The sequence below is a fragment of the Primulina tabacum genome, chromosome 2 (genome assembly GCF_025594145.1).
Source record: "Primulina tabacum isolate GXHZ01 chromosome 2, ASM2559414v2, whole genome shotgun sequence".
NCBI classification, from domain to species: Eukaryota; Viridiplantae; Streptophyta; class Magnoliopsida; order Lamiales; family Gesneriaceae; genus Primulina; species Primulina tabacum.
Window position 1 is genome coordinate 552,166 of NC_134551.1, and position 125,133 is coordinate 677,298.

The 125,133-nt window shown below is 34.0% G+C and overlaps 17 protein-coding genes, 1 long non-coding RNA gene, 1 other non-coding gene and 1 pseudogene across 52 annotated transcripts; 12 read left to right on the forward strand and 8 right to left on the reverse strand.

Annotated features, from left to right (window-relative positions):
- The first annotated feature begins 11,515 nt into the window (after positions 1 to 11,515).
- Positions 11,516 to 15,172, forward strand: LOC142522144 (guanine nucleotide-binding protein-like NSN1). 2 transcript variants are annotated; one of them, XM_075625299.1, is made up of 9 exons: positions 11,516 to 11,665; positions 11,754 to 11,998; positions 12,303 to 12,420; positions 12,500 to 12,673; positions 12,989 to 13,224; positions 13,414 to 13,678; positions 13,762 to 13,941; positions 14,353 to 14,564; positions 14,682 to 15,172. In XM_075625299.1, the coding sequence occupies exons 1-9, from the start codon at positions 11,647 to 11,649 to the stop codon at positions 15,030 to 15,032; spliced, it is 1,800 nt and encodes a 599-aa protein (XP_075481414.1). In that variant the 5' UTR covers positions 11,516 to 11,646; the 3' UTR covers positions 15,033 to 15,172. The 2 variants fall into 2 exon arrangements, with proteins under 2 accessions (XP_075481414.1, XP_075481423.1); XM_075625308.1 differs by having other exon boundaries at positions 12,303 to 12,414.
- A 506-nt stretch (positions 15,173 to 15,678) lies between these two features.
- Positions 15,679 to 16,629, reverse strand: LOC142537200 (uncharacterized). Of its 2 annotated transcripts, none has more exons than XR_012818493.1 (2): positions 16,311 to 16,629; positions 15,679 to 16,137 (listed from the first exon to the last, which is right to left on the reverse strand). It is a non-coding gene; the product is annotated as an uncharacterized LOC142537200 (long non-coding RNA). The 2 variants fall into 2 exon arrangements; XR_012818494.1 differs by having other exon boundaries at positions 16,248 to 16,629.
- A 1,207-nt stretch (positions 16,630 to 17,836) lies between these two features.
- LOC142522161 (vesicle-associated membrane protein 721-like) lies at positions 17,837 to 20,855 on the forward strand. Its single transcript, XM_075625311.1, has 5 exons — positions 17,837 to 18,201; positions 19,277 to 19,418; positions 19,496 to 19,616; positions 19,725 to 19,787; positions 20,428 to 20,855. Exons 1-5 carry the CDS (start codon positions 18,012 to 18,014, stop codon positions 20,572 to 20,574), a joined length of 663 nt encoding a protein of 220 aa, XP_075481426.1. The 5' UTR covers positions 17,837 to 18,011; the 3' UTR covers positions 20,575 to 20,855.
- A 1,503-nt stretch (positions 20,856 to 22,358) lies between these two features.
- Positions 22,359 to 25,142, reverse strand: LOC142522169 (uncharacterized). 2 transcript variants are annotated; one of them, XM_075625332.1, is made up of 8 exons: positions 24,884 to 25,142; positions 24,155 to 24,235; positions 23,977 to 24,065; positions 23,797 to 23,871; positions 23,411 to 23,517; positions 23,253 to 23,330; positions 23,056 to 23,115; positions 22,359 to 22,883 (listed from the first exon to the last, which is right to left on the reverse strand). In XM_075625332.1, the coding sequence occupies exons 1-8, from the start codon at positions 25,004 to 25,006 to the stop codon at positions 22,771 to 22,773; spliced, it is 726 nt and encodes a 241-aa protein (XP_075481447.1). In that variant the 5' UTR covers positions 25,007 to 25,142; the 3' UTR covers positions 22,359 to 22,770. The 2 variants fall into 2 exon arrangements, with proteins under 2 accessions (XP_075481447.1, XP_075481438.1); XM_075625323.1 differs by having other exon boundaries at positions 23,253 to 23,336.
- Positions 25,143 to 26,019: 877 nt separating this feature from the next.
- LOC142537201 (uncharacterized) lies at positions 26,020 to 27,889 on the reverse strand. Its single transcript, XM_075642755.1, has 5 exons — positions 27,656 to 27,889; positions 27,489 to 27,573; positions 26,867 to 27,348; positions 26,380 to 26,653; positions 26,020 to 26,192 (listed from the first exon to the last, which is right to left on the reverse strand). Exons 1-5 carry the CDS (start codon positions 27,659 to 27,661, stop codon positions 26,173 to 26,175), a joined length of 867 nt encoding a protein of 288 aa, XP_075498870.1. The 5' UTR covers positions 27,662 to 27,889; the 3' UTR covers positions 26,020 to 26,172.
- Positions 27,890 to 29,482: 1,593 nt separating this feature from the next.
- On the forward strand, positions 29,483 to 31,557 carry LOC142537202 (uncharacterized). Its single transcript, XM_075642756.1, has 4 exons — positions 29,483 to 29,667; positions 29,765 to 29,922; positions 30,904 to 30,970; positions 31,220 to 31,557. The coding sequence occupies exons 1-4, from the start codon at positions 29,500 to 29,502 to the stop codon at positions 31,316 to 31,318; spliced, it is 492 nt and encodes a 163-aa protein (XP_075498871.1). The 5' UTR covers positions 29,483 to 29,499; the 3' UTR covers positions 31,319 to 31,557.
- Positions 31,558 to 32,568: 1,011 nt separating this feature from the next.
- LOC142522180 (sterol 3-beta-glucosyltransferase UGT80A2-like) lies at positions 32,569 to 38,487 on the forward strand. Of its 2 annotated transcripts, XM_075625346.1 has the most exons (14): positions 32,569 to 32,933; positions 33,045 to 33,244; positions 33,740 to 33,979; positions 34,098 to 34,209; positions 35,239 to 35,409; positions 35,507 to 35,570; positions 35,716 to 35,773; positions 35,884 to 36,061; positions 36,257 to 36,387; positions 37,006 to 37,108; positions 37,214 to 37,290; positions 37,650 to 37,697; positions 37,786 to 37,935; positions 38,167 to 38,487. In XM_075625346.1, the coding sequence occupies exons 1-14, from the start codon at positions 32,786 to 32,788 to the stop codon at positions 38,332 to 38,334; spliced, it is 1,848 nt and encodes a 615-aa protein (XP_075481461.1). In that variant the 5' UTR covers positions 32,569 to 32,785; the 3' UTR covers positions 38,335 to 38,487. The 2 variants fall into 2 exon arrangements, with proteins under 2 accessions (XP_075481461.1, XP_075481470.1); XM_075625355.1 differs by lacking the exon at positions 32,569 to 32,933 and having other exon boundaries at positions 33,757 to 33,979.
- A 134-nt stretch (positions 38,488 to 38,621) lies between these two features.
- LOC142522189 (uncharacterized) lies at positions 38,622 to 40,926 on the forward strand. The gene is made up of 2 exons (XM_075625366.1): positions 38,622 to 39,968; positions 40,077 to 40,926. The coding sequence occupies exons 1-2, from the start codon at positions 39,842 to 39,844 to the stop codon at positions 40,610 to 40,612; spliced, it is 663 nt and encodes a 220-aa protein (XP_075481481.1). The 5' UTR covers positions 38,622 to 39,841; the 3' UTR covers positions 40,613 to 40,926.
- A 14,124-nt stretch (positions 40,927 to 55,050) lies between these two features.
- LOC142537203 (putative indole-3-pyruvate monooxygenase YUCCA9) lies at positions 55,051 to 56,928 on the forward strand. The gene is made up of 3 exons (XM_075642757.1): positions 55,051 to 55,827; positions 55,918 to 56,289; positions 56,379 to 56,928. Exons 1-3 carry the CDS (start codon positions 55,180 to 55,182, stop codon positions 56,601 to 56,603), a joined length of 1,245 nt encoding a protein of 414 aa, XP_075498872.1. The 5' UTR covers positions 55,051 to 55,179; the 3' UTR covers positions 56,604 to 56,928.
- Positions 56,929 to 57,650: 722 nt separating this feature from the next.
- On the reverse strand, positions 57,651 to 57,724 carry TRNAV-AAC (transfer RNA valine (anticodon AAC)). Its single transcript has one exon. It is a non-coding gene; the product is annotated as a tRNA-Val (tRNA).
- A 3,092-nt stretch (positions 57,725 to 60,816) lies between these two features.
- Positions 60,817 to 65,433, forward strand: LOC142522242 (argininosuccinate synthase, chloroplastic-like). Of its 5 annotated transcripts, none has more exons than XM_075625473.1 (11): positions 60,817 to 60,847; positions 61,210 to 61,317; positions 61,444 to 61,496; positions 61,596 to 61,677; positions 62,017 to 62,158; positions 62,779 to 62,827; positions 63,036 to 63,218; positions 63,543 to 63,617; positions 63,702 to 63,887; positions 64,215 to 64,303; positions 64,447 to 65,433. In XM_075625473.1, the coding sequence occupies exons 1-11, from the start codon at positions 60,832 to 60,834 to the stop codon at positions 64,997 to 64,999; spliced, it is 1,536 nt and encodes a 511-aa protein (XP_075481588.1). In that variant the 5' UTR covers positions 60,817 to 60,831; the 3' UTR covers positions 65,000 to 65,433. The 5 variants fall into 5 exon arrangements, with proteins under 5 accessions (XP_075481588.1, XP_075481612.1, XP_075481596.1 ...); XM_075625497.1 differs by having other exon boundaries at positions 60,845 to 60,861; XM_075625481.1 differs by lacking the exon at positions 60,817 to 60,847 and adding an exon at positions 60,868 to 61,029 and having other exon boundaries at positions 61,196 to 61,317.
- Positions 65,434 to 66,496: 1,063 nt separating this feature from the next.
- Positions 66,497 to 68,161, forward strand: LOC142537129 (protein LOW PSII ACCUMULATION 1, chloroplastic-like; annotated as a pseudogene).
- Positions 68,051 to 69,315, reverse strand: LOC142522266 (photosystem I reaction center subunit IV, chloroplastic-like). The gene is made up of 3 exons (XM_075625513.1): positions 69,037 to 69,315; positions 68,370 to 68,435; positions 68,051 to 68,294 (listed from the first exon to the last, which is right to left on the reverse strand). Exons 1-3 carry the CDS (start codon positions 69,256 to 69,258, stop codon positions 68,190 to 68,192), a joined length of 393 nt encoding a protein of 130 aa, XP_075481628.1. The 5' UTR covers positions 69,259 to 69,315; the 3' UTR covers positions 68,051 to 68,189.
- Positions 69,316 to 69,510: 195 nt separating this feature from the next.
- LOC142522199 (uncharacterized) lies at positions 69,511 to 72,836 on the forward strand. Of its 11 annotated transcripts, none has more exons than XM_075625433.1 (7): positions 69,512 to 69,854; positions 69,974 to 70,075; positions 70,243 to 70,368; positions 70,576 to 70,725; positions 70,816 to 70,932; positions 71,349 to 71,451; positions 71,528 to 72,836. In XM_075625433.1, exons 1-7 carry the CDS (start codon positions 69,758 to 69,760, stop codon positions 72,717 to 72,719), a joined length of 1,887 nt encoding a protein of 628 aa, XP_075481548.1. In that variant the 5' UTR covers positions 69,512 to 69,757; the 3' UTR covers positions 72,720 to 72,836. The 11 variants fall into 11 exon arrangements, with proteins under 11 accessions (XP_075481576.1, XP_075481506.1, XP_075481548.1 ...); XM_075625415.1 differs by having other exon boundaries at positions 69,513 to 69,854; positions 70,804 to 70,932; XM_075625423.1 differs by having other exon boundaries at positions 69,515 to 69,854; positions 70,243 to 70,374.
- Positions 72,837 to 73,798: 962 nt separating this feature from the next.
- Positions 73,799 to 78,739, forward strand: LOC142522272 (uncharacterized). Of its 9 annotated transcripts, none has more exons than XM_075625535.1 (6): positions 73,799 to 74,165; positions 74,766 to 74,851; positions 75,161 to 75,257; positions 75,349 to 77,128; positions 77,566 to 77,719; positions 77,812 to 78,739. In XM_075625535.1, the coding sequence occupies exons 4-6, from the start codon at positions 75,623 to 75,625 to the stop codon at positions 78,540 to 78,542; spliced, it is 2,391 nt and encodes a 796-aa protein (XP_075481650.1). In that variant the 5' UTR covers positions 73,799 to 74,165; positions 74,766 to 74,851; positions 75,161 to 75,257; positions 75,349 to 75,622; the 3' UTR covers positions 78,543 to 78,739. The 9 variants fall into 9 exon arrangements, with proteins under 9 accessions (XP_075481650.1, XP_075481660.1, XP_075481680.1 ...); XM_075625545.1 differs by having other exon boundaries at positions 75,161 to 75,239; XM_075625565.1 differs by having other exon boundaries at positions 75,161 to 75,234; positions 75,384 to 77,128.
- A 4,074-nt stretch (positions 78,740 to 82,813) lies between these two features.
- Positions 82,814 to 92,974, forward strand: LOC142522311 (CLIP-associated protein-like). 4 transcript variants are annotated; one of them, XM_075625609.1, is made up of 21 exons: positions 82,815 to 83,299; positions 84,807 to 84,962; positions 85,089 to 85,151; positions 85,314 to 85,382; positions 85,557 to 85,722; positions 86,126 to 86,287; positions 86,635 to 86,732; positions 87,096 to 87,170; positions 87,248 to 87,316; positions 87,393 to 87,478; positions 87,557 to 87,674; positions 87,878 to 87,976; positions 88,062 to 88,404; positions 88,607 to 90,393; positions 90,538 to 90,639; positions 91,256 to 91,360; positions 91,464 to 91,538; positions 91,613 to 91,681; positions 91,785 to 91,853; positions 92,027 to 92,128; positions 92,366 to 92,974. In XM_075625609.1, the coding sequence occupies exons 1-21, from the start codon at positions 82,967 to 82,969 to the stop codon at positions 92,522 to 92,524; spliced, it is 4,305 nt and encodes a 1,434-aa protein (XP_075481724.1). In that variant the 5' UTR covers positions 82,815 to 82,966; the 3' UTR covers positions 92,525 to 92,974. The 4 variants fall into 4 exon arrangements, 3 of the variants coding, with proteins under 3 accessions (XP_075481724.1, XP_075481738.1, XP_075481732.1); XM_075625623.1 differs by lacking the exon at positions 91,613 to 91,681; XM_075625617.1 differs by lacking the exon at positions 85,089 to 85,151.
- A 1,376-nt stretch (positions 92,975 to 94,350) lies between these two features.
- On the reverse strand, positions 94,351 to 95,033 carry LOC142537204 (uncharacterized). The gene has a single exon (XM_075642758.1). The coding sequence runs from the start codon at positions 94,961 to 94,963 to the stop codon at positions 94,595 to 94,597; it is 369 nt and encodes a 122-aa protein (XP_075498873.1). The 5' UTR covers positions 94,964 to 95,033; the 3' UTR covers positions 94,351 to 94,594.
- Positions 95,034 to 105,820: 10,787 nt separating this feature from the next.
- LOC142522329 (multiple C2 domain and transmembrane region protein 10-like) lies at positions 105,821 to 109,416 on the forward strand. The gene has a single exon (XM_075625636.1). It carries the CDS (start codon positions 106,147 to 106,149, stop codon positions 109,201 to 109,203), a length of 3,057 nt encoding a protein of 1,018 aa, XP_075481751.1. The 5' UTR covers positions 105,821 to 106,146; the 3' UTR covers positions 109,204 to 109,416.
- A 118-nt stretch (positions 109,417 to 109,534) lies between these two features.
- On the reverse strand, positions 109,535 to 114,351 carry LOC142522338 (uncharacterized). 5 transcript variants are annotated; one of them, XM_075625659.1, is made up of 13 exons: positions 114,207 to 114,351; positions 114,073 to 114,121; positions 113,894 to 113,983; positions 113,571 to 113,648; positions 113,418 to 113,492; positions 112,854 to 112,906; positions 112,260 to 112,410; positions 112,041 to 112,151; positions 111,287 to 111,413; positions 111,072 to 111,166; positions 110,559 to 110,697; positions 110,100 to 110,165; positions 109,535 to 110,012 (listed from the first exon to the last, which is right to left on the reverse strand). In XM_075625659.1, exons 1-13 carry the CDS (start codon positions 114,293 to 114,295, stop codon positions 109,783 to 109,785), a joined length of 1,353 nt encoding a protein of 450 aa, XP_075481774.1. In that variant the 5' UTR covers positions 114,296 to 114,351; the 3' UTR covers positions 109,535 to 109,782. The 5 variants fall into 5 exon arrangements, with proteins under 5 accessions (XP_075481774.1, XP_075481783.1, XP_075481763.1 ...); XM_075625668.1 differs by having other exon boundaries at positions 110,113 to 110,165; positions 111,072 to 111,169; XM_075625648.1 differs by having other exon boundaries at positions 111,072 to 111,169.
- Positions 114,352 to 118,526: 4,175 nt separating this feature from the next.
- On the reverse strand, positions 118,527 to 119,376 carry LOC142537205 (uncharacterized). The gene is made up of 2 exons (XM_075642759.1): positions 119,122 to 119,376; positions 118,527 to 118,995 (listed from the first exon to the last, which is right to left on the reverse strand). Exons 1-2 carry the CDS (start codon positions 119,214 to 119,216, stop codon positions 118,755 to 118,757), a joined length of 336 nt encoding a protein of 111 aa, XP_075498874.1. The 5' UTR covers positions 119,217 to 119,376; the 3' UTR covers positions 118,527 to 118,754.
- Positions 119,377 to 125,133: the final 5,757 nt, after the last annotated feature.

Here is a 125,133-nt window from a genome sequence, read left to right on the forward strand (position 1 = left end):
TTCACATGTTAACAAAGATATGGAAATGATTCAAGTTACATTGTCACGTCTTCTTCCCTTTTAAGTTCTCAATTAATTCTTCCCATTTTCTCACTTTCCCGACTATGCTACACCCTTTTGCCTCTACCCATTCTCACATTTCCATTTCATTTCAAAAGTATTATATTGTTTTAAACGCGCATAAGTGAGAGTCATGACTATCGAAATTGTTTTTCCATAGATCTTTATTTTCGGGCTTTTGTTAATATAAATTTAGATACGAAATTTGTGTAAGACATCATTCTAGGTAATTTTCCAATAATGATATATTATCAGAAGATAGGACAAATTAAAGATTACACATGTATTTATCGACAATGTAATTTCCAATCTTAATTTATCTCCATTTTATAAAGTTTATATATTCCAAAAGTAAATTATAAAGATTGGCCGTGATTATGAAATGATGAGTCAATGATAGTTTTGTTTTCTTTCTAACAATTATGAAATTGATGATAGATTTGGCATCAGCTTTAATGTAAGTTGGATGCTGTTTTAAGAGAGAAAAGCAGAGTACAAAGACGCTATTCGAATAATTGTTGAGTCCGTCCAAATACTAAAGATTGAATATGGCACTATTTGACTCTTCCTCCCCACAATTAAATTCATTAATTTCTGACACACCAGCAGCCCTTTTCTCTACTATCACCCTTCCATTTTATTTATTTACATTATATATTATTAATTAATTTTTGAACATGTTTATAAACAATATTGCATATATTACAAATAATTGGACTTCGGTCATTACATAAAACAAGATCACAAAAGATTCATATATAATAATATCATTACATACAAATATCATATAATAAATATGGGGTGTCTCTTCTTCAATTCTATACAGTGGTGCCCATAAGAACAAAAACCAACAAATTTCTGGACCAGGACAAGTAGCTATAAGCATTAACTTTGATGGCGACTGAGAAAGACCGATGACTAACAATTTAATAATATCTGTAAATTATGATAAAAACTTGTACTCAAATATTTCTTCCATTAATCCTTCAATTACAGGACCACATCAGCAGCAGGATTATCAGTTTCATGTGGAGAAATCTTTCTTCATTTTTACCTGTTTAATTGGAGATAGGGTTCGGCCCACTTGGAACTTCATGCTTGTCACCTGCTACAAACTCATCTTTCCCAGCTTTTGGCTGCTTAGCATTCTCCTTCTTTCTTGGGTGAAACTCCGCTGTTTTGGAAGCAGCGGATGAAACATCTGAGAAAAGGGTATCGGCGGCCATTTTCGACGAGGGATTTGAAGCTGGATCTGCTGCAGAGATCGCAACTGCGGAAATTATGAAGAGAATGAACAATAACTTGATGAAAAAACGGTGGGATGTCGCAGAGATTTCAAAAATTGTTGCCATGCAAATCGGAATAAGAAGCCACCCCCCCAGAAGTCCAGATGAGATCAATATCCATTAACCAGATGCGAATGCACGCACCTCAAAAGCAATGAAGGAGAATTTTTTCAGAATGGAGAAGAAAAGAAAAGGAAGCAAGGAGGGAGAAGAAGCTTCAGAAAAAGTGGTGGGATTTAAAGTAGGGTTTGAAATTCCATACGCGATTTTTGGACTAAATTTCGAGATATAATGCAATAAAATGTACAACTTTATTATATATAAATGTGTGTGTATAATTACATATGGAGACTGGAGCAATAATTAATGTGACCCGTATATTTGCGCTTGTGTGGATCCAATAATAATTTTGGGATGCGATTTTTTATTTGATGCAATATAAAATAAAAATATTAATTATAATATGTATAAGAAATAGCACTAGTTCAAAGCAATTTTAATTTTTTTTTCTTGCTATAATAATTTTTTTTCCTTGATAAAAAAATATGTTAACGATATCTGATTTCATGCAAGTAATTATCAAATCGTGAAATATAATATGATACCACAATCTACTCCTTTGGTTATGCTGTCATTTATATAATTCATGTGGTCAAAAAATTAATATATTAATCAATATTATTCTATTGTATTATATCGATTAAAACAAAATAAATTAGTAATGGTGGTCGGCTTTTCTTCTTTCGGCCAGTTACTAAAGAAAACATTAATTTGACTTGGGTTACACCTCTGCTTTTTGCTAATTTATCAAATTAAAAACGTCACTTTCTATTGCCATTCGAAGTCTAGGTATTGAGATAACGTTCAATTTTATTTTTTTTCCGAATGCTCTCAACGTATAATATTTATTTATTCGAATGATAACATTTAGGCCAATATATTGTTCTCCTGATGTAACAATATGTCAGTATATATTTTATACTCTATGAAAAATTTGTTAGTATTTTTGTACATTTAATGAACTCTACGGATAGAAGAATACATAAACTCGAACATAATAAAATAAGAAATTGAAATAATTATTACCAATAACCTCTCCCTAACTTGATCTATTAATCGTTTACAACAACTTGAATGATTATTTCTTAATAGTATTTTCGATCGACATATAAAAGTAAAAATAAAGAAAAAGACAATTTTTTTTACCCCGACAATTTGGTAAGATTGGTCAATAAAATTATATTCATAGTAATAATTAAATATTACAGTCTAACTAATAAAAAATCAAGCTAGCAATTAACTGAAAGATCAAACATCTATTTAACGAAATATTTTAAAACATATAGTATAAAAAAATTTAAATAAAATTCTGGCACCATATATATATACATGTGCTGTAAATTTTTAGCATAAGATTCGCACATCACCACAGCTCAAAGCAAATATGCCCCAAACAAGGTCTTTGTCTCGGTCATGGATAATTCACGGGTCCCAATTCAACAAATTGCAAACAAACAAGTTCCCTTATCTTAGTGACAAGGATGAGGCCCAAGATTCTAGAGGTCCTTCGTTTGAATCACACCAATTTCGTGAGGTATTTAGTTAGTAAATAACGCCAAAGGTAAAATCAAAATATCATATAACGATATTTACAACAATTAAATCGTGAGATTTTGTTATTATATCGTGAGATTTTACATTGAATTTATCATAAAATATTGATAAATGAAATTTTGTATTGAATTTTTTGTGTTATAACAATTGTTGTACAAATTTGGTTGTATATATAACATTACTAGTTAGGTTTAGATATAAAAAAAAAATTTCTATTTCATTGAAATAATAATCAAAGGATATTTAATTGATATAAATGGTTGGACCGAGCCGTTGGTTTTTTTTTTACAAAAAAATTATAATTGATCAATTGTAAATGATACAACTCCAACATTTTATTTATGCTGAAAAACATGTCAAACTCGATGTTTTGATTAATCTACCTGATATAAACAATTATTAAACCAAACATAAATCCAAGCCAAATCCTCGAACCCATGTGACTTTTCGCCATGTATTTCCTGACAAATTGTTCCGAAAGTCAAAGAAGCGGACCAATATTGAGGAAATCATGTCGCTAATCATAAAAAAAATTATTAATGATTTTCAACTTTTTATGGACAAACCAAATTTCACAAAAAATAAGCTGATGTTGTTGTGATCATATTATTTGAATTTTTTTATACGATTAATTAGTTAGAAAAATTGATTGTATTTGTTTTCTTAAATAATAGCGGAATTAATCTTTCAAATCGTCTTATTTTGGTAAGCAAAACCCACTTTGTACATACTCACAGTATCAAGGTTATATAATTTCAATTATTTATATTTAATAAACATATTTAACAATGAAAGCAAAACCATGCATGTCTACGCGATCACATGATAATGTTGTAAAAGTCAGTTATATTTAATCAATTGTTGGACTTAATAGAGTATGTACTTGTTTAAAGGAAAACTAGTCATTTTTGTGTTCATCAATTAATTTTGGTCACAAATATTACCATATTTGAGATACTAACGACGACTTTTATGGACAAGACAATAGTTGGGTGTAATTTTGGTAAAATGGCAAACCTTCAGTTTTATAATTGGTATCAATGTCAAGATCACATGTTCGATTATCCTTAATTTCAAGGAGTGTGATTATTGAGAAAGTAATTGTTGGATAAAATAATTATCTCTACTAGGTAGAGCAATCGAAACGTTGTGTTTAAATTGTTGTACGATTTAAAAGATTTAAGTTGTATCATTACCACCAACTATAACTTTTAATAAGTAACAAACATTTAGTCATGCAACAAATTTCAAATTAAAAATCTCAAATGGTATCATTCTGTTTAAAAATAGACGCAAAACTAACTTTATATTCACACTTTAATATTGTAATATATCAATTACATTTAGTCACTTCTCCTTTTTGTATTTTCAATCAATATGATAATGAAAGAATATATATTCAATTATTTTATTATCCTATTATGAATGTATTATTATTATATTATTTTTATGATATATAAATTATAAGTTGCATTCTTTTCATTTTTAACATGTCTGTATAGATCATAAGGTTGCATAATTAATATCTAGTGTTTTTTTTTAGAATAATATTGGGACAAAGACCAAAATTTATTTATCGACAATTTTATTCGATAAATATTCCGATTTTTTTTAAAATTATTATCATTGAATGGTTGTTGTCAAATCGCAGCAACTTTATTATCCTTTTAGAATTAGAATCTCATTTTTATAAACACAGAATTTGTGAATATTGGAAAATTCTTATTCTTTAATCCTTTCCCTCGTTAATTTTTCAGTTGGTCCATAAATTCAATGTCCATTTTGATGCCTAGTGCCCCCATTTTCAATTTTTTTTTTTTTTTTTTTTTTTTGCATTTTTCATTTTACACTCAATCATCTGTCCTCGATCAAAATGCGCCCCAATTTCAAAAGTTTATTTAATATAATATTTTTAAAAAGATTCGTAATTTGAAAACAACTAAAATTAAGTTAATAAATATATATATTCTATTACATCAAATAAGAAGTATATAGAATACTAACAGTTTTGGTATCATAATACATTTGCAAAAGACCATATAACCCTGAATTTAGAAAATCAAAAAATTATTATAGAACATTGAAATTTCAACAATAGTAATAAAAAACTATCCAATTTAATATTTTAATTAATTATCAAAAAATTCTAATCGCATTTTTAAGTTTTTTAAAAGTTGAATATAATCTTATATATTTTTCACATAAAATCACGTAACACCAAAAATAATAAACACTAATTTAATTGCACACAAATGTCAACATGATTGCTTATATTTTATTAAGATGTAAGCATATATAGTGAGGGTGTTGAAATCTTGAAAGTCTTCCCTTGGGATCGATGCTCAATTATTACTCAGGACTAATGAGTTTGATCACATTTCATTTCATGGCAGTGTTGAAAGCAAAAATAAGATTAGATTTTGGCAACTTTTATACAACTTGAAAATTCCATTGTCCCAATTACACGTACACAAAAACTTAATGATTTATTTTATGAGACACATATTATGAATGAACATAATAAAATATATGTCTTTCTCCGATTTTTGCTTCTTTCATAAGCTTCGACTTTCCTACACTGAGAAAGATTATGACACATGAAACCAGAAACTTCGTTCGAAGAAAATCCTCAAAAGCAAGATCCTCTTTTCACTTTTACATATATGGGAAATTGATTTATTGAATTGTTTTGTTTTGTTTTTTTTTTGTTTCGATTTTGATCATTATATTATTAAATTTCAGTTATAGACTTTTCATATATGTCATCATTTTTTTTTTGTAATTTTAGATTTTTTCGATGTCACATCATTGCAGTTCTAATATAACAAGTGTATATTATCGAATCAACAATCCCGATTAAAAAAGACTAAAATTACTAAAAAATGAAAAAAAAAATACAAGATAAAGATTCTGCAGTCCCACTAGAAAATAATCAACCTCCAGCTTTCTTAGTTAGGTAATATTAATAAGCATCCAGCCCAAGGAGACCTAATTGAAGCCAGCCAGCCAGCCAGCCAGCCAGCATACAGAGGTAACACGATCGTTTTTTGCACTAGAATTTATATCGCACATAAGCCACATATTAATTAATGTAATAAATTATATTATATTATATTTATAAAAAAATGTGTGGACAAAAATGTTTAGTTTGCTATTTTTTGGAAACATGATTGTGATTTTTCATCCACCATATTTTCTTCCCCAACTTTTGGCTTCACGATTTTCGACGATCACTTTGATTTTATGTCAACTGCTTGTTGCATACATGGAGAGACAAATCAAGCCAGCTAATGACTTGATTTGTCTTAATTGAGGTTCAAATTGCTTTCATTATTGGTATTTATCATTTCTCACTTCACTCAGTTGATGATGTCAGTTATATCACATTAGATCGAGCCGTTAATGAGATGCTAGCCTTGTGTTATTATTATTCAAATTTCGTATCCGATAATCTTTATTTATACGCAAATGCGAGATCAACAAAAGAATCATAGAATTTGCTATATATGATCATTCCGTGTAACTAGGATTTTGTTAAGATTTGATGTGGAGTTAGTTGAGAAGAAACCTATTCCAATTTTTTGATATTGTTTATATCTAAAGGTTATAATTTCTTTTTTCACAAGTCCAAAATTTATGGTTCAATGTCTATATTTTATATTATATTAGCTATTATTTTATCAATCTACCCCTACTCATTACATAATCCCGTTGCACAAAATAATTTTTCTTTTTAAAACACTCATTAAATAAGGTAAAATAGAAAATTTAATTGTGAACTTTGATTTTCCAATAATTTTTTTAAAAAACTTGTGTCGAAACATGTACTCATAAAAATTTGAAGAAGGAAGTAAATATTTGGAAATTAGAGTTGAGAACTCCCAATTTATATAATTATTTCGACATGCTGATAAGTAAGAGCCTCATGATCAATTATGATGGAGAACTCGTCTCTATCATTTAGGACTTGACAAAAACTTGTGTGAGACGGTCTCACGAGTCCTATTTTTTGAGACTGATATCTTATTTGGGTCATCCATGAAAAAGTATTACTTTTTATACTAATAGTATTACTTTTTATTATGAATATCAGTAGGATTGACCCGTCTCACAGATAAAGATTCGTGAGACCGTCTCATAAGAGACATACTCTTAGGACTTTTAGGCACACGATATGATGAGGTAAAAAAATTTAAAAAAGACTACTACATACATGCCAAATTATTGGTTTCTTAGGCCATCTCCAACCACAAAATCTATTTTGGTGCAAATTTTACACTAAAATAGTGCGATTTCTGCACCAAATACAACATTCATCTCCAACTCATTTACTTCAAATCTTACACCAAAAAAAATATTCTCGAAATATTCCTTTTATTTTACATATATTAATTATTATATTTTATTTAATATATTTTTAATTATGACTAATGCTTTATTATTAATTAATTTAAATAATAATATTCAAGTTTATAATTTAATTATATAACATAAATTAATTAATATATAATGTATCCCAATTATGTGTTTCAAGTTACATTTGTATTTTGATTATCCTTTTGAATTTAGTTATGAATTGTATTGTTATATTAATTTTTGTATTTGTATTAAATTATATTAATTAAAAATCATAAAAAAATTAGTTTTTTAAATATTATGATTAAAGTAAATAAATATTTTAAAAATGAACAATCATTATTTTATAATTTTTATGATTAAATAACTAATTATCCAAATTTGGTGCAGCTTTGGAGATGGCCTTAGAAACAATAAACCTACATTCAGATAAAAAATAAAATAAACCTAACAATCGTTGATTTTTCAAAATAAAGACTGAGAAAATCTTGTGATTGCCAACAATGGAGACCTCATTTGAAGAAGATGTTGGGGACTGAAATATTAATCAGGTTAAAGTAACAAGTTTCTTTGAGAAAGATCATGTAATGTGTGGTGTAAAGATGGTGGGGCTCTAGGATTATCTTCGGAAATGTACTTTTTATATTTTTGTGATCTTTTCGAAATAATTATTAGCCAATGCATGTCGTTTTCCCATTGATACCCACCATCGATTGACCAATCAACTGCGAAACACAGGTTAAGGCTACTGTGCAAACGGCATGGAACAAAATTTTAACTTGAACATTATTTCACACACCACATTTCGAGTTTTTTTGTGACGTCCCATCATGCGTTTTCTTAAAGAAACGTCGGGTAAAAGTAAGTAATGATAAGATAAAAATAAAAGATTTGGAGAAATAACACCGCCAAGAAAAACGACGCTTTCAATTGATTGCATGTCTCATGCATGTGCAATAGACCTCTGAAAAAAGTGCCAAAAACCTTAATCTTTAGGCACGATATCTTATAATCTTCATTACGACTTTTCATTCAAATAAATTTTCAAGCTTTCATGACGAGATAATATCATTTTCAATTTAAAGCTGCATTCTCCTTTCAATTGCGTTCATCCCCTAAATTTCGGTTTAAAGTTGTTTCATTTCATCCCATGATACGTGAAGGTGTTATCTAATGGCAACAAGTAAACCACTCATGAGATATAAGGATCGTGGCAAGAATATTGTTCCTGCTCACGAAGTCCGAAAAGCTATGTTTTTTTATTAACAATTAAAGTGACAGAATCAAATCACTTCAAAATATCAATATTACCCAAATCACAAAATAAGGACATCGTAATGTACAACCTGTTAGAGTAGATGTCACGTAAATCAACTGATAAATAGAAAATTTATTAACTCAAGTGGAATAAACAATCTTTATTTTAATATAATTTAACTTTTCATGGTTTTAATTTTATTTTATCTGTATACTCATGCAATCAGCATATATAAAGTCTTTGATTATACTTTAATACAAATGAATCGTAATTCGATCTTGAAACTTATTTGTAAACACTGTATATTCTAAATGCATTCCTAGTCCATCCAGACGCCTAAAAATAAGGATAAATGCCACTTGAGGTTGAGATTAGCATCTGTGATGTTGTGTACCATGTTTCATGGTAAGGGCATAGAGATGGCCAGTCATACAGATGTGTAATCATACGATGATTGTACTAAACAACCCTCACTCGGACTTTCCAAGTGGTTATTATTCATCGAGAGGAAAAGTCCGTGGTTGTGATTTTACATGATTAGTCCTTACGACCCGGGACAACACTAATGCTCTACATACTAAGATTGCGCTTTGACTCGTTTACCGACTCCGCGAGAGTCACAAGGTGGCGAGGTTGGATGCAATTGCGAAATATGTAGGAGCCAGTGCATTGTAGTCGAGAATCACCGCTCACTTACGGGTATGGATAGCCTATGTGATATATCGAAATAATAGTGCATGAAACATCTGTCCAGAGTGTGAGATGTACATAAGGGAATGAGTTCTCTTGTTGTGTATGAGATGACACTGTGAATATTTCATGATTGTATCACATAACTATCGAATCTAATATGCAACCCTCGATAAACCAATTGTTGCAGATTCGATAGAGATATATGAGATGAAAGGACCGTACTGTACGTTAATCATAACTGATTGGTTCTTGCAGACACTATCACTGATACCGAGGGAATCATAGGGCGATGCTACTAGACGCTCTTACTATGATTCAATGAGTTTAATCAGAAAAATAATTTCTGTGATTCTCATGATCAAATGTTGGTACATAGAATGTGGGCGAACTAGGTTAAACTCGAATAAAGGAAAAATGTCCTGAATCACAAAGAGTTGTGAACTCACGACTAGCTATATCCCTAAACCATTGAAGGTCACATAAGCACTGGATCATTTGTTCCCGTTGAAAGAAAATAAATTCAAGGAGTTGAATTTATATAAAATTATGACATAGTAAATTCAAGTGGTTGAATTTATGATAATTAAATTGAGAGAGAAATAAATTCAAGGATTTGAATTTATAAATATGATAATTAAATTTTGAGAGAATGAATTCAAGGAGTTGAATTCATAAGATAGTACATTCAAGAAGTTCAATTTGTGATATTTAAAATTTGGAGATAATAAATTCAATGAGTTATTTTATAAAAATTTGAGAATTTAAATTATTAAACTCAAATGTTGAGTTTATAAATATTAAATTAAATGTAGTTGGAAGTATGTTTAATGGGCGGGCTTGTAGGATTACAAGTCCAACATACTAAATTATTAAAGTTCTTAATGGACTTTAATATAATTAATTAAACTAGTTGGACGGGTCCAATTAATTAATAAATGCAGTTCTGATAATACAGGTCCTGATCTCATCAAACCGAACTGTTTCCACCAACTAAAATTTTCGGCCTCATTCGTTTAGGACTTCTCAATGGATAGGCTTCGAAGTGTGCAAATTTCGAACCTGTCTTCATACATAGATACAATTGCTGCCATGTTTTGATGCAACAATTGGTTCCATGTTACCTGCATGTGAACCAGAGATTGACACGTCTTAAAATCTACAAAAACACCTATACTGTAATGCTCGTATATCTCAATGGTACAACATTCTACGTTGTACTGTTTTACCAGCTTTGGTCCCCATGTTAAAACTCATGGTAATAAATAGATCTCACTGAGTTTCTACACAACTTGAGGCCGGGTGTCTACAAAGTCATGATTCTGAATGAATGCCCAATATAACTCACACAACTTGTTCAGAATGGTTCAAGTAACAACAATAAACAAGAATAACCATCTGCCTTCAGGAAATGAAAGAAAAATTTGACCAATGAAAGAATTATATGACCAATGAACATATTACAAGAACCGAAGAGCTGAAGATCCAGAGGACTGATGAGGTCAATGAAACGGCTGAGTTGGACCGAACTAGGGTCCTGAAGATCCAGAGGACTGATGAGGTCAATAAAACAGCTGAGTTGGACCGAACTAGGGTCCAGGTCCAGGTCCAGGTAACTTGATGCCTGGCCCGTCCAACTAGCCCCACAATCCATTTAATTCGGAATTTCGAACACTTAATTTGTTTATTTTTTATTTGATCTTCGGTTCAATTTTCTAATCTATAAACAATTATACTATTAATGATTATTTTAAAATATTCATTTTTATCTATACCATTTCTTTAGTAAACATTGTGTGTTTAATATATATTTTTAAATAAAAACCCAACAAAAGTAATATATGATTTTGAGTTGGAATCAGGAAGGAATGTAGTTTTGGTATTTTTAAGATTTCATTCATAATGTTGATTTGTCGGGTCAACCTGATGTGAAAAATAATGCTTATGATATAAATAATAATATTTTTTCATGAATTTGATCGAATATGATATATGTCGATATCACAAGAACTTCTCTCTTAATTGAAAATAATTTGATCAGATTTAAACTTTAAAATATAATTTAAATACTATGTCCTTTTTTTCAATATATTTTATCTTTATTATATTAAATGTAAAATATTATTAGAAAGATATGTCATTTTTTTCTACAAAAATGAAAGATGTTATATAAAATATAATTCTTCCTCTATTAAAATGAAAATTTATAAATTGAACCAAAAAATTTCAGTTTTATTCTAAATAACCCCGTTTATTTACACCCATTTTCAAACACACCTATATTACCCGACCCGCGTGTTCTATTTCCTGTCTTTCCCCTGTAAACCCTAATAAAACCCGTGCCCCTCCGTCTCGCACTTCGTCTCCACGTAGAATCCAGCCATGGTGAAGAAAAGCAAAAGTACTCATATTTGATTGTCCGTTCATGTGTAGTAGCAGATTTTATTTTTTTCTCTGTACTCATATTTGTGTGTTGGAATTTTCTCTAGAGAGCAAGAGCAAGAGGGTGTCTCTGAAGAAGAAGTACAAGGTTATTCGGAAAGTAAAGGAGCATCACAAGAAGAAGGCTAAGGAAGCAAAGAAATTGGGATTCAATAAGAAATCCAAAGTTGAGAAGGATCCGGGCATCCCCAATGACTGGCCCTTTAAGGAACAGGAGCTCAAGGCGCTCGAGGCACGCCGCCAGCGTGCCTTGCAGGAGCTAGAGGATAAGAAATCCGCTCGCAAGGAGAGGGTAATTCGATTATGCTCTTAGTTTATTATTCTATTGCGCATTCTATTTGATTGATGGCTCATGTTTACTACATTTGCGATTACTTCATGATGTTCTTTTTGGGTTTCAGATTTGTTATTTGATGTTTTGTGTTCACAAACCAATTCAGGTTCCAGTTATATTACCTGATGTTTTTAGCTCCAAACAATATTTTCTTGCACCATCCATTATCTGGGAAATCATGACTTTGGTATCAGATAATTTAAAAGGTTTTTTCATTTGGATTTTGACTCTGCCATCCAAACCTTTTTTCTTAATTTTTTAGGCTCAAAAGAGAAAATTGGGGCTCTTGGAGGATGAGGAAATGAAAGGAGAAGAGATTTCTGGTGGTGAGGAGTTAGTCGCTGAGAATTCCATCCGAGCTTCGAAAACTCGGGGTTTGGGTATGTGAGAGATTTTTGGTGTTCTGATGTTTTGGTTTGATGTATTTGTTTTTTAAAAAAATTCTCTACTTTGTTCCAGACAACTCAGAGAAATCATTTTATAAGGAGTTGGTAAAAGTTATCGAAGCTTCTGATGTAATTTTGGAGGTCCTTGATGCCCGAGATCCCCTTGGTACACGTTGTGTTGACATGGAAAACATGGTGATGAAATCAGGGCCTGATAAACGTCTTGTTTTGCTCCTCAATAAAATTGGTATACTTGCTCATCTGCATTTCTTTTCTGACTTTATGGTCCTAAGTTTGGAGACAAGTGTTAAAGTCTGTGCTGGCCCTAAAACACTTTTTTCTGGTGAATGAATATATCAGCTTGTAATGCTGGCAAGTTGTGATCTTTTTGAAAGATATTGTGTTTGTAATTAATTCAATGGAATTTATGCTTATTTCCATTAGTTTTAAATGCTTCTGACTTCATAGAGATCATTCACGTAGGTACTTTCTGTGCACATCATTCAGGGTTTGCAGAGAACTCGTCAAAATATGTTACCTTGACACTTTTCTCATGTTTCAGATCTTGTTCCTCGTGAAGCTGCTGAAAAGTGGCTCAACTATCTTAGAGAGGAATTACCAACAGTTGCCTTTAAATGCAGCACCCAAGAACAGAAATCAAACCTGGGTTGGAAATCTACTCGAAAGGCTGGGAAGGCTGGGAAATCTGGGAAGGCAAGCAATATCCTGCAAACAAGTGACTGTCTGGGGGCTGAAACTCTCATAAAATTGCTGAAAAATTATTCTAGAAGCCATGATGTAAGTATTGGTGGAAATTTAATATGAGTCCTACTCGATAACTTTGGTGTATATGCATGGAATTCATTTTCTTTTCCTCTTTTTCATACTTTTTTATTGTATATGGTACTTTTTCTCTTAAAAGTGCATAGTAACGTCATTCATCTATTTAGTTTGTTGTGGGAAATTAATTTTCAAGTTTTTCTGCAGATAAAAAAATCTATCACGGTGGGGGTTATTGGCCTTCCCAATGTAGGTAAAAGTAGCCTAATCAATAGCCTGAGAAGATCTCAGGTTGCAAATGTTGGTGCCACCCCTGGCTTGACGAGATCTATGCAAGAAGTTCAGCTGGATAAAAATGTTAAATTATTGGATTGTCCCGGGGTTGTCATGCTAAAATCATCTGAAACTGATGCATCCATTGCTCTTCGTAATTGCAAGAGAATTGAAAAATTAGATGATCCAATTGGTCCTGGTGAGTTCTTGTTTTTAAGATTCTCCACTGATCTTGATTTCATAATTGAGTATTTATTTTATTCCTGGGTATTAACTTTACAGTTAAGGAAATCCTCAAGCTTTGCCCAGATAAAATATTAGTGACATTGTATAAGATTCCTGGGTTTAGTTCTGTTGACGATTTCCTTCAGATAGTTGCTACAGTCCGGGGAAAGCTAAAAAAAGGTGGTATTGTAGATGTTGAATCTGCTGCAAGGATTGTTTTGCATGACTGGAATGTAGGTATGACTGCTCATCTCTATGAACTTCATCAAAAGAACATGTATTATTGCATGGGAGGCGAATCTAGATGGGCTGGCAGGAGTGGTTACAATCCCCACCCCCTCCCCCCATCCCAACAAAAAATTCTATAGGCTTATATTATTACTCATTATTTTCCTAGTTTCTAAAATTTTTCTGTTTTAGTTTTGTGGACTTGCACAAAATTCCGTGCCCTAGCACTAAGCTACACTTATTTTTAGCATGAAGGAGTGAGTTTGGAGAACTTCTGCGTTTTTTGCTGATTTGAAAATTGGAAAAAAGTGCTGAAAACTTAAGTCGACAGTGAATGCAAACAAAATAGCTTTGCCTTTTTAGACACAGTGCAAGCGGGGGTTAAAATAACATGATTTTTATTTGTGAATCTCCCCGTAGGTAAAATTCCATATTACACCATGCCTCCCATTCGGAATGTAGAGGAGCCTTCTGAGGCTAAAATCGTCTCACAACTTGGGAAAGAGTTCAATGTGGATGAAGTTTATGGTGGTGAATCTTCGTTTATCGGCAGTTTGAAATCTGTGAATGATTTCAACCCAGTTGAAGTTCCATCAAATCTTCCCATTAAGTTCAGCATGATGATTGTTGAGGTTAGTGATTTTTCCACATGTTGTATCCTTTTTCAGGAATTCAGTCTCTTACATGCTCTCTTAGATTTCCACACTATTGATAAGTCTAAGTAAATTTGGTTGAGTATGTTTATGCAGCATGATGAACAACCACCAGCTTCAACTCAGAACAACGTCGAGGATGAGTCCATGGAATCTAACGAAAAGGGTGATATCCCAGAGAAAGAAAAACATGCAAATAGAAAACAAAACAAGAAGTTGTATTCCGAGGAGGGCATGCTAAACACGAAGTTGAAAAAAGCAGAGAAGAAAAGATTGAAAAAGGATAGTCGACCATCTACCATGGAACATGGTATGGATGATGATTATGATTTTGGGGTTGATTATATGAGAACAGAAACTGCCACGGATGTCGCCTATGATGGTTCCGCAGCTAGCAGTAAGAATCGGTTTGAAGTGCCTTCTGGGGTTGAATTGGATACCGAGTAACTGAGGAGTGCTACAGCAGGTATTTATGTCATCAAATGAGTCCCAGGTTTTTAATTGAATTGGTTCAATATGTTGTGAATCCTAAGATTTTGGCTTGTGGAATTAAATTAGTGTCATTTACTGGTTATCAGTATTTTTTGTTCTCTCTTACAAGAAAATTTTGTAATATTGTATTTATTATTCCGAATTCTGAAATGGTAGCATTATTAATTCATTATTATTTTTAATATTTATTTATAACTAAAATTAAATTTTTTTATTGATTTTATTTATTATTATAAATATTTATTATCAAATATTTCAAAAAATATAAATATAAATATATATATGTATGTATAAGGTTGTGAAAAATGAGAATGGGTGTTCATGTTTTTGAGAATAAGTATTTTCATTAGAATAGATAGATGTTCTCATTCCAAAAACTGTTATCAAATAAAAAAAGACAAAAATTTGTGTGAGATGGTCTCACGAGTCGTATTTTGTGATATATATCTTTTATTTTGATCATTTATGAAAAAGTAATTATTTTTATGTTAAAAGTATTATTTTTTATTGTGAATTCTTGTAAATAATGAAATGATTCTTATATCATTCAATCCTATCAAACATGCAGCCGTTACAAATCGATTAAAAGTACAAACTACCCTCTTATTTTATTTACTTATTTCATTGAAGACGATATTATAAAAAATACGAACGCTTGATCAAATACAAGACAGTACAAGAATATCCCCATCAAAGTATAAACGACTACTCGTTTAGTTCTCTAAAGACTAGGGATCTTCGTTACCTGGCTTTGGAATAATACTCGGAAATCGGCCTGCTGATCGTTTAACCACGTCTTCAGATGCATCAATAGCCGAGGATGCAGTCGCAGTACGTCGTATACGGCTGAGGATGTAGTCGCTGTCACGTCGCCAATGGTAGAGGATGCAGTCGCTGTAACATTATCCATGGCAGAGGATAAAGCTGTGGATGCATTCGATGCAACATCATCGACGGCTGATATGCCTCCTTCAATGGACTTGGAAACTAACTCTATGCCATCCTCTTCTTCACGCATAGCTTTCTCCCTAGCTCGGCTAACTCTTTCCAGCACATCCTCCTGCAGATACTTCTTCAATGTTAGGATTGATTCAAATCTACTAGCCATTAATCGAAATTGCAAGTTTGCAACCAAGCATATAAAGCCACTCATCATATATATGTCCGAACCTAATTATCAAATCGAACCCGTCACAGAAAACACATTTATTTGCAGAGATGGATCGTGGGCACCTGGAATTCTTGCGCCTCCTTCAGAAAATCAGTGGGATCGGAGGATTTTCGTTGCGATACGAGGTAGCCGTGAACATGGTGAGTAGCAGGACTGTGGTGTTAGTTTCCCAACTCCCCTCATCTTCATTCTTCTTCACTTTTCGCGGTGTAACAGTAAGAATAGTAGATCGGGGAATTCGGATTCAGAAAGGAAATTCAAAGAGAGCTGGATTACGAGCAGTAGCCGATCTCTATGGGTTGTCGTTGGAGTATTAGCGGGGAACTGGCAAGTAATTGATTGTTATTAAAATAGTAAATTGTAGCCGATCTCATGGGTTGTCGTTGGAGTACTATATTGGATAATATAAATAATATTAATATTAATATATATACACATACATACACGTACACACTGAAGCTGATCGGCATTATCGTTCCGTACCTAACTCAAACTTCAGATACAGTGAAGAGAAAAGGTTCATTGAATCGAGAAAATTGATATAATTGTAAGTATCATCAAACCTTCAAAAACTATTATGATATATGTTTTTTTATCAACTAATGGAAAAATAATATTTTTTATCATAAATATTCAGGGATATTAATCTATGAGATTTATTTTTATAATATAAGAACCATGATCAACTAAATTAACCGCTATATATATCGACTAGATGAATCAGATCCAATTTCAAATCACGGAATTTCAAATCACGAGCAATAACAATAATAGCCGAAACATCTACCGAAAAGCTAGAAAAAATGGTAATGCATGTTAGGAAAGAGTAAGTGGAGTGAAAATTTTGATCAATTTAAGTCTAACCTAAAAGTAACAAATTATATGAAATGTTTTTTTTTAAAAAAAATATAAAATTAAGCACGTTTTCTTTTCCCGAATTCATCGACACAATCACTGAAAGTGAACAATTAGAGAATTTATTATCTACCAATATGTGTTTTTCAAAAAGAAGAAGAATTGGTGAGGTGGTCGAAGCATTGAAAATTATGGATTACCATTTCGAAGACACTTTTTTAGTTAGTTTGATATGTTCTCAACGACTTGTTAATTTCATTCAGATATTATTATTATCATAATTTCCATTTACTCTAAAAAATCATTTTCCAAATCATGCCCGTACAAATTTCATATTTGAGTCTTTTTTTTTTTTACTGAGATAAATGGAGTTCCAATTTCCAAACTACACATTATTAATATATTGTACTTTATCAAACTCTTAGGTATAATCATATTTAAATATATTTTTTATAAGAAAAATCTCACTAACGTGATGTACTTAAAACTAGGTAAAAATCTGTGTGAGACGATATATCACAAGTCGTATTTTGTAAGACAGATCTTTTATTTAGGGTCATCTATGAAAAAATATTATTTTTATACTAAGAGTATTATTTTTTTTGTGAATATCGATAAGATTAATCCACCTAACACATAAAACTTTATGAGATCATCTAACTACATACATGCTGTTTAAACTATTAACTGTACATGAGGAGATGTCATTGTCCCGGCAATGTCACGCTTCCTCCGCCTAATTCCTTATCCCTCTCTCTCTCTCTCTCTCTAGACTTTCCCATATAAATCCATATAACTTATTCGGTCACACTTCTCTCTTCATTTTTCGTTAGAACATTCAAAAACAGATTCATACTCACATATTCAGAGGTTCGGTCTAGGGTTTTTCACCGGAGAGAGGAGGGGGAATGGGGCAGCACTCGTTGATCTACAGTTTTGTGGCGCGTGGAACGGTAATCCTGGCGGAGTACACTGAGTTCACGGGGAATTTCACCGGAATCGCGGCGCAGTGTTTACAGAAACTTCCAGCCACCAATAATAAGTTTACGTACAACTGCGATGGACACACCTTCAATTATCTCGTCGAGGATGGATTCAGTAAGGCGGCGCCGTGTCTGATCTATTTGTTTCCATGTTTGTTTTGTTTATTGGATATGATTGGCTGGTTGTTAATTCTTTTTTTGCGTGCTCGTTTTGGTTATTCTCCGATTCGCTTGATTTTTAGATTTTAGGGGTTGTTTCGTGGTCCTTCGGTGTGACTTACCCTTTAGTATCTTAGAACCTTTTTGCTACAGGTTCTGGATCGGCTGTTAAAATTTTTGAAGTGCGATTTCGTTTGAATGGGTGACTCCAATTTTTAGCGAAATTGGTAACAACTAGTGAAAACGACTTTGTGAGAGACAAGGGCCCTCACTCGGTAGAAATCTACAATTGCCTTGACGGAATTTTTAAGTCATCAGTTCAATAGTATGGAGAGTGATGAGTTGTTTTATTGTCTATTCTTTCACTTTATGTCAAGTCGCTTATTTGTCCCATTTATAGATATTAATACTCTTTAATATCTATAGGTATTTAAAATACTGTTATCTCATGTTGTACACCATGATGTAGATCTGTTGGGGTTCTGATGTGTTTGTACGTGACCCTTTTTATCTGCGCTAATATCTGTGATTTTATGTTACATGGACTGAATTCACCTTTAAATAGAGTCTCTTGTGCAATAAAGCAATCGTAAGTTTGTTCCTTTGTGACCTTGAAGTTATGTGAATAGCCTTCTGTTTTTCAGAGACGATATCTCACTGTTCCTGGACCTCACAAGGCTTTTCCACTCTTCACACCCTCGCTTTAATTCAGTCTTAAGTTTCATATTCCTATATAGACCAGGTTGCTGTCTGCTTCAACATAATGGACACCTACAGTAGTGGTGACCACCCATGTAGTTTCCAGTTTTAACTTCATTCATCTAGTATTGTGTTTTCGAAAATGAAATTCATCAAAGATTTTCTTGGTATTGATTGTTTGATTTATCAGGAACCTTGTACACGTGTATCGGTCGGTTGCTGTATGATGTATATGATACACGACTGATACACCTATGTTGCTTTTGATTTCTAATTTACTTTATTTTCATACTTCTTTTGATGGATAAAAAATAACTATTGTTGGGAAACAGCTTATTGTGTCGTGGCTGTTGGATCTGCTGGAAGACAGATTCCGATTGCATTTCTTGAGCGAGTGAAGGAGGATTTCACCAAGAAATATGCAGGAGGGAAGGCTGCAACAGCTGTTGCCAACAGCCTGAATAAAGAGTTTGGGTAATATTCTCTTTTAATGACAATTTTCTTTGCCTTTCTATGCCCATTAGATTAATTCTTATGTCATCAAAACTTAGACCCAAAATGAAGGAGCAAATGCAGTATTGTGTGGATCATCCAGAGGAGATTAGCAAGCTTGCAAAGGTGAAAGCTCAGGTTTCAGAAGTTAAAGGGGTGATGATGGAAAACATTGAAAAGGTGACAATTTAAAGATCACAGATTGCTAATATGTGATGAGATAATTAGGATGCATTTGGTTTCTGATGAAATGTGTGACATTTAACCCTGAGATTTCTTTCTATGCAGGTTCTTGACCGTGGAGAGAAAATTGAACTTCTGGTTGATAAAACTGAAAATCTTCGTTCTCAGGTTTGTAAAGTCCTGTTAGACATTGTATATTATCTTAAGTTCTGAAAATTGGATCTCTTGCTGTTACATGTTGATTTGAATGCCATATCTGCGTAATTTTATATGGATTTGGAGTCCGATAGTTTGAATTCATCTGAGGTTATGCCTCTATTGCAGTCTTGTAGAAATCATATGAATCTATCAACTCTGCTCGTGATATACATGTAGGAATTGATATTACGTGTTTAGATTTGCAAAAATTTCTGAAGCAGAATTGCTGCTTATAGAACTTTATGGATTATTAAAAAATAATTTAAACTACTTTAATGGTCTCAATTTTGGATTTGTGTCTGTAAATTGATTTGTGGTACCACTGTGGTTGGTTTTATTGGATTGGATATTTAAATACCAGTTGATATGTTGAGGATCCTACTGACATCTGGCCTTCAATGCAGTTTATAGCTCTATTCTGTTTTTTTGGGCTACTTCATACTTTTTCCACCTTGTCCGTGACTTTCTCCCGTGGGATTCTTTCAATTTTTTTATTATTGCTACACCGTGGAGTCTCCTTTTATTATGTCATTTGCTTTCTCGTATGTAGCTTTATAATGTGGTTTTACAGTAGACTGGATATTCATGAGCCGTCAATCTCCCGTCACAGGCACAAGATTTCAGGACACAAGGAACCAAGATGAGGAGAAAGATGTGGTTGCAAAACATGAAGATAAAGCTAATTGTTCTTGGCATTATCATCGCCCTGATCCTTATCATTGTTTTGTCGGTCTGTGGTGGATTCAAATGTCATTAGCCTGTGTTTGGTAAGCCGGTCATTCACGCTGCCACATTTGCATTATCAGTTTCACTTGAAATTTTGGTGATACATCACGCTATTCATGTCTGTATGATCTGTATCTTGTGTGACAATTGTTGTATAGTTTTGTATTTCCAAATCCTCTTAAAATGCCAGTTTGAAGTGTCATTATTGATGTTTCTAGGAAACTTGAGATGTTTTTGTTGTTACTCGTTTCTCAATTTAAACCTTCTCCTCTGACAATCTTATATCAGTTATAGATAAATTACTTGTTGATAGATGATTAAGATCCTGTCAAAATAGATTTGTGATCAAGACTATTATAGTAATCTTAGTCATGAATAATATAGCTCTGAGTATTTCTGGGAACTCTTATATCTCCAGCACAAATGTTTTTACCTTTTGGATGTCCTCAAGAAACAACTTTTAAATTTGTATGGATGCCCGTGAAAATAGCATGACGTGATTTTGTTTTGATAATCTAAACAGATTTATGATATAAGATCTAAGACCTATAAATGATAATGATTTTTTTTTTTTAAGAATATTGATCTAAGACTTCAAATTTGTCAATATTCCTAAAAACTATTGATATTCGATCAAAGATTAGACAATATTTCTGGGAAATTATTGATCTTAAATTAAAGATCATCAATATTCATGAAAGATATCGATTTCAGATCTAATATCCGACAAAATTCCTGAAGAGAATTGATATTAAATCTACTATGCGTCAATATTTGTAAAGAATGTTGATTTATTATCTGCCAATATTATCGAAAAATATTGACCAATGATATTATATTTGTTAACGTTCTTGACAAATATGTATTTTAAATATTCAGGAAAAATATTGATGTAATATCTTAATATTTATCAATATTTTTTGAGAATGTATATTTAAGTTTTATGATTTGTCGATATTGTGGAAAAATATTCATTTAATGTGAATTTAAAATATATTGATTTTTTGTGGGGTAAATATATTGATATTTACATGTACTATTATGCTGTAATCCCAAAGAAGCAACTTATTAGTAAATATTTAATTTTGTAATATATCAATCAATACTCCTGAAATAGTACAAATTTTAAGTTTATATTTCTGAAGTAATTTAATATTGTATTTTTTTGATTTTGATGTTCTTAAAGTTGCACAAACTCTATTTTTATTGATATTTTAGGAGAATATCATGTTAATCCTTTTGAAGAAGTCTCGTATATAATACCGATTTTAATCTAAATTTAATATTTGTCAATACTCCGGATAAATATTGACAGAAGATCAAAGATTTCTAAATATTTTTGAATAATTTTAATATAAGAATTCTTAATATTCCAGATAAAAAAAATTTGTCATATAATTCTCGAATTCATTTATTTATTGAAAAAATTACAATCGAAATTGACAATCATATGTTGTAAACATATATATGTTATGGAAATTTAGATATTAAAAATCCTAAAACCGATAACATTTTTTTAACCAATTGGACAAATGCTTAACCATTTTTTAAAATTGAAATCTTTAAAAAGAATTTATTCTCTTTTCTAATCTTTATTTTTTTATGTTGTATTTCATTTTTTCATGTAGGTCTTATTAGAAATATACTAAAATAACTCTGGACCGGACAGAATTAAGAATATTCGTGAAAATCAACAGATTAGTCGACAACTTCATTATATTAACAAACTATAATTTCATAATTTCGTTCTGGACGCTTGTAATTAATTTGTCAAGTGACATTAATTTATTCCTTCAATGACCACCTCTGAAGATGTAATGGAACGAAACAGTACAATTTTATGTGTCCTCGAACATAACTGATAGATTTACATGAAATTTTTGGACATTTGTATCCGAATTCGGTCACTGAAGATTAATCTTAAGGCATCACAATAAAATCTATATCATACTTGACGTATTGTTTAATAAAAGGATGAAACAATTTAAAAAATGATGGCAGTAAAAATTGGTTGCTTGCCTTTGCTTTTTGGCTCTGTAAAACGAGTATACGTCTGCAACAAAGCTTGCCCACATACAGATAGCTATAAACATATCAGCTGCTAACAACCCTATGTAACAAGCCACAATCTCATGAAATAGAAAGCCAACTTTGAACACCGGAACAAACGAAGCCAAGCCAAACCATACCAAGCATTTTCCATAAGCAAAGAAGAAAACCCTCCCAACTATACTTGGTAACCACCGCTTCTTGGGTGGTTACCCATCCTTCCACTTCCACGGCCACGGCCACGGCCTCTGCCACCTCCACTTCCACCTCTCCCTCTTAAGTATCCCCCACCTAATAATAAAAGGAAATTCTTGAGATGAAAACCACAAGCAATAAATATATTAATATTAGCAATAAAAGCATATTTGAGAAAACATGTGACCCTAGATACGAAAAAAACACCGAATCTCCAAGGAAATCAATAGCAGAAATATTTCTAAATTCTGATAGGATAAACACAGACCATTATAACTCCAACCACCACGTCCACTGCCACGGCCCCAATTAGGATATCCACCATTATCTGTGAAGAAGAAATACTCCATGAGACACCAAATATACACAAAAAAAAAAAAAAAACATGGGCAGATACACTAGATAAATAGCCAGGATAACCAGGTTGCTAGAACTAGATGATATCAGGAGGAAGGGTATAAATACCTTGGTAGTTTCCATATCCACCTCTAGTCCAACCTCCCCCCCTCCCTCTGCCGCGACCTCTTCCTCGTCCATAATTATCTAAAACTATAAACATCAAATTTATGCTTACTGTCAAATATAGCAAAGACTATAATATCGAATTTCAGTCACTTCCCTACCTCTGTAATCGGTGTTGTACACTGCATGTGCTTGTCTTGGAGGTGGTGGTTGTGGCTGATAGATATAATACGGTTTAGTTTGATTTACATGCAATGGAGCTTGATACCTAGATCAAACAAACAAATTCAGAATACATTACAATGAGAAAAGGAACATAACAGAGTTTGGTTGCCAACAACCTCACTAACGAAGCCGACAAACAAGAAGAAGACGCAAAATAATGCTTGAAGTTTAGAATGACAAGAACAAATGTCAATAAATCAATAAAAGATAGTCATAGCACCTCATGTGCCTCAGATAAAGAGGTTGTCAAATTAGTCATGCCTGCGTTTCTTCCTCAACGGGCATTTACACAAAAATAACTAAATGTGATCGTGAAAATTACCCAGGAGAATTCTTGTTAAGCTCCTTCGAAGAAAGGGTGATTGAAATCATTGAGACATGACGTGTCTGCTCCACACTGTATGAGACATCCAACAGATGAGCATAGCAGTATAGCACACACATCAATAAGAAGAATTCATAATGCTAGAGCAAAATCAGAAGGCCAAAAACACAAACTCACGTTTCAAGGCCCTCTTCAATGGGTTCAAAAGTATCAGTTATGCTCAATGAACTGATGGCAGTGTCCTGATGGAGTCTAGGAATCCTTCTCTGTTTCAAACAAGAAAGGAAAGGATTGATTCCTCGGCATGGTATTGAAAACGGGAAACAATAGCACTGTAAAAAATGAGCATAACAACCTTAATGATCTCTGCAATAGCTACTGTCTTGCTTATGGCTTGACCCATTGCTTTCAAGACAATCTCCTTCACTCGTCTCTCCTGAGAAATGGATGAATAATGCAATTACTAAACAGAAAATCTTAGGCAACTGATGTATTATTTGCAGTCAACAATACTTGGAATAAAAAAGAGGCCCTTGATTGTGCACAGAGTAATAACTATTTGCACTCAGGTAGCTGAACACTTATTCCAGAGTAATGAAAAAAATGGTGTGGAATATGAACTGTTGTTGATTAAAGGTGGGAGTAACAGTATCCAGATTATAATAAGCGCCGCGTATGAACAAGTTATTACAAACTTGCAAACACATGAGCTTCAAAATCTGAGCTAAACTGGTTGGCCACCGGATGTGAACATGTAAACGTCAAACTTATATCATAAAACCAACGGAAACAACGAAACAGACACCAAAAACAAAATCAAAACAAAAACCAGTCTCACCAGGAAAAATCATAACAAATATACGGTTCATGTAACTATTCCACAAAGTTTCAACACTCTAAATTTCGAATCCCAAGTCTCAGCAGTGGAGCAAAAATGCACACAAAATGCCAAAAAGATGAACGGAAAAGCCACAACAAAACAAATGCTAGAAGACTCAACACATAACTTTTGTTTAAAAAAAAAAGACAAGAATAAAACAAAAGAAAATCGGAATAAGAACAAATCAAAATGGGAAAATGATACCTGTAGTAGGGAAGTGGCATAGCTGATGTAATTACGAACCAAACCCTGAGAAGTAATTCGAATCTCATTCTCATTGACGGGAGATTGAGGCTTCGGCTTCTCCACCTTGTGGTATCTATCCATTTGCTTTACGTTGGCGAAAACAGAAACCCTAAAAACCCTAGATTGTTGGAGATTTAATAACTGCCAGTATATTTTATAGCCGATCCAAAGAGTACAAGGATTACATTTCTTTGTTTGGGCTTTTGATGACACCCGCCTTTTCTTCACTCTCATTTAATATTCTTTATTTGAATTAAGTTTTTTGCATTTTTTTAAGTATTGATTAAAAATAAATCATATAATTTTTATAAATTAAAAAATATAGGTAAAAATAACATTATCAATACTTTTGAATTTATAAAAAAAAGTAGGATACATTATTACTTTTTTATTAATTATTAAAACACTAGATGTCATTTTAGAATTAATGTCAAATTTTACTTTATCTTAATTTTAAATATGGATAAAATATTCAAACTCTTCATTCTATGAATCTTTTCATTTTTCCCGTCAAAATTTCTGACTGAAAAAGTATTAACTAAATTGCATTAAAATCTTCCTTATTACGGGCAGCACAAAGAACATTTTGTCGCATATAAATGAACTTAATATTTGTACAAGTTTATAATTTTGATGATCTATAATATAATGACAAAAACTTGTGTGAGACGGTCTCACGGATCGTATTTTGTGAGACATGTGTCTTATTTGGGTCATCCATGAAAAAAAATTACTTTTTATGCTAAGAGTATTACTTTTTATTGTGAACATCGGTAAGGTTGATCCGTCTCACATATGAAAATTCGTGAGACCGTCTCACAAGAGACATACTCTAATATAATTTATAAACATTAATTTTTACAACATTTTTGGCCTTCCGCTCCGTGTAAAATGTGCTGTGATGAAACATTGTTATTTGTAAAGAATTCACCGATTCTGGAAAACCTGGAGTCCTTCTCCATTAAGTAGAGAATTTTTTTTGGCTAAACTATTCTATTTTCCAAATCCATAAGAAATCATGGGTCTCAACATCGATTTTCAGGTGAGATATCTTCATTAAACAGATCAACTTAAAAATTTACATTAATTTCCCCCTAGAACAAGATCACGAATTCATTCTCAAATCAAACATTTTATGTGGCATCGATCGTTTCAAAATCCATACAAAATAGAGGCAAAAACTTAAGCATCTGGGATTTGGTGCAAAGTTCCTTCAATCTTCAGACAACTATTCACGACTCCAATTTTCACAACTCCAGTACCACAACTGTCCAGAATCGAACATAAACATTAGAAAAAATGTCCAAAAAGTCAATAATTGATGTTGGAGGAGAAAGGATTTTTGTGCAACAGAGGAAAATCAAGATTCGAAAAAATATAGGACGGGAGGAATCATATTTTCCAGGTTATGCAGATATCTTGTTAATGTGCAACTATGTAGAAAAGAGCCTTACATTCAGAATCAGTGGTGATCCAATTTCCTCTACCAGAACGACCTCTAGCATGTGAAGGAGTAGAGTTCACAGAAGCTGCTGCACTTGCAAATACTTGATCATTGATTCTCATCGGATAAGTCACTGAAATTGCCCCCGAAAACGTCAAATAAGCAGAGGAAGCAGTTGAGCAACTCTCCGTATCCCATCTAAAACTGATCTTTGGGGACTGATTGCTAAGTTGATCATAATCTGGCATTGTCTTTAAAGCCGGTTTGTTCCGAAGATGCATCGCCTGTAAGATCATGTAATTGTTCCTCCAGTTAATGTCAAATATCAACCTGTGACTCTACGCAAATTTGAATTTAAGAAAACAACCTCCGTTTGTTAAAATATATAGCATCGTCCAATATTTAGTCAAAGAAGCCATAAATAAAAAAGAAAAAGACAAAAAATTGATCGAAGTCGCTATTCAAACTGTCCCTTGTATGTGACAAGCAGAATATACCTTTCTACCAATATATTTTCCTCCCTTTTCAGCCTTAGCAGCAGCAGCAGCCCGTTTCAGCAACTCCTTCATCCTTGAAATGGCCTTGGTTCTTCCGCCACTGGCCTTTTCGTTCGTGCATCCGTTGCTGCATTGATCCTTACAGTTTGCTGCAAATGACTGGGTTATATCTGTAATGGGCAAGATCTTACTCCCTACATAAGTTGTAGGAGAATCTGCCATGTGTGAAACGCCTAATCCTCTTGCTATTTCTTCGGATTTCATCTTCATGGAATGGACATAATTCTGCCTTCTGCGAAAGCTTGCAAGTCTTTTTAGTTGTACAGTATGGTAAGACCAAGTCTTTTGGATGTTTTTTCCCCGAAAGAAGTAGGAAACATTTAAGTTCTTGCAGCACAACTTGATCGGTTCCACTCGCTTCAATTGCCTTTGTTTAAGCATGCGTTCTTTATGCAGAAGTATTGAACCAAAATTTTTTTTTTCTGCAATGAGACCAAAAAACTTTGAATTTCATGGTTTGAATGTATACTGCATGGATCTTGAGCTCGACCTACATTATTTCTTTGAACTCGACTTATTTACACCATGTAAGAATCGACACTAGAAAGGGTTATCTTCTTACCTTGAAGACTTTTTTTCTTGACAAAGGGACTAAAAGTTGGCACTTTGGGAGACTCTGAGGCAATGTTGGGGAGCCAATGAAGAATCTGCCACATTTAAAAACAACAAGAAAAATGGTATTATTGCACTTTTGATTTCATATTGAATAAAATCACAAAGCTAGCTCACCTGCATGTTATGTTGGTAATATTTTATTGAATTGAAATGATGGATGGGGTGTGTGACATAATTATTCTTTGTAAAATGGGCAGAACAGAAGAAATCTATCTCTGCTGTCTGTATATACCAAAGATTCTTGAAATTTTGGCTATTTCTTATGTAAAATTTGGAATATTTTCATATGGGAAAGTCTATAAATCTCGGGCTGAATTTAAGAAGATGTGAGACAACTAAGGTCTGAGTGAGGGATGGTTGTCTTGTGAAACGGATTCGTTTTATAGGCAATTTGTTTTGCAGTCAACATCAAATTCATAAATTCTATTTGAGGGAATGTTATCCTTTCATTAATCGGAGCAAATAACACAAACTTGTCTATTTCCCAAGAATGACTCGTTCAAATCTTAATATAAAATAAAAAAAATCTTAAAGCACCCGATAAACTATTTTAAAAACATTAAATATCCCAAGATATTTTTACATGATGTGATGTACACCACGAAAAAATAATACCCCATTCACAAAATAATTAATTTAGAAAGACATAATATTAGTACGGTGTATCAAGCCGAAATAGCTCGGTTTGAGACACAATGGTGTCTAAATAAATATGATGTGGTATGAAAAGACCGAAAATGGGCTATATCATCTCCCCTTTAGTGGTCCAAATGAACACTTTTTTAAAAGTGAAACTACATGTACAGAACGGTCTGGTTCGTTAAAAACCAGACACTATATCAAATAAGCGTGAATCATAAAACATTGATTGTTTTAACATTATTGAATCATCAAGTTTTAAAATATAGATTTATATATTGAGAATCATTTATTCATCCAACATTTGACTCGAATTCTACGTGTTAATACTAAAGTCAGTGAAATTTTATTTAGTTTAGCATCATATTTATTTGAGATTATTAACCCAATCACCATATTTCATTTGCCCAGAAGCTGGCTAGCATAGAAAAACATAGCTAGCTTGTAAGAAAGCAATGCGGAGCGACAATTTATGAAGATAGAAGACATCATGAAAGTGAACAAAGGTCAACGTTCCTTCTTGGGGATACATGCATCGTGTACGCTTTAAACAACGGCCGACATACATTCTCTGCATCATAAATTAAATACACAGGTCTCCATCTTGAGTTGGCAAGATTAAGACCAAGGTAAAACAAAAAATTATTTTTGTTTCAACTTGGTTGAACATATAATTTACCTAACACCGTCGAAAAATAATTTTTACATGATCATACGTTTATCAATATTATAGTAAAAGTTATAATTATAACAATGATTTCAACTCAAACATTTCAAATCATATAGTGATCTATTTATGATTTCGAAAATTCGAGAAGTTGATTCATGAATACACTCATGATGTAATGCTTCAATCAGAATGAATGTTTTTATTTTTTTTATATATATCGTCAATGGTTTTGATTGTATCTATTCACAAATATTCATATTTTTGCACTATACCATCAATATATCGATGTATTTTGTAACAAACGTTATCATACACCATCTCGATATAAGTTTTTACACGAATCAATTATGAGAGATATTATCTTCTTTATTTTCATCTTGTTATTTTCTTGAAAAATAATCTAACTCTATTATTTCATCTGTTTTTATTTCTAGGCAGGAGAGTCATTAAAATAAGCTAGATTCATTGAGTCGTTCGCCCCGCGCAACCAAATAAGTAGGTTATGTTAGACATTTTCCAGGTGTTCGAATTAAAGGACATTCGGCCTAATATAATTAAAAACGGGTTAATCCAAATAAGCAGTTATCCTCTCCCTAGCCCAATATTTGCCGATCCAATTAGTCCAAAAGCCCAATAAAAAAATGCTCATATGCTTCTCTGTTTCAGACGGATTGGAAGTGGAGCAATGGAATTTTTGCTACCAACATTCGGCCGGAAAAGGGAAGTGGATTCCATGATCAGAGACACCATAGACAAAGTCCTCGTCCTCCGCTTCGGCCGCTCCTCCGACGCCGTCTGCCTCCAGCTCGACGACGTCGTATCCCCTCCACCCTACTAATTTCAAGAGAAAATGGTAGTTTTCTTAAAAAAAAAAAATTGTATTTGATTTCTTTGTATTCCATTGTGATCTGCAGCTGTATAAATCAGCTAGAGACGTGTCGAGATTCGCGACGGTGGCGTTGGTGGATGTTGATTCAGAGGAGATTCAAGTTTACGTCAAGTATTTCGACGTCACTTTTATACCTTCTACGATTTTCTTCTTCAATGCTCACCACATGAAGATAGATTCAGGGTATGCGATGCTTTCTTTATGCACCATGTGTTGTCTTTAATTGCTTTGTATTGTTGTTTGGAGAAACGGAAAGGAACGCCTTCAATTCCTATTTCAGAATATGTTATTTTTTTGATCGGATTTTTTAGTCAATGCTCAATTTCTGAGCCCTATTCTCCCAAAAGTTCCGATCATGGAATGGAAGTTGGCACAATACCCTACAAGTCATTTCACGGATAAGTATGCCCTGAATTAGCATACAAGGTGCAACCCTGTACAGAGATGAAGTATTAGCCTTGTAACAGCCCAATAATTTTGTATTGGACACCAAAGTCTTGAAACAACCACCTAAGGTGGGTACTCGACAAGGAAAGTTTAGATATAAGTAAATAATACCATATTGATGAGGTTTTGCCGCTGATACCATAGCTCAAAAGTTTTAGTTTGAAATCATAGAACATTGCGTGATCAATGATTTTATGTTTTAGTTAGGTAGAAAGCAGAGGTTAGACAAAAAAAATGTTATTTGTTTTTAAATTTGAATGTGTTTCTACTATCATGTTGACATACAATGTTCTTCATTCCATTGGGACATAAAAGAATTAGGAGTGTATTGGTAATTTTTTTCTGAAAATATAAACGTCATTCTGAACAACATCAAATTATTTTACCAGTGTTTACACCACTAGTTTTCAGCTGACCCCGAATCTACTGAAAATTCCGTAGAGAAACTTCCGTAAATTGTTTGTCTTCATTCTTTAGTTTACCTTTTTCTTTCGTGATTTATATTGATATCCAAGATTACATTGAAAGTAATATGAATTAGAGCTGTACAGTTATAAGGTTGTCCTATGCTTTCTCTTTAAGCCGGACTTGTAGTCTTTAGTTTATCATGATTTGAATCCTATGCTTTCTCTTTAATCGGGACTTGTAGTCTGTAGTTTTATCATGATTTGAATCCTGAAGTTGGATTCCAAATTTTTTCTTCCGTAACTTCTGCAGAAGTGCTGATCACACTAAATGGGTTGGTTCATTTCGGACAAAACAAGACTTCATTGATGTTGTCGAGGTATTCCACTATTCCTCTAATGGATAATTTTATTGATTTTAAGAGATTTCTTGATGCTTTAAATACGCATTTTCTCATTGCAGCAACAGTAGACTACCACTTTTTATCTCATTTTTCGTTTTTATGATCATTGTGAGGTAGTTTGTTGGGAATTATAATGTTGCTGTTGTTACCTTATCCGGTTCGAGAAAATATGCCTAGGGTGTTTGGGTGTATAATGTTAATGCTTGCTCTATCTGATTGCTGCAGGCTGTATTTAGAGGGGCCATGAAGGGCAAGCTTATCGTTAGCTGTCCACTGCCTCCAGAAGGAATACCAAAGTTTCAGTTGCTCTACAAAGATGTGTAGAAGGTAATTTTGTGTAACCTAATATTCTTATATAGGTATGTAGTGTCCGCAAAACTATACAGATGTTTAAAACGAGAGTTGATGGATGCCGATTTCGTTAGAAATTTGAGAGAGAAGGCATGATATGGATAATGGATCATGGATTTTCTTATAGGATTTATAACATAGAAATGAAGGCCACTTGGTTACCTACCTATTTGATTAAAAGTATGATAATGATATTATTGCTAAAACCACCAGTCATGAGCTTCTTCTTTTGGTAGAAGTTGTATCTAACACTAGCTATTTTTGTAGGGATATTTTTCCATAAAATAAGAAATAAAGAAAAATATATGACACAATATACTCAATAATTTATAGATAAGACATTTTCGATTAATATGCGCATTTGTTACGTATGGTTAATTTATTTAACTTAATTCAAGAGTTTTAACTGCTTATTTTGGATTAATCATCTTTTACCCAATCGAATCTCACTTAACCCTCTTGAATTATGGTAAATAAATATTTACAATATACTGTAATTAGCACGATGGTAACAAGGGAATTAATTGCCTGTTCAAAAGCATCATTTAAAATTAATGTGAACTGTGAAGTTACGTCTATTTTTCGGGTTTATATGGCATATCAAATAATTTCAACTTAAATCATATTTTACTTTTATGAATATATATTTGATTACTATATTACGACCGTAATGAAAGCTTCACAAATCCGAAAATAGACTAAATTTTTTCCAAGGTAAAAATAGGCTAATTTTTTACTTAAAATAAAAGGTGAAATAAATATGAATACTCTAATTTTATTTTTCATGGTTGGTCATTCCAATAATATGTAACCGTCATTTTCCCTGGTGGGTGTTGTATTCTCTAATTTATTATATTTTTTTAAAAAAATATAACAATAAAACAAGCTGCAATGTCCGCTGTTTGGATTATCGATTGTTGCGGTAAATAATGTATTTAAAGGGAAGCTTATGAAATACAACAAAATAACCCAAAAACAAAAAAAAGAAGAATAGATGATAAAATAATTTTTATTATTAATTTTTTAATATTGCTATTTATAACATTAGATTATTCTTAATTTCTTTATCATCAATAATCATAATTTAATTGATTATTTATTATTTGTATAAATTTAAAATAGTTCTATATATTTTATTAAAATTTTAACAATTATTTTTAAAATAAAATAAAAATAATAATAAAAGGAGGGGCCGCGGGGTCTTGTCCACATTGAATTCCTACGCGCTGACCCGCGCGTTGATTTTCGTTTTCTTCCTACAAGAAGTTCTCCGGACAGATTCGAAAGGTTCGAGCAGATTCTTTTAGCCCACTCTTTTGGAACGTGGCTCATCACCATATCCACATTATACGCACTTTCACCACCACTGTGTGCTCATCTATAAAATATACGTAGTTGGTTTCTGTAGATCTCTCCAAAAGTCGAAGTTCGGCGGAGCGGATGTCGAACGAGGAGGGAGCTAACACTGCTTCTAGTGCAGTTGATGTTTCCATTCACTCCAAGGAAGATGCTCCGGAGAGTATTTCTGCTCCAGTTGATACAGCGGCCTCAGCTCCACCGCTTTCCAATGGCAGCAGCGACTCTTCAGGTGAATTAGGGTTTTGTCTATTTTAGAATTGAGTGAATGGATAGTGAGAGAGAGGACGGTTAAGTTCGGTGAGGCTGCGTGATGGGAATTGCTTTTAATTAATGCTTGTAGGGAGCAGAGGGGCGAGTTTTTTTCGAGTGAATACTGTGCCTCCGGAAATTCTGAATTCTGATAAATTAGATGCTCCTTCGGGGTTGGAAAGATCGAAAACTGAGAAGCATCTTCCTAACACTGAGAAGCAGCGACGGAATAATATACTCGCCGAAGAGGCTGCACAAATATTTGATGACCGAATATCTGTACAACAGAAGGTAAGGATTCTTTTTACAGTGTTGCAACTTGCTTTTGCATTTGTTCTCCCGTACTTAATTTCCGAGTTTTACGTGAGTCTGCATCGTCCTGTATATTTATAGATACTTTATTCTAGTTTGGAAATTAATTTTACAAGTTTTGGTGCTGTTTATCTTGCGAGTTTTATGGCATTTGAAATGTTATATGCCAAATGTTCATGAAGTGTTATAGGGTAAAAATGTTTACATTCTGGAAGATGAATCTATGTGAAATGGTATTTCAAAATGATTTGCTTATGCCTATTGAAGCCTCGCATAAAAGGCTTGGTTGATATATGTGTTGAAGCGGTTGGCTGCTAACTTCAATTGACCCTTTGGTGAACTTAGTGTTTTTTTGTGAAGTAATTTAATATGATTGCGTGCCTGAGATCTTGGTTAAAATAGTTAAACGCACAGTTTTAATTGTTAAATTGAGGATAAGCATGGGGCTTTTGTTAAATATTTAAAGCAATGCAGCTCAAATTGTTGAACAGAATTGCTACTGTCAAAGATGATGGAACTGTAGAATTTGAAGTTCCTGGAGACGTTGAACCTCAAGCCCTTGGTGTTGGCTCTGGAAAAACATTTGGTGAAGTTGATGAAGAGCCGCTGGATGATTCAGACCTTCAGTATATTCCTCCTATGCAAATTGTGATGCTTATTGTTGGAACTCGTGGAGATGTACAGCCATTTGTTGCTATTGGAAAGCAACTGCAGGTATATAACTATGTCAGTGTAGATTTTTTTCGTGGCTTCAGGAATGCGGTTAGACAACCTTTTTTTTTTAAATTTTTGCGTCCTTTATTAAGTTGCGTATGATTATGATGGGTTGCAGGATTATGGACATCGTGTTAGATTGGCTACTCATTCTAATTTCAAAGAGTTTGTACTGACTTCTGGGCTGGAATTCTATCCCCTTGGTGGGGATCCAAAAGTTCTTGCTGGATGTATGTTTCTAGTTCTTATATTTTTCTTGTTATTTATGAATGTTTGGCAGGAAAGCTTGAATGTCTATATATGTTTAATGATTTTATCCAATGAACACAGATCCGAGCATCTTGGTGCTTATATACTTTTATCCATTGGTAACTCACCTTTTCTAGATAAAACTCCTTGCGTAGTGCTAACATAATATGTTTGGGGTATTTTAGAAACTTCGAAATTTTGAGCATTTCTTACTAGCTTTGAAAATTGAAAATAACCTCTGAAGTTATACCAATGAGTAATCCGTATGCTGTCTTTACAAAAAATTATAGAAGTCATAGACATCAAACCTGCATGACGTATAGAATCAACTTCAGTGGTATACATGAAGTAGAGTTACAAAACCTTAAGTCTTATGATGGGTGAATTTAAGGGCTTTTCAATCATCTCCATTTAGTCCCTTTTTCGTATGATTTCTTTTGTCAGTCCTATATGTACATGCGAACAATGAAAGGTTGCATTCGCCAGCAATGGTTTTTGGGGCAGTATTGTTTCATCGCAAAGTCGTTTGAGATGTATTTGCCATCTAGTTACGAGAACTTCAATTGTTCGGCTGAGCCATGATCCTCTTGCCTAATATCTCTACTGAAAATTATGGCTGACAACTAGATTGCACAATGGTACTTCCTGAAAAACTGTCGCCTTCAAATGTTTGAAAGTTTAACCTGATAAAATAGTATGAATTTAAAATTTTGAAGACCTTTTTGCTCGATGTTGACATGCCATGAAACCATTTGACTTGTTTCTTTATCTGGGTATTAATTAAATGTTATAGTTGAGGTCATCATGATGTCATGGTGCAGAGAAGTCTACTTGAAAGTCATCATGATGTCATGATGCTGAGAAGTCTACTTGAAGGCATTATTCCTTATAACTAATTGCTTGAGTTGATCCTGAACTTGAGTTCTTTTCCTTGGCAAAGAACATGGATGAAGTTGCCATCTATAAATAAATCAAAGAATAACATAGAACTTCACATTTCTCTTCTCCAGATATGGTAAAAAACAAAGGGTTCTTGCCGTCCGGGCCTTCAGAAATACCTGTACAAAGAAATCAAATAAAGGAAATTATATATTCTCTACTAGCAGCATGCAAAGAGCCTGACATGGACTCTGGTATTCCTTTCAAAGCAGATGCAATGATTGCGAATCCTCCAGCATATGGTTAGATGTGTGACCCGTGCATTCTAATATTTAATTTGGATTTTGTGAAAATCTGCTTTTAAAAGATGCCTATCTACTAACCTCTAGATTTCTGCAGGGCACACACATGTCGCAGAGGCACTGAAAATTCCTCTTCATATATTTTTCACAATGCCATGGACGTAAGCTCTTATTTAGATTTGCTTGAGCGGTTTTTAATTCCTTTTGGTTTATTAAGAGATGAAAGTTTGTTGCAATGTTAAAGGTTTTCTACTTTTTATTATTTGTCTTAACGTCTTTCTAAAGGACAGTTTCTTTTCCTGCCAGGCCAACCAGTGAATTCCCCCATCCTTTGTCTCGTGTTAAGCAGCCAGCTGGATATAGAGTGGGTTTGAAGAATACTATTGATTTATATTGCTTGCAAATTTGTCGTTAAAAAGTACTTGCCGTTATATTTGCATCATTTTTATAATTTTTTCTTGATGAACTTTACAGTTATCGTATCAGATAGTTGACTCGTTGATATGGCTAGGAATAAGAGACATGATAAATGACGTTAGGAAAAAAAAGCTGAGGCTACGCCCTGTCACTTATTTGAGCGGTTCACAAGGATCCGAGGCAGATATTCCGCATGGCTATATATGGAGTCCTCACCTTGTTCCAAAACCAAAAGGTGATAATTTCTCTGAATTGTCTTTACACGAAGAATCAAATGCTATTTCCTTGTGAAATCTTCTGTGTCATATTTAAATTATTAAGTTAGTTGGTTGTTATTGTCGTGATATCTGTTACAGTTGTAAGAACCATTGCTTGTTTATGTTTGCAAGATTGATTATTGAGCTTTATGTGCATGCATCTTTTCTTTCAGATTGGGGCCCTAAGGTTGATGTGGTTGGATTTTGCTTCCTTGATCTTGCGACAAATTTTGAACCGCCTGAGGCACTTGTAAACTGGCTTAAATCTGGCCCAAAGCCTATTTATATTGGATTTGGCAGCCTGGTGAGTATCCCTTGGGTTCCATAGCCGGATGGTACAGTTTTTTCACTATCTTTTGTGTGAGTACTTGGTACTTTTTCTTGGTGATATAAAACTTATCTTGGTTTTTGGGTTTGAATATTTTTTGACGTAATTGGTAGTTTTTCTTTTGTGATACTGGTGGCCAAGCTACAGTTTATTGGCATACATGTATTTAAGTAAATCATGGATCACCAATTTTGATCATTGGATAGGGTTTTTCTGTACACCGAAAATCCAATGATGGACATGAAATTATTGGTGGAAATTACACTTGAGAGAAATTGTTTATAAATTTGTATGTGCAAGTACAAGTACGGGAATCTATTAGTTCATGCAATTTGACATAATTTTTTCTTTCCTCCCAAGGGAAAGGCATTTTTTGTTGTGTTGGAAAATATATTTTCCTGTTTCCCTAATAAGCTCATGTATGTTTTTGTTTTCCTTTTTCCTTCCCGAACACCCTCTCCCACCACCAACTATATACTTGTCGTGTAACTTTCCCTTGGGTTTTCACTCTCTATCTTCTCTAACTTAGCTTCTCTCTTCTTTCCCAAAAAGGAGTCCTTATTTCATCTTTGACTTGTTTTTCCCCTAGCACAGCCTGTTCAAGAACCAGAGAAAATGACGAAAATAATTGTCGAAGCTTTAGAAATAACTAAACAAAGGGGTATTATCAATAAAGGCTGGGGTGGCCTTGGTAACTGTGAGTTCCCTTTTCCATTTTTTATCATCCTACTACTTACACATGATTTCTGCCGTTTGCTTTCCATATAAATCAAGCTCATTCAAAATCTTATGTTCTTCTTAGTGGCTGAAGAGAAGGACTTTGTATATTTGCTTGATAATTGCCCTCATGATTGGCTTTTCTTGCAATGCGCAGCCGTGGTAAGTGAATTTTTTTATGAGCATCTGGACATTTGTTACTCTTTTGTTACCAGGATTCTTTTATCCTACCCATCTGTTTTTTATCTCTATTTTTTGGCTCAGAGCCTCAGACTCGAGTAAAACTGAAATAGTATATTAGTAACCAAGTGTTATTAGTTGTCTTGTGCTATAGTTCTGAAGGGTAAAAGCAAATTGTTATACAGCATTTTCCAACTGAGCCGGTTGCTGATGTTTTTGTGTTTTGGATGGTAGTGTGTCATCATTATCCAGAACTCATAGTTCTGTGCGCATGCATGACATTGGATGAGACCCTAGTTTATTTTTAGTCTCATAATATCGTTGTTTTGCACTGATTTTAGGTGCACCATGGAGGTGCAGGAACAACGGCTGCTGGTCTTAAAGCTGCGGTAAATGTTATATTCTTGTTGTTTTGCTCACCCAGACTTTGTTCTTGACCATTTCATTATTTATTTGTTTGTTTGTTTTGCAATACAGTGTCCCACAACAATCATTCCTTTCTTTGGGGACCAACCTTTTTGGGGAGAAAGAGTTCATGCCAGAAAAGTTGGTCCTCCACCTATTCCAGTTGATGAATTTTCACTTCAAAAGCTTGTTGATGCAATCAATTTTATGCTAGATCCCAAGGTACTTGATCTGAGTTTTACTTTTATTTTATATTAATATGATATGTTTAGATCGAAAAGAGTTTGTCAGTTTCTTTTGTCCAGATTAAATGAAAATTGGAGTCACCAGTGGAAGGAATTTCCATTTCTAAGCAACTTTATATAAGAACCTCATTTCCAAAAGCAGTTAGCAAAAACTATCGGAAATGATATTTTTTGTAATTTGAATATGAACTGGATAGACTATGCGCAGGTCAAGGAGCAAGCAGTTGAGCTTGCGAAGGCCATGGAAAACGAAGATGGTGTCACTGGAGCTGTGAAAGCATTCTTCAAACACCTTCCACGCAAAAAAGTTGAGCCCGACCCAGAACACATGCCATCAAGTATCTTATCAATAAGGAGATGCTTCGGTTGTTCCTAGATTTTGAGCCAACAAGGTTTTCCGTCTCCCAATGTGTATGCTCTGTATTGGTAAATGGTTATAAGTGTTATTTCTAGAGATTGATATATTGTTGTTAATGGTACTTACTCCTAACTACAAAGTCCGAAATAGATTACTCTTTTAAGGTTCCAAGTGTTCATTTTCCTAAAGGTTCTTTATTCCCTAGTATCAGACTTCTTTTGTGTGAATAAAGTCAGTGACCATAGTTTCATTGTGTTCCAAATCTTGTTTTGCTCATCAAATCTTTTCGGTTTCAACCACAAAACCATCGAAAAGAAACAATTTTCTTCTTGTATGGTTACAAACCCTTTTCGCCTCTTTGGACAACTTAAGGTTTACTGCTTTATGCATACAATCTGAAATTCTGTGTATAGTTCTCTGCACACATCAAACAAAAGACTTTTTTTTTGCCAGTTTCCAAAAACCAAATATAAAACTAGGTGCGGAGTTTGGTCATGCAAATGTGAGATTGAAAACCTTTCTTGATTTCTCCATTCTGATCGAGATCTTGGGACACCTGTGAACCTAATAAGATGCCAAGTCTGGGAAAATGGACCACTGTGTTTATGTTGCCGTTGTGTCTGGCATCCGTGCAGATTTAGCAAATAAAAAGTGAGCAAGTTGTCATGGGGTTGGCGGTGTAGAATGTGGGGTGAATGAATGTGCAGTGGGTTTGCCCCCATAACCATTTATTGCACTGAATTACAGTGCTTGGTTGGGGCAAGCCATCCTTGTAATTCGCATCTTTGACACGCTCGTGTCTATATACTCTAGCTCTAGCTAGATTTTGAAAATCTGAAAATTATCAAGTTAAATAATCTTTTAAATCGTGAGATAAATTATGAATATTGAATACATATTCTTTCCACTATAGTTTACCATCCTAATATAAGGAAAAAAAAAGATTGAGCATTGACCTTAAAAAAATACATGATGAATATTCAATAAGTGCTCGAGTATGTGGCAAACTTTTATAGATGTAATACTTTGTGTCAAATAGAGTACTCAACACACATTCTGGACATGAGATTAACCCGAATATGAACAGTAGGAAAGATGACAAGACCACCATTATTATCACGTTTAACGAATTGAATGGAATGCATTAACTCGACCAATTCTAGTCTTGTAGACCGAACGAAGACATAAATAAATCATAAAATTGCCTGCAAAAGTCGAACAACCCAGTGTTCCTCACTGTCACAACCAGATACATGGATGATCCCATTTCCCAATATACTCATTTAACATCTCTCCTAAAAAACAATTTAACATCTCTCCAATCAGTCTTTAACTCAGTATCCAAGAAACCAATTGGAACATTACTTGCAATACTTATCTTTACTCTTATCTTTTCTGCATACAAACCCATACATCTCACAACTCCTCCTGTCATTTGGCCATGCACTCTTTTCCATAAACTTAACTTGTATATTTGTAGATAATAATTAATAATCCAACAGTTATAAATGAAGAGTATAGGAAAATGACACTCTTTCATAGTTCTACATATTCATACCAAAAGAAAAAAGAATCCAACTTTGAACTCTGTAGAAGTTGTACTTGCTCTGCTACTTCTTCCTGGCTAGGCTTTGTGAAGTACCATTTCAAAGGTCCGTCTTTTTTACATTTTTAGCTAACATGTAGTTAAAAAAAATTTACACTTCAAGAACATTTATTTGGTTATTTGATTTTTATCATATTTATTTGCTTATATACAGGAATGGAGGGTGAAAAGAATAAAGCAGAAGAGGCAACAAAACCCTTCCCCTGTTTATACTGTTCAAGAAAGTTTCACAGTTCGCAAGCTTTGGGCGGCCATCAAAATGCGCACAAGAAAGAGAGGACTTCAGCAAGAAAGAACAAAAGGGTATGTGAAAATACTTTCAACGGCGCCTTTCATCCACTCTCCCCACCGCCGCCGCCGATGATGTTTCCTCCAAGCTATCATCAAATCGGAATTTTCAGCCCTTCCGGTTATATCACCGCGCATGCCGCCAGTCTTCGCCAGTTTCAGGGCCAGGAATGTGGATCAAATGGCGGAGCCCAGTTCAATAATGTTGTGTTTTGCCGCGGTAAATTCTTGAATGAGGTGTATGAGACTGGGATTGATGAACAGAGCTATGCGAGTTGGCGGAGGAGCCAGAGATTGTGGAGTGGATTTGGAGAGGAATGGGAGAAGATGGAGAGTAAGCAGAGCTTTGGCGATGATGACAGGGAGAAAGAGAAGAACCTTGATCTGTCTCTTCATTTGTAGGATTTTTGCAGTTCGCAAGGAAGTTTTTTTTTTTCTTCATTTTTTTCTTCATTTTTTGGTTTATTTGGCCAGTTTGCATGGTTTTTGAATAAATCGAGAAAGGGGTTTTATTTCTATCGAAAAAAATTGAAAGCTCCAAGTGATGGAGTTGGTCATCTTCACGACAGAACATGCATAGATGAACGTGGAGGAGGAGGATTCTCACCGAAGGAGGAGGATTATACAGTAGTCTATACCGTATAATCAGGCATTGGTGGAGGAGGAGGATTCTCACCGAATATGTTTTTCAATTTTTTATTTTTTTGTTTTTGGTTTTGAGCTAGGGTGGACTGGAGTTGTTAAAATCGTCCCAAAGTTGAGATCATCAGCAGGAAGAATATATAATTAATTTTCGGTGCATGAGTTTTGTTTAAAATTCAGTCCAACTCGTCCCAAATTTGGAATAGGCTTATGTCTTTGGGCATTTTAGTTATGCTAGGGAAGAATATATAATTTCCTCTGGACTAGTGCCTAATACTGAGATAATAATCATCCTGGGCTGTTTGTTTAAATGAACATATTTACTTGGGCTACTGTCGGCCACTGGACAACATACACTTCTGCTAGTCACTAATGGCTTCATGAATTCAATTTCTTTGAAAGTTGACCCAAATTATAAAAAGAGAGTAATAACATGTTCGTTCCAGGGCTCATTCCTCATTGAGTCCAACTTATGTGACAAAAAGGTTTTAACAAAATGTATAAGAAATGAAAATTATATGACCAAATGAAGATTTCTTTTCATTTACATCGTTCCAACTTTTTACGTACACACAATAAAATTAAAAACTTGTATTTTTATATGCAAATATAAAACTTGTTCTTCAGTCTTTGGTGAACTACGTAAGCACGAGCCTTCAATCTCTCTTTCAACTCCATTAATACAATATTTACTCCAAATTTACTACTGTTTTCTTGTTAGATTCAAGATTATTTTTTCTTCTTTTTTTTTTTCGTTAATAGATTGTATGATTCAATCTATCTCTTCTGTTAAAAATAATATAATTATTATTGATTGTTAAATAAAAAGTCTCCTATTTTTAAATGGCAATTTGACAAAGTGTGATTATCCGAATTAGTTATGGGCAAGAAATGGTGGGATCGGGAGAATGGAGTTAATACACTCGTTTTTCATTTATATGGATTCGAGCTTAAGTATTAATAGTTCACCCGCTGTATTGGTCCTTGGGCTACATTTGAAGGTCCCCCTAAGTCTGGAGTCAATCTCAACCCTCTAGCTGGAAATTTGAAATTGTGCCAAGCTCATTTACATTTACTCGTAGAAGTACATCTGCGGCCATTGTGTGGCTACAAATATCAGTCAAGAATGGGCTCAATAATACTCTAACATACCAGATTAATTTTGTGAGACGGGTATTACATAGATCTCAAACTCGATAACTTGAATCTCTATATTAGAAACTGGGTGCGGAGAGCCCTGTGAAGATTTTTAAGCACATGGATCGGAAACTAAAGCAAGACTTCTCAATTTATGAGAAACATATCTGTTATTATGACAGGAACATCTCTGGATCTTATCACTTAAGTTCATTTAACTTCTAATTATTATTTTTAAAAAAAAAAAGAAAAATTGTTATCAGTATGACAGCACAACTCGGGTGTACATTCTGAATCCATCCCATGACTACCAACCAAAGTACGTATCTCAAAATTTAATTTTAATATGTTGAAAGATTTTATCTAAAATATACGGTGGATTTTGTCTTATAGTGGTGGCTGATGAAGAATGGTGACAATTGTATGAAGTCCAAGTTAGTCAATTTCAATTTAATTATTGTTGGTGATGGTTGTTAGTGTTACCTACCTACTTCGGAAAACTCGTGTATTAATTTACATTCTTCGTCATTAAATTTAAGTATTTTAAGGTATGGACCATTCCAAATTGTACAGGAAGGGTATTCCTTTGTCTATTTGAAAGTGAATATGTATATATAGTACATATTACGTTATCTATTGCAAGAACACTAAATTAGCTCAACTCTAGTACCAATTTTAGAGTGAGTCGTATGACCGTGATTTGTAAAATGAGTTAGCTCTATGATCTTATCAACTTTTCTATGGATTCACTTCATCCTTTGAATTTTTTCTTAGGTTAGTCTTCATAGTACAATATCAAAATTATGATAGCATTACTTTTATACATCTACGAGGATTTGTTTTAACGTAGATTTGAACTCATATCTCTCTAAAACTGAAAATTTTCACTTAGTACTACGATACAACATGTAAAATGGTAACGACACGACAACTTTTGAAAATTTAAGAAGTTCTAAACATGTTTTTAATGTTTTACGGGTTAATTGTCTGAAATTATTTGTTTGTGGTCAATATGTATACGTCACATTACTCGAAGAATGAATAATTTTGCCACATATGTATGTATTTAAGTTATAATAACAAATATGTTGTGAAAAAGTAAAAATTTATGGTAAAAAGTAAAAATCTCAAACTCTCAAAATTTACCAAACTACACACTTTATAATATTTTTCTATCTACTCAATTGTGATTTTCTTCACAAATGAGAGATCTATTTATAGGAAATCTTTACAAATAATCCAAAAATAAAATACATCATTACCTACATCATCACACACTAATTTTCAATATTTACAACTCTTATTTTCAACATTCAAATATTCAACATTCAAATATTCAATACACACATTTTAAATATTATTTTCCAATACTCCCCCTTGTGATGATGATCATGATACGATGATGTCTTCATTACGTGTTTTTGTACTGCCTCGTTAAAAACCTTACTTGGAAAAACCCATTGGGAAAACCATAGTAAGGGAAAAAGAGTGCAGTCACGTAAACTCTCCCTGATGTTGACATGAACAATTCTTCACAAATTTCGTAGATTGCGCATCCCAATATTATATATGTGCTTTCTGAATATTGACGTAGGAAGTGCCTTTGTGAAGAGATCTGATGAGTTTTCACTTGATTGAATGTGACGAACATCAATACATCTATTCTTCTCAAACTCCTTGGTGAATGCGAAGAACTTAGGAGGAATATGTTTAGTTCTGTCGCTTTTTATGGATCCTTCTTTCATTTGAGCAACACATTCAGCATTATCTTCATATAGTATCACAGGCTTCTCATCAAATGATAATCCGTATGAAATTTGGATATGTTGGGTCATTGATTTTAACCACACACATTCACGACTTGCTTCATGTAGTACAATAATCTCGGCATGATTTGATGAAGTTGTTACGAGCGTTTGTTTCTGAGAACGCCAAGATATTGCAGTGCCTCCACGAGTAAATACATATCCAGTTTGGGAACGTGCCTTGTGTGGATCAGATAAGTATCCAGCATCAGCTTAACCAATTATACTTGGATTAGCATCTTTTGAATACAAAAGTCCCAAGTGTGTCGTTCCTCGTAGATAACGGAATATATGTTTAATTCCGTTCCAGTGTCTCTTTGTTGGATATGTGCTAAATCTTGCCAACAGATTCACGGCAAAAGATATATCAGGCCTTGTACAATTTGTAAGGTACATAAGGGCACCGATGGCACTTAGATATGGTACTTCTGGACCAAGAATATCTTCATCATCTTCACATGGACGGAATGGATCATTTTCTATGTTTAATGATCTAACAACCATTGGAGTACTTAAAGGATTTGCTTTATCCATATTAAAACGTTTAAGGATCTTTTCTGTATAATTTGTCTGGTGAACAAACATTCCACATTCTTTTTGTTCAATTTGTAAACCCAGACAATACTTGGTTTTTCCAAGATCCTTCATTTCAAATTCTTCCTTCAAGTATGACACAACTTCTTGAATTTCTTTATTCGTTCCAATGATGTTTAAATCATCAACATATACAGCAATAATTACGCATCCGGATGTTGTTTTCTTAATGAAAACACAAGGGCATATTGAATTATTTACATATCCCTTTTTCATCAAGTGATCACTTAGTCGATTATACCACATTCGACCTGATTGCTTTAACCCATATAATGATCTTTGTAATTTCACAGAATAACATTCCCTGGGTTTTGAACTTTGTGCTTCAGGCATCTTAAATCCTTCAGGGATTTTCATATATATATATTACTATCAAGTGATCCATATAAGTAAGCTGTAACAACATTCATAAGACGCATTTCTAAATTTTCAGATACCGCCAAGCTAATCAAATACCGAAACGTAATTGCATCCATCACAGGAGAATACGTTTCTTTATAATCAATTCCAGGCCTTTGAGAAAAACCTTGTGCAACAAGTCGAGCTTTATATCTTACTATTTCATTTTTCTCATTTCGCTTTCGAATAAAAACCCATTTGTATCCAACAGGTTTTACACCTTCAGGTGTAAGGACTATAGGTCCAAAAACATTACGTTTATTTAGCGAATTTAATTCAACCTGGATGGTATCTTTCCATTTTATCCAATCCTGCCGATTTTTACATTCACCAAAAGATTTTGGTTCATGATCTTCGTTATCATTTATGATGTCGATTGCCACATTATAAGAAAATATATCATCAATTTCATCTATATCTTTTCGGTTCCATATTTTTCCAGTATTAATATAATTGATAGAGATTTCATGATTCTCGTCAGTTTGTGGTTCTGACAGAACATTTTCATCATCATGTGTTTCTTCAGGAACACCATTCTCTATTTTGTGATCATCATGTGTTTCTTCAGAAACGTCATTCTTTATTTTGTGATCATCGTGTTTCTCTATGAATTTTCTTTTTCGAGGATTTTTATCCTTGGAACCGACTGGTCTTCCACGCTTCAGGCGTTTAATGACATCATGAGTATCTTCCATTTGTTTCTTTGGAATTTCAATTCGAGCAGGGTCATTTGCAGCATGTATATATGATTTAGTTACCCCTTTTGTGTCTGCAAATGCATCTGGTATTTGATTTGCTATTCTTTGCAAGTGTACAATTTGTTGTACATCTTTTTCACATTGTTTTGTTCTTGGATCCAGATGTAACAATGATGATACATACCATGTAATTTCCTTTTCGGTATGTTTCTGTTCTCCCTCTAACATTGGGAAGATTTTCTCATTAAAATGACAATCAGCAAAACGTGCTATGAACACGTCGCCTGTCTGAGGTTCAAGATATCGAATGATTGATGGACTATCATAACCGATATAAATTCCAACCTTTCTTTGAGGTCCCATTTTCTTTCGTTGCGGTGGTGCAATAGGCACATACACCATACATCCAAAAATTCTCAGATGAGAAATGTCTGGTTCTTTACCAAATGCAAGCTGCAATGGGGAGTATTTATGATATGCACTTGGTCTGATGCGAATTAATGAAGCAGCGTGTAAAATTGCATGTCCCCATGTAGAAATAGGGAGCTTTGTTTTCATAATCATTGGTCTAGCAATCATTTGCAGACGTTTAATCAATGATTCAGCCAATCCATTCTGTGTATGTACATGAGCAACAGGATGCTCAACAATGATTCCCATAGACATACAATAATCATTGAAAGTTTGGGAAGTAAATTCACCAGCATTATCAAGTCTAATTTTCTTGATTGTATAATCGGGAAATTGATTCCTCAATTTTATTATTTGAGCAAGTAATCTTGCAAATGCAACATTTCGAGTTGATAATAAACATACATGTGATCATCTGCTGGATGCATCAATCAATACCATAAAGTATCTGAATGGTCCACATGGTGGATGGATTGGTCCACAAATATCACCCTGAATACGTTCAAGAAACATTGGTGATTCAGTTTGGATTTTGACTGGTGATGGTCTTATAATAAGTTTTCCAAGAGAACATGCTTTACATTGAAACTTATTATTCTGAAAGATCTTCTGGTCTTTCAGTGGATGACCATGTATATTTTCTATAATTCTTCGCATCATTGTTGAACCAGGATGTCCCAATCGATCATGCCAATTGGTTAATATCGAAGAATTATCAACTACCATGTTTGATTCAATGTGACTTATATGTGTATAATGCAATCCAGTAGGGAGCATTGGTAGTTTTTCAATCACATATTTCTTTCCTGATTTATATGTGATAAGACACATATATTTCTCATTCCCTTCATTCATTGTTTGAGTATCATACCCATGGGAATATATATCATTAAAACTCAACAAATTTCTTTTCGATTGTGGTGAATATAAAGCATTATTGATCAAAAATTTTGTACCATTAGGTAACAAAAATTGTGCTTTACCACATCCTTTAATCAAGTCTACAGGACCTGATATTGTATTCACCGTTGTTTTTGTTGGTTTTAGTTCCAAGAAATATCTTTTATCTCGGAGGATAGTGTGCGTTGTACCACTATCGTGTATGCAAACTTCAGCTTTGCTCATAGCATTTTCCATATTTGAACTTCAAAAAAATATGCAATGAAATAAATTACTTGCAATATATATTTAAATATAACACAAATCATAATTATACAATAAAACATTATTCTATGAATACATGAAAAATAGATTATTGTACATTTATATTCTACCATTATATTGTTCATTTTCAGAGAAATCGTTGAGAAAATCTGCAGCAACAATATTGTTCATTTCTATCCCACCAATATATTGATCATTTCCAGATAAATCATTCATAAAATCACCAGCATCAAAATGAGTTGAATCACTCAAACGGTCACTGCGTTCAGTGAAGTTGGTCTCCTTTTCTTTCCCCTTTAATGATTCTTTATAAAGTTTACAAAGGTGCTCAGGGGCTCGACAAACTTTGGACCAATGTCCTGGAGTACCACATCTGTAACAAGAACTTTCATATCTTTTTGAATGCTTCTCATTAACACTTGTATTCTCATGATGCCTTTTCTGTGGATGGTTTGGGACGTTCTTTTGAGATGAGTTATAAAAATAACTATCTCGATTATTTTCAAAACCACGGCCTTGACCACCACCACGGCCAATTCCACGTCCACGTCCACGTCCACGTCCACGACCTCGACCTCGACCAAAACCTTGTCTTTGAATTTGATTTTGGTTTTCAGGTTTAAATTCATTTTTACTTACATCATTTACTTCTGGAATTGCTGTTGATCCAGTGGGTCGGGACTGATGATTTCTCATTAATAGCTCGTTGTTTTTTTCCGCCACAAGAAGACAGGCGATGAGTTCAGAATATCTCGCGAATCCACGTACTCTATATTGTTGCTGTAGAGTAATATTTGATGCATGAAACGTGGAAAATGTTTTTTCAAGCATCTCAGATTCTGTGACCTCATGTCCACAAAATTTTAATTGCGAGATTATTCTATACATCGCCGAATTGTAATCACTGACTTTTTTAAAGTCTTGGAATCTCAATGTATTCCATTCATCCCGGGCGGTCGGAAGTATAACTTCTCTTATATGTTCGAATCTTTCTTTTAATCCCTTCCACAAAGCCATGAGATTTTTTTCAGTCAGATATTCACATTTCAATCCATCGTCGAGATGTCGACGCAAAAATATCATGGCTCTTGCCTTTTCTTGTGACGTGCATATGCCATTTTCTTTAATGGTCTCGCTTAGACCCAAAGACTCAAGATGCATTTCTACATCTAGAGTTCATGGCATATAATTCTTTCCCGTGATGTCGAGCGCAACAAATTCGAGCTTTGTTAAATTTGACATGGTGATACTAAAAAAAATTACGATGCATTTTATTAGTTAATAATTATTGCAATACAAAGTAACGGATAAACAACAAGTACAAGTATTTGTAAAAATAAAGAAAACGCACGAGGATGATATTCTCCGATAAATACAAGACTCGTGAGTATGACAACCAAAATAATTAAAAATATCCTTGAGAAAGCCATCTTCTTTTTTCTTCGAAAAATTTGATGATGAATAATTTTTAGAGAAGAAGAGAAAGTTGGAGTGATGGAATGTGTTTGTGAGATCATATTTATAGGGCAAAAACTAGCCGTTTTTTACCATTTATGACCGTTGGGGTACAAAAAAAATAAAGGTATGTATTTGTATAATTTTATGGTAATAATATGATATATATAATATTAGACATGTTTAAATAATTATGTATATCATATCATAATATTATAATGAGTGTCATAATTTATTTTGTTTAAAAACCTTATAGGCTTTTATACTTGTCGTATCCCTTGCTGGGAGTGTGGGATGTCGTCTTAACATCCTCCCAGGATTTATAACAAGTTTATGAAAAATTTATTTTTATTATTTCTAATAATAACATTATATTGTATATTAAATAAATACACAATAAATAAATAACAGTAAAATAAATATAATTATTTTTGTTACCTTTTTCTTCTGTTTGGAGCTTGGAAAAGTACGTAGGACTTTTAGAGTTTCGTGCTGATAACGTGTTGTGAAAAAGTAAAAATTTATGGTAAAAAGTAAAAATCTCAAACTCTCAAAATTTACCAAACTACACATTTTATAATATTTTTCTATCTACTCAATTGTGATTTTCTTCACAAATGAGAGATCTATTTATAGTAAATCTTTACAAATAATCCAAAAATAAAATACATCATTACCTACATCATCACACACTAATTTTCAATATTTACAACTCTTATTTTCAACATTCAAATATTCAACATTCAAATATTCAATACACACATTTTAAATATTATTTTCCAATAAAATATATATTTGACATATTTGAAGCGAGAATAAATGGGACCTTTTTCATCAAATGATTTTTTTTATGGAAAAGAAACAAATCCATTACTTTGCAAACAGTTGTCAAATCCGTGTGATTTTCTCCAAAACGCCAAAAAGGTTGGAGGCCCCAAGATTCCTGACCAAAAGAAATACAAAGACATAATCAAGAATCAATCTTGACAAGGGATGAGTTGTAATTGTACTTATTAAAAGCGTAAATAAAATATTTAGAAACAAAAATTAAAATTGCTGGATTTATATTAGTTTCTATGCAATGATTTATATGATACAACAATCGAAACATGATGATTTTGTTTTAATTTAAAATATTTCAAGTGCGTCGTTTAATTTTTGGTTTATCGTTGTTCGTTTGTTCGATCGTATTTAGATATCATCAGTATGATTAATTATGTGTATCTTACATATAGTGCATGCTATATATATAGGTAAGTGCTAATCCATGTGGTTGTTCGCATATTTCAAGATTAGATAATAAATAATAGAGTTTTATGAATAAATGAGCCGAATAGTGGCGAATACATTAAATTAGGACTGTTAACGAAACTAACGAACCTGTTGTGCTCACCATGTGCTAATTTATATATATATATATATATATATATATATATATATATATATACTCTCGAAAACAGAATAAAGCATATGAAAATTTTCAAAGAAATAAATTAATTATTTATGAAATAATGAGTCTCGAAAATATGGAAAGTTGTATCTGGTAAACGTATGCATGCATCGAACCAAAAACCATGGAATGAACATAATTCTTTTAATTTCGGAAAATATTGGGGTTTTGTTGTATTAATTTATTTTTTTTAAATAGTTTGAATTTTTTTTATTAAATTAAGAACTCTAAAGATGTTTTCTTAATTTTTTTTTATAATTGACTAAACTGAATTTTTTTTATTTAATTAATTAAATTTTCAGATATATAATTATTTTCATTTTGGATTTGGGATATAGTTATTCTTATCAAATGTTACTGTTTTTCCTTTAAATACCCTCATTCAAAATACTTAAATTTTTTTCCAATATTAATATTTTTTGAGGGAATTAAATGCCACTATCCCAAAAATCGTAATTATCTAGTTGAATTTTGTGTTCGATGGACGAAATTCAATGTGCCTACAGCAATACAAGGATGATTTTTCAATATATATACACACACACACACACACACATAATTTAATTTATTTTAAAGTATGCAGTAATTAAAAATAGTACTTTTGGGCGGCACCTTGATTAAATAAATTAATAATTTTATAATAATGGAAGGACCATGTTTAGCCAACTCCAACGGTATTACCGACCTCGTTTTATGGGGCAGTGAATAATAATAAAAAAAAAGGGGAAAGGCATTTAATCCACATTCCAACAACACTATGCATCAGCTAGGGATACCTCGGCATCGATCTTTGGAGAAGTTTTCATCTGTAAATTTGAAGTATCATTTTCCTATTAACGATAAATTATCGATTTTATAATTTTTGTTAAATAAATTTATCGTTAATTTGATTTTCATACACTGTAAACTGGTGTAATTATTGAAATTTTTCTTTCAAATATCAGTGAGTTGGTTTTGTTATCTATATATATATATATATATATCAAGTTTTGGATAAAAAAAACAATTAGGGTATAATAGAATGTGTTTTCTAGAGCCCATAATTTCTTTTATATGGAATTCAGTTTAAAATTAAATTGAGGCATGTTCTCTACCATGTGGTCAACTCCTACCAAGAATAATATTTAATTTCTAGCTTATCTATATTTTCTTATTTTTATTCAAATTGAAAGTTTTTCCATATTACCTATTTTAATTAAAAAAAAAACGCTATATATAAGTAATAAAAAAACACTATATAAGTAATTCAATAATTAAGAGCAACTTTGACTCGATTTATAAATATTAAAACATATTAATATTATAAGTATGTTTATGAACTCATATATTTGCTAATTTTTTAATCAAAAAACTTTACGATTTTTAAATAAAAGTAATTAAATCTTTTTAAAAAATAAGATCTTGATGTAATTTTTGAATTGTATAATCAAAGCCAAAACTAATAATACACACAAATTATCCGAACATTTAAACCACTACGATCCAACAAATCTTTCTAAAATTTGAATATTTAGGATTTACAAATACTGCAATGGTTCTTTTTAATTTTTTTTAAAACAAAAAAAATTGAAACTGGTTCTTTCCAAAGATTCACTGGATGGCATGTGCCATTATTATCATTAAAAAAACTATATTATCTAATGATTAAATTCAACGTCTTTTCATAGGATTTGTGAATTGTCATGCCTCTTTTAAAATAATATCTTTTGTGTATATGCATATGAAACAAATATGATATTGGTTAAATTGTGATACGTATTTTACGTGGCATAATGATTTAAAAAAAAAAACATATGTGTTACGCTAAGATTTTTTGATATAATGGGGAGACCGACACAATTCTCGTTCTAGCATAAATCATATCATTCGTCACTCAACTCGATATTATATTTATTTCGTAAATAATTTTTATATCAAAAAATATTAATCTCTGCAACGAATAATATATTTATTTGAGTTTCATAAATATCATATTCTATAAAAATGATTCATAAAATAATTTTTACTTAATCGAAACCAGTTGCATCCAAATTTTTAAAGAGTTGAACTATAGAGGAAATTTTGAATCAACATATTGCAAATTCGATATTTCATATATATTTAAAATCGAAAACTTAATGCAATTCACTAATACTAATATTTGAACGGTCAGCAGTGAGGCACGTTTAATTTTTAAATATTTATTTACTTTTGTAGTTTTGAGAAGGATCATACCCTAATTAAATATTAGTTAATTTTCACTTTCCCTTTTGGATTGTTGCACTTGGATACTAGTTATAAAGTTGATTGGAATGGCCACAGAAAATTCTGTAGATTCATGATACCACTCATTCCAAAGCAATTTGGCAATTTAATAAAAATACAAGCATGCAATATTTCAAATGCCAATATCATGTTTTACTATACTCTAACATCTTCTGAAATAACGCTAATTATTACATTATTATCGAACCATATAATAGGGAAAACGTAAAAACTTGCAGTGAGACGGTCTCGCGAGTCGTATTTTGTGAGACATATATCTTTTTTGGTTCATCCATGAAAAATAATAACTTTTTTATGTTAAAAGTATTATTTTTTATTATGAATATCAGTAGGGTTGATCCGTCTCACAGACAAAGATTCGTGAGACCGTCTCACAAGACACATACTCTAAAGAAAATTGTATATTTGATCATATATATTTACTTATTTGTGATTTTGATTATCTATGTCGTGAAATTTCGATATTAGTTATTATTTTTTATATATGAAAATTTTTAGTCTCTTTCGTGTGAAATGTAGATGTGACTCTACACATGTTTGTGTCATATCAAAAAACATAAAATCGTAAAATCACAAATAAACAAACATCGATAGATTTTATTGTAGAATCTCACGGTCATTTATACTCTTTTTTCATGAAAAGCATAGACTCCGTGAAAACCAAGGTTTCATTCACATGCTCCCATAAAATTGTACTTGAAAAATTCCAAGTTGGGTAGGGCGAACCTATCATCGAACCATGCTATATTTTCAGTTGCAAGAATGGATAAAGAGTAGTGATGATGGATGTGTGTTTCACCGGAGATTAATAATTACTTTGATGGGAGGACATTCATTCAAAATTATATATGAAATTAATCATTATATTCAACAACATTAAATGAAGACAACTTGTTATTATCAACATCACCTAGTTTTTGCGTTTTCAATTGTTTTTTTTTTTTTTTTGCTCTCTCTATGCATAAAATTGGCTGCTACGTAAATATACAAGACACGAACAAACATCTCTTCTAAATAATTAACAATTTATATTTTTAAGATAAAAGCTTGGTGACACGATCTATTTTCCTTTTTTTATTCGTCGTTTTAAAATTACAGATTAATCTTTCGTTATTTTTTGTAATTATGGTATTGCTACATTAAGTGTAATCATTTCAAATTACACTTGGAACTTAATTAATTTTTACAATTAATTACAAAAAATTACGGTAGCGTCAATGCGCTATTATCGTGAAATTTCATGCAACGTAAATAATTATGTAATTTTTTAATATACAACGGGAAAAGGTCAAAAACTGTGGGTCCAAAGCCGTAGTGTGAATGGTGGGTTGGCAGGAATGGGCTTCGTGGGCCGAGGCAGCGTGAGAAGTCACCATCCCAAATGTTATCCATCCAATATAAATTTGGGGATTCCACTCCACGTAGCGCTCGAGCTTGGCTAATCATTCAAATCTTTTACTACTGCCAGATACGCATGGATTTTACTTTAAAACTAAATATACATGCTTTACTACTGTGAAAAATATTTAGTCTCTATGTTTTCGATAAATTTACTAAACATATTTCTTTGTTTAAAATTCAAACGGTCACTTGTATTTTTGTAAAAAAAATTAATTGTAAATCATATCCATATTTATAATAATAAATAAATTTTTTTCGATGACTCAAATAAGATATTTGTTTCACAAAATTGACTCATGACTGATAATTCATTAAAATCATCTCTCACAAAATTTTGGGAATCGTTAAATATGTTTTGATGTAATCAAATTCTTTCAATTTTGTCTTCAAAAAATTGCCATATGTATAAAAAGAATTGTTTATTGGGCATTTGTGGGTCCATCAGAATCAGATGGAGATGACCTTTCACTTTCATCTATTCATAATTCTCCTCCAAATCTCTGCTCGACCTTCACCTCCATTAATGATTTTCATTTAAACTAAATCCGTACTTGTTTTGTTAACACTGGGTTCCACCATTTTTTTTACCTAGTTAACCAATGTCGGCACTCTATATGATCATTTAAAACAAACTAATATACATATGAAAATTTAATTTTTATCTCATAATCATGTTTAGTCTTGTTTTCGATCAATTCACTATTTTAATTTAGTAATTTGTATTTTTTCACATTTAATCATTGTTTTTACTCGTGATGACGTTTACATATGAGAAATATCTGATGTCACGTCAATATTTTCTTGTCACATTAGTATTTTTTGACGCTAGATCAACATTCCGATGAAAATTACTAAATTTAGAAGAAAAAATAATATTTAGTGTACTTAGAATGTGAATTACTACTTACATGACCAAAATTTTATAAAATATCACAAAAACTATCGAGACGGTCTTATGAGTCGATTTTATGATACATGTCTTCTATTTGGGTCACTTATGAAAAATATTAATTTTTATGCTAAAAATATTACTTTTATTGTAAATATGAATATAGTTAATTTGTCTCACGAATAAATATATGTGAGCCCGAATGACAAGAGACATACTCAGAAAATAATTTTTCATATTTATACATAATTCATCCCTTCTCGAACAAATAAATGCTACTAAATTATTTGATTTTCAGATACAAGATATTTATGGGATAACAATATATTCAATCCTCAAAATTTGTAGTTTTTTTCATAACTCACAAAGAGACAATTTTTTTAATGAGATATTTAATCCCACAATTATTATATATAAAAGTAAATACATAAAATAATACAAGGTGGACTTTGAGAAAATGGCCTCATTCCAAAGCGTAAACTCCCACCTTCATCACATGCATTCTCTTCTATTTAAGCCCCTCCATCTTCCTCCTCTCCCTTCATTCCTAACTTTATCCAATACACAAATATTCTCAGCACAGAATCTACTGAACCCCGAGTTTTTGGATCTCTGATAAAATCATAAAACCCTATTCCTTCTAGCAGAAAACCAAGAAAATGTTAAGTTTTTCTACTGATAAGGGTTCCCCCAGATGTGTGTGGGTGAACGGCCCCGTCATTGTCGGAGCAGGGCCTTCCGGCCTGGCGGTGGCCGCAGGCTTGAAAGATCATGGCGTGCCATTTGTGATTCTTGATAGAGCAGATTGCATCGCATCTTTATGGCAGAAGCGGACTTACAATCGCCTGAAGCTCCATCTGCCGAAGCAATTCTGCCAACTTCCTAAATTCCCATTCCCTGATGACTACCCCGAGTACCCCACGAAGAGACAGTTTATTGATTACCTGGAATCATACGCCAGGTTTTTTGGCATAAACCCACAGTTTAACGAGAGTGTGGAGTCCGCTAAGTACGATGAAACGTGCTGTTTGTGGAGGGTCAAAACTGTAACTGGTGACGGAGTTGAGGTTGAGTACATTTGCCAGTGGCTTGTGGTGGCAACGGGGGAGAATGCGGAACGTTTGGTGCCTGAGATTGAGGGGTTGAATGAATTTGGTGGAGAAGTGATTCATGCCTGTGATTACAAGTCCGGTGAAAGTTTCAGAGGGAAGAAGGTTCTTGTAGTGGGCTGTGGGAATTCAGGCATGGAGATTTCTCTTGATCTTTGCAACCATGATGCCAAGCCTGCAATGGTGGTTCGAAAATCGGTGTGTAAGAATAACATTTCAACTAGAAGATTCTAAAAGAAAGTTTTGATTCTTGATTTTGCTGATGAAATATTTTTGGGTTCTTTTCAGGTTCATGTGTTGCCAAGAGAGATGTTTGGGAAGTCCACATTTGAGCTGGCTATGTTTATGCTGAAATGGCTGCCATTATGGTTGGTGGACAAAGTTTTGCTGGTTTCGGCTTGGATGATTCTTGGAAATATCGAGAAATATGGGCTGAAACGGCCATCCGTCGGGCCTTTGGAGCTCAAGAACACTGAGGGGAAAACTCCAGTTCTGGATATTGGTGCATTGGAGAAAATCAGGTCGGGAGATGTACAAGTGGTCCCTGGAATCAAAAGATTTTCGAGCTCCGAAGTCGAGTTTGTCAATGGCGCAAAGCTCGAATTGGGCTCGGTTGTTTTGGCTACTGGATACTGCAGCAACGTCCCTTGCTGGCTGAAGGTATGATCAATAAGATCGATCGAGTTTGTGCATGATATCACCACATAATTCATAGGTTAATGTTTCTTGATTTGCTCATCATGTTTCAGGAAACTGAGTTCTTTTCGAAGAATGGTTTCCCAAAGGCGTCGTTTCCAAATGGCTGGAAAGGAAAAGCTGGGCTCTATGCCGTCGGATTCACAAGAAGAGGGATCTCTGGTGCTTCTGCTGATGCCCTTAAAATAGCTCAAGATATTGGAAATATTTGGAAAGATGACTTGAAGAAGAAAAGGCAGAAAGTCCCCACTCATCGAAGATGCATTTCGACTTTCTAGTCGCAAGCCATTTCAAATCTTCTGCTACACCATAAGCCACGAGTCCGTAGCATCGAATGTCCAGAAGATTTAAACTCGTGAAAACGGGGCTTGAAGTTTTTTCCCGGCTTCTCTTCCTTCCTTCTTTTTCTCGAAGAATAGGGTAATACAAAGAAAAAGGCAGATAGCACATAGATCAGCCCTCTCCAAAAAAAAGCCCAAGTTTTTTTAAAGATGCAGGGCATTTTTGTATACCGAGGAGGATAGGCTTTTCCCCTTCCTTAATTTTACCACTGACTCGTTATGGAAACGTACGATGTAACATATTATTCCAAAAGAAAGTAATCCTTTTAATTTTTCATGCCATACTTTTTTTCTTTTCTAATATAATTTAACTAAACTATCAACATAAGTGATATTCAAAACTAAATCGATCTTGGAACTTCCTTCACCTTTATCGCTAGAATGCGATACTTCAGGAAACTGAGTTCTTTTAGCGAATAGAAATGAGAGAAACTTTTTAATTGGAGGGATGAAGCAATCAAGACAAAAGAAAACAAATTCAAACTCAATAGTATGAATCAAATTCATACAAGTCTCCACGATAATCTTTATTTATGTATTGGGACCCAAGTAAGTTCCATACTATTCCAGTTGTCTAGTTAACTAACATCTTGAGGCAGTTCAATCTGGGTAGGGTGCATTCACAGCTCTTACTCTTTCAAGTCATTTTCATTTTAATTAATACTCTCTCCTCGCACCATTGTGCCGAGGAAACAAGACCTTCGGACTGTTTAGCTTAAATAAGATTAAATAACCAGTCACAGGCTTATAAATGCAAAAAAAAAAAGAAGAAGAATGATTGGTAAAAAAATTAGAGTTGATTTTGTATTCAAATACATGATAATAATAATGATAATTTATATCAGCAAGTCCTAGTAAAAGAACTGGAAACAACAATTTGTGGGTTGTTTTTATGTTATCAGAAATAAAAATTTAAAAATATAATTATAAAGTTTAGAAGGAAGATCAACAGTATGCATAATTTTAGTAGTAGAGACAAAAAATTGGCTTCGCCCGGACTCGAACCGGAGACCTTCAGTGTGTTAGACTGACGTGATAACCAACTACACCACGAAACCTTGTTGCTACATCCTCGGCCAGTTTATTTTATTTAATACATAATCTTGTTCACATTTTTCTGTTGTAATACTTTTTTATTCATCATAACAGAGTGAAATTTTATTCCCAAAATAGCTTCATTTGCTACAATTGGGTGATAATTAAAGTCCAAGAACAAGTTAATTTTAATATATTTATTTAAAATTGAACATAGATGTGTATAATAAACAATATATATATTCATGGGAAAATCAATTATTGAGAAAAAGGACAGTGCATTTATATATTTTCTTCAGAAGTGAAAATCTGAAAAATTATTTTTGTCCAAAATCGCAGATGTTTCATGGTGCATGACAGAACCTAAGACTAGCCCACATGTTTTCTTCCATTCCTTGCATCAAAATTATTGAAATTATCCTGATTTTGATGTCCCAGCCAATTTGAATTATTCGTCCTTTATTGTCTTGGCTCGAGTTGATAAATTAACTCTTATTGAATTATACACTTTTCATGTGTATTCCATTACATTTCTATATGTGTATTATGCGTGTTCATGATTTACCAAATAGCACACCTAAATGCATAAAATGAACGAAAATCCGAGGCGAGTTATCGAATAAAAATATTATAGATACATATTTAAAAAAAACACAAAAGTATGAATTTCACATTTAATTGTCCCTAGTTCTGAATTGTGATATATATATTGTCTGGTTGGTTTTTTTTTTTTTTTTGTTTTTGTTTTTTGTTTTGTATGGGCATCCCTGCTGCCTATGTTTGCAGACTGAACACATGGGAGTGCACTTGAAATTTAGGACATTTTACAATTTGTAATGTGCCAATTAATACACCTATTCTTAAGTCAATTTCATGTGAATGAAGACTTGGAACCAAGCAACTTGAACCCAATCGTACTTTTGTCCATCAATGAAACAGAATATTGTCGTTTTTTTAAAAAAAAAAATTAATGAATCATTGGCACTTGTTTCCAAACGGACCGATGAATCATGATCATAGTTGAGATGAATCATTGCATTTTTCAGGGTTAAATTTTTAATTTTTAAAATAAAATTACTAATTTTTTTCCCTTTCAGAAGATGGACAAAATAAAAGGAAAAATTGTGTTTTCAGAAATTCGACTATAAACTTGTGTAGTGATTGAAGACACATTTCTTCGCCTATATCTGGAAAATTACGCATAAATTTTTTTTGTTAAAATTGCGTCAAAGACTCGTAATTAGTTATTTTAAAAAATTCAAATAATATTTATATAATAAATTTATAAACGAAAACTTATGTTAATAGAAATTATAATTTTGCAGTTGAACTTTTGAGAATGAACGTATATGACACATTTTTTTAACCATGAAAGTTTAAATGATATGTTTTCAGAATATAAGCTTTTACGAGTGAGCTCATCCATCGGCGAGTCTTCGGTACACTTGATCGGAGAATTCGAATGTTGCTAGCAAGGGAGCAGAGGTTGTGAAGAATGACTTGAAATGAAATATTGTGAGCACAAATGAATAATAAATAAATTTACACACAGGAAAGTATTTTAAGTAACACACATTTTATGATTCAAAAGTATGCAGGCTTAATTAAGTCGTCCTAAAAGAGAGAGAAAATAATTTGACTAATTATCATTTTCATCTATTTGTGGAGTATTTGAATTCAAAAGAGTTGAAAATGATTCTGATATTACAATTTTTTTTTGTCCCGAATAATTTTCATTTACCCCTCCCGTTTAATAATAGGCAAAAACTTGTGTGAGACGATCTCACGGGTCGTATTTTGTGAGACATATCTCTTATTTTGATCATCTATGAAAAAATATTAATTTATATGTTAAGAGTATTACTTTTTTTTGTGAATATCGGTAGGTTTGACCCGTCTCATAGATAAAGATTCGTGAGACTGTCTCACAAGAGACATACTCTTAACAATAAAGTGATATATTATTTTTTTAAAATATATAATAATGGAAATACCGGCAGATAAACTTAAGGCAGGGTGCATTTTTTTTTAAAAAAAATGTATTTTTGCAGGGATAAGCTGACTATAGACTATTTTTCTTTTCTTTTGTTTTTTTTATATATATATTTTTCAGGGTCAAATTAAATGGTAATTATTTCGGAGATTTTATTTTGGTCTCGCTAATGAACAACTAATTTTATTTTATTTCTATAGCAGGTCTCTTGTGAGACGATCTCACTGATCTTTATTTGTGAGACGGGTCAACCCTATCGATATTCACAATAAAAATTAATAACTCTTAGCATAAAAAATAATAATTTTCATGGATGACCCAAATAAGAGATATGTCTCACAAAATACGATCCCGTGAGACCGTCTCACACAAGTTTTTGTCATATAATTACAATTGAATGAAATATTTATAATTATATTATTATATTATATCAAATAAATGGAACAATCTCATTGCGTGCTTACATTCTTAGAAATAGAATATAAATTTATTTTCAAACATAACAACACAACACGAACATTTAATATAAGGTGATTAAAACATAAAAGTTAGAGCTGAATCTAAATATATATGTGTGAGTTGCGTAAGATTAATGACAGACAGACAAATGGATGTTTTCTCCATCTACTTTTAAGTTGAATTCCGCCCCTTTGTATTGATGTCATCATAATCAGCAAAACCATTGAAACCACAGTGACGAACCGAAGATTGGCTGCTAAATATGACGAGGTCTTTGAAGCAAATCAGTGGACTCGAAAACAAAGTTGTTGGCATAGGGTGTAAGTTTTTCCCTCCCCTTAACCCCACCGCCGCCAACAAAATCGCGACACTGCACCTGTGCATGGACACCAAATGGGTGGTACTCCAACTCCCACACATGGATTACGTTCCTGCTCAGTGCTTCATCCGGAGTTTGATCGCCAATTCCGGTGTGATTACCTTTGTTGGAGTTGAATTGCAAGACATGTGGCACAAGATAATGAGTGAATATGGAGTCGAGTACTTGAGAAGTGAGTGTAAAGTGGTTGATGTGCATTTGCTGGCCCATTACCTGTGGAAGCGGCCCATTACAACTTATTGTGAAGTCCAAAACCAAGTAATTAACCAGAGGCTGCCATAATATACTACCCTACCCTAATGATCTCCGTCTCTGGTTTCACTGTTTCAGTACTGTCCCCCCTTCCATGAATTCATTTGATTCTGTATTTTTTTGTTTTTTCCATTAGATTTTTGCTTGTATCTATCTGTTCACTGAATCTTTCGTTCACTTCCCAATTCTTGCTTTCACGGTTAGGTGAATTAATCGCCGGCGAAAGCCACGCCGAGCTGTTCCATGTAGCCTGTTTTCTTTTTGTTCTTTGTATCTGTTTTCAATTTTAGATGAGCTTAAGCTGTTTTTGTGCGTGTACATGAATTGTTGTTCGAATGTTTGATTTAGTTGATATATATATATATATATATGTTTTTTTCTTCACGCATTTGTATGAATCTGTTTTTATAGTTTTACATTTTTAGACCTCGGAATATTGCTCTGCCACTTCATCAGACGTAAAAGGATGGCTCAATTACATGGAATTTCTTCGTGTTCTTCTTCTAATCTCCTATCCCATGGTCCTAAAAGAGGTATTTTACAGTATAAAATCCGTCTTTTTTTCTTTTCTTTTATTTTTTGTTGAGAATAATACTTTGCTTTACTTCTACATGGTTTTAGATGTGATTTTAAACTCATTTCTTCCAATGTGAATTTAGGCCGCCTGTGCCATATTTTACATTACCCAAGAAAGATGTCTTCCGAATTAGAGGTATTTTGTACTTCGTCTTTCAAATGCACCTTTTTTTTATAACGTACAAAGGTGTGGCGTTTTTGAGGATTTTTGTTCTGTCCCTTTTCTCAATGCAAGGTAGGAGTAAAAGCCAGTGAGTTTAATGGTCATGCTGTTGTCCAGGCCAGATCTAACTTTGGTTTAGCATATAGCAATCATGGTACAAGCTTCATTGCTCTATACCACTTGGTTCCATCTTTTGCTTGTCTTGTTTATTTTTGGTTTATGATCATGTCACTGCAACATTAATGGAGTTTAATTTTTCCAAGTGTGATTGAAATTTCGTGCGAATGTGTGGTGGCTTCAAGACTGCAGCTTTACTTTTCTTTTTTCTACACAGTTATATCCTAGACTATGCATGACTGTCAAGGAAAAAAGATCTGTCCAAAAAGCGCTCTTTTTTTATGTGGTTGCATGGGAATGCTATCAAATTCTCCCAATCACACTAATTTTACTAATGGTTCTACATTCTGACCCCTGACGAATTTGTTTGATGCAGCTATCCGAGCAGTTTTGGCTAGTGACAAAGAGACAATGGTTTCTCGTGGTATGGATGGAAAAATTATGCCTAAAAAGTTGAACAAAGTGGTCCTGGCCTATAGTGGTGGTTTAGATACGTCCGTAATTGTACCTTGGCTTAGGTATGTTAATAGGTGAAAGTTGATAAATTTTGTTCTTGATTATTGATTAATATGGCTCGTCATCTAATTTCTCATCCTTCAAATACAAAAAATATGCATGCTTGTTATTCCGCAGTTATCTTCTAGAATGGACATCTTTTTTGATTTGTATGATACATGGTATCCTTAATCTACTGGGACATTCTGCTGCTTTCTATAATTAAATGTTTATGTTTAATGAAACTTTGAATTCCACGTTACCGTCTTGAGAATTGAGGCCTTGAGATACTGCATAAATATACTCAGATGTATAAACTACAAGGCTGTTCTTCCATTTTGAAACTAAAGTAACTCCAATAAAGACATATTGATTTCAGTTTACTGATTTACTCTTTACTTCAGGAAATCAACACATACCAATTTTTTTACCGCAAGGGTTGGGGCCAACTTTTATGGAACTTTGTCTTTTTGAACATTATTATTCTCGACTGTTAATCTTAGACTTGGCACCTTGGGTACCTCAATTCGAAAGGTGTCTAAGTTTGCAAACATTTGAAGTTGAGAATGACTAGATTAAGGGGAAGTTTACCACACTTGTTTCTTAGTGTGTTTGCGTTTCTTTTGCTGGTCTGGCAATGCAGGGAAAATTATGGCTGCGAAGTTGTTTGCTTCACTGCAGATGTTGGCCAAGTACGTGAACTCAATCTGCACGGTTTCATCAATTCAAAAAAATGGGATATTTACATTGAATTACTGTTGAAAATACAATGAGAGTCATGACTAAAGTAAATTAGTTTTGTTGACAGAACATAATTGTAAGGATAATAGGGGTAGGAATACTGGAATGGTTTGCTCTTTTCTCTTGTTTACTGTCTCGTACCTGAATCTTTGAATTTAGGGCATACAAGAATTAGAAGGTCTGGAACAAAAGGCCAAGGCTAGTGGAGCGTGTCAACTAGTGGTGAAGGATCTGAAAGAGGAATTTGTGAGAGATTTTATTTTTCCTTGCTTGCGAGCTGGTGCTATCTATGAGAGAAAGTACTTGCTTGGGACTTCAATGGCCCGACCTGTTATTGCTAAGGTACCTTGTGAAATTATATAAAAGTTACTTCCTGTTTTTCAGATAATATCACTCATCCTTGGTTTTTTGTTTCTTTTATTATGAAATTCATCTTTTTTAGTTATTGAATGAAGTCTTATCCTTGAGTTTTTCATTTATGCCCTCATTTCCTGTTTGCATGCTTATTAATTGGATGAATGTGATCAATGTTTGATATTTTGGCATTTTTTTTGTTAATGCCTCCTATCAGCTACCCTATTTTCGTGAAAAAAATTTCTTTGGAATTTGTCTTTAGTTGTGTTGCTTTGTTATCTAATTGTATATGTTAATGGATCGAAAACGCAGGCCATGGTTGATGTGGCGAAAGAAGTTGGTGCTGATGCTGTTTCTCATGGATGTACAGGAAAAGGAAATGACCAGGCATGCTCTAGGATTTCAATCTATACATTTCGATTCTTACTGAAGCTTCTCTTTTCAAGTTTGTTTTACTTTTCTTTGTTACAGGTCCGGTTTGAGCTAACTTTTTTTGCTCTGAATCCTGAACTAAGTGTTGTTGCTCCTTGGAGGGAATGGGAAATAAAGGGAAGAGAAGATGCAATTGAATATGCTATAAAGCATAATGTGCCTGTTCCAGTTTCAAAGAAATCCATCTACAGCAGAGATAGGAACCTGTGGCACCTCAGCCATGAGGTAAGTGTTGATTTTATATTTGATTTTATGTAAGGAAATTTCATTACATTTTCTATATTCATACCCATCGGATATTTTTTATGCAACCAGATTCAATATTCAGTATTACTAGTCTGGACTGCACCTGTGTTTTGAACTTGGGGATATTTATGCTTAGAAGAGTAGTTCTGTTTGCATTATCAATCAGTTGGTTGAGTCACCAACATTCATATCATGCGTACAGATATGGTTCTAGATTTAAAATGTTTCAACAACTGTAGTCTTGTGTTGTGTAAATGCTTCTTATTGTCCATATTTTACATCAATTTTGGTATATGAATGTTTAAGGGGGATATCTTGGAGGACCCTGCAAATGAGCCTATGGAGGACATGTACATGATGACTGTCGACCCAAAAGTGGCCCCTGATCAACCTGAGTTAGTTGCCTTAACTTCTTATATTTTCATTTTGGAGTAATTTACTCCCTGCAATCAATACCTCTTTACATTACTTGTGCATATGTATGGACTATAGTTAAATATTGGTGATTTCTCTTTTCCTTATAGTCCCATACTTGCAGGTATGTGAATATCGGTATGCTTGAGGGTCTCCCTGTTTCGATCAATGGAAAGAAACTATCTCCTGCATCTCTTCTCTCAGAGCTAAATGAAATTGGTGGGAAGCATGGGATTGGCCGTGTAGATATGGTAGAAAATCGTCTCGTGGGAATGAAGAGCCGTGGGGTGTATGAAACTCCTGGTGGAACAATCCTCTTCGCTGCTGCGAGAGAACTCGAGTCTCTGACACTTGATCGTGAAACCATGCAGACGAAGGATTTTCTTGCCCTGAAGTATGCCGAGTTAGTATATGCTGGTAGATGGTTTGATCCACTTCGCGAGTCAATTGATGCTTTCATGAAAGAAATCACAAAATCTAGCAGTGGATCAGTTACTCTCAAGCTTTACAAAGGATCTGTGAGTATAACAGGCAGGGAAAGTCCCCACAGTCTCTACAGACAAGACATCTCCTCATTTGAGAGCGGGGAAATCTACGATCAAGCTGATGCTGCAGGCTTCATACGGCTCTATGGATTACCGATGAGGGTCCGTGCTATGCTTGACCAGAGCCTCTAATGTGTATTGACTAGGTCAATCTGCGTGTCTCAGCTTTTCCGAACTTAATGTTGCAAGTGCAATGTGCTGATTCTGTGTTAAGTTGATGTCTTGTTCTGTTTAGACTATTGACGAGTTTCGTGATAAAAACTTGGAAGTTCCGGCCAGGGAACTCAATGCAGTGCAGATGCAAATCTTTATCTACCACTGAGCTCCTTTCAGCATTCGTTCGGGACCATCAAATTCCACCCGCATGCCATCAATGGCCCCATAGTGGTGTTTTTAGCTCACAAAACAGCATGATTAAAATAGGATCATGCTATTTGCCATTTTACCTTGTAATGCTTAAGAATTCTGTCTCGTCTCATCTTCAGTGTTTGTCACCAATTCTTTTCCAGACGGTTCAAATATCTCAGGTTCTACCACTACATGTATTATATACTCGAATCATCGCAGCGCTCGAATCGGATTTTGATACAGGCCTGTTAAAACATAATTTGCATGAGAAGCTTCTAAAACAGCGTGCATTGCAACTTAAGAATGCAGTCTTTCTACTTAAGATTCATACAACTCTAAGCTCTATCCCATACTCCACATGTTTCAGCTGTCGTAAACTATTCTAAACGATTTAACTAATAAAACCACAGTTTCAAAAGGAGAACAATTGTCCAGTACGAAACAAGAAGGTATTATGTATAACAATTGATAATGTACCAACTATATAATATGCAACATGTCTTGTTCTGTGAAATGCATAATCTTTTGCATGATCCAAGAAATCTTGACCAATATTTCCAGTTTGGAATAAAATCGTGTGCTTGGGGATCAACTGTAACATAATCTTCCGATGATCCAGATTTCAAGTTTGTAATGAAATTTCAAACTCTGTGGCCGCGGGGGTGCGGCTATTCACTCTCATCACTGCCTGTCCAATTGCAATCCCGGTAACATGTCTCGGATTTCTAGCCAATTCACTGCAAATGTGTTCAGCCCAGCCGTCGCCTCTGTTAACTTCGCTCGATGCCGCAGAAGTCAAGAATCTTTGTCAGTCACCTGCTCTGCATCCAACGGACCCTCGTCTTCAGAGATCAGGTTCCTTCTTATTCCAACTCCGATTAAAAGTGATGGTGGCATGTTTGTAGTTCGCATACTTTTATTTGTAGCAAAGATCTCTAAAGTAGATTAGCTATGACGGAGGCATTCATGTTTCCATTTCCAGAGCTTAAGTTTAAACTCCCTAAGATTGTGTTAGGATTGGAATATTTGCAACGCAATTGAAATTCTTCTTTAGGTTTTGTTAATGAGATGATGAATATCACCTTGACTGTTAGTGGCAGATGAAACTAACAACTAAAATCAAGTCTATGCAGATAAATGTGATTTACAGTTAAAATGAACGAGCAAGAACACAGGAATCAGATGTTTCATGATCTTTTCCACTAGAAGTCATATGAATGGGTTAATAAAGACTGTTCGGTAGACCCTTCTATTATGTTGAATCGATCATTTTCATATATCATGGATGAACGCGAAGTAGCTGGCAAGCAAATGTTAGTTTTGAAAATTGAGAATGTCCATCTAACTTTTGTTTTTCTCATGGTATCGCATGTAGAATTTTATGCCGCATATCTATAATTTTTTAAATGCAACTATCTGTTCATTATTTGTATAACTCGCATGCTTCAGTCCAAATGCTTCTATTGCACGCATTCAGGCTTTGTTTAACAAATGAAGCCTCCTTGTAATCTTGAGTTTATTTCATATCCAGTTCCACATCCAGAATACGCAGTGAGGTTCTTTCTCCTTTCCGCTCTCTTCGAATGTTCTTTTATCTTGCTTTTGTGCAAGTGGTTCTCTTGGAGGATTCATAGCCATCACACAACTCATTGGTGCCTTGGCTAATTCATCCAGAGCAGCTGAGGTCCATGAGATCCTCAAAGGTACTGGCATAGATTTTGGTGCTGTATATATTTTTGGATTTGCTTATTACCAGGAGAATAATGCCAAATATGCTCAGTTACTTAGACTTTCGAGGGAGGAGAATCTCTCAAATCTTAAGCTCCGGATAGATGAGAATAAGATTCTTCTCTCAGTGCCTTTCAGGGAATAGCTCGTCTTGTCATCTTAGCTGGCCCTGCATCTTTCATTGAAGACTCCTTCAAACTTAGTGAACCCTTCACCGAGTCCCTTTTTGAGAGACGAGTACTCGTTGTCCCTCGTGCTTCTGATGGAACTTGGCCTAACTTCGAGTTTCAAGAAACAGAAGGAACAAAGGAAATCACCGCCAAAAGAAAACGGCTATGGCAGCTGTCTCCTATTCTTTCCACTGAATGGGTAACGTAAGTCATCTATGGAAGTGAATGACTAATTTAACTATTCTACATATTTTTCTCTTCCACCACTAATTCCCATTGATCGACCATGGTCATATATTTGATGAGAAAATGGAACAAATGAAATTATTGTGACGCTTCTTGTTTTCTATTTTGTTTCCAATAGGTGGTTAGATGAACAAAATAAACAGGCCAATGTTTCCCCTGAATCTCCAGTGTGAGTAATCTTAAGTTTTCTAAAAGATCTCTAGTTTGTATGGATATTCTCTTCATGGCACGAGACAGGCTCAGGAAGATTTCTGAATAAAACAGTTCGTGATTTCTCTTACACTCCTGCTGTACGGTGTATCGGTGATAATATTTAAGATGGGTTCTTGTTCTAACGTGAAGGTGATTGTCTCTCCGAATGGATGGTCGAGTTCGAGGCAGTGGAGAAAGGGATATGGTCCGGTCTTCTAGATGGCATGGATGGAAGGGTTTTGTGAGTTGTAAATCTACTCTTCGCCCGGTGTATGTATGGATTTCGAAACTTCTACTAAATCCATCCTTCTGATTCATCTTTATACATCTGAAGCTTTTCCTTTTCATTCATGCTACTATTTATGAGTACCCCCAATCTCAAATAGGCTAATAGCCATCGAATTCAATGGATACTAAAAAGTCTACAAGACGTGTTTTTCGCTTCTTTATGTAAAGACCCGCCCCCACTCAATTCATCCAAACATACCGAGCACGAATGTAGAGTACTTGCACAATTAGTATCATTCATGGCCAAAGGTTACGCTACACATCTCATGAATAATTAATACACACGGCTACTACATAACCAAAAGAATTGAACATAGAAAAACGACAATAACAGCTCAAACAAGCAAGGTTTACGCGACCAGTTCGACTTCATCCAATGCGTAGTTGTTAGTAGATACATTAGCGTAATTCACTTTGTTGAACCGGACAACCACCGGGTAACGAGTGCTGGGATCCTGCTTGATTAAAATACATGATTGAGTACTAGAGCACAAAAATATCAATCACACACGAGAGCATATGTTCTTGACCTGGTCAACTGCAACGACGGAGCCAACGCCCTTGAACCAATATGATTCTCTCCTCAGAACTTTGACCTGAAAGGTAGCCATACATTAAACTTGTTTAGTTCCAGACATGATTTTATTGTGACATGTTACTAACTATAATAATTTTATGAAAATAAATTCTACAAATTAGGCATTTAGGGATGGGAAAAATTTGTATTTGCATAATGTCTTCTATAGTAGCTAGGTAGTGTAGGTGATGAGGCAAAAATATATTTTTTGTCCCAAATGGAAAATTCTAAAATTTATTTAAATTTTTTTTTATAAAAAATTGACAAGTTTTTCTGTCCCAATATTGAATTAACTTCTTCAAGGGAGTCCTAATCTTGCACGAGATTAAGTATTACATTTGGGAAAATAGCATTTTTTACTTTATAAAGACTGAAATCTGACTTTAGTCCAATAGTTTATCATATTTAAGTCTGGAGTGCTAACTAGTTTCTTTAATAGTTATGTTTACATCTTTTTTCAACAGAGTTTTGACTCGACTCGGAAAACCAAATGCCTAAATTTTTTTAGTAAGTTTCAACACATTATTTACCAAAAATATAGTTATTTGACTATTTCCATAACATGCGGTGAGATGAATCACCGCAGTTGGTTGTTGCAGAATTGGAATTGTTCATCTCACCTTACTGCCTCTGGGTGGGCCAACAGGGGCAGCTTTAGGGGCTTCAGCCGCTGCACGTTCCGCCGTTCCGTCTTCCGCACGCACCACCAGCCTTGAATTGCGGCGGTCGTTCTTGGCGGCCAGGAACACCATGCCGCTCTTAGCGGCAACAGAGGTGGCGGAGGAGAAATTCGGTGCCACCGCGAATCCACAGGTGGCGGATGCAATGCTGGAGCTTGCCATTTTTCCTCTCTTTGATTCAAATAAAGAACTTGTTTATGATATTTTTTGATTGGGGCGTGTGGTTTGGAAAAGCTATAATGGGTAAGAAAGTCCAAAGTTGTTGATTTAGCCATTGGTAGCATGCCACGTGGCCATCAATCCCATTCTTTTGGATAACGCCTGCATTTATTTAATATGATTTTATTTTTCTTTTTCGTAATCTGAGCTTGTCTTGAGTCAAACTTAACCTTTAACATTGCATTACAATTGTTTGTTTAAATTTGGTCCATATTTTTACAAATTATGTTTCCAAGAGGTCAAACTTCAGTTCCGAGTTGTTCGAAGATTAGTCAAAGCTACAAAAAATCTAATCTCATTTAATAGACCACCTGAGTTTGCACCGGTGAGCCCAGTTAGGAATATATGCTGTATTTCTAACTGAACCTGGATTTTTCCCTCACCCTCCCAAACCAATTGATCTCCGACTATTTGGGTTGGAATTTCAGACTGATTATTGATAATGAAACAAAAATTTGCTCCGGCTACGGCTAATGAATATCCAGTTGCGATCCGAAGCAGAGGCACAGCTCGGACTCGGGGATCTGACAAACCATGTGGTACGTCCTTCTCTGTCGCAGCTATGCTGAGATTCTCGTGACTCAATTAATCAGTAGTAGCTATTTATGAAAGTTAAGATGATGCTGTTGTTACGTGCAATCTTTTGTTGTCTTGCTAGATACAAGGAAGAGAAAAAAAGTGAGGTTCGATGATACTGAAATGGATAGGGTACCTGATGATGCTTCCTTTAGAGAACGCAAATTGTCACAGTTTCCCAGATGTTGGTCTTTTCTTCTATAGCTGATAGTTTTCTTATTAATGTCTCTCATCAGTGATGATTTGTCATATTGATCGATACATTATGTCTATTAGCCAGATAGCACATCAAACACGTCATGTTATGTTCGTTGGTAACCATGTCGTTCTTGTGTGGAACGTATTTTGCAGCTGATGCACCCAAGACTTCGGAGTACGCATATTTTATGAACACGAAGAATGGCGCTGTTCAGGGTCATTCTTGTTCATACGCCAGAGACAATGGGCAGTCGAAGAATTTCAAAGCTAATCCTCGTGGTAGAGGTGAAAATCTTTGGTTTAGAACTTTAGGCTTGTGTCAATAACTGTCGTTGTCGACATAGTTCCTTCAATTATATGACCGCTGTGAGTTTTTGGTGCACTGTGGATTTTATTGTTCAAGTTCAATTTTAGAATGCTTTATAATTGGACGGCAGAATTCATGACAATATTTTTTTTCTGCCCCCATCTCAATTTGACTTGCAGAGGACATTAAACCTTCGAACATACCTAAAGCCAGCTCAAAGGACCTCAGATTCTCTGATCGCAGAGAAACAGCAGGTCATTTTGACTGTCATCTTCTCCTCACCCCACCTGTCCCCAGGTATGAAGAACCAAGCCAAAGAGACATAAAAGGTTTGTTATCTGTGATCGGTGCATTTATACGTGAAGCCATACCTGTTATCGTAGTTTATACTTTACTGTTATGGTTAGGCATGAATGCAGGTCTAACTAGAAATATTAGAGAGAGGCCGTTACTGATCTCGGAGAATGTTACTCCGGCTGGTAGAAATTCCTCCTTGTCAACCCTCAGGGAAGCATCAGAGAATGCTAGTTTATCTGGTGATTTGGTATCTCGAATTCTTTCTATGCTATTCTTACTATTAAGATCCCAAATTTGTTGGTACCAGTCGCAAAGGCGAGGTATCAAAATTTCGGTTATCTTTCTGGATGATGAGTGTTTTGTGGCAATTGAGTGATGCTTATGAGTAATAGGTTGCGGCTACTGTTTTGTTTCAAGCTTCCTACCTTATTGAATCTGTTCACGTGCTCATTTTTCAAATTAAAAGATGATTAATGCCTGAATTTATATTCGTGGTAAAAATTGCCAGGATATTTACTGAAACATGATAAAATATTAATGAATTTTTTGAATATGTTGGATTAACACAATTCTACCATCTTTTATTGTCGTTCTGGATATACACATCTTTCTCACAGTCCTCTGAAATTCTGCTGTTTCTTTTTACCGTTTATAGGAAACCAATGGAAGGAGAAAGGCATTTTTCCTGCAAAAAGACAGAGACTGAGGGAGTCAGCTTATAACTCAATTTCTGAAGTGGAAAAGCTACATCCTGAGGGGTCAGACTGATGAACCTATTTCATCTATGTTATCTTAAATAATTGCTTAATTTAATTCGGTTTTATTTTATCCCAGGTTTGGTTTGATTTCTTCACTCCTAAGTCGGCTGTACCATAAGTGCGATGAGTCTGACCTGTTCTATCCCCATGATTCGTCAAAAAGAGAGATTGGTAATGGCTGTAAAGCCCATATTTCTTGTGAGTTCAAGAATGTGGAGGAAAGACTTCGTGTATCTCACAGGAGAGAATGGGACATGGAACTCCCGAAAATTTGTTTTGGTGGACACAGAAATAGAGTATTCTTGGAACGGGATGCTTATTTTTCTGGATCTCCTTTCACCAACTATGTTGCTGAAGCTCGTTCTAAAGATGGATTGATGGATCTGCGTATTAGTTCAAAGGATCATAAAAGCAGCAGTTCACATGTAGAGCATGATTTACCTTTCTGCTTACCCTTTGAAAGATATGGATATTCTAGTTCTTGTTATCTCAAGGAGCTGGATGGATCATGTTCTCCTATTGAGTGTCAAAGAAAAGAACCTCATAGATTTTTGTTGAAATGGGACTTTGAAAGCGACAAAGATGGATTCTGCTCATCCTTTATTAATTACGAACCTGCAAAGATTTATTCTCCTGGACTGTCTACAACATGGAATGTAAATCACCAGCAAATTGTGGATCAAGTTCCCGATGACAAAGCACTGTGCTCGCCATCCTTGTTTTCAAACTATCATCTACAATACAACTCGATCCAAAGTTATCCTATGACCAGCTATTTCACTCCAGACTTTGTACCAAATTTTGATGAGGCCAAGTGTTCAGTGCTGAGAACTGAAATGCCATCTCTTACTTTCCCTAGTATGCCATGTCTCACTTCGACAGAGGCTACTAATGCTGAAAATATACCTTATAGTAGCAACATGATCTTCTCGTTCGGTGACCAACGTCGGCATTTTTGGCCAAAGGGCTTCAAAGATGCCGACTTCTCTATGAAAAATCCTTCCATTTTCCGTACTTTGCAGTTTCCTCAAAGTGACGACAGTTTACATTCATTTTCAATACCGAAGAAAGCTCCAGGTGAAATCTTTTCATTTTGCTCTGAGGATGCAATTCACAATCATTCGCAGCTCCTGAATTTTTCATCTTCTCTTGACAACACCACAAATCGCCCTTTACTACTCGAGAATGTTAGCAATGATTGGTCTAACAGAGAAGTATATTTTGATGATGATAACAAATGGAACTATCTGGTTGATGTAGTACCTTAGACCAGTGCCAGCAAGTCTCTTTGCCTGAATGAAGATTGTCTGTGAACTATTGCTGTTAGCCATCAGAATTACGTATTTTGTTCTCCATTACTGACTTGAAGAAATCACTTTCTTGCATCGCCTCCACAATTAATTGGATCGTGACATCTAAAACTTCATGCTGATTCCAGTATCCGAGATGAATTAAAATACGATTTTAATACTTTATCTTTTCAATTTTTAACATTTATTTATATTTGTTTTTACCTAGATGTATGAATATTATTGCACGAGAATTATAAAAATAATAAAATTATAAAATATTTGATCAAACTATTATCTCTGTTATTTAATTAAACTCGAGTGTCCTATAAAAACTGTCATAGTATGATGGTCTGACATTTTATTTATTTCCAAATGTAATCCATTCTTTTGTTTAAACTTTAACTTTCGTGTCCAAATCTTTCAATTTTTCATATTGGAAATGAAAATATACATAGCTTTATTACGAAGGAAAAATATCATTCTTTTTTACTTCCTTTGGTTCGAAAATTAGATTAATAAATAACATAAGAATTTCATATTCTGCTATAGTTGCCGTGGTCTAACACTTTATTTACTTCCAAAAATATTATGTTCTTTTTATTTAAATTTAATTTCTCAAGTTTCTAAATCTTTTAAATTTTTGAAATTAGAATTTGATAATACAGAAAAATATTGTTCTTTTTATCAATCAAGTGAAAGTTTTCGTTTGTTTCAAAATTAGATAAATAAATAAGATATTTCAGAGTTCAGTGTTGTTATTCTAACAAATATGACGTTATAATATATATTATTTATGTTATCCATACACAAGATGTGTGTCTCGATGAGTTGTATCAAATTATACCTCCATATTCTCGTGGTGTGTACCAATGTGATGTATTCGTGAAGATAGATAGATATAGAAACGAATTTACCTATGCAACATAAAATCTCGAACCAGAATAGAAATACTCACAGAGCTGAATTGCAAAAAGCCCAAAGAAAAAGGACTATGATGCAAGAATCTTGACAAAATCTAATTTGTTTATTACAATATATTTTAATCAATGTTTCCGTTGAGGATTTTTGGGAATCCAATTTTGCACCTCATACGGTCATACCATATTCGGAATCGAAACTGATAAATAAATCAACTATTTAAAGAGCGACGGGTTCGACAGTGAGTGGGGGCAGGTGGAATCAACCACAGCTCCAGCTTCAGAATATGAATCCCGGCGAATCTCCGGCCACATTGTCACTTTGGTGTTAAATCCCGCCGAAACCCCCACGAACACTCCGTGAAGTGTTTTATTTATCCTTTATTTCCCAGAGGAATTACTTGTGTATAGTGTTTGGATGTTTTGACGGTTTTGGAGGTCTCTGTGGTGTTTTCGCTGTGGTTTCTGCTTTTTGTGTGCTGTGCTCGGATCTCGCTTTTCGAATGTAAGATATGATTCTTCCTTTTGGAGTTTTGTTTTTTTTTTTCTTTTTTGCTTTGTTCTCGATACTTTTCTGTAGTGATTTTTGGATAAAGTTGAGAGTAAATATGGGATAAATGTTTATTTGATTGGATTTGTTGATGTTATTTAATTTTGCCTATTCAATCATGGTTTAAGTTTTTATTTTGAATTACGTGACCTTTTACTTTATTTTGCGATAGGCGGTTTACTAGAAAAGTGATGTGGTTGAGATCCTATGTTTTTTTGATGTTGGGAAAATGTTGTTTGATCTTGCAATTCTGGTTGAATCGTTGAGAACTTGTAGTTTATATGGGGATGTTATTGAATTTTATAACTTACTGATGTGAATGTACTGCAAATGTTCATATGGCGCGCAGACTGCCTTTTCTTTCCCGCACCTTATTTACCTATTTTTGTCATCCCATACTTATTCTCCTTTGATTTCTTTTCGTTGTATTCTTACTAGTAGTGTTTCTCTTGGAGTGGTGATTATTACAAAAGAATTTTCCTTTTCATGGTATTGAGATATGAATATTATTGGTGGGAATAGATAAAATTTGCAAATTTGGTCTAACGTTTCCAGGATGCTGAGGGAGGATGGTGAATCTCCTTGAGGTGAACGTAGTGGTCCCCACAAACCGGCTCTCCCTGATAAGCCTCATCAGGATGGTACATACTCTTTTTTTATCTTTTTTCTACTGTGCAAAATGTTCTTAGGATGCATCATAGTCCCTTTTGAAAAGGCTTCCAAGTCAATTATATTGGCAGTTGTAACACTTCGACATATCTTTAGAATACTGCAAATTTTGGTGAGTAAAGTATTCCTTTTGACTCTTATCCTTTGTTTTTCCTTTTTGTATCTTCTCTTGCTTCAGGATATTGCATTGAATTTTTTGTGCGTTCAAGCATCTGAGAATGCATCACATGCAAGTGATCATTTGGTGGCTGCTATGTGACGTTATACTGTTTGGTTAACAGGTTCCCCTCGCTCAAGGAGCTGATCACATGTGGCAAAAATGAGTTCTTCAAGTTACCAAATAGAGGACAAATTGGTGATGTAATGTCATGTAGTAAAGTTAAGTTAGAGCGGATTATGAAAGCTCGCCCTTTACTTTGCCAAGTTTGTCTTTGCACTAATTTAATTTGGATCATCGTGACATTTGCAGATCTTATCTGATTTCTGGAATTCTACTTCAAATAGAAAATCTAATTGTTCCCCCGTGAAGATGTTTGTTAGCCATGAGATGTCCAAAGAATTCGACTCAAGACGCAGTCCACCTAATGTAGTTGCCAAACTAATGGGGCTTGAAACCCTCCCAAGACAGAAAACTGATTCATATATGCAAAAAAGCCATTGTAGAAGGCACCTTCAAAGTCACTCAAATGTACAAGTGAATTGCTGGGAGCAGCAAATTGAGTTCTTTCACCACATGGAGCCAAATGAATGTAAAGATGTTTCTGAAATATTGCAGAATTCACCTCATAAGGAGAGATTTGATAGAACTACAGATGACAAGAGGATGGCTCCTCGTTCGTCAGAAGTTTACTGAAGCGAAACGCCTGTCTATGGATGAAAAGCTTCGCCAATCTAAGCAATTCCGAGACGCAGTAGAAGTACTGAATGCCAACAAAGATTTGTTCCTCAAGTGTCTACAAGAACCAAATTCAATGATTTCACAAAATCTTTACAATTTACAGTTTATTCCTCCTTCTCCTCCAGAGACAAAGCGGATCACCATTCTAAGACCTTCAAAGCTTGCAGACAGTAATAACATTGCTAGATCTGGGAATAAAGACAGAAAAGAAATTAAAAAAGGTTCATTTGTGTGGAATGGACTGGAGAAAAGCCAACTGGTTAATTCCCCTCCATTAAGTTGGAATAATTTTGAAAATTCTCCTCAACCAACTCGAATAGTAGTTCTAAGACCAAATTCTTTGAAGTCACATGATGTTAAGGTGGTGGGATCTCCTCATTCAGAATCACGAAGGATGATAAATGGTGAAGACTTGTTTGGGGATATAGAGGAGAATGAGAATCAAGCATCAAAAGAAGTTACAAAGGCTGTCATGCAGCGAAGGCTTAATAAAATTGGGAGGCACCACGGAGATGAAGCCCTGACTTCTTCCATGCTTTCCAATGGCTATGTAGGCGATGAAAGTTCCTTAAATAAATCAGAAATGGAATACGCTACTGCTGATCTTAGCGATTCAGAAGTCATGTCAACTGTAACAAGGCACTCTTGGGATTTTATTAACAGAGATGGAAGTCCCTACTCATCATCCTCATTAAGTCGAGTATCTTACTCTCCAGAGTCATCAGTTTGCAGAGAAGCGAAGAAACCTTTCTCTGAAAGGTGGGTCATGATGGAATCCAATGAGAGTGGTCCTGAACAGAGACATGTAAGAAGAACCTCTACCACATTAGGTGAAATGCTTGGACTTTCCGAGGAAAAGGCGCCAGTGCAAGGTGAAGTTGGCAATTTGAAGAAAGAACCTACAGATTCAAATTCTTTCATTGGTAGTGAACTTAGAGCCAATGAAAACATGGATAATTCACCAAAGAATCTCGTGAGATCGAAATCTGTACCTGTTACTTCTTCTGAGTATGGAACCAGGTTAAAAACTGATGTATCGGTTCCAGATAAGGTCCAGCCAGAAGCTCCAGAGGAAGACGCAAAGGAAAAAAGATTTAAATCATCATTTAAATTGAAGGTGTCAAGTTTGTTTTTCTCAAGGAACAAAAAATCTAGTAAAGATGAATGCCTTTTATCCGAAATCAAAGATGAGCTTCACTCCTCCAGAATTGATCGTGGACAAATTGGCAGCCATATAACTGCAGGTCTTACCAACCAAGGATCTGAACATTTTCCACGTGATATGCCTGAGCCTTCATGTGTAGCATCTTTTTCAAATCAAGTTGGCACATTGGGCATGTTACTGCCCGAGGTAATTTCATGAATTCGAGTATTTATATGTCAGGACTTAATTTTCTTCTACTTGATGCATACTTTATTTGCGTTGTCAGAGATTTGCGTTCTGTGGACTGAAAGCCGATTTTGTTGCTTACTACTACCTGATTGCAAGACAACATTGTAAACATTCACAAAGAACTAATTGCTACTTTACTTTCTGGATTCCCTCACGCACATATAGGAATTTTTCTATAATTTGTTTAGTTAAGCAAAATGTGAACAGATTTCCTGCACATTTGCTTTAGTTGGTTTTTATCAAGATTTGCTGATAGCCTTGCCATTGGTTTTAGTCTATCTCGTGATCAGGATGTTGAACGGTCGATAGATTTTTGCCACTAGAAAACTTGCTCATTTAGTATAATATTAATGGAAAATTTGGAGATTATTTTTCCTATTTCACTATATTTACAGACAGGATTGTCCACGAGAAACCTTACTTCATTTGGAAACACCAGTGAGAACTTGGATCAGCCGAGCCCAATTTCTGTCTTAGATCGACCCTTTGAGGAGGATCGACATTCAGCCACAAGGTTTCTACATTGTTTTGTCAAACCTGACCAACAAGGTGAAATATGCTGCGTGAATTTCACATCAACTCATTTTTCCCCTGATTTGTTCTTGAGCTAGAATTGATCTCTACCTTCTTTCATGCAACAGGTTTCAAGTCACGTGTCAATCATGTTAGGTCAAACTTGATTGACAAATCACCACCAATAGGATCTATTGCTCGAACTCTTTCGTGGGATGACTCATGTTTGGACACGGCCTCGTCATACTCCCCAAACCAATCCTCGATGTCCCAAGGAACATATGATGAGAAACAAGAATGGTTTTCTTTAGTCAAGACACTCTTATCTGCGGCCGCTATGCACGGTGAGATTCAGGTCAACTCATTTACAACCAAATGGCACTCTCCTGAAAGCCCATTAAACCCATCTTTAAGAGAGGAATACATAGATCTAAAAGATCAGGAGATACTGTATGAGGCAAAAAGGAGGCAAAGAAGATCAACCCGGAAGCTTCTTTTCGATTGTGTAAATACCGCATTAGTTGAAATTGCTGAACATGGTTCGGTCTCAGGCCAAAGCTCCATTCCATCCATTAAAGCCGACTATAACTTATTAGAAAATGCATCATACAACACAGTGGTGGATGAGGTGTGGACCCGAATGAATGCTTGGTTTTCTTGTGATGTCATATGTGTTTCAGACAATAGTGGTGATGAAAACGACCTGGTTTTGGAGAGGGTGGTGAGAAAGGAGGTAGGAGGAAAGTGGTGGATCGATCATTTAAGATCAGAGTTTGATAATTTTGGTCACGAAATTGAAGTGAAGTTGCTGGAAGATCTCGTGCAGGAGGCTGTGGCTGAACTCACAGATAGAGTATAAGAATTAACGGTTTATTCTTCGGTAACTCGTGTCATCATCCTCGTCTCGTATTATGTTTTACGTTAATATCATCCCAGTGTTCCACTTTTTGTCCAGTGATGATCCCAACTTGCTGCAAGTAATGTGCGACCTCTTCTGTATATTTATTTGGATTTCCTTTGAATTTGTTTAATACCAGAATGACACAATTTATTTTAGATGTTTAGATCTGCCTTACACGGGGGTGTCAGGACATTAGTTCTTGTTAATTTTGAGCTTCACTTTGTCTGCATCAAAAAACTTTTCCGTCGAGCCAAAGTTCGATTGTGGGCGTATTTTGATTTTTGCATTTGCCTTGTATTTGGCACCAGTTTCTCTTATTAGAGAGGCGCAAAAGTTGGATGATAAAAAAAGTGCTCACATTCTACAATAATATATCAAAATTTGCATTTCTTTTGTGCATCTTTATGATTTTCTCCCCGCTTTTTTACTGATTTTTTTACTCAAAAGAAACATATTTTTTCCAGTCGCATGCTATTTTATTTAATTTGGAGAAGCTAGTTAAAGTTAAGTTAATTTTAAACATTTATCTTTTGATTCTTTAGCAAAAAGGAAATGACCATGGACAAGTGGAATATTATTCGAGTTGGGATATTTTTCTCGTTGTTTAATTTGAATTCTGTTTTTGTGTGTCTGCTAGTTGTTCGGCAGGTGCATCACATGTCAACAACTTCAATATTTTTACAAAAGCGCTATATTATGTAAAAAAAATTTGATTATTTTTTTGGAGTTGGGAAAAAAAGGGTATTTTCAGTATTATAGTGTACATTATATTTTTGTATATCAGTATATTACAAGATCCAATTGGTTTAATACACAATTTTATTTTTTAATATACAATTTTTTTCTCCCTTGACTTGTCTAATTTTTTTGTTTGGTCCATTAACACGTTAAACTTTGATTTTAGTCCACTAACTATTCATTTTAAACTATTTTGATCCAAATGTGACATGCTATACCAACTATTAATTTATCGCTATTAATTGTGACGTGTCGTCGGACACGTTAATATTTGTCAGTATTTTCTGATTGTTATGTCAGCATTTACACGAAATATGATTAAAAAAAAGTTACTGAGGTGAACACTTGGCTGACCGAAAATATAAGTACTTATCATTTTGGAAAAACAGTAGTTTCGAATTTATGAACTACGAATACAAAAGTGATAAAGATCTCTCTAAAATCTTAAAATATTTGAGCTGGTTTGAAAGATCAAGGGCATCTTCATCACAGACACAATTTAGAGAAAAAAATTAAATGGTCAATCCTATTGATCGATATCAAAACCAAAATTACTTGTCCAATTCACATAATTGCGAGATTGTGTAATTTTTGTTAGAACATCAATTAACTTTACTATGTTTACTTATAGAATAACCAAAAAAATATTAATTTTTATGCTAAGAGTATTATTTTTTATTGTGAATATCGGTAGGGTTGACCAATCTCACGGATAAAGATTCGTGAAGACCATAGACCTAAACAATTAAAGTGTATGAAATGGATGAATTACTTTAAAACGCATGATTGAATTCTTAAGAAAATAGAAAGTAAAGGTCAAGTTGCAGCAATCTAAGCATCCATTTGCATTGAAACATCAATTAAATAACCGACGTCATAATTAATTAATTGAAAGTATATATATTCTTTAGTGGTTCCATTGGCTTTTCCCGTCTCGAGTGGGTTGGTGGTCTTGCTTTGTCATAAAGTTAGTGTTACTTCTACTTCATCACTTATTTTATTATGCTAATCATTTGTCCCTTAATAATATTATATATATATATCTATCTACAACAATTTAATTATATGATAATGCAACAATTTTCTTTTTTCTTGGCCAAACTAGCTGTAACTATCTTTAATGGGCTTTTTGTGAGCTTTGAATAGAGTGAGCATTAGAGAAAATTGCATTTTTACTCTAGTCTTGTATGTTTATCTTTATCTTTGTTTTTCGATTTTTTTTTTAATTTTAGTCATTTATCCGATATGACAACAATGTGACGCTGATATGGTATCGACATAAAGCTGACTTGTACATTGTCACATCAACATTTCTCATGAAAAATGATTAAAATTGTAAATAGATTAAAAAAAAAAGTACATCACTCATACCAACATTTGACAACATATAGGACAAAAATTGCTAAGAGATAAATAAATATGACAAAAAATATAGTTTTCCCAACACTAAATCAAAGATTTAACATTTCTACCTTATTAAATTAAGTAGATTTGTATCCTTAAAATCATGCTATTAGTGAAAATTGTGCGTGTGTTAACATCTCCTTTGTTTTGTTTGTTTGTTTTTTTTTTTCCAGATAATTTATATTGAAGTAAAATAGAATACAAATTGACACAGATACACTATTTGCAAATATTTCGCGGATAGAATGATTAAATGTGATTAAAAAATATATTATTTTGTCGATAGGATACATTTTTTGTTTTTAAGTATTCGTGGTAGTTTGTAATCACGTTGAAAATCGTGGACAATAATAAAGATACTTAATATGTTTTTTTTTTTTTAAAAAAAACATTTTACATAGTTTATTATTCAAATAAGCTAACCGATTGAATTTAAAAGTAAAATTGTCGGGTGAGCTTAATAATTAGTTCAATATAAAAATTTATAATCAATTTATCAAAAATAATTTTAAAAAAATCCCAATATCATGTGTTTGTTTGTCCAGTATGATTATCCATATTGCAATTGGTGTGTTATTGTCAACTCAATTTTGTTGCCAATAAACCAAATATTATCATACACTTTACCTATCCACGCATTAAAATAATATTGATTTTGCTCCCTTCATTAAAATTCAAATTAAATTTCCAAAGAAAAAAAATTGGTGTCTCTATCATTGTCGATATCCGCTTAATTATGAAAAATAAAATAACTAAATACTCTAAGAATTCTAAGAACCAAAAATGTTGTTTTCTCCTCCCCTTCTGTCATGCACTTCCAAGACGTGAAATCCCATCATCGTCCTACCTTTAGTATAACACCTAAGGTTTAGGTAAGAAAGTGTATATTTATTTTTGTATGTGAAGTCGATATCTTGATAAATATTTGTTTTTATATATATTTTTAAGAAGAGTAATGTTTCATGTACAATCAAATTTTTACAACAATTTTTACGACACAAAAAATTCGATACAAAAATTTTATTTATCAACGTTTCATGATAAACTCTATGCAAAATCTTATTATTTCATTGTTATGTATGATATTTTGATTGTACCTTTAGCATTACGTTTTTAGGAAATATTCGTTCTTATATACATTTTTAGAAAAGAAGTCGAAGGATGACATCTCATTTATCTTTCAAATACAATAATGTTCCAATATTTTGATTCATTTACTTTGACAATTTGCATATTGAATTATCGGTAACTATCATAGTCGGTTAATTACATATGTTATTTATATGAACATACGAAATTAAATATTGAAACTTGGACCAAAATTTTAGTACCTTGGTATTATTATTGTTTTCTAATGTTTTTATTTTTTTTATTGACCTTTTATATTTTTTTTAGTAGATCTTTTGTGAGACGGTCTCACGAATCTTTATTTGTGAGACGGATCAACCCTATCGATATTCGCAATAAAAAATAATACTCTTAGAATAAAAAGTAATATTTTTTCATAGATGATCCAAATAAGATATCTATTTCACAAAATACGACCCGTGAGACCGTCTCACACAAGTTTTTGTCATTTTTTTGTATGTGAGTGTTGTTTAATTGATATAATTCGTCAAGTAGATATCACCGTGTATTAAAAAAAAATATGGGTAAGGACTTTAGATTGTGGTTAGATGAAGAGATTTGATATTAGATGCATTTCAAATACACAATTCATTTAATTCATGTAAATACAATGATTATTATGACATATTTGAAATTCAACCCAAACGAATGTCATTTAAATTCGTGTTTTAAAAAAGTCTAGGTTAAATTTATACGCTAATCCTAAGCTTAGGAAACTAGTTTCACAATTTATAAAATTTAGAATTTTTCTACGTATTTTTTTTTTGAAACAAATTTTTCTACGTATTTGTATATTGTATTTTGCTTTAATTAATATTTACTATTGTATTTTGCTTTAATTAATATTTACTAATGTAATAAATTTTATTTTTATATTATATGATCGTCCCTGAATGTATTTGTTAAAATAAATTTAAAAATAAAAGGCGAAGAATAATGATAAACCGCAGTAAAAGAATTTCAACCGCAGCCCGTCGATCTAGCAAACCTCTCCTCTCCTTTTTCTTCGGCACATTTTCCCTTTTTCTCACTCTAAACTCTGCTCTCCCCCGAAGATCTGATCCCCACCCTTACAGAGAGCGGCGAATTCCCGGAATACCCCTGCCGCCGCCATGGAGGAGGCATTGGAGTTGGCGCGCGCGAAGGACACCAAGGAGAGGATGGCTGGCGTCGAGCGTCTCCACGAACTACTCGAGGCATCGAGGAAGACTTATTCGGCGACGGAGGTGGCGTCGCTCGTCGACGTCTGCTTAGATCTCTTGAAGGACAACAATTTCAGAGTGTCTCAGGGTGCTCTGCAGGCACTTGACTCGGCTGCTGTGCTCTCCGGCGAGCACTTGAAGCTCCACTTTAATGCTCTTGTACCCGCTGTGGTCGAGAGATTGGGCGATTCCAAGCAGCCTGTTAGGGATGCTGCGAGGAGGCTTTTGCTTACTCTCATGGAGGTATGTTGTCCGATTCTTGGTTCTCCCACTAGCACACTTATTATTTGTCTTGGAAGGTCTGTCCTCTAATTTTGGTTGTGATTCTTCTCTCCGCATGGTTTAATTTTTTTTACTCTGTTATTTGAAGTTAATCGATCAAAATCTTGAATTTGATAACTATTCGAGGTGGATTATAATGGCTGGACAATGAAAGTTTCACCCATCTATTATAATAAAGAAATGACGAATCAATTTTTCTTGTTGAATCATAGCTTTTCTTGATTGTTTTTGTAGTAGTCACAAATGCAGGATTCTGAGTTCAGAAAGTTTACTAATAGATTCGTAGTGTTCAAATTCACTTTGCTGATCGGCTTTGATTTGCATTTATATTAAAATTTCATGTTTTAACTGTTTTTCACTTTGTGTAATGTGCCACTGACCCAGTAAAATTCAAGTCGAAATTGAAAATATCTTGTTAACTTGTTATTCTTATTGTGGGTTTCTGACAGAAGAATTCATCCTTAGAAAGTGTATACTCTCAATGGGACATGGATAGAGCATAACATGCAGTGCATCCAAATCTTCTCAAACCCAAACTCCTTTCTTTGTTGATCTCTGGACTTATTTCCAAAATAACCAGATTGTTTGATTTTGACTTATCATAGCTACCCCAAAGAAAATCTCTCTTTATTTTCTCTATCTCAATTGTCATGCTATGAGATATCTTCTTTCTTATTGTTCCCTATGTTCCATTGCTTCTGCCATATCTCCTCCATTGAAATGTTCATAAATTTTTCTAAAATTCAAAACTTCTACCACCCTTTTTAATTATTTTCATTCTCACAAATGCAAAGATAAAATTGAATCAATCATACTTTTTCCCAAAATATTTACATATAAGCATAAAATCCGTGTTATTATTATATTTCTTTACTTAAGCTGATCAATGTTCTCAGTTTATCTACCAAGTGCCACCTTAAATTTTAAGTATGGATGTGTTATTGTAACTTTATTGTTTCTTTTATCCCACTCAAACCCGACTTTGGGGATGATATCACTTTTTATTGAGCTAAGTTCTGCAGTCCTATTTATCCCTCTTAAAAATGATGCCCCCTCGCATGGAATTCTTTGTGGCCCATGCACTGTCTGTCATGCTCAGGTTCCAAAATGCAGTGTGATTTAGCTGTTGAGCATGTAAAAATCAAGAGATGTTGATCATTTGAATCAGTTTCCCCTTCCTTCATACAATAGTTGATATGAGCAACAGCAAAAATTTACTGGCTCTGTTCTTTGACATTTTTTTAATGTAATGTTTCCTCAAACTTGTAATGGTGTCAAATGAGCGATTCTTAAATCATTTCAGATTTTTTGTTGCTGCTGGGCTAATTGTGTCTTGATTGGGTCAAATAGACAGTTTAGTCTTTTGATTCATTGAAGTTTCTCCGAGAGTTGAGAGTTTCTAGACTGGATTTGAGTGTTTTATCATTTCTACATTTATGCTTAGAAGGTTAAATATTGACTTGTGAAGGTGTCTTCCCCTACAATCATTGTTGAACGAGCTGGATCTTATGCTTGGACTCACAAAAGCTGGAGAGTTCGAGAGGAGTTTGCTCGTACCGTCACATCTGCAATCAGTCTCTTTGGGTCGACCGAACTTCCCCTTCAACGTGCTATTCTTCCATCTGTATGTTGTCCTCTTTCATCTTTTATTGTTGTCTCACGTGTTAAATCCTAAGTCAAGGAGGAACCAAGAATGATATAAATGTGAGCTAGAATGTGCAGCTTTATGTATTGTCTTCTTGGATATCAGATTTTGCAGATATTGAATGATACAAATCCTGGTGTAAGAGAATCGGCCACGACTTGTATTGAGGTAAGCAAAATCAGCGATTAATGATTTCTGCTTGCACCACGATAACTCTATTTAGTTATTTTCATTTGGAAGGAAAAAGATGAGATTAAGTAGTGCAGTATTTTGTCTGTCAAGAACTGTTTTACCTTCTGTCTTTAATTTTTTTCTTGTCTTCTTCCACAGGAGATGTATACTCAGGCTGGGACACAGTTTCTTGAGGAACTTCACAGGCATAATTTATCTACAACATTGGTAATCACTAAACTATTACGAACTTGTGATAACTTTATGTGCACTGCACTTGTTAAGAAATGAAGCTTAATGTTTTTTTTCCTACTGACACAGAGTAGTAATCCGATTTGAAAATATAATGAACTCTAAATGGAGTTATTTCTGAAGCATTTTTTGACATGATAATGGATGCAGTTAAAAGATATTAATTCCAGATTAGAAAAAATTGAGCCGAAGATTCGCTCTTCGGACGCAATTGGTGGCAATTACCCTTCTAACGAGACTAAGCCTGCAAGCTTAAATATGAAAAAAGGCAGCCCGAAGTCCAAAAGCTCAACTCGTGTGCTTTCTCTAGTTGGAGGTTAGTACATATGGCCTTATAGACATGATTATCGTAAAATACTTATCAAATGTCTAGCAATTATTCTTTGTAATTGTCTTATCTGGTCATTTTACCACTTGAGCCACTCTCCTTCAAACATATTAAAGTTTATTTTGGACTTCAAGTTGTTCAGATGCTTTACAATTGTCAGAATTATGTACGTGAGCAAGATTTATTTTATTACTGCTGATATAGTTATAGAAGTAAAGTTACACATGTTCATTGGATTGCTTTGCTAATTTTTTTTATTAAAAAAAGTTTTTTAAAAAATTCCTTTGCTATAAAATTATTGGCAAATAGCAATTGACAATTGTAATGCCAATTGCCTAATATCACTTTATTATTAAGCTTGCTAACTTCTTGTATTATTCGTCCTGAGCAGCTGATGGAGATATTACCGAGAAACCTGTCGAACCAATTAAAGTGTATTCAGAAAAGGAGCTCATCAGGGAGTTTGAGAAGATTGCTTCGACCCTTGTGCCAGATAAAGATTGGTCAATGCGGATTGCAGCCATGCAGAGAGTCGAAGGTCTTGTAAATGGAGGTGAGTTGTGTACACAAAATTTGAAGTTGACTTTCCCTTTCTATAATAGCTAAAAGGAGGTGTTTAGGGTGTTTTAGTGGTTGTAGTGAATAGCATGCAAAAAGTATCAAACATTGTTATCCTTTTTCTTGATGTAACATTATAAATATAAAAGCAACTGCTTACTTACCTATTTGAGTGGAAACTGATGGTTATTTTGCGTGTAAAATTATGTATCTGGAAAAGAAATTTATTTCATATGTTGGATGATATGAGTTTATGCTTCTTGATGGCCAGATTTGTGAAAAATATCAGTTATTTCAACCGTTTTGGTAGATGAAAATATTTAATTCGGTTCTGCCATTCAGGTGCAGTCGATTACCCTTGTTTTCATGGACTTCTGAAGCAGTTGGTTGGTCCATTGAGCACACAATTATCTGATCGGCGATCTAGCATTGTGAAGCAGGTGAGACAATGTGGATTATTACTTAACTGGTGCCTCTGAGAATGACTTACTTAAATTGCCATGGAGAGAACTCTGTTGTCCTTTCATTGTGGAATTTTCGTCATCAGCCTTATCCTTAATATATGTTGAGGTGTCGATGGATGCATTCTGTGATTGGAGTTTTATTTTTGTGTAAGGTTGCTAGTTGTTGGTTTGAGCATGTAATTAGAGAACTGAGTTTACTTGATTGTCTCGATGCTTTGTTGTGCTGAAACTACCTTTATATTGCTGGAACACTTATATGTATATGTAGGCCATTGGAATCGTTTTTGTTATTCACTGGAGTTATCTACTGCAATTCTGTTTTCTTGTTCACTTTGCCAGGCCTGCCATTTATTAAACTTCTTATCTAAAGATCTCTTGGGAGACTTTGAGGGATGTGCGGAGGTTTTTATTCCGGTGAGACAAATTTTATGTTAGTTGCCCCAGTTTGATACTACAATTTTCTTGTTTCTCACCTCTGCTTTGCAACGTAGGTCCTTTTCAAGCTTGTTGTGATAACAGTGCTTGTTATTGCCGAATCTGCAGATAACTGTATTAAAACGGTATACTTTGACTCTTGGTTAGCTCGATATTTTTTGGATCTTGTACATCTGTTGTAATTTGGGACCTTTTTCCCAGATGTTGCGCAATTGCAAAGTTCCGCGTGTACTTCCTCGGATAGTTGACTCTGCAAAGAATGACCGCAGTGCTATACTTCGTGCGAGGTATGTTTCTATAACTCTTTAAGCTACTGGGCTGCAATACCTTTTGATTTAATTGTATTGCTTTTGTTTCCAAAATAGGTGTTGCGAATATGCGCTTCTAATTCTTGAATGTTGGATTGATGCTCCCGAAATACAACGCTCGGCTGACCTCTATGAAGACCTCATTAGATGTTGTGTTGTTGATGCAATGAGTGAGGTATAGATGTTTTATCTGTGAATTCTTATCTGTTTCTCATGGACAATCTCTACTTTCCTACTCTGTTGACATTAATACTTTGTCGAATGAATATTTGGGCATGTGTTTTGTCTTTTGTGTTTTCTGTTCAGTAATTATTCACTTTTACTTTCCTCGTCTTTCTTTGTGTAATTTTCGTAACTCAATAGATTTAAACTCAACAGGTGCGATCTACTGCTAGGACCTGTTATAAAATGTTTGCTAGAACCTGGCCTGAGCGCTCGCGGCGGTTGTTTTCGTCTTTTGATCCGGTGGTTCAAAGGGTATACACTCTTCTATTGAAAAATTTCAACATGCATCCTCTTCATACTACCAACATTATGAACTTATAGAGGAATATTGTCCTAGGTGATAACCGATGAGGATGGTGGAATGCACAGAAGGCATGCTTCTCCTTCCATTCGCGAAAGGAGTTCAAACATGTCATTCACCTCTCAGACATCCCTCCCTTCGAACATTCCTGGTTATGGGACTTCTGCTATAGTTGCAATGGATAAAAGTGCAAGTATACCTTCAGGGACATCAATTACTTCCGGATTACTGCTCTCACAATCAAAGTCTGTGGGTAAAGGAACCGATCGGACACTCGAAAGTGTGCTGCACTCGAGCAAGCAGAAGGTCACTGCTATAGAGACTATGTTGAGAGGTTTGGATTTATCAGGCAAAAGTAGATCCTCTAGTTTGGACTTAGGTACTCACAATGCTTTCTACTATCAGTTAGTTATTTTCATTGGTGTTGGCAGTGTTGGGTTGATTCTGTTGCCATACGTCAGCCACATGCTTGATTCTTTTAATTATAAATATCATCTTGATTGACAGTTTTGTTGATAAAATGCCTTGATACTTGAATAGCTATTTACAACTAGTTATTTATATTATTGCTCCTAGTGCAGGAGTTGACCCACCATCGTCCCGTGATCCACCATTTCCCCTTGCTGTTCCAGCCTCAAATAGTCAAACAAATTCTTTTGTAGACACAATTTCTGGTATCTCTAAAGGAAATAATCGCAATGGAGGTTTGCTGTTGTCAGATATCATCACTCAAATTCAGGCTTCTAAAGATTCGGGTAAATTTTCATATCATAGTAGCTTGGGAAGTGAATCTCTATCTATGCATTCATCTTACCCGTCCAAGAGAACTTTTGAAAAAGTGCCAGAAAGAGGTTTTAGTGAAGAATATGCAGAATTTAAGCAGTCCAGAAGATATATGAATTCCCATATTGATAGGCAGTACTTGGAAGCGTCTTATAAGGATGGTAATTATAGGGATTCACAGAATAGCTATGTACCACATTTTCAGCGTCCACTTTTAAGAAAGAATGCAGTTGGACGGACGCCCGCAGGGAGGAGAAGAAGCTTTGATGACAGCCAGCTACCACTGGGAGATGTATCAAGTTATGCTGATTGTCCAGCTTCCCTTAATGATGCTCTGAGTGAGGGGCTTAGTTCGAATTCAGATTGGAATGCTCGGGTTGCTGCATTTAATTATATTCACTCTCTGCTACAGCAGGGCACGAGAGGCATTCAAGAAATAATACAGTATTTTGAGAAGGTCATGAAGCTATTTTTCCAACATTTGGATGATCCCCATCATAAAGTTGCACAAGCTGCCCTTTCAACACTTGCCGATATTGTTCCAGCGTGCAGAAAGCCATTTGAAAATTACTTGGAGAGGATTCTACCCCATGTTTTCTCCCGGCTGATCGATCCAAAGGAATCGGTTAGGCAACCTTGCTCGACTACATTAGATCTTGTGGGCAAAACATATGGTACTGATGCACTTCTGCCAGCTTTTCTCCGATCATTGGATGAACAACGCTCTCCAAAGGCAAAATTAGCTGTTATTGAGTTTGCTGTTGGTTCGTTTAACAAGCATGCATCAAATTCTGAAGGCTCTGCTAATAGTGGCATGCTTAAGTTATGGCTTGCAAAATTAATGCCCCTGGTCCATGATAAAAATACTAAACTGAAAGAAGCTGCCATCACATGTATAATATCTATTTATACCCATTTTGATTCAATAGCTGTAATAAATTTTATCCTTGGCTTATCTGTTGAAGAACAAAATTCTTTGAGACGAGCCCTCAAGCAGCACACTCCTCGTATTGAGGTAGACCTGGTGAATTTTCTGCAAAGTAAGAAAGAGAAACGTGGTAAGTCCTCTTACGATCCATCTGATCTGATTGGAACTTCTTCTGAAGAGGGGTACGCTGGAGCATCAAAGAAGAGCCATCTATTAGGAAGGTATTCTTCTGGTTCTGTTGATAGCGATGGTGGTAGGAAGTGGAGTTCTCTTCAAGATGCACCGTATATCACAGGGTCTATTGGCAACCTAAAATCTGATGATATTCAAGAGAACTTGCGTTATGATGTTCTGGAGACTAATTCTTACCCTGAAGTCTCCCCTTCAAATGGCAAAAATTTGAAATATGCCTCTAACACGGACCATCATAAATCTAGAACTCGTGCAATAGATACCCATTCAAATGCTGAGATTTCTTCAGCCTCATGCTTGGATATCAATCGGTTTTGTGGATCGGATTTTCTGCCGAAGTCTGTGGATTTTGAGGTTGATATTGCTCTTTCACCTGAATTGACACCGAATAATCCTAAGCTTTCTGTTTTAAAATTGAATTCTACCTTAGAAGTGGGACCAAGCATTCCCCAGATCCTTCATTTGGTGAGTTTCGAATCTAACCACATTTGTCACTGACTAGCTTTCTGTTCACCATGTTTTTGTTTCTATTGTTATTTATATTGCAGAAACCTAGTTGAAAGTTGGTCCCTTTTCTTATTCCTTACTTGTTTCCCACTTTTTGGATAGATTTGTAATGGCGATGATGAAAGTCCTACAGCAAAGAAGCGTGATGCACTTCAACAGTTGGTTGAAGTATCTGTATCAAATGATCACTCTATTTGGAGCAAGGTACCGCTGAAAGTCAAACTTTAAATTCTCGAATAATTCCTTGTTCATTTCTATGCCTAAAATATGATCAATTTGGGTTCTTGAGGGAGTAGTGGAGATTATTTACGAGACTTAGTTCCTCTTTTATCCTTTGTTTTCCTTCCGTCGTTCATTCAAGCTGAAATATAATTGTTGATTTATTTCAGCATATTGATATTTATCTATCTAATTCCTGTTTGTTTGGCAATGAAATGCTTCTTTTGACTTTTCAAGCCCACCTATGCGTTTTTTTGTGAAAATATTTGTCCGAGGTAATGTTGTGTAAGTTATTGTCCGCATAACTCGATCTTTCAATCCTCAAATTTTTTGTCTAAGGTAGCAATGGGTCAAACTTCTCTTGTGGCAGGGCCAGACTGATCGATAATCATCATATTCACTTGTTTAGTTAGTAGTTATTTCTCCTTTGTCATTTCACATTAATTCAGTTTCTTTTGGTGGTCGATTTGTTTTGTCTTGATAGTTTTTTAAGGTGGATGCGGTATTGAATTTCTTTGTAACCCCGAAATATTGTGGTTCCTTTCTTGTGTTTTCTTTTAGAAACATTTATTCCTTTCTTATGTTAATTTGCCTAGTGCAGTACTTCAATCAGATTTTGACTGTTGTACTTGAAGTGCTGGATGATTCTGATCCATCTATTCGAGAGTTGACTCTCTCTCTTGTTTGTGAAATGTTGAAGAATCAGGTTTGATATCTATATTTCTACGCTAGTAATGATGTAAACCTAAGGTATTCCCTTCTGCAGCAATTTCACTTGTTCTTATGAAGATTTTTGTATTTAACTATAGAAAGATTCTATGGAGGATTCTGTTGAGATTGTAATAGAAAAGCTGCTTCATGCAACAAAAGACATTGTTCTGAAAGTACGTTTTCTTTCCTCAAGTCAATTTCTCTTGCTGTTGTTACTTCGTCTTATAGCGTGAGCTTATGAATTCAGGTATCCAGTGAATCGGAGCATTGTTTATCTACAATTTTGTCTCAGTATGATCCATTTAGGTGTTTAAGTGTGAGTACCACTTTTTTTATCTTACACTTTAGATTCACTTGAAAAAATTTTATATTTTACATTTTTAATAAGCAATTTTTTTATTGATCCATGGATGTTGCAGGTTATTGTTCCTTTGCTCGTTACCGTAGATGAGAGAACTCTTGTCACGTGCATAAATTGCTTGACGAAGGTAAAAACTCCGAGGATATCGGTTTTAGCTGTTAATCAGTATCCAGTCTCATTTTTCTTCGGTCAATCAATATCCACAGCAGTGCTAATATGTTGTTTTAAAAAACCTGTGAAACTTTTATAAAGCAAAGCCAATTTTTGTGGATGATCATGCCACGTAATTTGTATCTGCAGCTTGTTGGTAGGCTCTCCCAGGAAGAACTTATGGGCCAACTGCCATCATTTTTGCCAGCTCTTTTCGATGCATTTGGGAGCCAGAGTGCAGATGTTCGTAAGGTGATAGCCGTCAACTTGAGGTTTATCAAAAACGTTATAGCAAACACTTACTCCTATATCAAATTTGTTTTTTATTTAAACATTGTCTTTTTTCTCCCCATTTTTTTTTACCTCGGATGAAAATGCCATGTTTTCAATTCTGTTTGTGTGGGATTTTCTGGTGACGTCAGTGATGCTCCTACTAGTTTTGCATTGTTTGTGTTCCATAATTGATCTCCTTTGTCTGTGGGATTGCAGACTGTTGTTTTCTGTTTGGTCGACATATACATCATGCTTGGGAAACCATTTTTGCCATACTTGGAGGGGCTCAACAGCACACAACTACGACTTGTAACCATTTATGCAAACCGGATATCGCAAGCGAGAACTGGCACTCCTATTGATGGTACCCAATGATAGCTGCTTTTGGCTTGGACCTTGGATGCATCTTCCCATGAGGAGTTATCAAATGTGATACCTCTGTGTGTGTGTGTGTGTGTGTGTGTAAGAGAGAGAGAGTTTTTGTATATTTGTGTGAAATTTTCTAGGAAAAGGGTTGGTCATTTTGTTTTGCATGATTTAGTTACAGTTTTCTGAAAGTAGGTTTGTATCTATTTTTCACTCAAACGTGCTTTTGAAGAAGAGAGGAGAACAGTGTTAATTACGCGTGTCGCAACCGAAACACGATTATTTTGAGTCCCAGTACCCATTTGTGCCTGTAAAGAAGTCGATATTCTCGATTTGATTTTCGTTCATTTTATTTTCAAAACAGCCTATGACGATTTTTTGAGGATTGGGACTCCACGATTTAGATTTGTGTCTGTATTAGAATAACATTCGCTGGTTTATATATTAATTGTTGGTTTAGTTGGGTCGCTTATGCAGTAGTTTATACCTCTGATAATATATTAATTGTAATTTGTAATGACCATGTACACAAAGTTTATCTTGTTATTGTATTTATAAAAGTGAGGCTTTCTCTACAGAAGTTTCAAAGAAAGAAATTGTTGTAAACTCGATTAAAAACATACAAAATTTATCCCAATTTGGTAATAAAAAAAAACCTCGCTCTGATTATTAACAATTTGAGTTACTTGAGGTCTTGACATAATAAAGCAAGTTATGATTGACATTTTTCACGGTCGAGTAACCGAAATCTGCTTAGATACTCCAAGAAATAGACGTTAATTTGTATTTATGTAAAGCTTCAAGCTTATGCCCCCACTAAAAGCTTCGTTTTTAAGAAGGATTGCAGTGAGGGGCGTCCTATCCTTGAGTTAGAGCTCTAGATAGAGAAACAACAGGACAAGAAGGCGGACAACAACTTGATAGATTTGTATTGACGGATCCGGAATTACCTTAAGGCATCTTATAGCTCTTTAGGAAACAAGGAAAAACAAGAATCCCTCTATCGAGTTCTTTTGAGGTCCGGGCGCCGCAGGCCTTGTCATGAGATAATGGAAGCCCTAACATCCTTGTTCCCTACTGATTGTAGGAGAAGGCAGAAGGGATCCTTAGGTAAGGAGCCCGATGCTAAATATAATGGCTTAGATAACCGGCACTTCTCTTTTGAGGGTGGTCCGGCCCTGTCGGGTCTTGCACGCCCTTTCTCATTTAACTCAGGAACTCTCTTTAGACTGATTCCTAACCGAGCCGACCATTGCCTGAATCCTAACCCAGTATGGAGCCATCGTTCTTCAGAGTCACTTCGTTCATCTTCAGTGTCGTAGCTCCGGAAACAGCCGAAAAGATCGGAAAAGTGTCTTTAAAAAAAAACCCCGAGCTAAAATGAGTCTCGCCCATCTCCCTCAAGGCCCTACGATTGGTAAGTTCATGGCTACGGGGGAGTAAATAAGCCCATGGGCGAGAACGGGCGGTTTTCCCGGCAGTAGGGCCTTGAGGGAGATGGGCGACAACGGTATTGACAGAACGCTCTATCTCATTACTAAACAAAAGAACGTAGTAAGTGGTGAACTTTGTTTCCTCGCTCGATAGGCGAGAACAGACTGCTTCGTCTAGGCCATCTAAATATAATGGCTTAGATAACCGGCACTTTTATCGCTCGGGCCTAAGGTAGGATTTCCTTTTTTTATGGATCTTTTCTTTAACTGCTTTAAGCATTTATTATTGCCATTTTATATTCTTATTCAAATTCTGTAAATATTGTATTGTATAATTTAGATCTTTCGTGTCCTATCATGGGATAAAAGTTATATTAAACATATTTTTAAATACTAAACCAATAACAAAATAGTAAATATCTTCATGTAATAAAGGGTTTAATAATTACACGATATTAAATACAACCCTATAATTTTTTGTAAAGACTTGGAATAAAACTTTAGAAAACCACCAAAGACACGATTAACAAGCATAACAGCCAAATAAAAAGTTGAAAATCGCCACCATATTAAAATAAATACGTTAAACATACGACGCCAACATGCACCAAGCATTCACTCAGGTTATATGTAGCATTAGACGACTTCAAGGATGTGGAAGGACGCCGCCGCCGCCGCCGCCGATGCCGCCGCCAAATCCACCCAATCCACCGGTTCCACCTACTCCACCAAGACCACCGCCTCCGACTCCACCGAGACCTCCGCCTCCTGTCCCAATGTAACCAACAACGCCAGAAAATCCGTTAACTCCCCCAAACCCGCCTCCTGTTCCTGCTCCGCCGCCAAAACCACCGTACGGTATTCCATTAGCCCCAATGCCGCTGTAGCCACCCACTCCACCGAAGGAGACAAAGTTCTTTTGATCATTAAGGCCATCAATGTCACCAGGTAAAACCCTTGCTGCTGCAACGCCCACAGCAAGAGCTACAAGAAACACGAAACCCCACCTCGCCATTATATTCTCCCTATATTTCTCCAGTGACCCGTACTTTCCGAGCTCTCCACTTGAGAAAGATGTACAAGGTCGCCCTCTTTAAATACAATGACGGGACTAAGGGTACAGGAAGCAGTTGGGAGAAATGAATGCATGGAATTTAATGCAAAGATTTCATGGATTTTGTGTTTTCATGTTTACTTCTCCATTTCCCTTGTAGGGGACTGGGGTCTGGGGGCATTTAACCAGCTCCTCAATGCATGCACGGATAAACCCTGAAACGGAGGGTTAGCCCGGTCAAACCCAAGGATCAAGACCACTTCATCATGACTACCTCATATTCGATCATCTGATCTTCTTATTTCATCTCTCATTCCATCGTCGTACTCCAAGTTCTCAAATAATTTAAATCGTCTACTCGAGATCGTATTCGGGCTCCTCGGCCGTCGATTAATGACGTTCTATATATGAATTAACTACTTGATACATATTCTGATCTAAATTATTTCGGGAAAAAAAATTTAATACAAAAGTAGCGAGACTAGCTAGATTGAAGACCACTAATTGTACGAACACCTAATTATGTTGATGAGGACGTTTACATATTTAGCATATACAGAATTTAGTGTATGCACATGACTTGTCCATTTGCCCATATTGCTGCTATTATAGGCGTGTAATAAGAAAATTGTTATATATATAATTGCGTTTGATATTACAAATTTATTCTTATATTTTATTTTAAAAAAAATTTGAGATAATAGTATCATTTTAAATGTACTTTGTAACTCAACAGGTTAAAAATACTCATATAATAAATCCTTATTGCTGACGGGTGAGTTGCCTGCTCTATTTTGTCAGTAAAAAATATGTATTTATTTCATTTTTTAAGAATAATACGTGGATTGGTCAAGATTTTGAATTCCCACATACGAAGACACGTATCCATGCATTATTCATAGTTATTTATTTGCAAATCAGTAATAATAATATGCTTGCAGGAACTCACCATGCATGGCCGGCCACCTGCCAGCCAAGTGGCCATCGCCAAATTGAGTAATTAATCGCTTGCAGGCTGATCGATTATTTGAAAGAGAATTACGTGCACACACACACACATATATATATATATATATATATATATATATAGATACACATATACGTACGTACAATTTTGATTTATATACACAACTATAAGAGGAAGATGACAATAGCTTACTATATTTAAGTTCAAGTATTTCAACTATATTTTGATATATACATATTCAATGAAGCATTATCAATTTTCTTATACATGTGCGGAGTAGTCTTGTCTGAGTCTTTGGATGCTCTTTTCACTTCGAGTCTTAATTCTTCCATCCCACCATCTGTATTTTTGTCCTAAAAAAAACTAAATGCGATGTCAGAAATCGGACAATACAGTTAAGATGTTGGCAAGTTTCATAAATTCCTAATTTTCCCAACTTAAAGTTCGAAAATTAAGACTGAAATTGAACATATTATAATTAATTGTTTTATAAAAAAAATAAAATAAAATAGTTTAATTTTTACTACTACAACTTTGTCTTATAATAAATATAGTTTTTGTTATGTTAAATTGATTAGTATTTAACTCTAAAACAGACAAATTTTCACATAAGTGGGGTTCAATTAAAGCCTTCAATACATATTTTCCTCTTGATTTTGTACAATTTGAACAATCAATCTTTAAAATTATGACGATGTAGAACGACATTAAGATTTTGAAAATTATGTGCTGGATTAATAAAATATTACAAAAAAATTGACTTGTAAGTTATTAAAAAAAAATTATTCATTTACCGGACCAAATGTTACCACGATCGTTTCTCAAAATAAAAACTAGTTATCTTCTATATATAAAAAAATAGTTATATAAAAAAAAAGAAGCAAAAGGTTAAAAGATAGATAAATTAAGATACTAAAATGTTGATTTTAAAATAATGAAAATCCTTGATCTATTAATTTCTTATCGATGCATTCTTCCAGATAAAGTTCAGACCCCCAAAATGAAATCCCGATTCCGGCCCTGCAACAGAACACCTTTCAGGTATAAAAAATTCAATTAATTTCTCTAAGCTCGAATATAAGGGCTAGTTGATGGTCTAATTTCCATTAGAAAGAAAAAAGACTCCCACAAAGCAGTGGAACCATAGATTTTTATGTAAAGGTTCTTAAGAAAAATTATTGTCTTATAAATTATTGAAATTATTAATTTAGCAAATTGGTCCAAGTCAGGATCAAGAAAAAATATTATTTTACATAAATTAATTTAGGGAGTATTAATTTATTTTACTTTTTAAATTTATGTTTGTTCGAAAACCAGGTTTCTATTTTTAGAAAAAGATTAAATGAAAATTTTATTTTTAAAAACCAATAAATGAAAAATAGTATAGAAATGTGCTTCAAATCTGTTTATGGAAAACAAATCAGGTCATTGAAAAATGTTCTTAAATTAGATATTTTCTTCTTCAAAAAACCTATATTTCAAAAAATGAAGGAGATTTACTGCCCAATATAACTGAAAAATCATGGCTAAAAAATCAATAGCAACTAAAGAATAATTTAGTATAAATAGTGTATGTGGAAAACTTTGGGAACAATTGATTAAGCATCAGCTTTTTTATGTGTTAATCAATTAATGTTCCCAAAACAAAACAAAACTTTGGGAACAATTGATTAACACATAAAAAAAACTGATACGGAAATATAATATATTGGAAAAATGATGAAAGACAATTTTTATTATATATATATGGGAAAATGTGGATCAATATAGTTAGCATTCGTAATTGAAAAGTATAATAATAAAAATGACTTATTATCGGATGGCTAACTAGGAAGAATTTTGTCAAACAACTAAACTTTTTCTTCAATCAAAATATTTTTATGTATGGAATTTTCCAGAAAAAAATTATTAATATTTTGTAAAATTTGGATTTTTTGATATAAAAAATTAGTAGACGTTTGGATTATATGATTTTGTAAAAGCTACCTTGTTAATAAAATTTTTTAAATATGGAGGGGATTCGGGAAACGAGATGCGATTATTTTCAATATATTTAATTTTATTTTCCAAAAATTAATGAAATCAACCCAACACAACTAATTTTATCAATTAAACTCAAAGCAATATCTATCTAATTCTAAATTTTAGAGTAAATATTGAAAACAAGTGCTCCAAAATTTCAAATCTGTTTGCTAAAAACCTGATAGATATTGATATAATTAGTTATAAATTGTGGCAATCAAGGTCAAAATCAATAGATACTGACCATATATTTTTGACATAATTCAGTATAAATAGTGTAAGTGGAAAACTTGGGGAACAAATCATATTAAGAATTAACAACTGAAAATTATAACAAGATTATCAAAATGACTCGTTTTTTTACAAGTTATCTGATTCTTGGGCTTCTCTTTTGTTTTGCAACAGCATCGCTTTCGATATCGAACTCGAATATCGAAGATGAGGTTCTAGGTAATGAATAAAGCATCATTCTCAATCAATTATTTCATTTATTTTTAAAAATTCATTGTTTTTTTATATATTAAATTCGTGTGACAGGAGCTAAAAACGGGGGGGGAACATATATAGGTCCGTGTGCTAAACTCCGGTACTGCAATCAAGCTTGCCATGATAGGGGATATACAAAGGGCGGCGCGTGTATCGACGCTCCCGACCCGTTGTCTCCTCCTGGTTGCTATTGCAACAAAAATTAGCAAATATTGGGTTTCAAATAAATAGTAGCTTTATGGTAATGTCGTCGTTGGTCAACGTTGATTTCCCATTGAATCCAAAGTATACTTACATGGCTTGTGTTTGTGGGTTTAATTAGTGAAAAGGAGCAAATGACAATTATATGTTATTTTTCCATATTTAGAAGAAAATATTATCAAATAAATTGGGTACTTTACATATCGACCGATGAATTATTTTCCTCTTGATTTTGTACAATTTGAACAATCAATCTTTAAAATTATGACGATATAGAACGACATTAAGATTTTGAAAATTATGTGCTGGATTAATAAAAAAATTAACTTGTAAGTTACTAAAAAAAATTATTCATTTATATATAAGCTATAGTTCATCTGCCATCAAAATTTCATCTTTTAAGTATAAAAGACTCTTCCCTCAACTAAAAAAAAAAAAGACTACTCTCAGTTGTGGCATACAAACGACGTCTCCTCTGTCTTTTTTATTATTTACATGTTAGTAAATTTTTCTTTATAAATATTAATAAAATCATATAATTTTGTCTCTCCTATATTTTTTAAAAAAGATGTTTAAAGAAAGATGATTTTGAGAAAACACTTAAAGATTGGGTTCCAAATTATAATTATTTATATTAGGACGGTCCTAGTAGGATCCAGACTTATTCCTAAACATATGGGGTTCATTGAGAACAGTAATGAAATAAAATATTTATGATTTAATAATATTTGGACCTTGGAATTTTATTGATGTAGAAACGTGTGTGTGATTTTAGTGGGACCATATATTTTTATGTAAAAGGTTCTTAAGAAAAATTATTGTCTTATAAATTATTGAAATTATTAATTTAGCAAATTGGTCCAAGTCAGGATCAAGAAAAAATATTATGAGTAGGTCTTTTGTGAGACAGTCTCACAAATCTTTATCTGTGAGACGGGTCAAACTTACCGATATTCACAATATAAAGTAATATTTTTAGCATAAAAAGTAATATTTTTTCATGGATGATCCAAATAAGAGATCCGTCTTACAAAATACGATCTGTGAGAGTGTTTCACACAAGTTTTTTGTCAAATATTATTTTACATAAATTAATTTAGGGAGTATTAATTTATAGAAATTTTACTTTTTAAATTTATGTTTGTTCGAAAATCAGGTTTCTATTTTTAGAAAAAGATTAAATGAAAATTTTATTTTTAAAAACAAATAAATGAAAAGTAGTATAGAATTAAATGTGCTTCAAATCTGTTTATGGAAAACAAATCAGGTCATTGAAAAATGTTCTTAAAATAGATATTTTCCTCTTCAAAAAACCTATATTTCATAAGATTAAGGAGATTTACTGCTCAATATGACTGAAAAATCACGGCTAAAAAATCAATAGCAACTAAAAAATAATTAGTATAAATAGTGTATGTGGACAAGCATTAGCGTATGACAAATATACAATTATATAATGACCCATTAATATTTCAGGAAACCTCTCATTCTGGGGTTTCTCCTTTGTTTGGCAAAAACCTCGCTTTCGATCTCGAGCTCGAATATTTAAAATCGTGGTTCCGGTAACTAATAAACTTAATTTTAATTAAGTATTTCATTTTTTTTAAAAAAAAGAAAACATGATTTCTTGCATTAAATTTGTGGAACAGAAGAGAAACATGATCAAGAGCAGGTGTGTATATAGGTCCATGCTTTAGATTCCGAGATTGCTACCGAACTTGCATTCAGCATGAATTTTAAAACGGGGGCGCGTGTGTCGACGCTCCGGCCCCATATATAAAAAATATGGATTTTTTGATATAAAAAATTAGTAGACGTTTGGATTATATGATTTTGTAAAAAGCTAGCTTGTTAATAAAAAATTTTAAATATGGAGGGGATTCGGAAAACGAGATTCGATTATTTTCAATATATTTAATTTTATTTTCCAAAAATTAATGAAATCAACCCAACACAACTAATTTTATCAATTAAAGTCAAAGTAATATCTATTTAATTCTTTTTAGAGTAATTATTGAAAACAAGTGCTCCAAAATTCCAAATCTTGTCTAATAGATATTGATATAATAGTTATAAATTGTGGCAATCAAGGTAAAAATCAATAGCTATTGACCATAAATTTTTTGACATGATTCATTATAAATAGAGTAAGTGGAAAACTTGGGGAACAAATCATATTAAGAATTAACAACTGAAAATTATAACAAGATTATCAAAATGACTGTTTTTTTACAAGTTATCTGATTCTTGGGCTTCTCTTTTGTTTTGCAACAGCATCGTTTTCGATCTCGAACTCGAATATCGAAGATGAGGTTCTAGGTAACGAATAAAACATCATTCTTAATCAATTATTTCTTTTATTTAAAAAATTTCATTGTTTTTTTTTTTTAAATATTAAATTCGTGTGATAGGGGCAAAAAACGGAGGGGGAACATATATAGGTCCGTGTGCTAAACTCCAGCACTGCAATCAAACTTGCCTGGATTGGGGGGATATACAAAGGGCGGCGCGTGTATCGACGCTCCGGACCCGTTGTCTCCTCCTGGTTGCTATTGCAACCAAAATTCGCAAATATCGGGTTTCAAATAAATAATTACTTTATGGTAATGTCGTTGGTCAACGTGAGTTTTCCATTGAATCCAAAGTATACTTGCGCATGCATGGCTTGTGTTTGTGGGTTTTAACTAGTGAAAATGAGCAAATGACAATTATATGTTATTTTTTCCATATTTAGAAGAAAATATTATCAAAATAATCGTGTATTGATCGGTTATCTATCGACCGATGGCTTATAAGCTCATTGATACTAGAATATCGAGTTCTGTATCGTATCGTATCATATCCGAAGCACGAATATAACAAACTTTTCCTTCAACTTGAAAAAGGAAAAAAATTTAAAAACTTAATATGTAATTTATTTGACATTAAATATCAAATGTAATCTAATTGTTATTATCCATAAATAAGTGCTCCAGATCTGTTTTTAAAAACCAAATATTTTCGTTTTTTAATATTCTTAACTAGATATTTCCATGAATAAATAAGATTTATCCAATATAACTAAAAAATATGGAAATCGTTATTAGATGAAAAAAAAGTAAGGCTATCAAGGTAAAACTGGAAAAATAAATATTAGCGTCAAAAAACAAAATGTGGGTCGTATCAAGTGGGCAATCTACAAAAACAAAGCAAAATATTTGAGGAGTAAGTGAAAATACAAAACTTGTGTAGAGGGTGAAAATGCAAATAACACCAAATCAAACGACCCCGGTAGAAATAATACTGATTGGGCTTTAATAATATCTCGATGACATTAGAAGCCCGAGTAAGTTCCTTAATATGGGCCGCCTCCAGAGAAAGCAATTTTGTATTGGGCCCATTTGAAAAGTAGTCTTGAATCATATAGGTGTATATAGAAGATAAATAGAGTGTGAAACTCTAGAATCTCCCAACTTGTACATAAAAAGTACAACACTTTGTATCTTTTTTAAACAATTATAATCATGTAACTATGTTATGATAATTAATTTTAGTCATTTTCGTCAAAAATTATGCAATTAAATTACCAATGTCATTATTAAAAACACGTGCACGCCTAATTTTTTTTAAAGAAAAAACGCCACAAATGATTCATTAACCACGGAATTAAAAAAATGTAATAATGATATTGAATATTTAATTACATTATTTTGATTAAAATAATTAAATTAATTGTCAAAACATAGTCACGTAACTATAATTGATTTAATGAAAATTACACGACTTAAAATATGGCATTGTTATATAAATTAAAAATTCATTACATTTATAACACATATAAGGTGTACCATTATATATATATATATATATATATATATATGGCCATTTTGGGTAAATCATAAATGTTTTCTTACTAATGATAATAATATATAAAAAGATATGCAACCGAACAAATCAGAAATAGTTGTTTAAAGAAAATATTAAATAAAAAAAGAGTCACTGCAATTCCTTTCCTTGTTTCCCTTTTCAATTATGGCTAATGTGGGATGAAAGTGACGACTGAAAAGGTCGTTTTCTCGGGGTAGATACACTTCGCAGTTTACCTTCGCGTTTTTTTATGCATTCTATTTATACATACGTACATATATATATATTTATCATTCTATTTATAAACCTATAATCGATTTGCCAAAAAAATAAGAGCTGGCCCAACATATTTGTTTAAGAAAAGCCAAGTGTGAGACTTCGCCCAAAACCGAAGCCATTCTACCATGCAGGTCATTATATATTAGTTATTTTTGACATGTGGTACGCACATATATATTAAAATTAATTTGTATTAAATATTTTTTTGTGTAAAAAATATTGATACTACAATAATATTTGTTAAATGTGAGAAAAGAGATACTGGAACTGACTGAGTTCTTACCTAGCTAGGGCTCTTCCGATACCTTGGTGTTCCAGTTGGTTGCGAGGCAACTGAGATCCTCGAAATATCACTTGCTTGTTGATGTGATTGCTGCAAAGATTAACTCTTGATTGAGGCATTCTCTATCATATGATGTGAATCTAAAACTTATCAGACCAGTTGTGTAAGGTGCGGAATGATTTTGGTTATCGGTTTTACCAATACCGATTTGCATCATTAATATCATTCACACCTTCTGCGGGAAGTTTGTATGGCTGACAAAACATCTACCAATTGCTTGAGATATGATTTGTATGTAAGAAAAAGTGACACATATCAGAAGAAAAACAGATGTGTAGGAAATGACGACAGCTATTGCCAACAATTTTTGACAAAACATGCGTAGCCAGCCTCAGCTTTAGAAAATTGAGATGCGCACATACTTCTTCTTTTGACTCTCGGCTCCCGCAATAACTCATCGATGGTATGAGATGCCTATAAATAGCAATGATTGAGGTCTCTAAGCACATATCTCATAAGAAAAATATCAAGTATGGAGCTTAAGAAACCATGCTCTCTTTGAGAATGAGATACCAGATTTGGGCTAGACGATTAAGAAGATCATGACACACATCTTTCATTGCTTTCCTAGCCCTAGTGATGCACTTTATTGTAAGAATTTATGAAATTAGTTAATACATTATGCTTGTTGTTGAATTTTTAGGGATGTCCAATATAGTTGTCCTGTAATTTTCGTTGCGGATCAATTCCAACGAGTCTTTCAAACTAGTATTTTTTGTAATCAACTTCTTTAACAACAATGATTTTTGGATCAAGTTTTGAATGACATTCTTGTCATATTTTTTTTGCGTGTTTCGGGTACAAAATCTCACTCGAAACTTTTGACAAATGTGCTATTGAGAAACCCGATATGTACACATGTATAATACTTATCCGTTGGAGTGGAGTAGTTAATTCATGTACCACATATTTTATTTCTTCCTGTAGAGTGGACATTGGGTGGAGAGTTGCTCTTCCTTCCTCGGCATATTTTGGATTTTATGAAGTTTTGAGGGAACGTTAACCGTATCGAAAAATGAGCCATGCAAAATTTCCTTGAGAGGGCGCGTCAATGACGCTCGCCCGGTGCAGCGAGTGAGCATTAAAAACAGCTCCTTACGCTGACAGGCGTGTTCTTAAATTCCAATCGCAGACAGCTATATTCCACATATCCCGTGTTTCACGCGCCTAGGAAGTGTGGATAGCCAACATTCCCACCCGACCCGAATCAATATTGGGGCCTCGGGCAAAGAGATTTTTGTTCCGGGTCCTCTGCACCACGCGCTCCAGTTAACCCACGACGCGACATGTTTGCGCGTCGAATCACGGCCGTAAACGACAATCTGCTCCCTTCAAGTGAAGCATACCTCCTTTTGACTTCTTTTCTTAGTCAAAGGCTTAAATATATTTTAAAATTTACATAATTTATTTATTCGATTTTCAAATATCAAAATCAATCCCACTTATAATATTAAGGTTGCGGATGAGTGATGTGATGAAATATAAGTAAAGAGATATTCGTTGATTGATAATATCAATTTTATATTATATATATATATATATCGAATGATAGTTTATTAGTTTTACTCGTGGTTATGTTTTTTTTTTTTTTTGGGTAAAAGCTTAAATAGTGCAATTGGAGAGAAAAAGTAAAAGGAAAAAAAATTGAAATATGAAGATTTAAATTTTAATCAATCCACCATATGATATAAATGTCGATTACCAAATCCACTTCCTTCATAGTGAAATTCAAATTTTTATATCAGATTTTAAAACTCCAATAAATTTATGGTTTAAAAGGAAGGATAATTATTTTGAGTATTAAAGCTGATTGCCTGTCTCTTACCATTTTTGTGCAGATTTTAGCTTCATACTTCAACGATATACTTTTTAAATTAATCTTTGTTTCCAAGGGAAAAGTCAATTAATTTCGTACTCCATAATGTAACTATATAGTTTAAAAAATATGCGTTGGAAAAAACTTTCTATTTCCCCAAAACACATATTAAATAGATCTTCACTAAAAGCAAAACATCAGTAATAAATTCGTTGCTACTAACGTTATTATAATTTACAGCTCATGAGATAATCTTATTCCAGGACTCTCTTACATTATTATTACTAGTTACTCTGAACACGCGATGCGTGTGTACAATCTTTTTTGTGATTATCGATGGATTAAAGTGAAATTTGACAAATTATGGAGGGACTAAATTGATATTTGAATGGTTGAAATAAAATAAAAATAAAAGTGTGTGTTGAAATAAAACAAAAAACAAAAAACAAAAGTGTAACATTAGTATCATATAAGGGTAAAATTGGAAAAAAAAATTTGGTGTCCTCTCTAGGTAGTTATTATCATGTCCTCACACTTAATAATATAGTTTAGATATAGTATAGATGGTTTAAATTCAACATTTTTATGCCAATCAAACAATTTTATTATGACATTATATTTTAACACAATTAAAAACATGGATAATCCAACATATTACTATTGTATATTTCAAATATCACCTTTAATTAATTCTCATAATATTTTAACACAAAATTAAAAACATGGATAATCCAACAAATTACTATTGTATATTTCGAATATCACCTTTAATTAATTTTCTTTTGTCATATGATACATAAAATCCAAGTCATTTATATATATTATCAAATAAAAAAGAAAAAATTTATTCCAAGCAATTGTCCAATAGCACATCAGATTATGCATGCAAAAAATCCAGATAGATTATCAGCATCAGCATTAATGGCGCGTGGTTAACACCACGAATTCATGCATAGGTAAGTGAGCTGTGTTCTTTCAAATTTTCTTCAGTCACTGCTGTTATTACACAAAATCCAACAATCCAATTCTCTGCCTCACCCCTCTTTCTCCTTAAAAATCTCGTATTAACGTTTTCTCTTCAAAAGATTTCACTAGAACTCCATTCTTCATCTTTGTCTGTCTCTGTTTAAACAATCGTTTATACTTCATCATACAACGTCTCTTCTTTATCATCTCAAAGAAGCATGAATAAGGAAAGGCTGGTGGTGGAGGTGGTGGGGGCGCACAATCTGATGCCCAAAGACGGCGAGGGGTCTTCTTCGCCGTTCGTGGAGGCGGAGTTTGAGAACCAGAGACAGAAGACGCAGGTGAAGTACAGGGACCTGAACCCGGTTTGGAATGAGAAGCTCGTGTTTCATGTAAACGACGTTGCAGACCTCCCGTACCGAACGATAGAAGTGAACGTTTTCAACGAGAGGAGGTCGAATAACAGTAGGAATTTCTTGGGAAAAGTGAGGGTTTCGGGGTCGAGTATAGCCAGAGAAGGTGAAGAAGTGGCTCAGCTTTATACGCTGGATAAAAGAAGTCTTTTCTCGCATGTGAGGGGTGAGATTAGTTTGAAGCTTTATCTTTCTTCTAAAGTAGAGGTTAAACAGGTTGTTAACGGCGGTAGTGGTGGTGGGAATGGGGCGGCGGTTCCCGGTGGTGGGGTTTCCAAGAAAAGCAAGAAAATGCAGCAGCAGAGCGGGAACTTGGTGGTGCCTAAGCAAATGGGTGTGGGACTGGGCCAAGAACATGGTAGAATGGGGTCGGTCTTGCAAAATCAGGCCCATTCGAAGAATGTGGAGCCGGGTCAGGGTGACATGAAACCTGTTGTTATAACCACTGTTCCTCGTCCGGTTATTCCGGCTACCTCACCCCGCGGCGTTCTCGGTGGCAATGGCGGTGTGGGTGGTGTCCATGGTGGTGTTGGAGGGCCTTTAAGTGAGTATGCTTTAAAGGAAACAAGCCCACATCTTGGTGGTTTTAACAAGGATAAAACAAGCTCAACTTATGATCTCGTGGAGCAAATGCAGTATTTGTATGTTAAAGTTGTCAAGGCTAGAGAGATTTCTGTATTTGGTGGCGGTGAAGTGGTGGCAGAGGTGAAACTTGGAAATTTCAAAGGGATTACAAAGAGGGTTTCTTTGGGGAATGCGGAATGGGACCAAATTTTTGCCTTTTCGAAGGATTGCATACAATCCTCTGTGGCGGAGGTTTTTGTGAAGGAGAATAACAAAGAAGAGTTCTTAGGGCGTGTTTGGTTTGATTTGAACGAGGTCCCGAAAAGGGTTCCGCCGGATAGTCAGTTAGCACCTCAATGGTATAGAATGGAGGATAAGAAGGGAGACAGGGCTAAATGTGGTGAAATTATGGTGTCTATTTGGTTTGGAACTCAGGCGGACGAGGCCTTTGCCGAGGCATGGCATTCAAAGGCGGCAAACGTGCATTTGGATGGATTGTGTTCGATTAAGTCAAAAGTTTATTTGTCTCCCAAACTTTGGTATTTGAGAGTGGGTGTAATTGAAGCACAAGATGTCGTGTTGGGAGACAAAGGTGCCTCTATGAATATGGCGAGGTATCCTGAACTTTTTGCTAAAGTTCAAGTGGGGAACCAGGTTTTAAGGACTAGAATCGCTGCCCCTGCTGCAAATAGGAGTCTCTCTAATCCTTCTTGGAATGAGGACTTGATGTTTGTGGTAGCGGAGCCTTTTGAGGACTTTTTGTTAATCTCTGTTGAGGATCGATTGATGCCAAATAGAGAGGAGGTTGCAGGGAGGGTGATTCTTCCAGTCGCGAAGCTCGAAAGGAGGCTAGATGACAAGCCTGTGGTATCTAGGTGGTTCAATCTGGATACTCAATATAGCAACCCAAATGAGACCAAAACTGTGGTGAGATTTGCATCTAGAATTCACCTTCAAATCTCTCTCGAGGGGGGCTACCATGTCCTTGATGAGGCAACGATGTATAGCAGCGATGTTCGACCCACCGCTAAGCAGCTATGGAAGCCCCACATTGGTGTGCTTGAAGTTGGTATTTTGGGTGCCACCAATATTATGCCTGTGAAGATCAAAGATGGCAAAGGAGGTTCCACTGATTCTTATTGTGTGGCGAAGTATGGGCAAAAGTGGGTTCGAACTAGAACTGTTGTTGATAGCTTGTCTCCCAAATGGAATGAACAGTACACTTGGGAAGTCTTTGATCCTTGCACTGTGATATCCATTGGGGTGTTTGACAATTCACGGGTCGACAAGAATATGGTGTCTGGAACAGCTAACCGGGATATACGCATTGGGAAAGTTAGGATCCGGTTGTCTACCCTTGAATCTGATAGAGTTTACACACATGCTTACCCATTGTTGATGCTGCATCCTTCTGGGGTTAAAAAGATGGGAGAGCTTCATTTGGCAGTACGGTTTTCTTGCGCGAACATGTTCAACATGCTCAATATGTACACCATGCCCCTGCTACCAAAGATGCATTATGTGCAGCCACTGTCTGTGAATCAGTTGGATAGTTTGAGGTATCAGGCGATGAATGTGGTGGCTTCAAGGCTCAGTCGAGCGGAGCCTGCTTTGGGAAGAGAAGTGGTGGAGTACATGCTAGACCATGATTCACAGATGTGGAGCATGAGAAAGAGCAAAGCAAATTTCTTCAGGCTCACCAATGTTTTGGCCTGGTTTGTTGCCATGACCAGGTTGCTGGAGATTTTGAGAAACTGGCACAAACCTGTGTACACGACGCTCTTTCTTATTGCTTTCATGACACTGGTGTTGGTACCCGAGCTTATAATTCCTTGCATATTGCTAACCCTAGCTGTCATGGGGCTCTGGCGTTACAGGTCTCGCCCACGGCACCCATCTCACATGGATACTCGGCTCTCCAATGCTGAGAGTGTGCATCCAGATGAACTAGATGAGGAATTTGATTCCTTCCCGACTAGCAGAAGTGCAGAAGTTATTCGAATGAGATATGATCGACTCAGGAGCGTGGCTGGGAGGATCCAAACTGTGGTTGGGGATCTGGCGACTCAAGGTGAGAGATTTCAAGCGTTGCTAAGCTGGCGCGACCCGAGAGCTACATTCTTGTTTGTGATATTTTGCTTGTTGGCGGCTTTTGGATTCTATCTAGTTCCAATCAGATGGGTGGTGGCTCTCTTTGGTTTGTATTATCTGAGGCCACCGAAGTTCAGGAACAAATTGCCTTCAAGTGCTGTTAGTTTCTTCAAGAGGCTGCCTACAAATGCGGATAGCATGTTGTGATCTGCAATTATTCATATAGGATTATTGTAGTTAGCTCGACTAGGTTCTAGAATTTGAAAATCTTGGTGGTGGAAGGCTTTTGTTGTAATTTATCCGAAGTTTGTTTCCTGGTGATTCTAGGCTGGTGTAGAGGTTACCTAATTTGCTGCTTGTCAGCTTCTTTGAATGGATGTAAATCATGTAATCTGTTCAGAACAGAAGCTGTTCGACTAAAATTCAGTTGTATGTATGAGTTTGTATCTCACCATTATGTTCGATTCGCCCAGAAGTCAATATAAATAACGAGTGAATACAGATATATTCGTATATACGCATAAATTCAACACAATCGTGAAGCAAAGATGTCTGGAGTTGTAAATATGGAAGTTCATGACATAAAGTTGTTACCTTTTGCTTGTGCACAACATATACAACACGAAAAGAAATGCTACTTCCTGAAATTGGATGCTGTTTCTGTCTATGATCTAGAATAAAAAGGAATAAATACCTTCCTTGGATGGTAAAATATAATTCAAAGTCTGTAATCATGAATAAGACAAAATGAGAGTGTATATATTTTTTTTAAAAATAAGAGTATTCTTAAGGCAAGTTTTCCAGCAGGTATATCAGGATATCGGTCCAAAAAAACCCTGTCAAGAATGCTAAAAAAAACAGCCCAAGTTGACGACCGGATACTCCTTTTAAGTCAACCACCACATAAGTACCACGGCCACCACTTGGGATCTCTAGATTAAAAAAGTAGTCAATCTGGAATCTGTGCGTTGTGGAAGACCGGTTCTGGCCCCCAGGGCTCTGCAGCCAATAGCAGCCTGTAAAATTGATGTAAATCTTGGGTAACTTGTTTTTCTTGCAGTCATCAGACGACATACTATTATCACTATAATAGTATAACAAACAAGTTAAACCAACCACTTGAGAGGCAAAAGGCAGCATCTTCTCTGGTGCCATGTTGGTGCAAAGAGCTACAAAGTTGGAACCAACAGTAAGGTAAACACAGAATCAATGGTCCAAAACTAAAACGAACAGATAGACTTATCACCAACTGGATACAAAAAACGAAGGTTTTAACACTCTTTCAGGAAACAATTCAATTTCCCACCAACAGAAATCAAGAGAGAATAAATCGATTGAATTGGCAGAGAGTAGCCATTTCTCTTCTTTTTGGTTTTGGTTTTGGTTGTGTGTTTATTTTATTTTATTTTGTGGAGAGTGCAGTTCAAGAGAAAAGGTAACTGGAGAATAAATGCATATAAAATGCGAAAAAGGAGAGCAATAAAAGAAAAGCATGCAATGAAGGTCCATGGTATATAATAAACTGTAGAAACTAAGACAGCAGGATATATTATGATACTAACCATAAAGAACTGCTCCTATGAACGAATCACCAGCACCTGTGGTATCAACAAGTTCTGAGGGTGGAATCTTCTCAGCCGTTCCTATGAGAAGCCTGCCGCACACAGTGCCAATCCCGTTTGCCCGCAGTTTCGCCTCATTCTAAAAGTTATATTTCAAGGAAACAAAGCATGGGAACAAGATTAATGCAGAAAAGTAAGGGAAACGCACATCCAATTTTCATTGGTGCTACTTAAGACACACAAACAATCAATTGTAACCATATGGCAAAAAATACTTTTCTGGTGATCAGAAAAACATTAGTGGTCTTGTTTTATTCTTGACTGCCTAACGACCATAGAAGACCAAAAGCTTAGGCATCAAATGGGTCAAAAATTATTCTTCTATGTAGAAGGCTCGAGTGGCTTCTTTGATAGCCAAATGATATGCAACAATTACAAGATAACAAGAATATCAAAGAATGCTGAAAATTAGTTTATCTAAAGAAAAAGAGGATTTTGGAAAAATGAATTTACTGATGCTACATATGTTGGAAGAGTAGAGTCATAATCCTTTTTCTGCTTCAGTGTCTCCAATACATCATCTACATCTATTTCTTCAGAATGAACGTCTTCTGCAAACAATTAAACGGAAGGTAAGCCAAATACACAAGAAATCATCGATAAGATCAATTTGTCACTACCTACAAAACGACTTGTAATCGACAGAATAAAGAAATATAGTCACATACCACATACAGACCTTTCCAGCATGATGCACCCATCCTCCCCTATGGTGACTACTACGAACTTGATATTTGGCAACTTTAGAAGCATGGAAACAAGGGCACTTGGAACAGATGGAGCACCTGTCCATGCCTGAGAGGAAAAAGAATCAGAGAAGAGAAAACCTACATTCTGCTATATAATTACAAACAAAATTATTGCATCCGTAAAAATAATTATTTCAAGATCTTGCACGATCCCTCACTTGGTGGTTTCACACAAACCTGTGTTATACATTTCAGAATGTTTCAGTCCAGATAAAATGCTTGTACTTCTAAGGGAATTACTCATTTTCCACAAGGTTGGAGTGAAACCTAAAAGAAATAAAAATATGTGACCTAACCTAATCGATATCTGCTTCTTGCCTGCATTGGATACGTCACAGTTAATGCTCATGATGCCACAGATTAAAAATCTAATTGTGGAGTCATGAAAGAAGTCACAAAGTAATATATATACCAGCAGTATTAATTTGAATTGAAACGAATCTACACAAGCCAAAGTGAGCATTATATGCTTTACTTGGAAACTGACAAAAAAAACATTGTTTCAGTAATATGTCATCGGTTTCATAGATAGAGGATAGTATAACTCAACATGTTAATCATGTAATCTGCTAGTGAAGGCATGAAACACATCCGTCTGTCAACCAGCCAGTATCAAATAATGTAGAAAAGAAATAATACAAACAATACTCCTTAAAAGAATGATAAAGCGTGCCTGTGGAAATTTAGCAGAGCATACAGCATAGCTAGACAAACTCAAAAGATCATCCAGCCCTTCTCTCTTCCTTTCGGCATCAATTAGAATCGGAATACCTCTGCGTGCTGCCTGCACTGGAAATCAAGAAAGTACTTTTTTCTTTCTGAAGGAAACAAATATTAAATTAACAAGCACGACTGACACAAAAGGTAAAAAAGAACATCAAGTTACGATAACCTCCTGAGCCACAACTAGAGCGGTTTCATGCAGCCTTCCATCAAAATAAACTATTTTTACTCCATCCAATGCTTCTAATAAGTTTGATTCTGGTAAATCATCAGGAATCATGGGAGGGTATCCTGGAGTGTGAATGCAAGTGCGTGTTTTCCTGAAACACGCAGGAATATGAAATGATGTTTGTGCACAAATGCATTATTTTAAATGAGATTATTAATATCTTCTAAAAACACCCATATGAAGAAGAGTAATAACTCAGAGTAAGGAAAGTTAAAGGAGGTACTCGGTGATCAAGGTTTTAACTTCAACAAACTACTTCTATAAAATCCAAAATAGTGGAATTATACTTTAACTTAAAGCACCACAAACCTGCGATTTTTAGATCAAAGTAGAGCAATCACACAGTTGTACAGGAGACATGTCATGGACAATCTCACAGTTGAAACATAGCTAAAATATATCAGAAATGAACCTAAAATATGTTTACAAGAGAAATTAAAAAGATAGAATTTCAACGAGCAAAGCAATACAAACAGGAATACCTAAAAGGGCCCAACAAATAATAAACTAGGCAAACAATGGAGAAATACTCACGTTTGGTCATCAACAATGATATAGGTGAATGGTGAGTTGCCCCCCTCAGAAACCTAGGAAAAAAAGAATGAATCAAGATTGCAATTATGTGGATGCTGTACAATCATTTTGTCCATACAGGTCCATGATGATCAGAAAAAGCTTGTAGAAGATACACATTTCCCTTTCTTAGTTTGGAAATCAATTTCCAACACATTTAAAATAGAGTCTCAACCCAAACAAATGGAAAACTTTAGAACATAGAGATTCAGTAAAAGAGTGTTATTTGTGCATAAATCCAGGAATACACTGTTTGCAAGATTACAAAGCTACCATCACAACTTCAAAGTTTTACTCTGTGAATACAAGTAAAATAACGAGCAGTTTCAGACATCAAAAACCCTTTTAAGGTATACTCTGCAGAAGTGAGTGAAACTTGCCAATAGAAACTGAATTATTCAAGTTCTTTGAGTGTTGACATCTGTTTTAGTCTTCCAAGTTATTATTGACTAAGGTGAATTGTCATTAAACTCCAGATTTTGTAATTGAAGCCCAAAACTAAAAGGGTGCGACTAGAGAGCTTACTGCAACAAACGACGAATCCACACCATCAGCCTCTAGTTCCTCCAATATTCCTTTACCTTGAGAGTCATCTGCGACCTAAAACCAACAACAAAATGCATTCAAACTGTCCAACTCCGGAACATAACAGGTGAGCAATAACTGAAAGCAAGAGACCTTGGAAATCAGCCTTGGTTTTAACCCCAAACGAGCAGTACAAGTCAATGCATTCCCTGCATTTCCACCTCCTTGAATCTATCCAACAAACCCAAAAGGATACCAAACCGTTCAACGAACATAGTTGTGGCAGGAATTGGTCACAGCCAAAGACAATAAAAATATTAACTCAAAGGAAAGAAAAACCATCGTCGTAGGCATTCTCGTTTTACAGTAACAAGGAAAAAAGTCAGCTACTTTCTAGTTGAGCAATGACACTTCGAGAATATCAAATATCAATTTCCATTTAAAAAGCAACAAAATACTCGTAACAATAACATTACCATGGCGCTAGTGCTTCTAATCTTATCATCCGGCCGTGGATAAGTAGCAACCGCCGCCAAGAAATCCACCGTCGCTGATCCGACACCCAACTATTTAATCAAGCACAACACAATCCATCAAACAGACAAACGAAACAATTTTCAACAATATCAAGAGAGAGCAATCGATGGTAGCTCACAATAACGCGATTTTCAGGGAGAGGAGGCAGAACGGACGACATTTGGAACCTGCAAAAGCTTAGACAACAAATGAGCTACGAATTCACTAAAATTGGAGATTCTTGGATTGAAATCAAAGTATTTGAGCAAACACCTGGGAGAATAGAAGGAACGACTTGGAGGAGAAAGGAAGAATGGGGAGCTGACACAAGGATTTGAACGTGGCATTGGTGTTGCTGCCATTTTCTTTCGCTATGGATGAAACTTTTTTTAAAAAAATTTCTTTCTAATGTTTTATATCAAATATTAGTTCCTCTAGAATATAGAAAAATAAATCGAGGTTAATCAAATATGTTAGAATTGGAATTTGGACCTAACTCAACCCCAAAACTAGCTCAAGTGGGAACTCCAGGTCACGTCCAGGAATGAACATGTCCAACATATAACGGTGGAACTCGGGCTTTGATACCATGTTAGAATTGGAACTTGGACCTAACTCAACCCCAAAAGCTAGCTCAAGGGTGAGGATTGTCCAAGCCCATATATACAGCTCCAAGGTTATTTATCCAACCGATGTGGGACAATTAACAAAATCAAGCTCCTACTTATTTACAAGATTTTTATAAAAAAATAAAATATATTATAAATTACTCTAATATTATAAAGATTTGATATACATTGTGATTATTTCGATTATAGTGTAAATAAAATTAAAAGACGAATTTGAATTTTTTATGTTTAAGATATTAAACGATGCAAATGTATGCAAATAGCTAAACTCCTTTTATATTTTGGATTTTATCAATTTATTTGTCCCCATCGAAGGCCATTCTAACAAAAACATTATATTCTAATCTTTTAATTAGACTTTGTATGAAATATTCAATTTTATTATTAGTTTTTAAAAGTCATGTCACAATATATATATGTAGTTTACTCTGGGTGGAAATAGCAAGACACAATCACTCCATCCAAAAAAGAAGGATGACTACATCGAGCGTTGACGGATCGTCGGAATATCGCGATCGTTGTATAGTCCATCCCAATCTCCTTCAACTAATGCTTGAGTCCTCCCCAACACATGTAAATTTCCATTCATCTCACGAGTTGTTAGACCTGTGAATTTCTAAATTGATTTGATTCTCTAGCATTTGTCGGCTTAATGGTTGGTAAGTAAAGATACTCACAGGACTGAAATGTTTTATTGTTTGTGTTATATAACGATTGTTTTTGCGTATGTGTTAATGTTTTAAAGAATTGGTTTGACTGCCATCAAGCATAAAATATGCTCGTAAAATGGTACAAAGCTTCCGATTTTCTGTTGTGCTTTGGTGGTTGAAGAAAATTTATTATGTTGACTGATTTTGTTGCACAATATATCGAACGATAAAGTATAGGAAACTTTCGTAAAAACCAATGAATTAAATTGTGAAGAAAACACAGTAGAACAAAACTTAAAGTAGATCAAGCGAGACCTGTACGAAGTACAATGTCCTTAAAACAGATTCATCTCCTCATGTATGTGCTTCGAAGATCGTCTTGAGAGGATCATCTTAAACGTCTGTTTCTCAGGTTAAAACGGAACAACCAGCAATGACTTAAAACGAGGCACTGCTACATTGATGAAACCCCATTATAAATAAGATTTAGAAAAGATGCTGATTATTACTAATTAAAAGACCCAAAAAAAAAAAATGCCAAAGTTCATAATTACTGTATCAATGAGAACGAAGTCAAACTGTAAATTGTGAGCCCTCAATTTAGGTTATGTCTATTGATTGTCACTATATGAAAAAACTATTTGGAGGTGATCCGAGTTTTCTCATCAGTTGTCAACCAATAATATATAGCATGAAGTTTATCTATGACAGTTGATCGAGAAGGCACAAATTCAATAGTGCCTTTTTTGTCTTACATTATCTAATTAGCAAATGATATTTACTCATCTGGATATCATTGTCCAGTAACTTTGTAACATGCAAAGTTGTCAGCTCAAGTCTTTGTCCAGAGTTCAGCTTACTCAACATACACTTAATTCATTTATCTTTTCCCTTCTGTTCTTGATAAGTTGGAGTATAATAAGTTCCCTTCACATTTCAGTAGCCAATAATAATTTGTGCTCGTTGCAAGAATCTGAGCCTCCCCAACGAGATTCATAGGCGGGCTAACTAATCAAGAGGAGCACTTGTGTGCGAACTAACTATTCTATCTGCAGTGGACGTGTGAAATTTACTTGTGAACATGGAAGAGCCCCCTATAGTAATTCTCAATTTTGATCTACAGTGCCAGTGTGTGTGAATATTGTTGATAATAAAGCACAATAGACTTGCTTTCCTTCTTCCTTCGATTTCACTAGAAAATCTACTTTTCCGTTAGTTACACTGTTTACTTGCAATCTTAGTGTAAAAAAAAGGCAATAAAAAAATTAACAGTTCGATAGAAAACATACGATCTTTTATAGGTCGATGTCAGTCCAACCTTGATGATAATCTGAGTAAGTGGGTGTCCTTTTCCTTACCCTGGAAATTTTAGTTATCGGGGCCCTTTTCCCTTATTTATAAATTGTTTAACTTTTTATAAAAAAAAATGTGGACAAAAATATTATATCGGCATATAACTTTGTCAATTTTTAAACTATTTATATAAAACTATTAACTGCTCTATTCGTGTTGAATGATTGATGTTACTGTCAGTGCGGTAAACATTACAAATCAGTTGCTTTTATTGACCATTATAATATAAATTCATGTTTTTTTTTTTTATTACAACATTAGAATTCATGGTTCTTAAAATAATAATAATGCATGCATCTTTCTTATTTGTAAAAAATCTGTTGCCAATCGTTCTAATTTTTTTTTCCTTTTTGGATACAATAAAATACAATACGAAAGCATTGAAATTCCCCAAGTGTTCAAATTATTTATTATTATTATTATTATTATTATTATTATTATTATTATTATTATTATTATTATTATCTTTTATAATATCCAATAGACTTCATGAAATGAATGAATCATCGACCTAATTTTTTTAAAAAATAAATGCCATTTTCTTTTTTCTATAATCACTTGATATTCATAAATGGTAGAAGCGAGACTCGAATTTAATCAATATAGTACATATTTATTTAATTAAATAATAAAATAGCTACCAAATGCTATCTAAATATGTAAAATTATTGAACTTTTGTTTTTTCGCATCCTACAAAATCAGTGTTAATGAAATCTTTTTTATATATATATTTTCAAAATACTCTCTAAGCATCCAAATATGTATATATATATATATATATATATATATATATATATATATATATATATATTAAGATTGGTATTTAGACTTAACTCAACCCCAAAAGCTAACTCAAGGGAGGAGGATTGTCCAAACCTATATATACAACTTTCAGGTTATTTATCCAACCGATGTGGGAAGTTTACAAATGACTCAATTATGGACATAACAGATGGCCTAATTATAGGCAGTCCAACACATAACGGTGGAACCCGGACTCTGATATCATTTTAAGATTGACACTTGGACCTAACTCAATCTCAAAAGCTAACTCAAGGGGAAAGGATTGTCCAAGCCCATATATACAACTCATGGGTTATTTATCCAACCGATGTGAGACAATTAACACTATATATATATATATATATATATATATATATATAGACACACACTTTTATTTACGTTTTAATTTTTCTTCCACCATTTAGCAAACCATTTTTTTAATAAAAGTAAAAAAAAAACAAAAAACAAAAGATTCATTCAACATTTCAACCCACTAAAAAAAGGTTGGAGCGGCTATACATATGAGAATATTTGACCGGTCAGAGAATGCATTTAAAACATTTCTACTGATTTTAAAACTTTAGTTTGAGTAGGACATATTCCATTGACCAACTATTTCCCCTTTGTTCTACAAGTTTTTCAAACAAATTAAAAGGCACACATTCCCAAAATCCCAATAAATAAACCCCCATTAATCAGATAAGCCAATCAATGCTTACACATTTGAATATAAAATTGTTGGTAAATTTAAATTCTTTTAACTATTTTTTAAATAAACCCCTTTTTTAAAAACACATATTTGTGTTAATAACCTACGGAATCGATCGAAGAAAATTCTATCAAATCATCATGTAAATTGGCTTGGCTATGATCATTAAATTAGTCAAAATTTGATCTTAATGGGAAAAAACATTTTAATCCTTTTTTTTGTTAAAGAACATTTTATATATAACTATAACGTCACATCAACATCATAAAAAACAAATACAAAAATAAATCAACTTATGTAATGATTTTCGTAATTTTCCGGTCAATCAATACCAATGCACAACTAAAAGTACCAAAATACAATTGGATGAAAGAAAAAAGAAATTCACTGAATTTCTCCATAATCTAATCCATCATTTTCACATCTCTTCAACATATATATATATATATATATATATATATCAAGATATATAGAACTAAAAACTTAGCCAAAACATGGTTAATTAGTTATAACAAATCAAATCAAGAGACTAAACATACATATGTTTCCAACCTTCTACTAATTCTGCACAAAACACCTGACAAAATCATATTATGCTACCAATTAATAAAAATATCGTTTAGAAAGTAAAAAAATACTGTTACATGCATTAATTAGGGTTACAACAACAAGAATGAATACATAATTACTTTTTTTTTATGAGGAAGAAGATGGAGGAGAAGATGCATCAAAAGTGTAGTGTTTATCAACAGCAACAGATACATCCCAAGTGCAGCTCAAACCCTTTGGTATAATCACAAGATCCCCGGCTCCGAATTCCACAGTCCCTTGATCTGTGCTCGAATTCTTGGGGTAAACCTTCACTCTTCCACGCACTAAATAGCATGTCTCCTGTGCATCGAATTTCAGCTGGTATTTCCCCGGAGAACAACCCCATCTGCAATTTAATTAACATAAAGAATAAGGCAATAACAATAAATATATTAATCTTGAATGAGAAAATCTGTGGTATCTTGTTACTCAAAAGGCAAAAAAATTAGAAAAATTTGAAGGGATTGATTACTTTGGCCAAGATTTGATGCCCAGTTCAGAAAGTTGAGACTCCGAAGGGTTTCTTTGGACGATTATCTTCAGTGAACTTGAGGTGTCTGCCGCCATATATGTTTGTGTTTTTAAGATTTTTTTTTTCTTTTTTTCTTTTGTGTTTTGCAGATTTAGAAGTTGGGTCAAGAATATGGGGAGTTTGAAGAGATGAAATCAGTTCTAGGTTTTGGTGGAAACTGAGGGGCATAAATAAATTTGATTGGGTTCAAAATTACTGATATATAAGTATGTAATTATATAGTAAAAAAGTATGTAATTATATAGTAAAAAAGTATGTAATTATATTATGTTATGCGAATAATTTATTATATTATATGATGTAATCAATTCTTGGATTGTATTGTTTTGTATCAATAATATGCTTTGCTCCCTACAAATATCCTTTGACCCGTCACATCAATTCCACCATGCTATGCCTGCCACGTGTTTTGCAATTCTGTGTTTCTTTGTATATTTTATATTTTTTTCATGTTTATCCACTGCTGAATATTTCACTTGAATAACTTTGACCTAAATTTTCTTGTTTTCTTGGAAAATCTTGTGACGTTATGTTTTTACAATTTGATTATGAGAATGGTGTATATCTTGTTTAATATAATTTTATGTTGTTATGTTAGAAAATATATATATATATGAAAATTTGTTGATAATTCAACATTTGAAAATATTGTATAAGGTCATGAGTACCGGAGACATAAAATCGAGACAAAATATAATGAATCGATTTTGAAAATATTTTATTGGAATTAAGTAAGATTAACTACTTGTTTTTTTAAAGCTCGTGCATGTTTATGTTAGACTATTAAAGTTGATTCTGTCGTCCATTTGTTCGAATTTTGTGGTCCTAACCTTCTTACAATCACCTGAAAACATGAACACACCGATTGATAGACGTCTTGCAAAACTCCTACGGGACACCTCTTATGCTTGAGTCAGGGAAAACATGAGAGAAGATAAAAGATGAAAACAAATGGAGATTAAAAGCCAATTTGGGTTTTTGTTTGCCTAGGGTTGAAGAAGAAACCCCATTTTTATTATGCTATATATATACCTTAATTTTACCTCGGGGAAAAATGATAATGTGGCGCGTAACATATGACATGGCGAAATGTATTGATGTGCCCTCATCAGGTGACAAGCGATTATTTTCGGAGACATCGGATATTATATATGTGCCCAAACTATTACATATACTATTGGTGGAAGTACATTTGTTACTTGTGCAAAGATCAGTGATAAATCCAAAACATAAAGACACGATATTTAGTGGGTTTTTTACAATTCAGTGAAAGTTGAAAAAGGAGATTTGATAGTTTAATTTTGAGAGATATTGTCCCAGAGATGGAGATGATTTAATTACATTTGATGAATATATTTTATTTTTGGACTTGACATGCAATAAAAAGATTTGATAAATTTACTATATATAATCATGAAATTCATAAACAGTTCTCTTTTTTACATTAATAAATATTATGTATTGGTATAATATTTAGTGTGTGTGTGTGTGTGTGTGTGTGTGTGTGTGTGATTTAAAATTTTAATCAAGAACTTGTAGGTTTGTAATTTAGTATGCATTTCGTGTGCATATAAAAAAGGTTTCAAATGAAGGCCGAATGGGAAAAAAAAGGCTTTCAAAGGTGTTTTTGGAACTTAAGGTTATTTTAAAAAGCTAACTTAGTTTTAGCCCAAATTTCATTATAACAATTGAGCAGGTCTATTGTGAGACGGTCTCACGCATTTTTATCTGTGAGACGGATCAATTTTACCGATATTCACAATAAAAAGTAATACTCTTAGCGTAAAAAAGTAATAATTTTTCATGGATGACCCAAATAAGAGATCCGTCTCACAAAATATGATCTGTGAGACTGTCTTTACACAAATTTTTGTCATAATAATTCAGGGAAAGCCAGTTTAGAAAATCCCTGTAAAAATTTATTCTCTACGTTAATAATATATATAATATAAAATAAATAGATAGACAGATATGATACCGCCGTCCCCAAGTACAATATAATTTCTTTTAAAAAATTACTCAGTGGATAAGAACACTATTCCCATGGTCAAAGGTTTGACTACGGATAATCTAATTAGAGACTTAAACGTGGCGTGATTTCATTAGCCAGCCTTAATTACTGTTTGACAATGTTCACTGTTTTCCAGATAACTGAGTCTGACGGCATTAATTTTTTTTTCTCATTTTTATTTATTTATGTAATATAATATATTAAAATAATAATAATAATAATATTAGAAAATACACTGTTTGGTTTGTTTTAAATTTGGCCGTGCAATATACATTGGATAAGGACACCGGCAGGTTCTTTTCACCTAAAAATCACAGGATTCAATGTGTGTACACAGATTGCTAATCTAATTGTTTACGGGATAATATATGTTAAAAAGATTGTAATAATGTAGTCGACTAATTAATTAATCAAGTATAATTAATTTAAAAGTTATTATATTAAATAGACTTGCATGTATATAATTTAGTTTTGTTAATAATATATCTTATTATTTCTCAATAAGTATTTTTTAAACACAACTTTTGTGAGACGATTTTACGAGTCAATTTTATGATACAGATATCCTATTTTGGTCATATTTTTTTATGTCAACTTATTATTGTAAATATGTGCATTATTGACATATCTTATAGATAAAGATTAATGAGACTGTCTCACAAAAAATGTTATTTTTTAACACAAAAAAAATCTTGCGAGACAATCTCACGGATCAATTTCGTGGGTCGAATATCTTATTTGGGTTATCCATGAAAAAATATTACTTTTTATGCTAAGAATATTATTTTTTATTGCGAATATCGGTAGAGTTCCCGTCTCACAAATAAATATTCATGATACCATCTCACAAGAGATCTACTCATTTTATTTTATTTTTAAATAAAAATTCTTTGGGAATTGAAACCTCCAATAAGTCAATGGAGAGCTTGGACTTTATGAATGGCTAAAAATATGCCTGATTGCTTTAATCAATGAATGCACTATCATAAATAATGTGTCACGAGCATTTGAGACAATGGGTGGACTTTATAGACACATTTCCACTAATTGTAGAAGAAAGAAATAAATAAAATCATTGCGTGTTCCTATGAGATGATCGAGTTGATATAGAAGGTGAGCACGATGTCAAATGATCACAAGTTTGATTTCTCTAACTAACATTTCTTCGGTCGAGCAATCGAGTTTTTCACAAAAGACTTGCTTAGTACGGTTTACCTAGTTAAATCGAACCCCTACCAACGCTTTTTTGGTCGATCTTGTCACACATGACTTGTCTAGTGTGGTTTACCCGATTAGCGTAATTTACATATCATTACGTTAAATTCGATTGTTTATTTATCCAGTACACATCCTAAGCTCATTATAACCCCCGATCGACGATCACACAACGACGATGTATCAATGGTACAAATCTCGTTCGTATAATAAAAAATTAAAATCTCAAAATTTTCCACTGATATATTTTTCGCAGCTGCCAGTTTTTCGAACTCATTTACTAAAACAAACAGTTTCACTCTCTTCACTTAATTAACTGTTAAGATAATTTTCATATCTTCCATTACATATAATCAACTTATAAACTCTTTTATAAGTTATCTGTTTGATCTTCATCAACTATAGTCACCAGATTTAACTAATTGAACCTGACTATCTCAACAAGAACACATAATTCAATACTTATGTAATCATCAATAATTCAAATATACAACTAGTCAGAGTTCACAACTTTATGTGATTCAGAACGACATTTGTTCTTATTCGCGTTTGTCCTAATTAGCTACATTCTTTTTCATCAAATCTTTGATCAATAGTATCAGAACTCATGTTTGATTGTATCTATCGGATAATGGTAAGAACGTCTAGTCGTATCGCTCAATGATCTCATAGGTATCCCTGATAATTCCTGCAATAACCTTAAATTATGGTTAGCATATAGTACGTGCGGTCCCTTCAACTCATATATCCTGATCGAATCTGCAACCATTGGTATATTTAGAGTAGTAAATAAATTTGATAACGATGTGATATATTTTTTAGTAATAACAGTGACATCGTATGTGGAATTAGGAAAATATCTTTCCTTAAAACACGTTTCTTGCACCGGTAGGCGAGCGGTAAATCCCCGACTACAATAAATTGGCTCTTACGTATTTTGAAATTACACCCAACCTCGTCACCTGATGAAAGTGCATGCTAGTATGTAAAGCCTCTAAGTTGTCCCGGCTCAAAGAACTAATAGCGTACAACCATAACCGCAGATTATTTCACTCAATAAGTGATAACCATTTGAAAAGTCTGAATGAAAGGTTATTCAATTTATCATCAAATGATCACTCAACTGTATGAATGGAGTTACCATACCCTTCCAAATGAAACATGACGTTTACATCACAAATGTTAGTCTCAAGCTCAAGCGACTTTTATCCTTATCTAAGCGGCTAAATCGAGTAGGACATGTATAGATATAAGGTATGCTTCCTAACGAGTGTCATGATCTTACATTGCGAGATAGACCTCGTGGTACCTATTGTATATTTAAGAATTTTACCTGTACTGCTTGCATGAGCATACAAATAAATTAAATGACATAATTAGATAAAACCGTAAAATATTATTAAAATAAAAATTATTTTAAAATAAGAGTCAATAAAACTCTGCTCACTGGGCACCTACTCTAACAATCTCTCACTTGCTCTATAACCTAATACCCATGTATACAAACTCATTGTTGCACGGTACTTTTCAAATAATAGTCCTGACAAGAGCTTCGTCAGTGAATCAACGATGTTATCTACAGAGATGACTCTCTTTACTGATATGTCCCATCTTCCACAATCTCACATGTTATGTGGAACTTTATCAATATATGTTTGGATCGCTGATGTGACATCGGTTCCTTTGTTTGCGCAACGGCACCGCTATTCTCGCAGTTGACCGGGACTTATTAACTCCTTGAAAGATGAAACTCAACTCTCGAACGAAATGGCTGTTCATTGGAATGATTTGTTGGATCTATCAGCCTCCACAATTATATAATGTTGCATGCTCGGGTTATTTTATGGTCGGAGGATTATGTTCTTGTTGGGAAAATGGAATTGGTAACCGAATAATGCATGGTAGAGGAAGGCGCGAATTGAGATAGTCGTCCCACGGCACATCATAGAAGGTCAATAGTCGTGGCACCAGCAGTGATGGAAAGGAGCCTAATGAATTTTAAATTATATTATTTTGAGTGTATTTAAATTCTATCATAATTACTATAAAAATTTAGAATTACATACTTTTATGAAAATATATTTGTAATTCATTTTAATTTTTCTATCCAAACAATTCAAGTAATCTAAAATTGATGAATTTTTAATAATATAAATTAAATTTAAGACGTATTTGTATTTTAATAAAATATTAAATATTAGTAATATTGGTAGTTTATTTTTTTAATAATTAAAACTTTATTTAGTACAAAATGGAGATGTTTGCATAAATACATACATGTATTGAGTTATTATTAATTTAAGCATTTCATAATCTAACAATCCGAAGCCATAAACTTTTCTTGGTGTGTGCTTCGGGCCTGTCTCGAGAGGATTCCAATTCTCGAAATTATCCGATGTTTTGATACTTATATGAACAACTATACGAAATTCTTGCGAACCTTTCTTGTTTATTTTCAAAGTTTCGACTTCTACCTTTCCCTTCGCCTCCGCTTCCTTTGTTTCAAAGTTTCGACTTCTACCTTTCCCTTCGCCTCCGCTTCCTTTGTGCTACGGCCATGTTCGGCCATTCCGTGTTGGTGGCGACGAGAGGTCTTTATCCGCTTAATTTCCAAATCTGTAAGCCACCGGAATAGGAAGATTTAAGCCTTCGTTTGTGGTCAACTTGTACCCGATATTTACTACTTCTAACATTGTTTGAATAAACCAAGATCATCAATAGGGTTG

Bases quoted from the DNA above. Each gene is read 5' to 3' on its own strand.
- LOC142522189 (XM_075625366.1), top strand. From the start codon at position 39,842: ATGACACTCTTTCATAGTTCTACATATTCATACCAAAAGAAAAAAGAA. The intron at 39,969-40,076 runs GTCCGTCTTTTT...GCTTATATACAG, and splicing joins TGTGAAGTACCATTTCAAAG to GAATGGAGGGTGAAAAGAAT.
- LOC142537202 (XM_075642756.1), top strand. From the start codon at position 29,500: ATGCTTCTCTGTTTCAGACGGATTGGAAGTGGAGCAATGGAATTTTTG. The intron at 29,668-29,764 runs GTATCCCCTCCA...TGTGATCTGCAG, and splicing joins GCCTCCAGCTCGACGACGTC to CTGTATAAATCAGCTAGAGA. The intron at 30,971-31,219 runs GTATTCCACTAT...TGATTGCTGCAG, and splicing joins ACTTCATTGATGTTGTCGAG to GCTGTATTTAGAGGGGCCAT.
- LOC142522180 (XM_075625346.1), top strand. From the start codon at position 32,786: ATGTCGAACGAGGAGGGAGCTAACACTGCTTCTAGTGCAGTTGATGTT. The intron at 34,210-35,238 runs GTATGTTTCTAG...TCTCTTCTCCAG, and splicing joins TCCAAAAGTTCTTGCTGGAT to ATATGGTAAAAAACAAAGGG. The intron at 36,388-37,005 runs GTGAGTATCCCT...CCCCTAGCACAG, and splicing joins ATATTGGATTTGGCAGCCTG to CCTGTTCAAGAACCAGAGAA.
- LOC142522199 (XM_075625378.1), top strand. From the start codon at position 69,758: ATGAAACAAAAATTTGCTCCGGCTACGGCTAATGAATATCCAGTTGCG. The intron at 69,855-69,973 runs GTACGTCCTTCT...TTGTCTTGCTAG, and splicing joins GGGATCTGACAAACCATGTG to ATACAAGGAAGAGAAAAAAA. The intron at 70,076-70,242 runs GTTGGTCTTTTC...CGTATTTTGCAG, and splicing joins ATTGTCACAGTTTCCCAGAT to CTGATGCACCCAAGACTTCG.
- LOC142522169 (XM_075625323.1), bottom strand. From the start codon at position 25,006: ATGGATAGATACCACAAGGTGGAGAAGCCGAAGCCTCAATCTCCCGTC. The intron at 23,872-23,976 runs GTGAGTTTGTGT...TGTCTCATACAG, and splicing joins ATTGAAGAGGGCCTTGAAAC to TGTGGAGCAGACACGTCATG. The intron at 23,518-23,796 runs GTAATTTTCACG...TGTTTGATCTAG, and splicing joins CTTAACAAGAATTCTCCTGG to GTATCAAGCTCCATTGCATG.
- LOC142522338 (XM_075625648.1), bottom strand. From the start codon at position 114,295: ATGGCAGCAACACCAATGCCACGTTCAAATCCTTGTGTCAGCTCCCCA. The intron at 112,907-113,417 runs GTAAGCTCTCTA...TTTTTTTCCTAG, and splicing joins TGGATTCGTCGTTTGTTGCA to GTTTCTGAGGGGGGCAACTC. The intron at 112,152-112,259 runs GTTATCGTAACT...TTTCCAGTGCAG, and splicing joins CTCTAGTTGTGGCTCAGGAG to GCAGCACGCAGAGGTATTCC.
- LOC142537204 (XM_075642758.1), bottom strand. From the start codon at position 94,963: ATGGCGAGGTGGGGTTTCGTGTTTCTTGTAGCTCTTGCTGTGGGCGTT.
- LOC142522272 (XM_075625556.1), top strand. From the start codon at position 75,623: ATGAATGTAAAGATGTTTCTGAAATATTGCAGAATTCACCTCATAAGG. The intron at 77,129-77,565 runs GTAATTTCATGA...CTATATTTACAG, and splicing joins TGGGCATGTTACTGCCCGAG to ACAGGATTGTCCACGAGAAA. The intron at 77,720-77,811 runs GTGAAATATGCT...TTCATGCAACAG, and splicing joins TGTCAAACCTGACCAACAAG to GTTTCAAGTCACGTGTCAAT.
- LOC142522242 (XM_075625473.1), top strand. The intron at 61,678-62,016 runs GTACAAGCTTCA...TGTTTGATGCAG, and splicing joins TTTAGCATATAGCAATCATG to CTATCCGAGCAGTTTTGGCT. The intron at 63,888-64,214 runs GTAAGTGTTGAT...TGAATGTTTAAG, and splicing joins TGTGGCACCTCAGCCATGAG to GGGGATATCTTGGAGGACCC.
- LOC142537201 (XM_075642755.1), bottom strand. The intron at 27,349-27,488 runs GTAAGAAGATAA...GTCTCATTGCAG, and splicing joins CAAGAAAAAAAGTCTTCAAG to AAAAAAAAAATTTTGGTTCA. The intron at 26,654-26,866 runs GTATATTCTGCT...ATGATCTTACAG, and splicing joins GAAAATATATTGGTAGAAAG to GCGATGCATCTTCGGAACAA.
- LOC142522311 (XM_075625609.1), top strand. From the start codon at position 82,967: ATGGAGGAGGCATTGGAGTTGGCGCGCGCGAAGGACACCAAGGAGAGG. The intron at 90,394-90,537 runs GTGAGTTTCGAA...CTTTTTGGATAG, and splicing joins TTCCCCAGATCCTTCATTTG to ATTTGTAATGGCGATGATGA. The intron at 91,539-91,612 runs GTACGTTTTCTT...TTATGAATTCAG, and splicing joins CAAAAGACATTGTTCTGAAA to GTATCCAGTGAATCGGAGCA.
- LOC142522161 (XM_075625311.1), top strand. From the start codon at position 18,012: ATGGGGCAGCACTCGTTGATCTACAGTTTTGTGGCGCGTGGAACGGTA. The intron at 18,202-19,276 runs GTAAGGCGGCGC...GTTGGGAAACAG, and splicing joins TCTCGTCGAGGATGGATTCA to CTTATTGTGTCGTGGCTGTT. The intron at 19,419-19,495 runs GTAATATTCTCT...ATCAAAACTTAG, and splicing joins AGCCTGAATAAAGAGTTTGG to ACCCAAAATGAAGGAGCAAA.
- LOC142537205 (XM_075642759.1), bottom strand. From the start codon at position 119,216: ATGGCGGCAGACACCTCAAGTTCACTGAAGATAATCGTCCAAAGAAAC. The intron at 118,996-119,121 runs GTAATCAATCCC...ATTAAATTGCAG, and splicing joins GGCATCAAATCTTGGCCAAA to ATGGGGTTGTTCTCCGGGGA.
- LOC142522144 (XM_075625299.1), top strand. The intron at 13,225-13,413 runs GTAAGTATTGGT...GTTTTTCTGCAG, and splicing joins ATTATTCTAGAAGCCATGAT to ATAAAAAAATCTATCACGGT. The intron at 13,679-13,761 runs GTGAGTTCTTGT...TTAACTTTACAG, and splicing joins AGATGATCCAATTGGTCCTG to TTAAGGAAATCCTCAAGCTT.
- LOC142522266 (XM_075625513.1), bottom strand. From the start codon at position 69,258: ATGGCAAGCTCCAGCATTGCATCCGCCACCTGTGGATTCGCGGTGGCA. The intron at 68,436-69,036 runs GTGAGATGAACA...GCTACCTTTCAG, and splicing joins GCCCACCCAGAGGCAGTAAG to GTCAAAGTTCTGAGGAGAGA. The intron at 68,295-68,369 runs GTCAAGAACATA...TTAATCAAGCAG, and splicing joins CCGTCGTTGCAGTTGACCAG to GATCCCAGCACTCGTTACCC.
- LOC142537203 (XM_075642757.1), top strand. From the start codon at position 55,180: ATGTTAAGTTTTTCTACTGATAAGGGTTCCCCCAGATGTGTGTGGGTG. The intron at 55,828-55,917 runs GTGTGTAAGAAT...GGTTCTTTTCAG, and splicing joins CAATGGTGGTTCGAAAATCG to GTTCATGTGTTGCCAAGAGA. The intron at 56,290-56,378 runs GTATGATCAATA...ATCATGTTTCAG, and splicing joins ACGTCCCTTGCTGGCTGAAG to GAAACTGAGTTCTTTTCGAA.
- LOC142522329 (XM_075625636.1), top strand. From the start codon at position 106,147: ATGAATAAGGAAAGGCTGGTGGTGGAGGTGGTGGGGGCGCACAATCTG.